This window comes from Schistocerca gregaria, chromosome 1 (genome assembly GCF_023897955.1).
Source record: "Schistocerca gregaria isolate iqSchGreg1 chromosome 1, iqSchGreg1.2, whole genome shotgun sequence".
In the NCBI taxonomy this organism is placed as follows: domain Eukaryota; kingdom Metazoa; phylum Arthropoda; class Insecta; order Orthoptera; family Acrididae; genus Schistocerca; species Schistocerca gregaria.
Genome location: NC_064920.1, coordinates 1,164,417,859 through 1,164,562,037, shown reverse-complemented (window position 1 = coordinate 1,164,562,037; position 144,179 = coordinate 1,164,417,859).

Genomic DNA, 144,179 nt, shown 5'->3' with positions numbered 1-144,179 from the left:
TCCGCATCAGATGTCTGATTCTAGAGTGCTATAATTTAAGGATCCAGGATTTAGATATCAGTAACATCTGAAGAGTGAAAAATCTCCAAACAGTGAATACGTATTCCAAATGTCATCGTTGATGGGGAACATCGGCCCTTTTTTCTGGTTTTCTTCGACATTTACACGTCATACAGCAATGCCTGAACCAACAGCTCATTTGCGTACTCACTATGTCTAGCTCCTTCTCTACATACAGCTCTCTATGAATAAGTTATACACAGCGGGACGGGAAATACATACAGTGCGATAATAAATTACGCAACAAAGCTGAATTATTTACTTTGTATCAGTTGTGGCCCTTAGACTGGAAAACCTAACGTCCGAGATGTAAATTTGCAAATTGTTGTTGTGGTCTTCAGTCCTGAGACTGGTTTCATGCAGCTCTCCATGCTACCCTATCCTGTGCAAGCTTCTTCATCTCCCAGTACCTACTGCAACCTACATCCTTCTGAATCTGCTTAGTGTAGTCATCTCTTGGTCTCCCTCTACGATTTTTACCCTCCACGCTGCCCTCCAATACTAAATTGGTGATCCCTTGATGCCTCAGAACATGTCCTACCAACCGATCCCTTCTTCTGGTCAAGTTGTGCCACAAACTTCTCTTCTCTCCAATCCTATTCAGTACTTCCTCATTAGTTATGTGATCTATCCATCTAATCTTCAGCATTCTTCTGTAGCACCACATCTCGAAAGCTTCTATTCCCTTCTTGTCCAAACTAATTATCGTCCATGATTCACTTCCATACATGGCTACACTCCATACAAAAACTTTCAGAAATGACTTCCTGACACTTAAATCTATACTCGATGTTAACAAATACCTCTTCTTCAGAAACGGTTTCCTTGTCATTGCCAGTCTACATTTTATATCTTCTCTACTTCGACCATCATCAGTTATTTTGCTCCCCAAATAGCAAAACTCCTTTACTACTTTAAGTGTCTCATTTCCTAATCTAATTCCCTCAGCATCACCCGACATCATTCGACTACATTCCATTATCCTCGTTTTGCTCTTGTTGATGTTCACCCTATATCCTACTTTCAAGACACTATCCATTCCGTTCAACTGCTCTACCAAGTCCTTTGCAGTCTCTGACAGAATTACAATGTCATCGGCGAACCTCAAAGTTTTTATTTCTTCTCCATGGATTTTAAAACCTACTCCGAGTTTTTCTTTTGTTTCCTTTACTGCTTGCTCAATATACAGATTGAATAACATCGGGGAGAGGCTACAACCCTGTCTCACTCCCTTCCCAACCACTGCTTCCCTGCATGCCCCTCGACTCTTATAACTGCCATCTGGTTTCTGTACAAATTGTAAATAGCCTATCACGTCCTGTATTTTACCCCTGCCACCTTCAGAATTTGAAAGAGAGTATTCCAGTCAACATTGTCAAAAGCTTTCTCTAAGTCTGTAAATGCTAGAAACGTAGGTTTGCCTTTCCTTAATAGTTCTTCTAAGATAAGCCGTAGGGTCAGTATTGCCTCACGTGTTACAATATTTCTACGGAATCCAAAATGATCTTCCCCGAGGTCGGTTTCTACCAGTTTTTCTATTCTTCTGTAAAGAATTCGTGTTAGTATTTTGCAGCTGTGACTTATTAAACTGATAGTTCGGTAATTTTCGCATCTGTCAACACCTGCTTTCTTTGGAATTGGAAATATTATATTCTTCTTGAAGTCTGAGGGTATTTCGCCTGTCTCAAACATCTTTGCAAGTTATAGGGTGAAATAAATAGTTAGGTTAATCAAGATGTAAAATTATAAAACGCCATCGCTGATGTTAGCGGGCACTTGATATGACTAGAAATATGTAAAATAACGAGACCTTACTTTGAAGAATAGGGGAAACGGCAAGAAATTTGTCGTTTGAGACAATGAGAAAGAAGCTGCAGGTGTGAGGCTGCTGTGTACACAAATTTACAAGATTGAAGGAAGAAACAGTGATTGCATGGGCTCCACAGTTCATAAAGTGATAGAAATTGTTCCTGATCGGTTTTCACCTATCGGTCAAGCATCCTACACTGAGTGACATGAATGGGACCTGAAGTAAGCAACAAACATAATGAACTAATGTTCGATGTAGATGTCGACTGTACTAAATGCGGCGTGTATTCCGGACCAGCGTTTATCACAGAGCGGTAAACACAAGGCCGCTAATGACGAGGCGAGTGCTGGAGAACTGTCTGTCCACCCAGCGGACGGCATTCCCGGACGCAGTTTGCGCAACTGGTGCGGCCGCAGCGCGGTACCGAACAATGGCGGCTGGCTGCGGCGTCTCGCGGCGCAGAAGTTGGCAGCAGTGGCGGGGGTGCCCCGGGACCAAGTTGCGGCTGCCGGCCGCGCCACGCCACGGCCACGGCCGGCGCGTCCGCCGTGTTGTGTGCAGCCGCCGTGACGGAGGTACAGCGTAGCGCAGCACGGCGCGGGCAGCGGACGTAGCGGAGACCAGAGGGGACACAGCGGCGCAAGGCGCCGCCTGCAGGGAGGCGCCTCCAGCCGCGCGGAACGCCGTGCTTCTGACAGGCTGGATATCTGCGTCCCAGGCTGGACCAGCTGCCCGTGACGAGCAGCCGCCGAGAAGTTGCCTAGCTTCAGGCGACCTCCTCTGTCTACAGCTCCTGTTGTCAATTTGCTGGAGCTATTGCATCAGTTATTAGCATTCTGTTCTAAAACTGAAACAGCCAGAACTTTCCAAAAAGTTAGAACATAATCTGTTCATAAGAAAATCATACCTGTTGTAACACTCCACCCGTCACTTACCTGGTTTTGGTGTGTGTTCACCCCAGGTTATTGACTAACAGATCAACAGAGAGTGCAAGACTGCCACAATGTCGGATAACGCAAAGAAACTAATAAGGCTCTGTGACTCCTGATTGAACTGCAGTGGCAGTGTTGAAATTAATTGATTCAGAATTGATTCCTTTTAATTAAAAAGAGATACATATTAATGTTAAATTCAGATATTGAACACCAAATGCAAATGTTGAACATACAATTCATTAAGAAAGTGACTTCAGATTTCAACTACTTGATTGAAAACAGATGCAGTGGATTAACACAGATTTATTTTAACTCACGACCTTCAGCCATCAAATTCATGACTCTCCTAACAGGCAGTGGTAATAAATTGCGTTTGCCTGGAGTAAAGAGCGATAAATCAAACGTAATTCCTTTCGACTGACCCAGGCGTAATGCTAAATGCGAGAAGAATTCTACAATACACTGCCCATGAAACCCTCGTGGAAACTTCGCCGACGTGATCCAACAAATTAATCAGTGGCCAGAGCGGGGGGCAATATCACTGAATTCAGCGTGTCGGCGCAGCGTCGTTATGCAGACCTCCACCGATCTCATGGTGATACAAGGCTGCGCATGTCTATTCACTAATAGCTATCTTGCTCAATACATAGCTCAATCGTTCCGTTTGCTAAGTCCTAAACTGCAGAGATGCTCACTCTCTCTCAGGCAAGCTGAGTAAATAATCCCACATCCGCACTCTAAGCAAGCTGGAAACGGAAGACCACCACAGAGATTTCTCCCAGTCCACTCCTTGCCTTGGTTACCCCTCCAGCAAAATCACTTACGCCAATTGCAGCGCAAGTCATGTTAATTATGTGTCGCTCCTGTGAAGTGAACAAATTCCCATAGAATTTCCCTTCCTCTCAAATTCTTCTATTTAGCTCCTCCCAGGCTACCCATCAAGGTTAGCGTTTGCACAAAATACCAATTTTTCCGGAATTCTGACTCCAAGGAGAGTACTTCAAATTCCATGGTCTTACGTATTTCATTCTGTCGCTCTTCACTTGATTTACTTCAGGCTCTGCAGACCGTGAATTCAGCATGAAGTTGCTGTTGTCTTGAACATGCATATTTTGACCTCTGTTGACCATGCTTTCTTGCATGTTTCACTGAAAACAGGGCGACGTACATTTATCAACAAGCATACAAGTTCTCTTAAGGCAGCTGGAGGCCGCGCCCCGTTACCGCTTTCTCAGAGCTTGAGCCGCCCCAAGCTGCCTATTGTCGTTTCCCTTCGCCACTCCCCAGCCGGCTACGGTCAGTTCTGAATACTTCCCTGGGATAAACTAGCCTCCAGTAAATCAAAGTTTTCATCTCATTGAATTACGTTAAAACCGTCACTTGACATTAATTATTCCAATAAGTCCATACTATACCCCCTACAAGAAAGATTGTGCTTTGTCAGTCGTTTTTGGTCAGCCCTACTGTTCGCTCAATGACTTCATGTAAAGGGCATAGTTCTTGCCATCTTTAACTGTCACAAATCCTTTTACTGTTAGATATGCTGCCATTGTTTAGAAATAGTTTTTTTCATTAGAAACTTCACACTAGAGGAAAAAAATATTCTGACTAACAGGAGCTTCAGACTGAGAACATATGTGCATGCAGTTCTAAAACAACGGCAGCATTAATGCAGATGCTGACTACACCAGCATACCTACCAACTTTGTGTTACATACACAGTGTCTTGAAAGTAGGCTATAAACGAACATCAGAAGAAGGAAAACAAGCATAATTGAACGTACTATAATGAAATAAGGTGTTACTGAGGGAATTAGGAAATGAGACCAGTTCCTATGGGACCAAACTGATAAGGTCATCGGTCCGTAGGTTTACACACTACTTAATCAGGAAGAGAAAATAAAACTTAGATGTTTTCCCATGAAATTAATTTCTATCAGAGACAAGGAAAGACTTACATCGGTTCGATGGAAGAGACGTCGTTGTTGTGCTCTTCAATCAGAAGACTTGTTTGATGCAGCTGTCCATGCTACTCTATCCTGTACAAGCCTCTTAATCTTCGAATAACTGCTGTGACTTAAATTTTGCATCTGTTGCTCTATCTCTAAGATTTTTAGCCCCAAAAGTTAAATTGGTGATCCCTGCTTGTACTCAATAGATGTCACAATTTTTTTTTCTCACTACATCATGTTCATTACCTCCTCATCAGTAACGTGATATGTCCAGGAGCACACACACCCTTGTCCGAGGGAGGACTCGAACCTCTCACAGGGGCAGCCATGCGAACCGTGGCAAGGGCCTCAGGCAAAGCAACTTGCGATGGTGAAGTAGAGAGTATATGAAATGTAGACTGGCAGATTCAAGGAAAGGTTTCCTGAAGAACCTATGTTTGTCAACTTCAAATGAGCACTTACATATGAGGAAGTTTTTTCTGAAGGTATTTGTCTGCTGGTTGCCATGTATGGAAGTGAATGAATGAATTTCGTGTGACTAGGTCCTCCCGTCAGGTAGACCATTCGACGTGTGCAAGTCTTTCGATTTGACGCCACTTCGGGGACTTGCGTTTCGACGGGGATGAAATGATGACGATTAGGACAACACAACCACCCAGTCCCTGAGCGGTGAAAATCTCCGACTCAGCCTGGAATCGAACCCGGGCCCTTAGGATTGACATCCTCTCGTGCTGACCACTCAGTTACCAGGGACAGACATGTATGGAAGTGAAACATGAACGATAAACAGTGTAGACAAGAAAAGAATAGAAGCGTTTGAAATGTGGTTCTACAGAAAATACTGAAAATTAGATGAGTAGATCACGTAACTAGTGAGTACATACTGAACAAAACAGAGGAGGCGAGAAATTTGTGGCATAGCATGACTAGGACACATTCTCAGGTATCAAGTTGTGGGGCGGCGGGTGGAAATTATGTGTTAATAAATAACGATAAATGTGAAACGTTTTTCCCATCACATGTAACATATGTGGGGCGGCGGGTGGAATTATTGTTATTAAAATGTTCCTATGATTTATTTAATGCTGTTGTTTGTCGTTCTCAACACTGGCTCTCTAACTACAATATTGGCAACCAGAAAGTGAATAGCAAAACGTGAAACCTGTAATTAGAATTCCTAGCGCCTAATTCATCTTAGAAATACACTTATAGCTACAGCTTATAGCGCTGAGGAATTAGGAGATTGTCTGGGATTCATAATCAAAACGAGTCGCTCTAAAATGTTCGCTATATTCTGAAAGTCACAGACCAAAAAGAATCCACACAATCCAACAACCAGACCAGTTCAGACTCTAATGCGCTGATGTAACTATAACTGTTCAAATTAAATGTTTAAGTGAATGCTCGCCATATTTTGATGTCAATGTTTATCAAACGCCACGCTAAATAATGGTAGAATGTCTGTCCCACGGCGGCACGTGAAACTACGACATATGCAAACTGAAGATAGATCATTAAAGTCATCCCAGAATTAACACTTCACTCGAAAATGATTTCATGGTCAAGCGTATCCCGAGTAACTTATTATGGCATCCGAGGCTGTTTATAGCAATGATACCGACGCGACGCGACTCCTGGCACAGATGGTGCGCTAAAAAGCGTCTGGAGAGGATTGGGGCCTTACTTCCTCGCACAGCGTTCTTATATTTCAAGCCACGGTGCGGACGGCTAAAGTAACGCCTGATTAAATTCGCTGTCCCGACTTGCCGCTGGGCTAGTAATGCACCACTTTAAGTTATCAAATAAACCATTGCTTCTTTGCTGATGGCCGATGAAGCTCTAAATTTAAATGTGCAATCACCGCACATGTAAGTAATCATAAAAAAAGTCTGATGTGGCTCAGTCAAATATTTTGGGCGAGAGAATTAATTTAATTACACTACACGCAGTAGATGATTATAGCGGATCTCCCGTCTACTTAAATTTAAACATCCTAGCTTTATTTATTCACCTACTTAATCTATCTTGCTTCCTTAATTTTTAAGACAAAACCAGAAAATCATGAGTTTCAACTAAAATTTTAATTTGTAAGATCCAGAATACTGTTCCTACTAAATTATAATGCAAAAGGAATCTAAATATAAATTTTTAACTTTCTAGCTCTTTTCTGTTGCGCCAATGATTTTTACAGAAAAACGTCCTAATTTCGATAATGGTTAAAGTTATTGAACTGATATTCAACATATATTGATTTAGTATTACTCTTGACATGCTAGAAACGTTTCAGGTTATTTACTTGATTTTTAAAGTATTGCGCAACATTTATGATGTCAGAGCTAGTTACAGCGGACTGTCTGGCACACAATGGAAAGACTGATGTGAATTTTATACGGCGTGCGTAGGCTGCTTCCCTACATCACCCTCTACTTAATTTTTTCGAATGAAAATAAAAAAATTAATTACATAAAGGGAAGCAAGAGTACAGTTTAACTCCCTATGAAACTTAAAAATTTGAATGTAAACCTATAGAAATATTATAAGAAAACTTATTACCTACTTCAATTATTTAAATTGCTGCCATATTCACTGCCTTTTAAGCAACATTATCACTCAAAATTTAAGCAAAATCAATGTAACACTTTGGCATACATATTGCCTTAGACAGACAAACACATAAAATATGTAAAACTATGAAAATCTTAAATACACTTTTACATACCGAAATTCAAAGAAAAGAACACAGTTATTCATTATGCATAAACAGATAATTATATCTTAGCAGTCTTTTCTAAACCTGAAAGAAAATTTCACAAATCATGACAATTTCATATTTACACGCGTGGTTGTAGCCGCTTGGATGGCGTTCTACACTTCCATTTACAAGGGTAGAGGAGGGGAAGTTGCTATGGTGTGCATCCTTCACGTTCACTCTAAATTACATGGGGAAAGGGGAGGGGTCACTATGAGTTGTGTCCAAGTCACTCCATGCTTTAACGCAGCTACCAGGCTGCCATTATCTGGTTTGTCCTGTAGAACAAACAAACAGAGTGCCTCAGACTCTGTTCACTTAATATCTAAGGGTGGGCCACAATGAAATGGGGATATATATACATTTTATATTTCAATATGTTGCTGGAACAAAGTTAACAGAACTTTTTCAATTGTACTCTATTGGTTACTCAATTGTCATAAAATCGATAAACAAATGGCTCAAAACGCCACTAGTCACGTACTACATAAATCCTATTTAATTTCAATTTATTATTTCTGGGCCGGAACACTGAACCAATGCTCGGTACATTTCTGACAAATCCATATTTTATATACTTAGCTCACTCATCTTCGATTACCTTATTCTTAGAGATAGTATGAGTATATTTGGTTAGTAGTTGTCTTCTCAGTTTCTTTGTACATGTGAGTAACTTGTGGTAATAGTACAGTTCTGAGTGTTCAAAACACGCTACGTTTAGTTGACTACTAAATCCACTTATTGGTCCTCTGCTGCTATGTCAGTTCCACATCTGCAATTATGTACGTACTTCATCGAAGTGTATTTATGCTGAGCTATAAATAATGTTTCACGTCTGCCATTATTTTACTCAATTATGTTGCAAGTGTATGTACATATTTAACACTCACTCTATTAACATTTAAAGCGTAGGATAGCACATTTATTTCATATCTATAGTGTATCGCAGCTAATCAGTTTGCTCACGTGGCAATCCATTTCCACTCGATCGGACGCTGAAACCAAAGGTAGTCTCTCTCGACCTACCACTAAAGTGCATCAAGTAATTATGGACGAGCGTAATGCTAAATTTCCTAAACCTATAGGACACCATGACCTGCTCTGTCTCATCTAACATAAGGGTACATATGGTCGCATTCACGCCTCCAACTCATAACCTCAATACGTGTAGGTGCTTCCTGTCACACAGTATACCAAATAACGGCCAGCTCCAACCTTATAAATATTTCAAGAACGTGTCCTTCACGTCTCAACCACAAACACTGTTCAATTCTGTTACACTGCCATTCCTTGCTACACAAGGTGAGTTCATTATTACAACTTATCTACATATTTTTCATAACACTAAGCAATGTCTTTTACTATTAATTATTTAGTTCTACAGCATACAAAAGGTTTCACTGCCACTTCACATCCTTCTTGTACATGAATTTGTATATCTTTTTTAAATATTATTGTGGGACCATTTTCCATAAATCAACACTTTGTACTTACAATATTACCAGTGGTCTATACATACTTGTTACTCAAATACCTTTGTATATTAATGATGTCATAATTCTCTATTGTTTATGTCACTGTTAGGTTTGTCACATTAGGTATTTTCTTTACTAATCGGTGGATAGAATGGTTACAGAAATTATGGCCTGATAGCCATGACGGAAAATTTAAAGTGTTGGAAAGGAAGGGGTCGAAATTTTAGGTGGATAGAAAAGATGAAGAATGAGTGAGACCTGAAAAGGAAAAAAGATCTCACACAGCTGGGACTGCACAGCTGCCACAATGTGTAGAGGTTACAGAACAACCTCCTCCCTACAGAATTCATTAGTTTATTATTGGCTTGATAACCATAATGGAAATTTTAATGTGTTGGAAAGAAGAGGTCGAAATTTTAGGTGGATAGAGAAGATGAAGAGTGAGTGAGACCTGAAAGGAAAGAAGATCTCACACAGCTGGGACTGCACAGCTGCCACACTGTGTACAGAACAACCTCCTCCCTACAGAATTCATTCACTACCTATGAACTTCTTTAGGTCGATCACGTTCCTGAGACCTAATAGCTTTTTACTCTTAGGACACTTTAGCCTATATGCATTGGCATGTGGTTTTCCAGTGATCCTGAAAGGTTCTTGGTACATGAACATGAATTTATTTGTTTCTGCATTTATTTTCTTTGATTTTTCCTTGGTTTTGACAAGGACTAACTGACCTATTTCAAAACTAGTGGGAAAAGCTTTTGCGTCATGATGCTTCTTCCTTTCCAATGCTCTTTTTCTTATATTTGTCCTAGCCTTTAACTTCTTCTCGTCTGTGGATAGTTGCGTTAGAATAGGGAATTCTACCATATCTGCTATCACATTGTGCGGTTCTTGGCCAAACATCAATTCGCAAGGCGCAAAACCAGTTGCAACATGCCTTAAGTTGTTAATTACATCCTCAAAATACTTCATGTGCTCTGCCCAACTTGAGTGTTTCCGAGCACATTAAGTCCTGCAAAGCCTATTCAATTCTCTCATAATGCGTTCACTTACATTAACTTGGAAGAAATAGGCAGATATTTTTAGATGTTTCACTCCGGCCTTATCCAGACAATCTTCAAATCTATCAGTAGTAAATTGAAGCCTATTGTCTGACAGGAAATTCTTCGGAACGCTAACGTTCACGAAGAAATCTTTTTCCAACTTATCTACCAACGTTTTTGCATTTGTTCTTTTAATTGGGTATAGCTTAACATATTTACTAAATCCATCCACAACAACAAAAACATGGGTGCACTCACCTCTCGAAGCAGGAAGAGGGCCAAACAAATCACAAGCCAGTAATTCTAGCGTTTCAGTTGGCTCTACTGAATGCATATCCACTTGTATTCTGGTGTTAGCAGCACGGACTTTCTGGCACACTACACAAGATGCTAGACGCTTGGCAACACGGCAGTACATGTTGTCAAACACAATTTTCTCTTTTAATTTTGCAATGCACTTCTTTGCACCTTAGTGCCCATACCTCAGGTTTACATAGTCGATTAGTAAGTCTACATGTTGTGAGGGAAAGCACAGCTTCCACTCAGAAACACCTACCTTTTTCCTCCTAAACAGAATACCTTTATGCAGACAGTAGTATTGCGAAACCTTATGATAGTTCGTATCTCCCAAATAGCTCTTTACTAATTTCAGTTGGTCATCTGCATTCTGCTCACGTCTCAAGTTCTTAATCACCCTCTTTAATGCACTTTCTTCCTTTACTTCGGGCAACGCAAACACTCGTACTTCACTTAGGTCTGTTGCTGTAATCCCCGCGTCATCACAGAGCTCCGCACTTCTAGATAACCCATCAGCTACCAAATTATCTTTCCCTTGAATATATGTAACCTCAAGGTCAAACTGCTGGAGATACAATGACCTTCTTACCAAACGAGCATTTCTCAACTTACAGGTCTTTAAAAAGGTCAACGACTTATGGTCACTGTAAACAATTATCTTGTGACCTAATAGATACTGCTCAAATTTCTGTACCCCAAATACAATTGCCAATGCTTCCAGTTCTTACATGCCATAATTTCTTTCTGCTGCCTGTAAAGATCGACTTGCGAAAGCTATAGTCTTGTGCACTTCTTGTTCGTTCTATATTTCTACTTGGAATACCTCCACAGCTATACCATAGCCACTAGCATCAACAGACATACAGAATGATTTTTCAAAATCAAGATGATGTAAAATAGTACTATTAACTGAAGATTGTTTAAGCACCTCGAACGCCTGTTGGCTTTCTGCTGTCCAAACCCAAGGGGTATTCTTTTTCAGCATTAAAAGCCTGATCACTAACAAAACGCCTATATAAGCCGAAAAGACCGAACATCGATCTCAACTACCTCTTGTTTCTGGGAGCCTCAAATTTTTCAGTTACTGCTACCTTGCTGGGTCAGGCAGAATTCGTTTTCCACTTATCATATATCCCAATACACCTATTTCCTCTTTAACGCACTCTGTCTTTTCAATCTTTAGTTTCATTCCATCTCTCTCAATAGCCTCTAAACACTTCCTCTAATAAAACTATGTGTTCTTCCCAGGTAGGAGTTGCTATCAACAGATCATCTACGTAGACTGTGATTTTATTACTTAAGGCTGGTCCTAAAACATGGCATATCACACGTACGAAGGCACAAACAGAGATATTAACTCCGAAAGGTACCACACGGTATTGATAACAAACTCCTTCGTACAAGAAAGCTGTGTACTTCCTTGAACTTTCCGCCAGTGGCAAATTCCAATATCCAGACGTGATGTCCAGAGAGGTTAAGAATTTTACTCCCCGGAACTTTTGCAATAACTCGTCCATGTTTTTCGGTCTATCACTTTCCCTAACCACTATTTCATTCAACCAACGAGCGTCCAAGACGAATCTAATACTCCCGTCTCTTTTTGGTACAACAACAAGAGGATTATTGTACTCACTGACCGCTTTTTCAATCACACCCCACTCTAGCATTCTCTGTATCTCCTTTCGAACCGCCTCCTTCCTAGATACATGTATTTGGTACGGCTTCCTGAAAAATACTCGGCCAGGTTTCACCTTTAATTGACATTCATAACCTTTGACCACACCTTGTCGATTTGAAAATACCTTATTATGCCTTTTTAAAACCCGTCTCAGTTGTTCCATCTGATTAACTCAAATTTTATCGATTACCTGCAATTTAGCTTCTATTTTGTCCAAAATAATTGCTTCTTCTTCTCCTGTATTTAGCTTACTTTTACTAAGATTAACAACTACGTCGCAATATCTTCTATTTTTCCGAACTCGTATAGGCAGCTCCCAAGTTTCATCATTAGTTACTACATGTTTATCAATAAAAGGTATCGTAATTACTCCGGTTATCGGCAAGACCAATTTTAACTGGCTTCTTTCAAAGTCAACAACACACTGATATTTCGACAAGAAATCTATGCCAATTAAAAACTTCAATACTGAGATTACAATAAAGCATGGATGATCAATTAAATTACCATTAATGTTAAAGTTCAGCAAAGCTTCTTGATTTACCGTTTTTGACACCTTGCCAGTAGCACCAATTATTCTTAGTCCTGATACCATCATTACTGTAAGCTTGTCTTTACCAGGTAATGAATCAAAGAAGGACTGATATACCGCACTCACCTCACTTCCACTGTCTAAGAGACAACGTACATTGATACCCAACACATTCACTATTATTATAGGGTGACTTATTCTAGTTTGTACAGGTGGTTCCTCAAACTCATCCAATAGTTCCTTTTGAATTTGTCTCCAACTAAAGTGATCGACATCTGTCTTCATTACATTTAGGTCAAAGTGTGTAGGGGATTCCCGAATTACATTTTCAGCTGCCTTTTTCAGTCGGTCTATTAATTTCAAATCGAAACACTGCACGACTTCATTACATTTAGTATGCTGAACATGACCCAAATTACTGAAGTCTGAGTGATTCTGCGTCTCCAGACCGGGCATAACACTAGTTACAGCTAAACCACTTTCACTATTATCGTCGGGTTCCTTCTCAAGTGACAACTGGTCACAGCTACTGGGTTCATCGACCCCCAACAGGCTATCCTCTACATTCTCACTTACCTCCTGTCCTAAATGTATTAGTGCAGTATCAACATCCTGCACAGGCACTTTAGATAAGATCGCATCATCTTCATCGTAAATATAAGCATGAATTTCTTCTGCTTCTTCACCTGACAATTCAGTATTTTGTAGCTGTTCCTTACAGTTACACTGCTGCGCCTTCTCTTTCTCTTCCCAGTTAGAAAGCGTCTCCAACACGGTATCTATCAAATACTGTGAGTGATCTAATATTACTGCTGTATCCTTAGATTCTACCGACCCCTCATTCACATGCTTAGTCTGAGTATTCCGATCTGTCTTACCCATCACTTATAATTACTGAAAGGAAAAGTAACCCCTGGTAACGTCCTCATAGACGGGAACTAATTTTCCTTGAAACGTCCCCTTAGAAAATTTTTTTGCACAACGGAATCTGATTTTCAAAAATCCCTACAGAAGAATGGCCCTGACTAACATTAACCTATACGTTTCACAAATCACTTACCTCACAAAAATCTTCGTTACTCGAACTACTGCAATACAGCAAGAACAACATCTAAATAAAAATTTCAAACTACGGAAGGCACTAACTACTGATAGGCATAGTTAGCAAATGAAAGATTTTGATAGAGAACAAACAATGTATTTAACTTAATATCATCAAAAGTCATAATATTTATAGCAGTTCATGACATCCAGTCTTACAAATTTCAAAACTCCGCCATCTCTCTCCCCACATCCGCCACCGCTCGCGGCTCAACTACAACTGCGCGATACTACACGCTGTTAGCACCCATCTGCCCAACACTACAATGGCAGACAACAATGCAAACTAGCCACAGACTGCGCACAGCACAGCCAGTGATTTTTCATACAGCGCGCTATGTGGCGTTACCAATAAGAAAACTAAACAGCCTACTTACATAGCCCCCATGTTCCCCACAAAAAATTTACAAATTGTTATGGGCACTCGCCAATACAGATTTGAAAAAAAAATCCATAATTACAGTAAGAAAGATATCAAATGCACACACTTATTAATACAATGTTGGTCAAAAGCCAAAATTTTCTCACAGTCCATAAAGACAGTCCTGATCAAATATTTTGGGCGAGAGAATTAATTTAATTACACTACACGCAGTAGATGAGCTCTGAAATTGCCCTTTGGAGATACGTTATCCCTATAGTTTTATAGTTATTCAGTTGAAACTTCTCACATCTTATTGATTATAGCGGATCTCCCTTCTCCTTAAATTTATACATCCTACCTTTTTTTGTTCACCTACTTAATCTATCTTGCTTCCTTAATTTTTAAGACAAAACCAGAAAATCATGAATTTCAACTAAAATTTTAATTCGTAATATTCAGAACACTGTTCCTACTAAATTATTATGCAAAACGAATCTAAATATAAATTTTAAACTTTCTAGCTCTTTTCTGTTGCGCCAATGATTTTTACAGAAAAACGTCCAAATTTCGAAAATGGTTAAAGTTATTGAACTGATATTCAACACATATTGATTTAGTATTACTTTTGACATGCTAGAGACGTTTCAGGTTATTTACTTGATTTTTAAAGTATTGCGCAACATTTATGACGTCAGAGCTAGTTACAGCGGACTGGCTGGCACACAATGGAAAGACTGATGTTAATTTTATACGGCATGAGTAGGCTGATTCCGTACAAAGGGATCACGAAATTATTACTGGAGAGAAGTGTGGGAGGCAAAAATCGTAGAGGGAAACCGAGAAAAGAGTAAAGTTAGCAGATTCGGAATGACGTCAGTTGCAGCAGTTAATCGGAGGCGAAGAGGCTTCCACAGAACAGTGTGGCGTGAGAGCTGCATCAAACCAATCTTTGGACAGTAGACCGCAGCCAACAACACAGAAAATTATGCTCTATTTGCTGAATTAGTGACTATTAACAAATGTTTTGAATGGAGATAATTACTAAGCAGTTAGTGTAAACCTTACATATGATACGCTGCATTTCAAAATATGACACATTTTCATTCGTAACATTCATGCACTTTCGGCTACTGCTCAGGCAACAGTCACACATCGGCATACTGCGGGTTGCTGCGCTTCCTACTTGGTAACGAACAACCTTGGCAGACAAGAAAAGTCGTGCTGAAAAAGAAAAGCCTCCAAACGAAAAAGGAATACGTCAGAAGCTGGCGAGACAGAAAGCTGTGCTTATGATCAAAGCTGTGACAAGCGCACTGAGAAGAAAAGAGACTGATCAAACTGATTCTGATTCCGACAACTCTTTAAAGATAATGGCGGCATGGATGACGCTCTAGTTGTAACACCCAGGTTTTTGTCTACATACAAGTTTTATGGGTATGGTACCGCGTCATAATGTAAAACACAAAAAGAACTACTGTTGCTGGGGAAAAACCAACATTTCGACCTCGTTTGCAGCGGCCTTCTTCTGGCCATTTTTTTACATTATGACGCGCTACCATACCCAGAAAACTTTTATGTCGACTGACTCTGGCCGCGGAAGCCTACGCAATTAACCCAGGTATTTGGTTGAACCTGCTGTCTTTCAATTGGTGTCATGTATCATGTAAGTGGAATTTAAGGGGATCTTTTAGTTCTATTGTGCAGGACATCGTATTTGCAACTCTTCAGGTTTGAGCACAAATTTAAATGTTAGGCTGTCTTAGAGATTTCCTGAAGGTGGTTACGGAAGTGCAGTCTTGTGAGGAATGGACGTTAGCTAAGTCAGACGTGAAGAGAATTGAAGCTTTTGAAATACAGTCCTACAGAAGAAATCTAAAGATGAGTGGGTATGTAAGGTAGTTATTTGAAGTAATGTTGAATAGAATTGGCGATACAAAATATTTATGGCACTTCTGAAAGTGTGAAACGATTAATATATCAGACAAGAAGAGAACAGAGGCCTTTCAAATGTTCTGCTCATGAAGCATTATAAAGGAAAAAAAATACTACGTCGAAGACTGAATATGCTGGTACTAGAAAATGAATGCAACTTGAGATCAGGAACCAGTATAATGAATGCCTGAACTGTTTTATAATAGAAGGCAAAAATGAGGATGTTTTAAAACAGATGAGGGGGCTCGACAAGACATGTGCCTACACCAGTGCTCTTCTGTATAGTCATGGACAACGTCAGAAGGAAAGGTTCCCAACGGACAACGTAAAAAAATCATAGCATATGCGGACAATGTGATGACGTGGGAAGACAGCGAGCAGATATTGGAAGTATAACTTAATATCTACATAGGCTAATAGAAGAAGCAGGCACGGTAATAAGCTTAACAAAGAGTGAGGTAAAGAAAATTAACGGTAAAACTGAAAAAAATTTCTCTCAGAAAAATTACTGAGAAGTAGAGGAATTCAAATGTATAGAAAGTAAGACAACAAAGAAAAGAAACATGACGGATGAAGTCTCAGAGTGAACAGAAAATTATTAAAAATTTCGTTACTGTGTATCGGACATAACTTCAAATAGACAAATACCTGCCAAACAAAGATAGTAATATACGACTCACAGTTTCTACTTATTTTGAATGAAAGTGATAGCGATGCATTTTCTAGGAGGGATCCTGGGTAAAACGAAGTGAACCGTGGTGATTCATAAACTGGATAACTCATTAACTCGCTAACTTTTAGCTGGAGTCTGACCCGGGGCGGCGGATTAACTCATTGTGCTTTTATCGCTGCTTCGTCTAGTCTTCATAGGCGACCGCCGGAGACGTGTCTACAGAGAGAGACCTCCGAAGAGCGCGGCACTGGCAGTGGAGGGCAGTTTTCGCAGTGTGGAGCCGGTGGCAGCAGCAGAGCTTCCAGCGACAGACACGCGCTACGGACCGGCACGACGTCTTTTCTGGGTCCTCGTTCACTCTTTTTCGCCAGGACTCGGCGGAAGGCAGAGGTCTGGTGTGCCTACGTTTTGCGCAACTAGTTTCTCAGCTCTGTGCATCGATTTCCCTCTCTGCAAGCTGTTAGGAAAGATGTTCGTGTTTATGCTCATTCAGTTTTCATGCACATCTTGTTTTCTTGGCTCTGTAATTTCAGGAATAGTGTATTTCCCTGTCTGCTCAGTGTGATTTTGGAGTAACTTACCTTAATCTGCTGGCCAGCGTTCTCGCTTAAAAACCAAATTGCAATGGTTAATGTTACTATGGTTATGTAATATGCCCAGTTGTCACGCTTAGTTGTATTAGGGGCCTACGCCTTATCTAGTTTTTTAATTGTGTGGGTTTTAAAATCCTTATGTAAAAAACTGGCTGTTTCAGCTTATAACATTTGTTTTCACGACGTCTTAGAAGCTGCCGGCCTCTCGTACTACTATTTTCAGCCCTTTTAAGCGTGTCGTGAGCTACAGTTAATCGTAAGACACGAGAAAGTTGTTTATTATTTTCCATCCTGGAAGAAATTATAGCTTCATTTCTGTAGTTTCCTGTTAACTAAGCTTATTACGTTGGGCATATGAATTTATTGGAAACTTTTTATAGATGCAATCGTGGCTAAACCACAACTTTATAAACATAATCTAGTCACTTACTTTACTTGTCGTTATCAGCACCTAATAAGTTGGTGGGAGAGTGTTTCATGTCAGTGGCTTTTGGCCACTTGGGCCTGGCTTTCTTGCAGCCGTGTGGACGGCTTTCTAGGATTTCCTAGTGTGGCTTGCTATTTGTTTGCAGTCGCGTGTTCTGGTTATCTGTGTTCGGGCTAAGTATCTTACATTATCTGACTTGCACTGTAAACGAAATTTTGCTGTCGACCAATAGGTCTTTGATTGACTGGCTTCACACAAGAAGTTTTCCCTTTAATCTTTAATACACATTGTAACCTTGTGGTAGCTTTATTTTGATGTTAACTTTTTGTGGGTATGCCTAATGTTTGTGGCCAAGCGGTACTGTCCCCAGGAAAAGACGTTTGGTACCAGACGTTGATATCGAATTAAGGAAGTCTGCGACACAGCTATATACGAGATTGTGAGGCCATATTTTTTGCATCTTACTCGATATTGTTGTTGTGGTCTTCAGTCCAGAGACTGGTTTGATGCAGCTCTCCATGCTACTCCATCCTGTGCAAGCTTCTTCATCTCCGAGTACCTACTGGAACCTACATCCTTCTGAATCTGTTTAGTGTATTCATCTCTTGGTTTCCCCTCTACGATTTTTACCCTCCACACTGCCCTCCAATACTAAATGGTGATCCCTTTATGCCTCAGAATATGTCCTAACAACTGATCCCTTCTTGTAGTCAAGTTGTGCCACAAATTCACCTTCTCCCCAATTCTATTCAATACCTCCTCATTAGTTATGTGATCTACCCATCTAATCTTCAGCATTCTTCCTTAGCACCACATTTTGAAAGCCTCTATTATCTTGTTGTCTAAATTGTTTATCATCCACGTTTCACTTCCATACATGGCTACACTCCATACAAGTACTTTCAGGAACGACCCCTGACACTTAAATTTATACTCGATGTTAACAAATTTCTCTTCTTCAGAAACGCTTTCCTTGACATTTCCAGTCTGCATTTTATACCCTCCCTACGTCAACTATCATCAGTTACTTAGCTCCCCAAATAGCAAAACTCATCTACTACTTTAAGTGCCGCATTTCCTAATCTAATTCCCTCAGTATCACCTGATTTAATTCGACTACATTCCATACATCTCAGTCGATACAAAGACAAATATAACCTCTGTGAGGTGTGAAAACGCACGGCCAAACTTCCCTGGGTTCGAATATTAACTGCACTACTGCTTACTTTTGAGTGCGCGCCAGCGCGGTAGTCGTGAAAGATAGCTGTACAGACGTAATCGGTTATGCACACTAGGCCGGAGGGATCCTGCTACCATTATCCTCACCCAGACATCAGCCATTCGTCTCATCTTTACTTAAGTCAGTAGTACTTCAGGCTCCCCCTCCACTAACTTCCGCAAATGCATTGAAATCCTATAAGACATGTACTCAACCTCAGCTTACACACCCATTTTTCCTCTATCTCTCGTCCTGTAGCAACTCATCCATTTCATAGATGCTCTTCAAGGAGGAACTTGAGACCCAGTGCATTAATGGGAGAACCCGATTCCAGTAACGAATATCTTACTTTCTAATCACATACCCAGGTATCCTGTTACACCAATGAACCACATCCCTCTTTTCATGTTGCCTTAAACCTGATCCTTTGTCACTCACTCAAAGGTCAGCCAAAATCCTCACGTCCCAGCAATTAGATTCGTACCAATAAACACCCTTGGTACGATTCGTAACCTGCATCGCTACAAACACTACAACCGAGAAACATCCCAGCATAGATAAACATTTTTCCTCGTTCTTACTGTCTACGCCCAAACATAGTGAATTTTCGTGACACGATCTGTACAGGGTGTTCGTAAATTCCTGTTACAAACTTCAAGGACCTGTAGAAGGGAATGAGGATACAATATTTTTAATAGTAACCCATGTATGGAAACGTACCGTTTCCGTTCTACTACGGTTTCAGTTCAAATGTGTAACGCACTCACCCCTGCTGAGGGAAGGAGAAAAGTGTCAAAATTTGTTTGTCCAGGTGAGCAAGGGTAGATAGGATGACGTGTACTCTTAAAAAGTTTGATTTACGAGACTCCTGTAGAGACAGAGGAAAATCTGGCAGCTGCGCTAGAAGTAGAAGAGAAACAAGGTGGGATGGGTAGTGTGTACCAGAACATGCATCGTAGATAAAATGTTTGTCACAACGTTGATGGTTTGTGACATAGAACCGCTGTTATAATGCATCAGTACTGTTCTGTATGTACGGTATTCTGCTTTTTCATGTTTCCGAATAATGTAAACAGGTAACTTTTAAGTGTTACTACAAAAACTGTGCTTAAATGATAAATGGATCTTTTGTTATGTTTCCTTTCGAGTTGTTACCCAATAATTGTCGACCTTCACACTTAATTCAGTTCGTCAAGCGGAAGTCGATGCATTTAGCATCTGAAATGAAACCATCGTAGAACGGAAAGGGTGCGTTTCCAAGCATGGGTTCCTGTTCAGAAAATTATCCAGTTCCTTCCCTCCACAATTCCTAGAAGTTTGTAATGGGATTTCCGAACACCTTGTATAAAACTTTAAACCAAAACTACGTATTTCTATGATGCAACATTTCTAAGCTACTTGTGACTAGAGAGTGTTTCTATTAACTACAGGCCTGACCATTCACGGGCGAATGATATATCAAGAAACAAGGAACGAACATATATCATTATTTACCGACCTACATGTCGGTGAATGTGAACTGAAAAGTTGACATATAGTGCTCGGAATAAAACACTGAAAGATCCAAAGAAACTACACCAGCCTAACATCATGAAGGACTTCCGTGAGCACGCAGAAGTGCCGCAACGCAGCCTGGCATGGACTCGCCTAATGTCTGAAGTAATGCTGGAGGGCACTGACACCATGAATCCTGCAGGGGTGTCCTTAAATCCGTGAGAGAACGACGGGGTGGAGATCTCTTCTGGACAGCGCGTTGCACGGCATCACAGATATGCTCAGTAATGTTCCTGTCTGGGGAGTATGATGGCCAGCGGAAGTGTTAAAAGAGTGTTCCTTTTACCACTGTGTAGCAAATCTGGACGTGTGGGGTTTTGAATTGTCCTGCTGGAATTGTCCACGTCCGGCGGGATGCATAATGGGCATGAATGGATGCAGGTGATCAGACATGATGCTTACGTCCGTATCGCCTGTAAGAGTCGTATCTGGACGTATTAATGGTCTCATATCGCTCCAACTACAAACGCCGCACACCATTACAGGGCCTCTACCAGTTTGAACAGTCCGCTACTGACATTAAGATTCCATGGATTCATATCGATGGTGTTTCGGTGAATGGTTCGCACGCTGACACTTGTTGATGGCCGAGCACTAAAATCCGCAGCAGTTTGCGAGAGAGTTGCACTTGTGTGACGTTGAAGTCAGCGCTGGTCTCGTTCTTGGAAGATCTTCCTGCCGCAGCGATGTCGGAGATTTGATGTTTTACCGGATTCCTGATATTCACGGTAAATTCGTGAAATGGTCGTAGGGGAAAATCCCCACTTCATCGCTGCCTCGGAGATGCTGTGTCCCATCACTTGCGCGCCGACTATAACAACACGTTCAAACTCCCTATCTTTTAACCTGCCATTGCACCAGCAGTAACTGATGTAACAATTGCGCCAGACAGTTGTTGTCTTAGATAGGGGTTGCCGACCGCAGCGCAGTATTCTGCCATTTTATATACCTCTGTATTTGAATACGCACGTCTATAACAGCTTCTTTGGCACTTCAGTGTAGAAGATCTGCTGCAGCAAAAACACCTAATCGAGTAGACGAAAAAAAAAAAAAAAATATTGGGTAGACAGGAAACAGTGGGGGCAGGGGTTCCAGTTTGAGAAAAGAAACAAAAGGACGTCAGGAATTTGTTGGAAAAAGCTTTTGGTAACTACAGTAATGCAATATTGCAGGACGGATTTTGTTCATCGTGTGGAATGACGAGTGTGATGTAATTTGTTAATGAGCGAATAGTACTAGCGCTGCATTCATATTCATATTTTAGCTCACATCTGTAATTACTATCCCTTTTTTCTTCGTTTTGTGGCAAGCTAGACAGTACAAAAAAAAAGTGGGGAAGAGAACGAAATACTCGTCTCGCTGCCGTTTGCGGCCGAAATGAAAGGTACAGTTACACGTGGAGCGCGCAGTTTTTTGGCAGCGCCGGCGAACAGTTATACAGCGGCGATCTCGTTACCTGTGCGGGAGGTGGTGGTGGTGGTGATGGTGGCAGCGGTGGCGGTAGTGGTCGTTAACATAACGCACGATCCTCACTGTCTGCGCGAGGTGGCGTGCGGTGGCCGGCGCTTATCTGCACAGCCGAGGACCTACGCGGAAATTTTTTTAATCAGGCGCGCCGCGACCGGTAGTGTGGGTGTGGAGCTGTCGGAGTGTGGGGGCGCCGCTGGGGGAGGTGGGGTGGGGGGCAGACTGGGGTGACACCGCCGCTGCAGCCGTAGGTCACAGGTCGGGCGGCTGGCGCCTAATTGAACATCAAATATGAAAGCGCCGCGCGTGCTTGATGCCCAGCATTACGACTGTGCCCGCCGCCGCCGGGCACGGCCGGGCTAACCGAATTAGCTGTCGCCGTGAGGCGGCGCAAATGGGCCTTATAGTCGCCACTGGCCGGACTGACGTGCGATGCCCCGTAACTCGGCGTTAACTGCCGCGCGTGGAGGACCGGCCTGCGGGGCGCACTCGTCCGCGGCCGAGCATAAAACTGGACTGCGGTGGCGCCTGTTAAAACTTCATCCCCTGGTGTAACCAGTGGTACCTACCTCGTCAGTCCTGCAAACGCCCAGGTGATAGTTATAACTAAAAACACCTGAGCATTCCGCCTCTGACACGTATATCATGGACTGTGCGGCTGGTCCCGGCGGAGGTTCGAATCCTCCCTCGCGCATGTGTGTGTATGTGTGTTCTTAGGATAATTTAGGTCAAGTAGTGTGTAAGCTTAGGGACAGATGACCTTAGCAGTTAAGTCCCATAAGATTTCACACACACACCTTTATCTGACAGTCCTCAAACGTCCAACCCACACAAATAATAAGAAAAAATCTTGGATAACAATCGAGCCAAAAGTAACCTACAGTCTTCACCTACCAACATTCCAAAGAAAGCACGCAATAGACTGATCTGAAGAAGCGCAAGCACCAGGAAGAGGACTCTGTTATCAGCTGGATCAGCGGATCAGCTGGATCAGCGGATCAGTAACAATAGAGGGCGTATAACACTTCCTTGCGGAACGCCGGATATTACTTCCGTTTTACTCGATGATTTTCCGTCTATTACTACGAACTGTGACCTTTCTGTGGCACAACTCCTTCTTGGTTTTGCGATTTCCTTCTCCGTCAGCCTAGCTAGCAGTCACTGGCTTCACACCGACGACTGCCGCTGGTGCTCATTACTGTCTGCCGCTGAGGCTATTGAAGATATACTACAAAGTGGTGCATAATCTAAAGCTGCTTTTAGAACAAAAACCATATAAAACAGTCGCAAATACATGTACTGTTCATAATTTTTCTTCTCTACACTTGATGCAATGTCTCACAATTCTCCATTAGATTTTCTCTTAATTTGTAGATAAACATACGAGGCAAAAAATTTCAGTTCTTCAGAACATTTACTACTTTATTTCTATTCGCTGATTGCTTCAGTTGCAAAGGAGGAAGCCTTGGTTGACATTTTTCATATAAGCCAATTATACTCCTACTAATCTTTTAAGGTGAAACCCGTTACCGGCCGCACACACGAGCAACGGATCGCACCGATCCGTCGCCTGGGCGATCGTCGCTTCGTAGATTGCACGTGTGTGGGCAATCGCAGCACTCGGTCGCTGATCACTGGTAGCATGGAAATGCCAGGCAATCTGATGGATCGCATCCGATTCTTGCACGCAGTGTGGCTGCCCTGCTGGTTAGCGGCGTTTTATGGCAATATGGCAGCGACTCGTTTCTTTGTGTATCAAACGTGGCTGTGCATTTTTATTTCTATCCGCTCAGCAGACGTTCAGCAAGAAATTGACGTCAGAATTTATAATTACTCAGGGATCACGAGCTACGATGAGACCAGAGGCGGAAGCTGGAACTGCTATTAACGTTAAGAAGAAATACAAAGTATATCCTCCGATTTTGCGGTGGAAATGGAAATGGGCGTTTGGCGTCATTGGCCGGGAGGCCCTATACGGGGCAGGTCCAGCCGCCTTGGTGCAGGTCTTATTACATTCGACGCCACACTGGGAGACCTGCGCGCGGGATGGACATGAAATGATGATAACACAACACCCAGTGCCCGAACGGAGAAAATCTCCTATCCAGTCGGGAATCGAACCCGGACCTGTAGGACGGCAGTCCATCTCGCTTACCACTCAGCTATCGGGGAGGGCATATTTGCATATTGCAGTGATTAGCATTTTGGAACCTGTGCTATAGAAGTAGAAATTCGATTTCATAGTAATAGTCGCGATAAAGCTGGCTCTTTTTTAGGATTTTGTTTTATTTATAAAATAATTATAGGCTAAAGTTTTTAACTTCTGAACAGCATGACATACGCACATAGTGTGAAGTTAAGGGAACGTTTTAATTTAAATGTTCAAGGCTCATCTTTTATACAGTCTTTGTCATTTCATATAATCTAATTCTCTTCAATACAATTTATAGCAAGAGCTATGGTAGTCAGCAGTGCCGCTATTGACAACTTGTCTACAGACCCATCGAATAAATGGTGGACACCTAAATAGTTGTAGCTAAATATTAAATCTAATGAATAAAATTGAATTGGGTACTAAAACCTGAAACGAATTTCATTTGACACGGTGGAAAGTTCACACAATCTATTTGGCGTCTGTGTTAAACGTAATAATGCTGTACAGTAACGTACAGTTCCCAAGAAAAGCGTTTCAATACAAGATTAATAACTTATAACTCTCGTGTGTTTTAAATTTATGTTTTGGAAGTATTCATGGTGATACAGAAATTATCTGCAACTGCAGCTACACATAGCTCATTTACCACAGCAGAACTTCTTGCCACAGCCACGTAGGTAACACTGGTTGCAATTATTTTGTGCAAATCGCTCGTGTGTGAGGTATCGAGGCAAGTGACTGATTGCGGAACCTGAAACGAATTTTATTGGCACACCAGAAAGCTAACACAATCCATTTGGTGCCTGTGTTAAACGTAACATATGCTGTACAGTAAAGTGCAGTTCCCAAAAAAGGCGTTTCAAAACAAGATTAATAACTTATAACTCTCGCGTGTTTTAAATTTATGTTTTGCAAGTCTTCATGGTGATACGGAAATTAACTGCAACTGCAGCTAAATATAGCTCATTTACCACAGCAGAACTTCTATCCACAGTGACGTACGTAACACCGGTTGCATTTATTTTTTGCAAATCGCTCGTGTGTGAGGTGTCGAGGTAAGCGACTGATTACAGCCCTGTTGGACCCTTTAAAGCGACATTTCCCGTGAGGAATACAAATGCTGAAGGAGCCGTTAGGCATAGTAAATTGTGATAACTACTAAGATAAAGTGATCGAGAGTGTACAGGAAAGCCGCGCGAGATGAGCCGAGCGGAGCGGTCTAAGGCGCTGCAGTCATCGATTATGCGGCTGGTCCCGGCGGAGGTTCGAGTCCTCCCTCGCGCATGGGTGTGTGTGTCCGTCCTTAGGATAATTTAGGTTAAGTAGTGTGTAAACTTAGGGACTGATGACCTTAGCAGTCAAGTCCCATAAGATTTCACGCACATTTGAACATTTTTTGTACAGAAAAAAAATTAATGTACGATGAAATAATGACGAAGCTGCTACCGCCATAATTACAATTTACAGCAGATCTGTCTACCCAAGATAAGTTCTGAACTATTGAAGGTATACTCTTTTCGCAGTGCTGCACATCCGCATCTACAAGTGGGTGTTCAGCGCGTCTGACTGCCATGCGGAGGAACTGTGTTCGATCGCCGCTACTGCCAGAGAAGTTTTCTTCATGGTAAAGCCACATAGCCCTTTGCATGAAAATCACTGACTGTGCTGTGTGCAGCCTGTGGCTGGATTCATTGCTGGAATAATCGCTTGTGTAGTGTTGGGCAGTATGATGTGAACCGCGCGTAGAGTTGCGTAGTCGGAGGTGAGCCGCCAGCAGTGGTACATTTAGGGAGAGAGATACCAGAGTTTTGAGCGGACGATCTGGAAGTGTGTCCGTCAGAAAAAGGTAATTTGTAAGACTGGATGTCATGAACTGACATATATGTAATGACTTTGGAACTCTATTAAGGTAAATACATTGTTTGTTCTCTATGAAAATTTTTCATTTGCAAACTATGCCTATCAGTAGCTAGTGCCTTCAGTAGTTAGAAACTTTTAATTAGCTGGCAGTATTGGCGCTCGCTGTATTGCAGTATAACCTTTTTGTGAGGTAAGTGGTTCATGAAAGGTATAGGTTATTGTTAGTTAGGGCCATTCTTTTGTAGGGATTATTGAAAGTCAGATTGCGTTGCGCTAAAAAAATTATTGAGTGTCAGTTAGTGATGATCAGAATAAGTATAGAGAGAGCTCTCTGAGTATGTTCAGTTTTAATCAGCTGTCTTTGTATCAGATAATGTAGACGTTTACCAACATAGTAATTCATAATTTTTCAAAGGGAACGTTTCATGCCAACTGACGACCTATTTGAGCGAGTAGTAGGCGCTCCAAGTCATGAACACTGACAATTGTCGGTAGAGCTGAGTGCTCAACGTCATGAGTCCCTATACCGCTTCGAATGACGCCATTGGCGAAGGAATACAATGCGGTCCCGATGGACCCGCCAGGGCCTATAGATGAAGAAGATTCTTACACGAATGACGTGTATGAAAAAGTCCTGGAAGTTTTCATTTATTTACTTCTTTCTTTCTTTTTTTCTTTTACGTTTAGCATCAAGGTGGATTTGCAGCTTACAATGCTAATCAAATATTTTTTACCTGGAACTCTTCATCTCAAGATTGTACACGAATAACGCGAATTAAATGAAACGCCCAAAGAAGGCCCTATTGAGATTGGTATCTGAGTAGAAATTGCAATCTGGAAATAGTACATCAGCGATACCATATGTGGTGCAGACCTCTTTGTGAAAGGAAACTTCTTTCGTTCCAATTTCTGGACTTGCATTGGCCGCATTGGCCGGTATAAGGGGAACGGAGAGATAAGGGCACTACCCCATAAAATGTCTCAGAATATGGGGATGACGCTGTGCGGATTATAAAACTTCTCTACCTGGCACGAAATGCATGTGTGACCACTTGATACCAAATTGAGCAGACGGTTGTGGGTAATCTTGGTTACGTGGATACTTCCAGACCTCGAGTCAGTTAAGAATGGGCTGTCATTTCAGTATTGTGTATGGAGCTGGCTGCTCCTTGGTCTTTCGGACTACGTAAGACAGTTGGAAAATGCTGCTATACGTATCTCACTTAGAGAAAGTAACAATATAGACTATCGAAGCCAATACGGTTATTCTCAGGTTGAATGTTGAAGTGATGTAGTTGCGGTCGAGTAACGACAAGGGTTACTGTTATCTAAGTCTCTGTAATTTCTCTTAGGTTGGTGCGTATGTTCACAGTGTTTTACCATAAGTTTAGTTAACACAACTTGAGACGTAGCGCTGTATACCGATCCTGCCTTGGAGGCAGTTAAGTGAGAGATGTGTCGCAGAGCTGGACTAGACGCGCACGTAGTTTATGTATCAGCCGATAGAGGACAATACTGGATATGGGGACTGTGATTTTAGTTTCGATTGTGCCCACTAGAGTGCACCAAAGTAACAGAATGTTTTTCATAAACTGTTCTACTGTTTTCATAAAGTGTCATTATGTCTTCTTGTGTAGGTAAAATGTTATCAATGTGTTTTCGCAGTATGAATGATGCGTGAGTGTGGTTTAAGGTTACTACGAAGATAATTGTTTAACGAGTTATGTAGAAGGATTTAGTGTGGGAACATTTCGAAGAAGTATTGATATGGACAAAGGGGATTTTTGCAGAATAGATTTGTAAAGTAAGTTTATGGTAAAGGGAAAGTTAATCCGGGTATAAATAACAATAGTAAATAACTTTATGCATAAGCAGAACGTCAGCATATTAGATAATTACGTCGGTAAAAAGTGCAGTCGTTAGGTATACTATTTTGCGATTGGCTATTGACGCGGGAGAATGTTGTTTTGCCATTGGCTGTTGAGTAAACTGACCAAAGGTAATGCAATATTCTTCGCGCGCCTTTCTCTGCTTGTAGAGAAGACTTAGAGTATTCTAGAGAAGAGTCGGAGCGTAGCCATGAAACAGTTCGGACGTGTGTAGTCCTAGTTCAGATGGAAACGGTAAGTTGCCGGATCTAGCAGTGTTTCATACATCAAATGTGTGGTAAAGTGACGGCATAATTATTCCGATGTGTGTATAGATATTTCGGAATTTTTAAGTGAATTTTGTGACGAGAAAAGACGTATATTCCGCGTGGCGTATGGAGCAGGTCGATGGCTAAAAACTGTGGCTGCAATTGGTACCGGCAGACTTAATATTTGGCAAGCATTCTCAATTAAAAACAATCCGTATTTTTGTAGCTATTACGTTTTCGGGAAATGCAACACCACAAAATTGTTAACGTGAGTGAAAGGGATTGTGAGTGACTGAGTTAAGACTAGCACGGGTGTGTCAGTGATACTTGTTCACCTAAGTTTCAGAATATATTTATTGAGGACAAAATCTCCAACCTTTCATTTCGTGTGAAAACTTTCTTCCGAAACGTAGATTAGTGACTTGAATTGCAGCCTGGTTCACGTCGAATTACAGTAGGTTTCGCTCGGCTTCCCTACTGATGATGTGCTGAGACAGTGTTCACAGGTAGGTGCAGGTTCGTCGTAAAGGGACGGAAAGAACCGCGCCGCCGCAAACTGATGCACATAATAGAGACTTTAGTCATCAATAATGTGTTCTCCTTTGCTATTTATAACAGCCTTCCAACGCTGAGGTAGCTTTTCGATTCCGTGACTGCAGAAATCTCATTGTTTTGAGGCGAAGATATCGTCAAGACACGATGTGATCACGTTTTCTTCCGGAAACGAAGTTTCTTGATGTTTGATTGATAGATAGCGGAAAAGGTGAAAGTCTGAGGGAGCAAGATCAAATGATAAGGTTGGCCCGGGTTGACTTCCCAAAGCGACTGCTCTATAGTGTTTTATGTCAGTCTAGCACAATGCTGGCAGGCGTTATCGTAGATTAGCATCGCTTCACGCAGTCTTCCTGATCGTTGATCTTTGACTGCGTCTTGCGAGACGTCTCAGTTAAACCTCAGGAGAGCAGTACTCCGAACCATCTCTGTTCCACCACAGATGCGTAATATTATCTTGTATAGAATTTTGCAAGTGTTTGTATGGGGAGTTTCTGCTTTGTTTGGCCTCAACCATTCCTTTCTTTTCCTAATGCAAACATTAAGACACCATTTATCGTCACTAGTAGCGATACAGGACACGAGTGATCGGTGTTGTTGACGAGCCAGTTGATGACAAGCGAGCAGAGATTCACGCTCGCTGATGTTTCTTATTTTGAAACAGAGCATGTGGTACCCATACACCAGATTTTTGAACTCCCTCTCACTGCATGCACATGTCGCACGATGGTGGAATGATCACGGTTCATGACATTTACCAGTTCTAGAGTACAGTAGAGAAAGCTTGTGACAATGTTGACTGGAATACTCTCTTTCAAATTCTGAAGGTGGCAGAAGTAAAATACAGGGAGCGAAAGGCTATTCACAATTTGTACATAAACCAGATGGCAGTTATAAGATTCGAGGGACATGAAAGGGAAGCAGTGGTTGGGAAGGGAGTGAGACTGGACTGTAGTCTATTCCCAATGTTATTCAATCTGTATATTGAGCAAGCAGTAAAGGAAACAGAAGAAAAGTTCGGAGTAGGTATTAAAATCCATGGAGACGAAATAAACACTTCGAGATTTTTCCGATGACATTGTAATTCTGTCAGAGACAGCAAAGGATTCGGGAGAGCAGTTGAACGGAATTGACAGTGTCTTGAAAGGAGGATATAAGATGAACATCAACAAAACAAAAACGAGGGTAACGGAATGTAGTCGAATGAAGTAGGGTGATGCTGAAGGAATTAGATTAAGAAATGAGACACTTAAAGTAGTAAATGAGTTTTGCTATTTGGGGAGCAAAGTAACTGATGATGGTCGAAGTTGAGAGGATATAAAACGTAGACTGGCAATGGCAAGGAAAGCGTTTCTGAAGAAGAGAAATTTGTTAACATCGAGTATAGATTCAAGTGGCAGGAAGTCATTTCTGAAAGTATTTGTATGGACTGTAGTCAGGTATGGAAGTGAAACGTCGACGATAAATAGTTAGGACAAGAAGGGAATAGAAGCTTTCGAAATGTGGTGCTACAGACGAATACTGAAGATTAGATGGGTAGATCACATAACTAATGAGGAGGTATTGCATAGAACTGAGGAGGAGTTTGTGGCACAAGTTGACCAGAAGAAGGGATCGGTTGGTAGGACATGTTCTGAGGCATCAAGGGATCACGAATTTAGTATTGGAGGGCAGCGTGGAGGGTAAAAACCGTAGAGAGAGCCAAAATATGAATACACTAAGCATATTCGGAAGGATGTAGGTTGCAGTAGGTACTGGGAGATGAAGAAGCTTGCTCAGGACAGAGTATCATGGAGAGCTGCAGCAAACCACTCTCTGGACTGAAGACCACAACAACAACAACAACAGAGTACAGTGACGTTGATCATTGTGAATTAAACCCTTCTAACCATCTTCATCACACCATGAACGTCTTCCTAAAGGTGGAGAATCACTAATGTCAAAACGATCATCCCTAAAACAAGAAAATTATTTACTCCGTGATCTCTGTCTAGTGGCATTATCCGCGTACATGGCGCATCTGATTGTTGCTGCCTGCACAGCTGTCACCCCGCTATTGTTGGAAATGTTCCGATTTTTCCAATTGGCACACCTCACAGCTCCACCCTGTATCTCCAAATGACAATATCTAAACTTCAATATCAACAGTGAAGTATAAATAAAAAATGACAACCGGAATATTAGTATGCAAATCAAAAACTTTACGACTTCTGCACGAACCTAATAATACATGCTCTTCATAGGTAGAAGGCTTTGCAATATCTACTCGGGCTGTTTTGTCCCAGCCTTTCATTTTTCAGAGGTACTGCCTTGTTTACAAATGGCACCTAAGAAACGTTGATATTCTATCTATCCAAGCATTAATGACGAGCCGCCCTTACGACTTCACCTATGTATAAACAAACGTATAATGAATCAGAAAAGGGATTAATTGTTTGTACAGGACTGTGGTTCCCGAGGCTTCAGAGTAGCGGCCCCCTGCCATCAGCTCCGGTAGGCTGACTGACGCGATGTGCGGTTCAGGGACGTCGGCTGCTGGCAGCTGCCTGTGACAAGTGGACCGTGTCGTAGCGATAAGCTCATTATCCAGGAGCGAGGCTGGGGACAATGAGGGCCGGGCAGGGTGCGCTGCGCGCCTGATTAGCCGATCCAAGGCCGAAGCACGCCTGCAGGGCTGCGTTTTACGGTCATCGCCTCCAGCGTGGACACAGGAGCCGCCCGTGTGCTGGAACCTCCTGAGTTAGAACAGAAAGTAACTGTCTTGTACAGATCTGACGTCCGTTGACTTAGTTACGCGAACTGTAGAGTAGAAGTGTGCGACGAAATAACCAGATGGATTGGATTTCTGCATTCGGTACCACATGAGCACTTAGACGGCACAAGGAAGTTGAAACTTCCCTTTGAAAATTATGAAGGACAGTGCTGGTAAACTTATACGTGATTTTCAGACAACTGAGCATACCTGAACGAACTCTGACTTTTCTCTCTTTACTCATTCTGATAATCACTAAGCTGATGAGGGCCGGAGTGGCCGTACGGTTCTGGGTGCTACAGTCTGGAACCGAGCGAACGCTACGGTCGCAGGTTCGAATCCTGCCTCGGGCATGGATGTGTGTGATTTCCTTAGGTTAGTTAGGTTTAATTAGTTCTAAGTTCTAGGCGACTGATGATCTCAGAAGTTAAGTCGCATTGTGCTCAGAGTCATTTGAACCATTTGAACTAAACTGATATTTTTTTTAGCTCTACGCAATCTGACTTTCAATAATCCTACAAACGAATGGCCCTGCCTAACAATAACCTATACCTTTCATGAATAACTTACCTCACAAAAACTTTCTTACTCGGCTACTGCAATACAGTGAACGCCAATACTGCCAACAAAATAAAAGATTCTAACTACTGAAGACACTAACTACTGATAGGCATAGTTAGTCAATTAAAGATTTTGATAGAGAACAATGTACTTACCTTAATAGCGTTCAAAAGTCATTTCCTTTCTTTGATGTAACCACGTCCAGATCGTCTTCTCAAAACTCTGCCATCTCTCTCCCCACATCCACCACTGATTGCGGTTCACCTCCAACTGCGCATCGCTACGCACTGTTCATATCCAACTACCCAACACCATTCCAATAATGGGTCCAACCGGCCACAGACTGCAAACACTGCAGTCAGCGATTTCCATACACAGCACTAAGTGGCGTTACCAACATAAAAACCTAAACAGCCTACTTACAAAGTTTACGCATACTGAGCACTGATACGAGCAGAGCCGGATGAGAGATAAGAGATTTCTCGTACGCGACTGTGAATCTGCGCACGAGATGTGGAACATGAGTATGAATCTGGCCATGGAATGTTTAATATTTCAATTGAAGATAACATTCTGTGCCACAGTAGCTAGATTTGAGTAGTTAGTAATTGAAATTAGTTTCACATTAATAGGAATTTTGTAATCAGCAAGGCAAGAAAAAGAAAGCGGGAGGAGTATTTGTGTACTAGCTATGGCACCCTGCTTCACTCAGGGAGCTGATACGAGATTGTTTGGACGCTTTTATATTTTATAAGTGTTTCGATTTTGGAGTGTCCCCGGTCATGTAATGTAAAAATTTCCGTGGAGGTGCTTCCATTGTTGGTAATCAAATTTTTTCATCCACGCAACAGAATCCTGGCGTTACTCTACAGTATTTTTTCATGTTGGATAATTTTCAGATGTTATGCTTTTTTCCGATTACAACGTTTTCATGTTTATTATATTCTTTCGTCGATTCGTAGTGGAATGCTTCTTTTGTTAGGTCGTATTGTTTACTTGTCCTCGTTCAGGCTAGTCGTAGTGTGATATTTTCATGGCTGGCTTGAATTCGCAGCCTTTTGTTATAAGATTATCTCTTAGTTGTTGAGTCTTCAGTCCCTTAATTTCGTTGCCCTTCTGGTTCCTCTGCTTCTCACGGTGCTGTCTCGTTTGCTATGAACTTGGAAGTGCTTCGCGCTCTTCGTCCATTTTGTTTTTTCGCTTTTTTTCTGACGTTTTGCTTCAGGACTTATAAAATCTCCACTTTTACCTTTTAGGATTTCCTAAAGTATAAATCAAGTCATTTTTACTTACTTACGCTCTTTCCACACTTTTTTTCGACGTACATTCAGTCACTGTACCATTTTGATTGCTTACACTTCACTGTTTGTTTGTTTTCACTCATTGCACTGTTTTTTCGGTTCCTTCCTTCGTCAGTTATAAAAAACTGCTTGCTTTATGTGCCCCTACAAATAAATAGTTCCAATGGTGGCAAATTCCAGAACATGCCAAAAAGTCTTCGAATGTCCACGATGTTTCTGAACATTCTATAACATTTAAGAGCATTCTGGAATGTTCTACAATGATCTAGGATGCTCCGAGATGTTCCCGAACATTCTGATATCTTCCACAATGTTTCAGACTATTCTCGAATATTCCAGGACATCCCGGATCATCGTGGAACATTCTGGAACGCTTTGGAATGATCTCGAACACCCCCGAATTTTCTGTAATGTTCTCGAATGCTCTCAAATGTTCTGGAAGATTCTAGAAATTTCTAGAGGGCGAACCTCCGAGCCCTTGAATCGACAAAAGCACGCTTCTCAGGTAAAATCTGGAACTATCTTCATGGATGAGGGATAGACGGCTACTTCATCATTTAATTCTCTTGTTTCTTTAGCGGCAAGCACATTGTACTCTTACTTTTACAATATATAGTGATTAAGATGAGTAAGTACTGCGATAATGAGTACTACAGTTGGCCATATGGGCAATCATGAAAGTTGGTCGGATAGATAAATACAAAGAACTGTTCTGTTACAGAGGAAATAATTCAAATGATCAAAGAAAAAAGAAAATACGAAAATTTTCTGAGAAATAAAGATAGAAAGTACTGTAAGCCATTAGCAATGAAATCAGCTGGAACCCGAAAGTCAAAACGACTCTACATGAAATGAAAACCAAGGACCTCAAGAGCAAAAAATGAAAGAAAAATTCCACAACTGAGAGTACAGCCCAGAGCGTATTAATGGAAAGAGTATACTCAAGGCCTCTACGAAGGGCGAGAGCTGTTTTCCAGTGTATCAGAAGAATAAATAGATGTCGATTTGGTAGACACAGGGTACACAGAATTAGCCTGAGGCTGACAGAGCTTTAGAAGACTTGCTATCACGCAAGGAAGGAGATGTACGCTATGTAATCGAAAGTAACCGGTCCATGTTAGTGGATATTGGTGGTCCGCGTAATCACTTCGCCGTTGTGACGCCTTGAACTTTGCTGGGAACAAGTTCTATGAGGTGTCTGAATGTCTCTGCAGGAATAGCAGCTCATTCTTCCTAAGACCCGAAACTAGAGGTTAGTGATGTTGGACACTGGGATCTGGGCGAACCCGACTCCCTAAGTCACTGCAAAGATATTCCATGAGGTTGAAGTCGGGTTCTGGGCAGGCTACTCCACAGAAAGTTATGGTCCACAAAAAAATTGCCTCACAGATCCTTCTTTATGAAAGGGTGCATTGTCATGTTGAAGTAAACAACCTGCGTCTGTGGTCTGTCCTGTACGATAGACAGAATTCTGTGTAATGTGTTCGTAATCTTTCGCATACTTTGGATTAAGCTAGGTAAACAACTTTTCTTTGTACTGAGGGAAGTTGCATGCAAACGGGTATTTGTGTTTAGGATCTATAAGACTACAGACATTCCATTGGACATCCCCAAGAACATCGTCCGTTCCAATTCCGGAAATTTCAAAGGTAGAAAAAACTTTCTGAACTATCGCATACTAGGCTTAAGGGCTGGAAGGTTCGTCCCTATTCTGGATTACAATTGAGGTGCGTAAGTGCAAGGCTTCTTATAACACAAATCTTGGATCATAAAAGATGAGTGGATAAAATGTTCGTTCTTTTCTTTCAGTTACTAATACAACCGATGTTTGAGTGTAGCCATTATGCACAATGATAATGTCGTCACAGTGAGAACAACGAGCTTAGACGTGCATCATGGTATATTTGTTATTAGTGGGTCCTAACTATTGAAAAACTGTAAGACTTTGTAAAGGATCTTGGAATCTAAGTTATGACTGGAAGGAAGAGATACGGATCTGCTCTAAAGACTGACTAAAATCAATATAAAAATTAACACAGAAGAAAATCATCTAAAACTCAGGTCAACTCAGAAATTTATGCTAACACTGTGGGAAGGCACCACAACACGTGTAAGACAATATGGAGAAAGCCCCACAAAATCTGCTCATCCTGGGCAGCTCATGAAATGAAAGTTGACAGTGTAACAATATGCCACTAATTACAACTAAATTAAGCAAGACAAGTTACTTGACAAAATAAGAATGTAACGATATGCTCAGAAACAAAAATCATCAAACCGTGTGCCTATCAACACCAAAAAACAGCTTATAAACAAGTGACCCTTACGGAGAGTGGCGATTGAATGAAAGTGAATCGTAGATCTCCCTCCACAGCTTTACATAAAAAAATCCACATGTATGTGGAAACTCAATGTTGTTGTCAATATTATGTACGAGAATATCGCTTATGTCATGAAAAAATGGGGGACCGAGCAGAAACGTTCCGCTATTGGAGTACAAAAGTAGACTTAACAAATGAGAGGTTAGTACTAGGATGTGGTAGTGTCCCATCGGTTGGTCATCTTACTCGCACCAAGCATAGCGATGGGTGACTCTATTGGACTAGACGTAGCAAGTTGTGGTGCGGAAATAATGGCCCTTCCCAGGCTGGTTGGGTTGTGTCTCAGTGTCTCGTCCTTCGATCGTAGAGCAGAATAGGCAAGAATGTCGTGCTCATTTTTTTTCTGGAGATGGCAGTGTAGCCATAGGGTCTTACGCTAAGGGCTAGGAGACATACGGACTCTGCTGATAAAAGCGGGACACATACTGCAGCCTGATTTCCATGAAAACTGGCCAGTTCCCAGGGGTCATTCACCCTTAATTATCAAGTTCAATATTCTCCTGGAGAAAAAGATGACCAGCGACTACAATGGAATAAGATGTCCCCAGCGAGAAAAATGCAAAGATTTCGTCCTAGCATTAATGCCCAGTACGCTCTGGATAATATTATCCTCTAAATGATAGCAAAAATGATTCAGTATCGTGGAATCAATGATTAGGATCTGTTAAATAACTGTCGGTTTATCTTCAGGACAGGTAAATGCGTTTGAGAGGCGTTTCTGATGTAGTGCTTGATAATGGAGACAAGACATAACGAAATCAGTCGTCATAGGACTTTTTACATACAAACGAACGTTCGACAACGTAAAATGGTGCGAGGTGTTCTGTATTCTCAGGAAAATACCTGTAAGCTATATTGAAAGAGTATGTATAAATGACACTTATAAAACAAATAAGAGTAGAGGACTTAGAATGTAGTGCTCGGACTGGGTTGGGTATAAGACAAGGATGTATTCTCTTGCTCACACCGATCAATCTATACAGGAAAAAGCAGTTATGAAAGTAAAAGAAATTTTCGGTGTGAGAGAATAGCAATAATAAGATTCTCTGAAGCATTAACATCCTAAGTGAAAGTGAAGAAGAATAGAATGATCTGTTGACTGAAAAGGTCTAATGATCTCATAGTATGCATTGAGAGCAAACTGACGAAAAAGAAACTAATTCAAAATGGAAGAAATGAGATTGCCTAAAGCTTCAAAGTTAAGGAAGACGAAGTAGGGGACGCGGCTCATCATTTAGCAAAATTCTCTACAAGTAAAAATATCAACTTGGATGGCCATTAATAGAGTTACTGTATTTCTGAAAGTTTCGTTGCACATGAAACCTTAAAAATGAGAGTGTATTTCGGAAAATGATTATCGTGACTGCCTATTCCAGTGCGTTACGGTATGTTTGGGTGTTGTACGTTACCAAGGCTGTATTGACAATTCCATTTAATACGCCGTACAACCAAAGAAACTGGTACACCTGCCTAATATGACGTAGAGCCGTGCGAGCACGCAGACGTGCCACAACACGACGTGGCATGGACTCGACTAATGTCTAAAGTAGTGCCGTAGGGAACTGACACCATGAATTCTGCAGGTCTGAAGATATCTTATGAACAGCACGTTGGAAGGCATCCCAGATATGATCAATAATTTTCATGTCTGCAGAGTTTGATGGTCAGGGGAAGTGTTTAAACTCAGAAGAGTGTTCCTGGAGCCATTATGTAGCAATTCTGAAAGTGTAGGCACGTACGTGTGACCTATCAGTCTCGTATCTAGACGTATCAGGGGTCCCATATGACTCCTACAGCACACGCTCCACACCATTACAGAGTCGACACCAGCTTGAACAGCCCCTGCTGACATGCACAGTCCATGGATTCATGAGGTTGTGTCCATAACCGTACATTTCCATCCTCTCGACAGAATTTGACACGAACTCTGCCGACCAGGCAGTATCTTTCCAGTCATCAACAGTCCAATGTCAGTGTTGACGAGGCCGGCAAAGCGTAAAGCTTTGCGTCGTGCAATCATAAAGTGTAAACGAACGGGCCCTCGGCTCCAAAAGCCCATATCGATGATGTTTCGTTGAATGGTTCACACGCTGACACTTGTTGACGGCCCAGCACTGAAATGTGCAGCAATTTGCGGAATGACTGCACATCTGTCACGTTGAACGACTCTCTTGAATCGTCGTTCGTCCCGTTCTTGCAGGATCTTCTTCCCGCCGCAGCGATGTAGAAGGTTTGATGTTTCACCGGTTTCCAGATATTAACGGTACACTCGTGAAATGAAAATCCCCACTTCAACGCTACTTCAGAGATGGTGTGCCCCATCCCTTGTTCACCGACCATAACACTGAGTTGAAATTCATTTAAACGTTAATAACCTGCCATTGTAGCAGCAGTAATTGGTTCAACAACTGCGATAGACAATCGTTGTCTTATATAGGCGTTGCCGACTGCAGAGCTGTATTCTGCCTGTTTATATATCTCTGTATTTGAATATGCATGCCTATACAAATTTCCTTGGCACTTCAGTGTCTAATAATAATTTTATAAAATTGTGTGCTCAGTACCTCTGAAATTCCTGATTGGATAGGGCGTCGAAGAAGAACGACGGCTATGTTGAATGTATTTGTATTTATCGAGCAAGCATATTATTGTTATTGTGCAGCTTTTCGTATTAATACGGTAACAGTTTTTAGTAATGTATAATTGTATCTGGGCATGTGAAATCAAACTGTAAATTGTACTTCTGCAGTGCCACGTCAAAATCTAACGATGTACTGTTGTGTTTATTTGACACCAGGTTTTGTACGAACTTGAACACTGACCTTCAGCACTTTACTCGTTTATGTTGCGTACTATATACAGTTATGTTAATTACTACATGACGAATCAAGTGTGTTACACGATCCTTACACATACATTGGTGATAGGATAGAAAGTGCAGAAGGCGAAGTTTACATGAATTCTAAAGTTGAACGTATGAACTCTCCCATATATATACTAACATGCCAACATTATTTGGTTAGTCGGCCGGAGTGGCCGAGCGGTTATAGTCGCTTCAGTCTGCAACCGTGCGATAGTTACGGTAGCAGGTTCGAATCCAGCCTCGGGTATGGATGTGTGCGATGTCCTTAGGTTAGTTAGGTTTAAGTAGTTCTAAGTTCTAGGGGACTGATGACCTCAGATGTTAAGTCCCATAGTGCTCAGAGCCATTTGAACCATTTTTGTGTTTGGTTACAACTTTTATAGAATTATTGACCGGTCAATCTGGTTCTGTGCTTGCGGAATCGAAGATGGAAACATAGTCTTACCGTAACTGGTCATCTAAATAAATACTTTCTAGCTATCTTGGCTGTTTGGAGTTTTTCCGGAGTTCAGAAATTCGGGAGTTAGATCCAAAAAGAAGGCGAAAGTAAATCAACTAAATCTACATCTAGATTCCGCAAGCCACCTCACGATGTATAACGGAGGAAACTTTGTGTACGAGTGTCATCACCCTCTTTTCCTGTTCTTGACGCATTTGGTTTGCCGGAAGATATTGCTGGTAAACTTATATATGCCGTCGAATCTGTCGTTTTAAATGTCAAATAAAAACGTCTCCACGAATCTAATTTTTCAAGTTTTATGTTACTGTTTCTACCACCAGCGTTAAACTGTGCCACCTTCAGTCCCTTGGGTATGGACAAAGTCACACTTTACTCTGTCTCACCAAGCATAAGGGGCATGTGTCAAATACATGTACGTGTCTGTGGTTGTTCTGACTGAAATGAATGTCTTTCTGATGTGTTGTGTTTGTACTGAATTTCTAATGTTTAGACTTACTTCGTAGCTGATACTTTGGTATATTACCTCCTGCCTACGAGCAGAATTCCCACTTTTATGATAATGTTGATTATGACCGTTTCCGCATGATGTTTCGCTGCTTCCTGCTTAGTGGGAATTCATTACAATATATTACATTAGCTTTACACTATGGTTCATTAGAAATGTTTCATTGAAGAGGTGATATTTTACGAATCTATGACTAATAGATTATGTTGACGGATCTTTATCTTCTTGTTTTATTAGTTATTATTAGCATGCTGAACTTGATGATATACGTAGCTAATTTGGAGTTGATCTCCAGTAACAGGTTTTGTGTTTCACTAATGAATAAATATTTTACCTTCAGATTGCACTCACCAGTTATAACTGTGATTGCTTTGCTTCAGAGGATTCCTGATTATGGACATTAGCATTACATAGTGGTTGTTTGTCAATACGTGATATGGCGCTTATCTGTGCATAACACGTAAGTCTGAACTCCGATTAGTAGGTTCTCTCTTACTGTTATATAGCGTATATATTTTGTTCCTTAGTTTACATTCGTACTGTGTATAACTGTTCTCATTCTTTTATTCCTGAATATATCTTTGATTTTGACTCGCTACATAGTATGGTTTTTATTATGTGTTTACAGCATATTGAAAATGCATATGTTTTATTTTTAAATTTGACACAGCTTATTGCGTATTTTACACTGTTATCATTGATGTATTTACGCAGGAAGCTGAAGGTGGTATAGTACAGCGCTCTAGCTGAAAGCAAAAATAAAATGAAACTGGAAATTTAGAGGGCTCATTGTGATCTGATTTGACATTTTGTATTGAACAGCTGAAGTCCTGTAACCACGCCATATAACAACGAACTTAATGAGACAGTGTAATTTATTTTCGTAGCCTTTCTTGAGATATACTTGGTAGGAAGCCTTGTACTGGCTGATTCTTCAACGAACGTATGCTGTCGAGTCTTTAACAGCAAATCACACCGCGATTCAGAACTCTTATCTTGCAGCTTGTGCCACTGTAGTTGGCTGAGCATGTCCGTGACGCTTTTGCTATTACTAAATAAACCTGCAACGAAAATTGCTCCTCTTCTTTGCATTTTCTCTGTTTCCTCTGTCAATCCCGTTTGCACGGATCCTGACTGGCCAGCAATAGAATATTGATACGGTTCGCTGACCCTCAGTGAAAATTAAGGAATATTTGCGGCACCTACTGAAGAGAATGGGCAGACCAATGAAATCTGAACATATACTGAACCACAGAAAGAAGAAAGTAATCAGGGGTGGTGTAAATGAGATCAGCGGAAAAAATCGAAATCAGGACCCCTTAGTGCATAAAGTGAAAGCATTCTACTACCTTTCAGTCAAAATAACACACCGCGGACAACGCCAGAATAATGTAAGAAAAAGGTTAGCACAGGAAAAAGTAGACATTCTTGGCTGTGATAAAGTAAATAACAAGACAGAAACTGGAAGGAAGGGAGTCGAACCGTTTAAGATGTGGTATTATAGAAGAATGCTGAAAATTAAAACTGTCCAAGGTAAGAAATGAGGTCCTAGACTGGAAGAAGGTACAGTATGAAAGGACACTAGGGAATTGTGTGAATGCATCGGGTCGAAGCGATATGTATCGAGAAAATTTTCTCGAGCTTTCTGCTACGTCATGTGGCCAGAGGTTGAAAATACCGCTACCGTTCCAAGCTTCATTTATTAAACACATGACCGGTTTCGGGCTCTTATACGCCCGTCTTAAGATGTCGTAACTTGGTGCTGTGTCCCCGACACCTGAAGATAGACTTATAAGACCCCGGAACTGGAAGTGTGTTTAATAAAAGAAAAAACTGTAGCGGTATTTTCAATCTGGCATAATGCTCAGTTGCGGATGTACTTCTGGCAGGACTTTTTGCGTCAAGTGGCTTGAAACTCACGGGCTTCCGGCCGAGTACCCCTTGGACATTGTCAGGTGGTCATCCATGACAGTGGGCACGGAGTTCCCGGCCGAAAGATCGCGGATTTCAATCTACTTGACGTCACTGGAAGCTCGAGAAAATTTGTCATCAGGGACACGTTTTGGTCCATCGCTTTGAAGTAATTTCCGCATGCTGAAATCATTGCAAAACCCCATGGCAGACAATTCATAGCATCTTCCTGTACATTACTTGCCAGTTTCTGCCGTGATTATTTTCAAACATACATATGTCTGTGTTTTGAGCACTGAGCATACACTACTGGCCATGAAAATTGCTACACCGAGAAGAAATGCAGATGACAAACGGGTATTCATTGGACAAATATATTATACTAGAACTGACACGTGAAACATTTTCACGCAATTTTGGTGCATAGATCATGAGAAAATAAAACCCAGAACAACTAACTCTGGTCGTAATAACGGCCTTGATACTCCTGGGCATTGAGTCAAACAGAGCTTGGATGGTGCGTACAGGTACAGCTGCCCATGCAGCTACAACACGATACCACCGTTCATCAAGAGCAGTGACTGGCGTATTGTGTCGAGCCAGTTACTCGGCCACCATTGACCAGACGTTCTCAATTGGTGAAAGATCTGGAGAATGTGCTGGCCAGGGCTGCAGCCGAGCGGTCGTGCACTATCCTGCTGAAATGTAGAGTTTCGCAGGGATCGAATGAAGGACTGAGCCACGGGTCTTAACACATCTGAAATGTAACGTCCAGTGTTCAAAGTGCCGTCAATGCGAACAAGAGGTGACCAAGACGTGTAACCAATGGCACCCCATACCATCACGCCGGGTAATGCACCCGTATGGCGATGACGAATACACTCTTCCAATGTGCGTTCACCGCTATGTTCCCAAACACGGATGCGACCATCATTATGCTGTAAACAGAACCTGGATTCATCCGAGAAAATTACGTTTTGCCATTCGTGCACCCAGGTTCGTCGTCAAGTACACCATCGCAGGAGCTCCTGTCTGTGATGCAGCGTCAAGGGTAACCGCAGCCATGGTCTCCGAGCTGATAGTCCATGCTGCTGCAAACGTCGTCGAACTGTTTGTGCAGATGGTTGTTGTCTTGAAAACTTCCGTAACTGTTGACTAAGGTATCAGGGCGTGGCTCCACGATCCGTTACAGTCATGCAGATAAGATGCCTGTCATCTCGATTGCTAGTGATACGAAGCCTTTTGGAACCAGCACGGCGTTTCGTATTGCCCTCCTGAACAATCATCGGATCTCGACCAACGCGAGCAGCAATCATAACAACGTTTCACAAGGCAACGCCGGTCAACTGCTGTTTGTGTATGAGAAATAGGTTGGAAACTTTCCTCATGTCAGCACGTTGTAGGTGTCGAGACTGGCGCCAACCTTGTGTGAATGATCTGAAAATCTAATCATTTTCATATCACAGCACCTTCTTCCTGTCGGTTAAATTTCGCGTCTGTAGCACGTCATCTTCGTTGTGTAGGAATTTTAATTGGCAGTGGTGTGTTTAAAAATTACTGTGTCTAGGTTCCACGGCACTAGTCGGAACCCTAAACGGCAAAAATTCTGGGGGAACGCAGAGATTCGAAATATCCAGTAAATAACGGGGAACGTTGGTGTAAATTTTCAGATGAAAAGTTGCTTCGAGGTTGGAAGTCGTGGCAGTCAAACCTACAACAAACAAATCTTCCGCATCAGTGATTGGAACCCAGGCGTACTTAGAGAGATCAGCTAGATGCGAGAGAAGCGCCAGTCAGCTGGTGTTGTCTGGTGTAAGAGTGTCTTTGTTTGCCGCGGAGCGGGGTGCAGCCAGGCCTGCTGTTGCTCTCTTCCAGGGACGGTTGGCCCCCTGTAACTCTGTACAGCGCTTCTCCATTAGCGGCTGCCTGCGCTGTCTCGTCGTTTGCGATAATGTTTCCCGCCATCAGGCTGGCGCGCGAGATCCGCTCGCTGCCTTGCCTACATACCCTCCTGGCACCGGCACCCGCTGGAAAGTCGCACCAGACACCAGGTATCGCAGGGCCCGACATCTGGGTGTAGTTGCCACCGAGATAGCTATTTGCTGTTATTTATCACAGAAAATCTTAGGGATATTTTTTTAAAAACATATAGGGTGTTAGGGCTATACGTACGTATATTTTTTATTGGTGATAAGAAGTAGTACGTTTTTAGGTTGGTCAGTACCTCCAAGTACGTGAGGCAAGAGCAAGCTATTCATACTTATTTCACACTGCGTACTTGTCACGTGTTGAAGTGTGGAGGCGTGGATGCTATCCTGACAGGTGTACTCCACTTAGTGGTGGAGTTACGACCTTGCAGAAAACATCAGATAGTAAATTACGTGATTTTTTATGGGAAGACTGTTAGATGCAGAGGAAAGACAAGGAACAAACTGAAATGGGAGCATATTATGATGCCAATGGTCACTATATTTGGACTTACACCTTGACACCCCGCAAATTGTAGCGATCGCGACACAGCTTTCACTTGGTCTTTAAAAGTGGATTAACACAAGATAATATGTGCAAAAGAACCCTATAGCACCAGGTTACAAGAGTAACTGCGAACACCACATATTGTAAAGTACCTAATTAAAAATATCTAGACGCAAAATAGTCGACATTAATATGATGTGTGCCCTTCTTTCGCCTTTGAGACACTTTGAATTCTACAGGGTGTTACAAAAATGTACAGCCAAACTATCAGGAAATATTTCTCACACACAAATAAAGAAAAGGTGTTATGTGACATGTGACCGGAAACGCTTAATATCCATGTCAGAGCTCATTTTACTTTCGTCAGTATGTTCTGTACTTCCTCGATTCACCGCCATGATTTTATACGTGATACTCTACCTGTGCTGCTAGAACATGTGCCTTTACAAGTACGACACAACATGTGGTTCATGCACGATGAAGCTCCTGCACATTTCAGTCGAAGTGTTCGTACGCTTCTCAACAACAGATTCGGTGACCGATGGATTCGTAGAGGAGGACAAATTCCATGACCTCTACGCTCTCCTGACCTCAACCCTTTTGACTTTCATTTATGGGAGCATTTGAAAGCTCTTATTTACGCAACTGCGGTACCAAATGTAGAGACTCTTCGTGCTCGTATTGTGGACGGCTGTGATACAAAACGCCATTCTCCAAGGCTGCATCAGCGCATCAGGGATTCCATGCGACGGAGGGTGGGTGCATCATGTATCCTCGCTAACGGAGGACATTGTGAACATTTCCTGTAACAAAGTGTTTGACGTCACGATGGTACGCTGTGTTGGTGTGTGTTTCCGTTCCATGATTAATGTGATTTGAAGAGAAGTAATAAAATGAGCTGTAACATGGAAAGTAAACGTTTCCGGACACATGTACACATAAAATATTTTCTTTTTTTGTGTGTAAGGAATGTTTCCTGAAAGATTGGCCGTACCTTTTTGTAACACCCTCTATATGAAGATGGTATCTGTTCTCTCGGACATGTCCGAAAGAACAGATACCATCTTCATATAGTTAAGGCTTACCGGCCATTGACCTTCTTCTTCTGTGCTGGATGGACACGCATTGCCCGAACGCTTACCGGCCTCGGTAAGATTGTCTGCCGCGAGTAACGAGTGTGATGGGAAGGGGTACTACGAATGTAGTGTGTGGACATTAAGTTGGAGATGTCGGTCTCACGGGGAGCGTGCAAGGGATAAATCCCAGCAGTCGCAATATCCTCAGTGCCCTCGGTGGCTCAGAGGGATAGAACGTCTGCTACGTAAGGAGTTCGCGGGTTGGAGTCCCGGTCAGGGCACAAATTTTCAACTGTACCCGTTGTTGTATATCACCGACTTTCGATAGCTTCCAGTCTCGATTTAATTTTTATTCCACTTTGAATTCTGCTTGGGGCACATTCGATGAGGTGTCTGAATGTCTGTTGTGGAATGGCGGCCCATACTTTTCCAGGAACCGGAACAAGGGAGGCTACTGTCGTTGAAAGCTGTGGTCTGGAACGTAGTCGTCGTTCTGACCCACCTCTAAGGTGCTCCATTGGGTTCAGGTCGGGACTCGGCAGGTCAGTCCATTTCAGGAATGTTGTTGGCCATAGAGCAATGCCTCACTGATAATGCTGCTTTGTGACAGGGTACATTGTCTTGCTTATGAAAAGAACCATCGTCTCTTCACTGTTCCTCTACTGTTCGCGTTACACAGTAGTCTAAAAAATTCTTATCTGTGAAGATTGGTTCAAATTTACATATTGTAAGTAGGTTGTTTAAGTTTTTATGTTCGTAACGCCACATAGCGCTCTGTATGAAAATCACTGACTGTGCTGTGCGAAATATGTGGCTGCCTTGCATTGTTGGAATTGTTGCTATTGTAGTTTTGGGCAGTTGGATGTGAACAGCGCGTAGCGTTGCGCAGTTGGAGGTGAGCTGCCATCAGTGGTGGCTGTGGGGAGAGAGATGGCAGAATTTTGAGAGCGGCCGATTTGGACGTGTGTCAGTCAGAAAGAGTAAATGATGACAATTCAGCAGTATTAAGGTAAATAAATTGTTTGTTCTCTATCAAAATCTTTCATTTGCTAACTATGCCTATCAGTAGCTAGTGCCTACAGTAGTTACAATCTTTCATTAAGTTCGCAGTATTGGCGCACGCTGTATTGCAGTAGTTTGGTTAACGAAGATTTTTGTGAGGTAAGTGATTCATGAAAGCTATAGGTTGTTGTCAGTCAGTGCCATTCTTTTGTAGGGATTATTGAAAGTGAGATTGCGTTGCTCTAAATATATTGTGTGTCAGTTCAGTGTTTATCAGAATAAGTAAAGAGAAAAATGTGTAAGTACGTCCAGTTTTGCTCAGCTGTTCGAAAACAAAATAAGGTAAGAGGTTTATCAGTACAGTAATTCATTAATTTTTCTAAGGAATGTTTCATAAGATAATAACACAATAAAAGGTACACTTTGACACACTGATTTATGGTTTTACTTGCGAGTAGTGGAATTTTCCTTTATCACTGCTGCAAGGGCCTTGCAGCAGTGGATAGACCGCTTCCAGTGAGATCACCGAAGTTACGCGCTGTCGGGCGTGGCTGGCCGACATGTGCTGTTCCCATTTTTCGGGGTGCACTCAGCTTCGTGATGCCAATTGAGAAGCTATTCGACCGAATAGTAGCGGCTCCAGTCAAAGAAATCTATCATAACCACTGTGCGCTGACCACACGCCCCTCATATCCGCATCCGTAACTGAGGATGACACGGCGGTCGGATGGTCCTAATGCGCCACTTGTGGCCTGAAGGCGGAGTGCTTTATCACTGCTGGATTGTAAATTATATAAAAATTATGCCTGGCGTTTTTGTAATGGCGGTACACTGTCCCATATCGTGCCTGTTCTGTAGTCTATACATAATGGTGCATTCTTACTGTATAAACTGCCAACATTTGCATCAAGCAAATTCTTCTGTAATGTTTTGCTATTGTGGAAATTTGAATCTAAGACATCTGTATGGCTTCTAGCCGGCCGCTCTGTGCAAATGGTTCAAATGGCTCTGAGCACTATGGGACTTAACATCTATGGTCGTTAGTCCCCTAGAACTTAGAACTACTTAAACCTAACTAACCTAAGGACATCACACAACACCCAGCCATCACGAGGCAGAGAAAATCCCAGACCCCACTCGGAATCGAACACGGGAACCCGGGCGTGGGAAGCGAGAACGCTACCGCACGACCACGAGATGCGGGCGGCCGCTGTGTCCGAGCGGTTCTAGACGCTTCAGTCTTGAACCGCGCGACCGCTACGGTAGCAGGTTCGAGTCCTACCTGGGGCATGGATGTGTGTGATGTCCTTAGGTTAGTTAGGTTTAACTAGTCCTACTGATGACCTCAGACGTTGACTCCCATAGTGCTCAGAGCCATTTGAACCATTTTTGCATGGCTTCCCTTTACTTGCTATTTGAGTTGACAGTTAACCAATACGTTGCTTTAGCTATGTTACTATGTTGCTTTACCGTTGCGTAGAAGTCCGTCTCTAAGGACTGTAGGTATGAGAGTCTTGTTTCCAGTGACTCGTGTGCAGTTTCATGAGCTTTGCGTTGTATTTTGTAGCGAATGTGACTAGAAATTGCTGTATTACTGACGTAAAAGATCTTCATTAACATTTGTATATTGCATTTCTTGTTCTCGCCGCAGCTGGGTTCTGATGAAAATGTAGCGAAACAAGTAACAGCGAATAAATTGATTTACGATCAAGACGTTCCTGAGAGTCTATCCTGTGCAGGAATAATTAGTGGTTGAGCTCGTTACTGTTTTGGCTGCATACTGAGTGAGAAATTTAGCATGAAGAACTACCAACTCTCACATATAAAATACCGTAGGTCGCACTGGGCATCTATTTAAACAGTCTGCCCATTATCTGAGTGCATCTGATTGCCATGCAGCAGGCCCGTGTTCGATTCCTGGCTGGGCTGGAGAATCTCTCGGCTCGGGACTGGGTGTTGTTCATTCCATCGTCATCGACACGTAAGTTGTCAAGTGTAGCGTCAACTAGAAAGACTTGCTACTCGGCAGACGAACTTAAACATCCGGCCAACAAAGCCACACGATCACTTAGTTTCGTTTCATCCAGTTGAACTAACCTTGCGCGACAAATACAGGTACGTCACTCCACACTACCTCAATTCTACGCCGCAGTTCATCAGTTGTAATTGCTATGAATTCCGGCCTACCAGATTGGTGCTAAATGTTTTAAATGAAAGAGAGATAAGGAAAATGTGCTGGTCAGGACATCATTTTGAATACTATTCGCCCCAAAGTAAGTCACGACTGCATGGGGAGAGAGTGATCTGGCGTTACCCTGGCGAGAAATAGCTGCACAGAAGCGGAAGAGATAAGACTCATCCACTGCTCTTAACTTTCAAAAATTTAACGGTTCCTGCCCAAATTAATTGTTCAGCTAAAGCTGCTGTCACATGTACCGTCTATTAGAACGTCAACGCTAAGGGTGTCGGGTTTCTGACGTCACGGCATGAAAAAAAAACCGTGCCGGAGTCTTTCCGAGCGTGTAAAGCAAATAGCAAGCCTGACAGATACTCTCAATGTGCACTTGAACATATATCAGTGAGTTTCGTCACACACACCCGTGTCAGCAGCGCACGGCAGCGAACTTGGTGGAGGTATGAATGTTAACTGGCATCTTGAATGACATCTCATGGCAATTATAGGAGCAAATAGTGCTGTAACAGGTTTACAATCAATGTACATACTGTATGCGAATCATGTATGTGTGTGTTTGTGTGTGTGTGTGTCTGTGTGTGTGTCTGTGTGTCTAAATGTTTCAATGCGTATCGGAGGCTGGCTGCGTTGGCACAAAAACAAAAAAAAAAACAAAAAGCATTATATGATCTCCATGATTGGCTCCTGTTCCTGCAAAAAAAATGTTTCAAATTGCTCTGAGCACTATGGGACCTAATATCGGAGCTCATCAATCCTTAGAACTTAGAACAACTTAAACCTAACTAATCTAAGGACACCACACACATCCATGCCCGAGGCAGGATTCGAACATGTTACCGTAGCGGTCGCGCGGTTCCAGACTGAAGCGCCTAGAACCACTCGGCCACGAAGGCCCGCTCCTGTTACTGCGAAGTTTAGTGGTCACTATGATGTACTGGTGAGACTCAGTGCCAGAATTCTTTGTCGTGGGCTACTTAAGGCAAAATTATACGCCGTGCCATCCGAAGTATCGTGACCACATCTACATTGGCTTCAAGAAAAGCAGAAAGCCGAATGTTGAGCTAACTGCTGCGCTACTGAATGAACCTATTGTATGTGAACGAAGCAAAAGTTACTGAAGTAGTTTTCCAGAAAATATTGTAGTTGAAGCTTGAAAAATAAAGCTTCATATCCTTCGGACTTGCAGTTTTTACACTTTGCAGTAGTTCTCGAACGATTGCTGGGAAACATGGGCTACAAGTATTTAATTATAGGACGTTTTACGTCTCACATCACATGATTAGTTGATTACCCTTTTGTTGTTGGTCATATTTATTACGATACTTAGAAGATGAGTACCCTCTGCCCGTTGTTTAAAAAAAAGTTAAATGTTACTGTTAATCTGAAGAAAGCAGAAATTGGGACTATGAAAGTATCGTACAATAATATTTCGAAATGCGTCACTGAACCACCCGTAGAAGTATTTCAAACTCCTGTATTTATCTACAAGAAATTTCTGAATCTGAATGAAGGAGGTCACGCTCATGTGTTTATGATATTTAAATATAATCTCTATCTCGCCAGTCTTCTGCATAATTTGAAAGTGTCCAAACAAATAATCGATCCCCCCCCGGAAGAACATCATCGCACCTATGACTCAAGGGAAGGATAAAGTTGTTTGTTGAGTCATATGCTGCACTGTTGTGAATCTTTGTTTATACTAACGAAGCAAATCTGCTTCCCATGTTGTACTTTATGCATAGAGAACTGAGATTTTGGATTCGCGTAGTTTTTCTTCTTCTTCTTCGCTGTTCAGTTGTTCTGAAGTGAATGCACTGAACTGGGCGCCACTTCGGAGTTATTCAACAGGGAGAAAGGGAGCTACAGTGTAACATGGAATCCGAGCCACATTTCGTTTCTGACAAATTTTCACACCGTTCAGAAGTGACCGTTACGTTAAAGGCAGAAAAAAAAGTGGCCCATCCGGGACTGGTTCCGACAAGCTTTCTGTTGCTAGCCAGATCTTTACCATTTATTTATTTTTTCTGTTTTTGGATGTGGGTTTGATGTCCCCATCTGTCTAACAGTTTTATATTTTCATTGTTTGTTTATTTTTCCAACTCTGTTTTAGAGAAATACGAGAGGGATATATAAACTTCGTTTCCATAAAAATACAGCAAATTAGCAGATAATGGCAGAAAACGCAACTGAGGAAAGCTGACAATTCCCTGTAAGCGGGAGGAAGATGGGAGATGAGCACACGTGTTGCACCTCCGATGTGATGGCATGACGTTGGCGGGGGCGGGTGGGGGGTGAACGAGTGGGAAGGGACCGACAACACGAGAGATCTGGTCGTGGCGTCACCAACACCACCAACCAAGCGGAAGTCGGCAAGAAGGGACAGTCAAGGAAGGAGGAAATTATAATCATGAAATCCCGTCATGTGACGCAGTTTTTGTAGCTCGGGGAGAGGGGAAACGGAAAACAAGGACAGTGAAGTAACAGGTGACGCGCCTACCGGGGGCTTCAAGTAACGCGATGGGGTGTCAGCTTCGCACCTCGACAGCCGTCGCGCCAACCGCGGGGACTGCGCTAAGCTACATGGAACTTGGTGCAACAGATGCAGTGGCGTGGATGTCGTTCAGTCAGCACATGTTAATTCTGTATGAGGCTCCAGCCAGGTCCACGATTTAACCCTGTCTGTATAAAGGTAGACGATCGTCTGTTCTTTGAATCCGACTGTCTCATGGATCCTGGCTACAGGGAATGATAGACCACCGCACGAGTTGCGAATTCTGTTACTCTTTCTGATTAGTATCTACTGAAACGGTACAGTAGTTTCCGCTCTGTAAGCAGCAGGTTTCCCTGCTCGCTAGCACCAGGAAATACACTCCTGGAAATTGAAATAAGAACACCGTGAATTCATTGTCCCAGGAAGGGGAAACTTTATTGACACATTCCTGGGGTCAGATACATCACATGATCACACTGACAGAACCACAGGCACATAGACACAGGCAACAGAGCATGTACAATGTCGGCACTAGTACAGTGTATATCCACCTTTCGCAGCAATGCACGCTGCTATTCTCCCACGGAGACGATCGTAGAGATGCTGGATGTAGTCCTGTGGAACGGCTTGCCATGCCATTTCCACCTGGCGCCTCAGTTGGACCAGCGCTCGTGCTGGACGTGCAGACCGCGTGAGACGACGCTTCATCCAGTCCCAAACATGCTCAATGGGGGACAGATCCGGAGATCTTGCTGGCCAGGGTAGTTGATTTACAGCTTCTAGACGACGTTGGGTGGCACGGAATACATGCGGACGTGCATTGTCCTCTTGGAACAGCAAGTTCCCTTGCCGGTCTAGGAATGGTAGAACGATGGGTTCGATGACGGTTTGAATGTACCGAGGACTATTCAGTGTCCCCTCGACGATCACCAGAGGTGTACGGCCAGTGTAGGAGATCGCTCCCCACACCATGATGCCGGGTGTTGGCCCTGTGTGCCTCGGTCGTATGCAGTCCTGATTGTGGCGCTCACCTGCACGGCGCCAAACACGCATACGACCATCATTGGCACCAAGGCAGAAGCGACTCTCATCGCTGAAGACGACACGTCTCCATTCGTCCCTCCATTCACGCCTGTCGCGACACCACTGGAGGCGGGCTGCACGAGTTGGGGCGTGAGCGGAAGACGGCCTAACGGTGTGGGGGACCGTAGCCCAGCTTCATGGAAACGGTTGCGAATGGTCCTCGCCGATACCCCAGGAGCAACAGTGTCCCTAATTTGCTGGGAAGTGGCGGTGCGGTCCCCTACGGCACTGTGTAGGATCCTACGGTCTTGGCGTGAATCCGTCCGTCGCTGCGGTCCGGTCCCAGGTCGACGGGCACGTGCACCTTCCGCCGACCACTGGCGACAACATCACGCCCCACGTGTTGAGCAATTCGGCGGTACGTCCACCCGGCCTCCCGCATGCCCACTATACACCCTCCCTCAAAGTCCGTCAACTGCACGTACGGTTCACGTCCACGCTGTCGCGGCATGCTACCAGTGTTAAAGACTGCGATGGAGCTCCGTATGCCACGGCAAACTGGCTGACACTGACGGCGGCGGTGCACAAATGCTGCGCAGCTAGCGCCATTCGACGGCCAACACCGCGGTTCCTGGTGTTTCCGCTGTGCCGTGCGTGTGATCATTGCTTGTGCAGCCTATCGCAGTGTCCGGAGCAAGTATGGTGGGTCTGACACAATCAATGTGTTCTTTTTTCCATTTCCAGGAGTGTAGAAACAGAGCCGGCTCTGCAGCAAATTTTATTACACGACGCGGCCGGCCGCGGGTGCAACAGAACCCATGTGGACGGATGGAAAGAAATGTCTCAGGCTTCATAATACGTATTTATATGTGTCGTGTATTATGCATTTCCTGTACGTGAATGTTAATCTGCACATGAACTTTCCAAATACTCCTCACACCTTTCCGTAAAGCGGAAGTAGTTCTGTAGTATGGTAGTGCCAACCTTACTCTTGGGTAGGGTATCAGAGTGACAGCACAGGCAAGTCAGAGTCAAAGACGTTCCAGTGTCACAAGATTTGGGGTGGAGAGGTTGGTCACGGCCAAGTGGTTAGACCACCCCCTCCACCGGGGCCCAGGAAGACCTACGGATGCCCCCCATATTCGAGAGTGTTACAGAAGATGGGTAAGTGAGCAGACGTGCCCTCAGTGCGTCTGTCTCAATGTTCAAGCATGGAAAAGAGGTATTTGAATATTTTTACTAATTCTTTTATTTCCAGCTTCGGATTGTGTAAGTAAATGAATGTTTTCGTTTAATTTCGGAAATTTGACCCTCTGTGTTAATGTATCTGGTCCCCAGTTTGCCCGTTATCCTCCTCCCGTAGTGGATGTCCGATGCAAAATATTGGGAGGCTTTGGTGGTACACATTTGGCCAACGCAATTCCGTCTTGCCCGTAGAAAAGTGCGTGCAGATTGATATATAATATACTCAAGCTATAAGATGTAAAATTGTAATACCTGTAAACTGGAACAATTGCTGCAATCGCTGTAAAATCGAGTGATAATATTTAAAATAAATACGTAATCAATTGTCATCAGTCTTTAACATACCTTAAAAATCACAAAGAATTCAAGTTAAAGTAATTCATTTGAAATAAAAGATATAGAATGCAGGGACCCACACACCAGCGTGTGAGCCCTCCAGCCCCTTGCCTAGTTGCGTACAGAAAGGGCACGCTCTCTAGGGAGCGCTCTAAAGATCGCCTTCCCAGTTATCAGTTTCGCTTTATTGATTCAGGGCTTGGCAACATCATCTTTCATCTGGCGTCCCTAGGCAAGGAGAATAGATGGGAAACTTTCACTACATCTATCCTTTACATAGGAAATCACTGGTGATTTATAACTGGGTATGTGTTCAAATGTCAACAGTTTGTCCTGTGGAGCAGACATATGTCCTTCTACTCTCTCTTATTCGTTCCCAAAGGGGAATATCATGCCGTAACATAAACAATAATTCCGACGTCATGTTCGAGCCATGGCAGGTGAAGTAGTAAGCTGGTAGCCTGGACACGAACACGGAGTGGGGGAGCCTGGCCTGTTACGGCAGGGACCTCATGTCCTGAGCGTGGATCCGCCTGTATAGACCGTCAGGAATAGCGGAAATTTATTGCGGCAATAACGGAGGGCTTCAGAGGCGGAACTGGGGAGGATGAAGCCGAGGCGAGGCAGAAGGAGCCGCGGAGGGGTGGGTGCGTGTGCGTGCGCGCCAGTCGGGGGTGAGATCCACCCCAGGAGATCACCGGGGCCGCGTGCAGGAAAACCGTCAGCAGCTTCTCATGTAATGGGTTGGTTCCAATACTATGTCGATATCTTCGAGTCGAAAACTGTTAACTTGTGAAGACAGAGATCAGTCGCTACGCCAAGACGATCAGACTCCCATCTCGCAAACCGAATTAAATCTACATCCATGCTCAACAATCCACCGAACCATGCAGTGCGGACACTAATTTGTGCCAAAATATCTACCCTACAACATTTTCCTGATGAAGTGTGGGAAATATAGGGATATCTGTAAACTTTGGTACCTCTCCGATGTACTGTACTGTACTGTAGTGTAGTGTACTGTAGTGATGACATACCTCACACCTCTCCCTGACCGTGTGTATTATTTGGACGGTTTTGCTGCCAAAGGAGTGTCCTAACAATAGGTGCTGGCCGCCGTTACTTCGATAATACCTAGCGTTCATTGATGACTTTCCAGATATGTGGTCCCATCCTCGATTTGGTTTTCAAGACATGTCTCGAAGTTTGTTGAAATCATTTTGTAGCAGCCTTTTCAAGCTTTCTCAAACATGCGTAGTATGGTTAATAGATGTAATGTTCGTCTTCAGGAAGAGGCTGAAGATAGGAATCGGCATGCTGAAGCCTCATCCAACAACGCAGCAGAGCGCTCAAATTAGTCATTGAGCTGTAACTTCTGAATCAAACACTACTGTATACAGTGACGTAAAGTAGCAGTACGGTGTCCCCTTTAGTGTTCATAATGCTGTCAGACAGACTGCGAGAACTTACGACTGCCATCCGTCAGCGTACTGGAAAGTGTTAGATTCGTTCCAAAGATATCGTTAATATCGCACTGCAGCGTATGCTCACAGTAAACACACGTTATTTTCCTATTTCAGTAAGTAGCCTGTGGAGAAAATAAGAACTAATGTATTCATTACTTGTCTGTATATAAAACGTATCTATTCTTCACTTTTGCCGTAAATGATCACGAATCGTTGAAAGCGAGAGTGAGTTCTTTATAAAAGTTTCCACGACCGAACACAGTGATTATTGTAGGGAATGAGATATTTTAACTCAATTAGGTGAAAAGGAATAGCAGATGACAGTAGTCGGTGTCAGTAATGAACTGTCGTTTGGCGCGTCAGAGCAGCAAGTTGGTCACACCATTCCTATCTATAACTTTAATTTACGTTTAACATGTTCCCAGCAATGTAAGTATATGATAACACTCTAGTGAATAGTTCTCTTAGATTACGAATTCAGATACTGGAATGAGTAACCTTAATAGCTACTAGTGCTCAATCTTCCTCTGTCAACGTTGTCATGTCAGTGAAGGTGATCCATGGTTCCCGTTCTCTTTCCTTTTAATTATTGTTGCTTGCAGAGAATAACTTTGCATGGTGAGCATGTAATACAAAAATTAAGATCCTAAATACCTTTTTTCAGGTTAATTATGCTTTATATAAAGTATGTTTTCTTCGGTATGTAATCTTTTTTACGCTGTAAAGATGTAAAAAGATATGCACTATGTTTTCTCTTCACCGTTAGAGCACTTTGCATCATTTGGAGGAGGATGACTTTAATTATATGTATTTTTTGTTGATTTACTAATATGTGTGAATGTAAGGATTTTGTAAAAGGTATGAATTTACAACTATGAATATGCTTCCAGAATGAGATTTTCACCCTGCAGCGGAGTGTGCGCTGATATGAAACTTCCTGGCAGGTTAAAACTGTGTGCCCGACCGAGACTCGAACTCGCGACTTTTGCCTTTCGCGGGCAAGTGCTCTACCAACTGAGCTACCGAAGCACGACTCACGCCTGGTACTCACAGCTGTACTTCTGCCAGTATCCGTCTTCTACCTTCCAAACTTTACAGAAGCTCTTATGCGCACACTCCGCTGCAGAGTGAAAATCTCATTCTGGAAACATCCCCCAGGCTGTGGCTAAGCCATGTCTCCACAGTATCCTTTCTTTCAGGTGTGCTAGTTCTGCATGTTTCGCAGAAGAGCTTCTGTAAAGTTTGGAAGGTAGGAGACGGATACAGGCAGAAGTAAAGCTGTGAGTACCGGGCGTGAGTCGTGCTTCGGTAGCTCAGTTGGTAGAGCACTTGCCCGCGAAAGGCAAAGGTCCCGAGTTCGAGTCTCGGTCGGGCACACAGTTTTAATCTGCCAGGAAGTTTCATGAATATGCTGATTCGCACTTCACACTTAGGACTATTGAACTATGTAAATGAAAACTTGGTGTGCTTCCCCTCTGAAACGAAGACACTTAGGACGCGCAAAATGTGGTTGGTGCAAGGGAAAAGGTAGAGCAATAGTCAATCGGAGACCAGCAACCGTACAATCGGCAGCTAGTAATTGGAAGGTGCGTTGTGCAACTGCCGAGTGAGGCTATCATTACTTGAAGTTATTATGAAAAACCCTTGGGTTGATAAATGGCTCTAAAAACGTTGCTATGTTTCAGGAAACTACCATAAGTGTTGATGATCATCTCCAAGAAGACAATAACAGAGCAAATGACTTACAACGGGAAGTCCACCTGTTATTGCGTACTCGCCACCAACATTGCGCAATCACTTCAGCAGAGAGGAAAAATCATTTCTTTGTAAAATGTATGGATCAGTACATTTACTAAAGTATGTGCAGATATAATGTAACTAATTTTAAACTTGTTTACCAACCTTGATTTGTTTCCTATCCTGATACATCTTAGGATCCACTCCTCTTAAACAATGATTTCTGAGTACCCCGATTATGAGAACTTGCTTAAATCTGAGTACTAAAAGGTTGCCTAAAATTACTGTGGATTTTATTGGAGTTGAGGGAAGAAGTAAATGTTGCTTTTATAAAAGCCTCCCCAGTATCTTAATTTCTGTCGTTCAAAGTGGCAGTGTAATAAGAATTAACTGAAATAATTCTGTTTAAAACATTAAGGTTTGTGCTGATGGCAAATAGACAACACGATTTTGAGGTTAGATAAAAGTAAATGGTCTTAAAGTCATATCTGAAAATTCTGTTGAAAAAATCTTCTGCATTAACTGTGATAAAATTCATACAAGGCGAGTAAAAATTGTGAAAGTGTTCCCAAAGTTTGCTTTCTTCAATTTGTTCCTACAAGTGTGTTTAGATTGTTTTATTGAGATGGTCAAGATAAAGGGTTCCCCAATTTAAGTTCCTCAAAACGCATAAATTTATTTGATTAATGAATATACTAACTGCATTAGAAGTTAACTTTGAGTTTTATGTGCTTTGTATAATGAAAAGTGTAATGTCAGCTTGTGAGCATTACTTAATGTTCTTCTTACTGAAGCTAAAGTTCCTGTGAATGTCCTTATTCATGGAAACAGTTACAACATTGCTTATTAAGGAATCTTACTGCAAGTGAAATTTAGTTACATTTATGCTGTTTAGAAAGTATCTAATGAATTGGGACTAGCCCCATGTCCAATTTTAGTTTAATATTCATTTCCACTTTCATTGTTTATGAAATAACTTATGCCTGGTAAAGTATCTACTGTTGATGATTGCTAAAGTGTCAGTTGTGTTTGTAAGAACTTGAATTTCCTATTGAAACTAGTTATAACCACCATACTACTTGTCTGCTTGTAAAAGGGTTCGTTGCATTTATGTGAGAAAGAAGTATTGGTTGTGTTTTTTCCATCCAAACTATTTACTGTTTATGTAACAGAAATGTTTCACATTTCTATGCCTAATTAGGCTGGCGACCGTATTCTGTTTCGTTTGAGTAAACGTGATTAGCTAAAACATTTTCTAAATAGTATCTGTCACTTTCTGTCTCCTTAAGTAACATCGATATTAAGTTCGATAAGCCAAAGCCCCATTTCTTAAATCCTCACAGAGGGCAACATTAACTGCATCTAAATACCAAAACTGGTTATAAATATTTTATCAGTATACTAAACGGTGCAGTATAGTGTTATAAGCTTCGTGCTTTCTGAAATCTCCATCACTTGTATTTGTAAGCCAGTGTATTTAGACTTCCACGAGCTGCTTGTTCACTAACTTGAATGCTTATTTTCCAATAGGCCACGTAAAAACGTTTTTCATCAACGTTATCATTATTTCACAAGATAGCTGGTGCGTTAGTATTCAGGCATTTGTCCATTATATCAGCATTTGTTGCCAGTGTGGAACAGAATCAAGCACGAAATAGTCGATTGTTAGATGCAAGTGCTCTCGGTGATGATTCTTTTATTACATTCTAGACAAGTTGTGGTTCAGAAAGGTAGACGGATTGCTTGTATTTCCCTTCAGCAGACGATTGTGAACGGCAGCATAGGTTGTTTCTTTTATCAGTTACTTGCAATACGTGAATATAACTGCAGAATGAATACCTGTATGTGTAAGGAACTTATTCTCATTTCCTATTTCCTGATTTTAATATGTTTTTGCCACGACTTCCTCAGGTCTGATACTCAACTCTGCCATTTGCGCTTATCCTTTAGTTGTAGTAGAGTGCAGACATGCGTGTTGCTTATTTTCTTCCGATACGCTTCAGTGCTTGAATATGAAGTATGTGATCAAAAGTATCCGGACACCTGGCTGAAAATGACTTACAAGTTCGTGGCACCCTCTAGCGGTAATTCTGGAATTCAGTGGCCCACTCATAGCCTTGATGACAGCTTCAACTCTCGCAGGCATATGTTCAACCAGGTGCTGGAAGGTATCTTGGGGAATGGAAGCCCATGCTTCACGGGGTGCTGCACTGAGGAGAGGTATCGATGTCGGTCGGTGACGCGTGGCACGAAGTCGGCGTCCAAAACATCCCAAAGGTGTTCTATAGGATTGAGGTCAGAAATCTGTACAGGCCAGTGCATTACAGGGATGTTATTGTCGTGCACTATTAACAGGTGCTCTATCGTGTTGAAAGATACAATGTCCATCCCCGAATTGTCTTCAACAGTGGAAAGCAAGAAGGTGCTTTATAGATCAATGCAGGCCTGTGATGTGGTTGTGCCACGCAGAACAACAAGGTTACCAGTAGCACGTAAACAGCAATCTGCCGCTGCAGTTTAGTGTATAAGTAACTAGTGATTGGCTACCGAACATGAGTGTCTACAGACTATATTGTTTTATGATATATGGATATGTGATCTCCCAATATGTAACAGCATCACGAATGTATTTAGTAGCAATGGCAACGACATGTCAATGTGTCAGCTCATTTTAAGTTGACATGGCGCAAAGCCACAAGAATCTGCTCTTGATAATGGCCTAAGGCCGAAATTTCAATCGTGAAATAAAGAAATCGTTACAGTCACTAGAGCAAATATGATATCTTTTATATGTCACAAGTGACACATAATCACCTGACCACGTTCGAAGTCCGTGAGTTCCGCGGAGCGCCTCATTCTGCTCTCTCACGATGTCTAATGAATACTGAAGTCGCTGACATGGAGTACCTGTAAGTAAGTGACAGCACAATTCACCTAATATGAAAAATATGTTTGAGGGGTGTCCGGATACTTTCGATCACGTAGTGTATGGGTGGATTACATTATCCTTACGCTCTCCTCCATTTCCTACATCGTCTCGAAAATACTTGTGTTTACACCTTGGAGTGTGATTTTGACGTGTTCATTTGTTGTCTATTTGGCAGGCGGCATTGTGGCACGAAGGTTATGTGTCATCTTGTATCCATATCTGGAAGGATACACTAGCTGTGTATCGCCATAACACACCATACAAGATTGTTTCTATTCATTTCTAGATCAACATATTTTGTGTCTTACAAGGCAAAGGTGAGAACAGTAAAATATTCGAATAATTGCTGCGTTTTCTTTCAAGTATTCCCACTGAAAGTACCTACCAACAATAAATCACAGTCGAAGCCTAGTACAGATACTAGAAGGGAAATGGTTCACAATTTCGTTTACATGACCTTTCTTTAATAAAGAAAGAAAGTAATCACATTTTTACATGTAAAGCAACGGATATAAAGTGGTTCGTACTAAGCAGTAGTGTTCTGGAAAGCATATAAAAGGTTGTATGGATGGTTGGAGGGCGCGTGCATGATGAGAGATTACATATTGAATTTTAGTGCCTTACCCACGACGAACTCATTAAATTAGTGATGTCACTGATGACAATGCCACTAAAGCAGAGTTACTAAACACAGTTGTCCGAAATTCCTTCACTAGAGGAGACGAAGTATACATTCCAGAATTCTAATCTAGAATAACTGCCAACATGAGTAACGAAGTAGTAGATAAACTCGGTGTAGCGAAGCATCTTCACTCACTCTTTCACAGTAGCTCCATACCTATCAATCATATACAACTATTCACGGAAATTCCTGCCTAATGACTGGACAGATGCACAGGCCACATCATTTCTCAGGAAAGGGAATAGGAGTAATCCACTGTATCACAAATGTAGGATTTTGGAACATATACTGCGTTCAAACATTATTGATTACCTCTAAGAAAGCGATTTATTCACATAGTATGGATTCAGAAAATATCGTTCTCGTGAAACGCAACTAGCTGTTTAGTCACATGAAATAATGAGTGCTGTCGACAGAGGACATCTAGTTGATTCCATGTGTCTACATTTCCAGAAGGCTTTTGACACCGTTCTTCACAAGAAACTTCTAACCAAGTTGCGAGTCTGTGGAGTATCATTTCATTTTTGCTACTGGATTCGTGGTTTTCTGCCAGAAAGGTCACAGTTCATGGCAACTGACGGAACGTCATCGACTAAAACAGTAACAATATCTGACGTTCCACAAGGAGGAATTATAGGCCCTCTGCTGTTCTTGATCCACATAAACGACGTAGGAGATAATCTGAACAGCCCTCTTAGATTGTTTGAAGATGACACTGTCATTTACCGTCTTGTAAGGTCATCAGACCAAAACGAATTGCTCAATGATTTGAACAAGGTATCTGCACGGTGCGAAAAGTGGCAGTTGACGCTATGTAATGAAATGTGTGAAGTTTACCACATGAGTACGAAAACTAACCCTCTAAATTTCTGTTGCACGCTAAATTACACAAATCTAAAGGCTGCCAAATACAGCTAAATACTTAGGGATTACAACTGCTAGTAACTGAAACTGGAACGATCACATAGACAATATTGTGGGAAAAGCAAGCCGAAGCCTGCGATGTATTCGCAGAACACTTAGAAAGTGACATAGGTCTCATAATGAATCTGTTTACACCTCGCTTGTTTGCCCTATTCTGGAGTATTGCTGCGGGGTGTGGGATCCTCAGATAGGACTGAGCGAGCACATCAGAAAAGTGTAAAGAAGGGGAGCTCGTTTTGTATTATCACGAAACAGATGAGAGAGTGCCACGGATATGATACTCGATTTGGGGTGTCAGTCGTTAGAACAAAAGTGATTTTAACATTTTTGGAAGATGACTGACAGCAGCCTTTAAGCAATGTCTAACACGCATATTTAAACCATCAGCTGTTTATATTTTAAAACTTTTCAAAACCCACATATCTCTTCGGATGATCTACAATCAACGTGCCATGCTATCTCTTCATCTCTTCAGACGACAGTGGAATCCCTTCTCCAGCTTCAGGAAAACTTCATTTTTCTCTTCTGCACATTTCCTAATCTTTCGGCGCTGGGAGCACCTTTGCTGTTCCTTATGCATTTGGACGTAATACATACATCTACATGATGTGTAATGCGTTACATGAATATAAAAATATGACGCATGACTTTAAAAGTAAACATCCAAATACAAATTGTATACAGAATAGTCCTGTGTCACATACTTATATTCATGAAACGCACTACACATTTTAAGCAATGACTAAACAATATGGCGGCTGAAACCATTTTAACCCTTCATTCGTGAAGGTAGTCCAAGACCGAAATCGATAGAATTTGGACTTAAAACAAAAACCACCAATGGTTTGAATATGCATTTTATACAAAAGCGTTTTTTAGTTGCTGTAGGATCTTCTCATGAAATTTGAATCACCAATTTTCCTCTCCGATTGAGAAAATTAGAGCGTGCACGGAAAATCGTTAGAGAGAGGAACGGTAGAGAAATAACATGAAACTGGTTCGATGAACCCTCTGCCACCCACTTAATTGTGATTTGCAGAGTAATCATGTAGATGTAGATGTATGTATTACGTCAGAAATACACATGGAACAGCAAAGGTGCTCCCAGCGCCGAAGGATTAGAAAATGTGCAGAAGAGAAAAGTGAAGTTTTCCTGAAACTGGAGAAGGAATTCCACTGTCGTCTGAAGAAATGAAGAGATAGTGTGGCACGCGGGTTGTAGATCATCAGAAGATATATGTGGGTTTTGAAAAGTGTCGTGGCTGTCGTGGCGGTTTTCCGTTACCTCAGTATCAGTACCCTACTGTGACACTTTGATACCTGAAAAACTTCTGCCAATAAGGTAATAGTAGTTGCTACCTTGCGGTGGCAGCAGAATTCAATGTCTTGGAGAAATTTGTAACAATGAGTGCATGAAACCCGGCGGCTAAACTTCCCCGGACGGGGCCTCCCGATCGACAATTATACACAATCATTTCATTTTTACGGTTAGAGGAAAAAGCTTTTTAGGTATTGTACGGACACTGAGATCGCTAAAGACGTGCATTATCACCCACCAACCATTTCCTGCAATGTAAAAATGTATAAGGTGAATACCGTGGTATGGAGGATGGTGTGTGCGCATGTACAGCTCATATGTGGACACGTGCCGACACTAAATGGCATTGTTTATCTCTCACCACGCATTCAGTCCAGCGAGAGCTGCAGTGGAAAAATTCTTGCAGAATTTATCTTGGGGATATTTACGAGCATTCTGTACACGGCTATGTTCATTACCGATCAGGCGACATATGTGAAAAAAGCTCTTGAGAACTATTGCTACCTTCCGTGCAACAATCACTCCCTTGGCACGGTTTCACGCCATATCCTTGAGGGTAAATAGCTGCAGGAATATTGTCCTAATGTTAAAGCACCGCTGGAAGCAACGAGAAATGTCGCAATTCATTTAAAAAGGAGCTGTTTTGAGAAATATTCGTGATTTCCGTTTACCGTAAAGCACCACGTAGAGGCTTATTGAAATACTTTGTTTGTTATACTAAAAGCCACGTTCATGCAACGTGAGAAAATTACTGAAGTCTTAGTATATTCGGGAAAATATACTTGTTCAGGAACTGGGATTACCAGTAGCTGACACGTTAATTCCGTTTTTGGAAGTATCTGAAAAGGCTACCAAGGCTGTGGACGCATCCGCTTGTGTCCTGGATGTACCAACTAAGTGACACCGCGCAGAGTATGCGGAGAAAGGTGCGGTAAGCAGTCCCATATGCGTAAAACGATGCAGTTCAAAATAAATAAAAACATTTTAAACACCAAGAAGTGGATAAGAGACCATATTTAAAAAAGAAAGACAGTGTGCCTCAGAATGGTGAAACATTTATAGGATGTGCATGTGTCGCTGCTGAAAGTTCGCGATGGGAGTGTCTAAAAGAAAAAAAAAACGAACGGAAATAAAGTTGCGACGGGTCAGGCTCTTATCGCGCAGTTTCCTTTCCCTGAAAGAAAATCCACCTACCTCGTTTCTTAGGTAGTTGCTGCACTCGCCTCTCCTGATAGCAGCTACTGGAAAAATTGCAGAAAAGCAGTGTTGAAGAAACTGCAATTTAATAGCCGCTCACCGGAGGCCGCGATACATGTTTGCTGAAATACAATCTATGAGCAATCTTCCTAAATAAATTGAGTTATTGGAATGGTAGTAATTGTTTACTCAAACGAGAACGCGAAGTTGGTAATTCTATTTAAGCTCTTTATTGTCTTTAAGCCTGATCATCAGCCCGCTAATCTACGTTTGAAGATAGTTCAGTTCACAATTCTATCCACACTCAAACCCCGCCAGAATTAGCTTTCAAAGTTACGGAATTTACTTAACTGCAACACAGACGATTTTCTAACATACACGTTTGCAGTCGATGTTCAATAATAGTTCGTTTTTTAACGTTAATGCTCGCCATAAGCACTTAGTAAAAGTTTACGAAGTACCGCCACGCTTTTAATTATTAAAGTTACTCGCGTCTTTCGCGGAACGAAAAGTCACAACTCGCTCAAACTCACACTACGCGTTACTGGACTCTTCCAGTCTCAAATCGCACAGTACCGAACCGATGAAGCCGTTTTATGACTTCATTTTACACATTATTCGCGAGGACACATCAAGCATGTCTCTTCTCGATCACAGTTCCTTCGCGACTCTCCATCCACTCGCGACTCCCTCTCCTAGTCTGCTAACCGTCCTCGCATCTCATTGGCTCACACATCACACAGCCAATCAGAATTAACTCTTTGGGTGCGCCTCGCGCCAAAATCTAGCACGCACCAGTCATGACTTCTGAATCATTTACGTCATGATTTCTTGTTACACAAAATTTACTGTATAATTTAACAAACCGAAAGGAAAACTAGACTTTACTTTATTTCCAGAAATTATTTAAATACTCGCGAACGTTCTGGCTGCTTGTACAATACCATACACTCTTGGACATCCGACATTCACTAAGATGGGGAACCACTGGCGACTCTGTTCCCACGGTTACATCGTCTGAACACTTGCGAGTTCCAACCTAGATTTTATACACTTGCAAAGAATGGCGAATGTCCCTCTTTCATTCACTCAGGCACACTCATTCACTCTCACCTACTCATATAAAATAACTGTTCACAAAAATTCAAAACATTTATGGTTTTAACAAAGTTATAGGTGAATTTCTAAAAGTAAAATTCTCAAAATAAATACAAAAGCACGGAAGGTGATTTTGTTTCATAGTTGGATGGTCACTGAAGGTGATCTATACATAATGGTATTTATTTAGACTCGAAAATTGTAGAAATTTGCGTTTTCTGTAAGATTTTTCTAATTTCCAAAATATGCAGGTTTCAAAGCTCAAATTTGGATGACTTATTTTTATTCATAACAGAAACTAGTATATTAACTTTTAATTTCCTCAGGTTCCTCAGTTAGAAGTTATTAAAGATGAAAGTTCCACGTTATACACGCGGCTAGTTAGCGCACAGGTCTTACATTCTCACGGTACAGACATGCCATATGGTCTTGACGTCAGACGAACGGACACCGGTAATCTGCCCGCTACAGCACATATGCTAATCTGATGGCTACTTTACAGTCTGTCTACATTTCACAGTAAATATTTGATAGAAAACTGTGCGCTCGCACTAGTTGCGACGCCACACACCTCCTGAGGAAACTAAATTTTTTCATTCATGACAAACTTTTAGTTTTCTAAAAAAAAATTTCTATTAAAGATTTACTCAAACAGCTATTTAACATTTATAGTTCCTGTACATCAATCATCCACTTATACCTAGGGCTGACGACCTACAAAACATCTTATATCTAAACATGCACTTTTATCATCATTCAAAAAAAAAAATTTTTCAGATTACAAAATTCTATTTACAAATTCCTGAAAGAGAAAACAAACCTAAATACTATCTTGATGTACGTCACACGCACACTAACACTACTATCGCTATGGTGAGCGTCACTTTTTTACCACTTACACTTAAGATTTTGATAGCACTCGTAGTTCGACCGGGTCCTGCTTGGGAGGTCCATTTCAAGTCTCGTGCTACCACCTCTGTTTACTTCGGCGCACCTGAAACATCAGCTGGCCTCAGTTCCCTTTCTAACTGCTACGTCTTAACCTACAGCAGCGATAAATGGCGCTATCTGCTTGACTCTAAAGTCTCATATTTTTGATAAAATTTACTTTACAGTATGTACAATTTTCAATTTTTTTTTTTTTTTTTTAAGTGAAAAGTGAATTGACTTTCCTAATGCAGTACCGAAGTGGCACATTTACTCTTTAATTACTTCTTCATCTCATAATCAAACAAGTTATGGTTACATAAGAAATACTAAGAAAAACAGTTCCTACAAATAGTTCACAAATACATAATAAATCTCCGCCAGCACTGGTGACTCTCCAGTTCCTGTACAATACACAACAATATAAAATATACACAAAATTATCAATATTACAATTCTGTCTCCAGGCAATCTCCTGTAGTCCTGTATCATAAATTAAACACTGAAAAATACATATTTACTTATTCATTTATCAACACTACAATTCTTATACTAATCTCTACGACAAACTTGGGGAGCTTTGTGTGTCTCTAGTCAAAAATGGAATCGATGTCATGGGTACTTTCCTCATCTCACATATCTGGAGTTACTTCAATTTCTTGTCAACATCAGGTTTTCTCTAGTCACATTCGGGTTTAATTTACAACTCTCATACTCATACTTCACACACTCAGGTTAGTATTTGTTAAAGCGTTTCCTACTAATCTGCGAAACCTCGTTACCCATACTTTCTAACATACATCCACCTCCTGAGTTACCAACGTCGCCTCAGCTCTGTTTACATTCGTAGCCTCACTTCCTTTTGTTTACAAACATCTCCTCTGTTTACCAACAAACGCCACCTCTGGTTACCAACATTAAGCTTTTTATTTACTCACCTTCGTAGCCTCACTTTTTCCTAATATCGAGCTAGCCAAACACTATGCTCATTCTTTCTCCTTTTCTCACATATTTCTCTTCATTTGACAGTCAGTCCTGCTGCACTGTCCCTTTAACTTAACTTCCTTTACCCCTTTGACAGTCAACCTTGTTGCACTGTACCTTTACTCATTTTACCACTAAATCACCTCCTGAGGCTCTGACTTCATTGAACAGACAGTTTTGCTGTACTGCTCCATTTCCTTTCCTAAACATTAGCTTAATGCTACGTCTTAACCTATCGTTCTGTTACTTAACAAACAGCTTCAATGTTCGTCACCATATTTTCTGAGGCTCTTACATTTCTTAGTTATTTTACCTTTCTAAGGGCATTACTCACACCTTAGGCCAAACATTTACTTTACTGAGACTTATTACTTATCTGAGGTATCTTAATCCTTTTTGATTTTCTCTTACACTCATTCCTTACGCTTAACCTATACTGCACTGAGGTTCTTTCCTACTCATTACTTAAACACTTTATCACTTAAAAACTACGATAGAGAAGAAGGAAAGACGATAGAATTTTAGTTCTGAATGAAAGAAGAGGTAGGTTGACAATACGGAAAAGAAAGTGGAAGAAATATTGTCAAACGACTCGAGACCTAGTGCTCGTCACGCACTTAGCTCTGCAAAGAGTGCAAAGCTCTCTGAGGTATCTACTCACTCCTGGCCACGTCTCTCTTTTGAACATATCTTTTCAAATCCACAATGTTCCTAAGCCCTAACACCTTATGTGATTTCACAAACTCCAGTCTATAAGCATTTGGGTGAGGCTTCTCTACGATTCTAAATGGGCCCACGTACTCATCGGTAAACTTCTTTGTTTCTGACGTAAGTTTCTTAGATCTTTCCCTAGTTTTCACTAGCACTAGATCCCCTACCTGAAAACTAGTGGGATCAGCTCTTGCGTCATGCCTTCTCTTTCTTTCCAGGGCCTTCTTTCTTATATTAATACGTGCCAGTCTCTCCTTCTCTTCGATGGCTATGTCTGTGAGATTTGGAAACTCGACCAGGTCGAATAAAATATTATTCGGCCTAATGTCACACATTAGCTCTACTGGTGCATATCCTGTGGCTTCATGCTTCAGATGGTTTATTACTTCTTCGAAGTATTCAATATAATTGGCCCAAGCGGAGTGTTTTTTATGACAATATGTTCTACACAATCTGTTTAACTCCTTCATAATTCGCTCACACATGTTCCCTTGAGGAAAGTACGCGGAGATTTTTATGTGATCGATACCTCTCTGTTGTAAACATTCACTAAATTTCTTAGAGATAAACTGGGGCCCATTGTCTGACAATATTGCCTTTGGCACTCCTATCTTCCCAAAATAGTCCTTCTCCAACTTATTCACTAATACTTTAGAGTTGGCTTTCTTAATTGGGTAAAATTTTACGTACTTAGTAAACCCATCCACCATCACAAACACATATTCACATCCCCCCTCTAGACACTGGTAGTGGACCAAATAAATCTACAGCTACTAAATCCAGCCGATTTTGTGGTTCTACTGAATACATCTGTCCTTGGATAGTTCTATTGTTGGCCCTAACTTTCTGGCAACGATCACAGGATTCTAATCGCTGTTGCACCCTTCTCCACATATTATCAAAAATTACCACTTCACTTAACTTAGCTATACATTTACGAGCGCCATAATGCCCATACTTACAATGTACGTAGTCTATAAGTGCATCTACATGTTGCTCCGGAAAACATATTTTCCAATTCTCCTCACTGTCTTTCCTGCGCCTAAATAAGACATCTTTATGCACTTTATAGTAGACCAGTAATTTTGGGTAGTCTGGATGACCTAATCTACTCTTTACTAATTTAATGTTGTCATCCTGGTTCTGTTCCCTCCGTAGGTTCTTACAAATGCGCTTAATTAAGCCATCGTCCTGGAGCTGCATGATGGCCAACATTACTTCATTATTATCGGTATTTCTTAAAGATTTCCCTTCTTGTCCTGTATCTTTCACACTTCTTGATAAGGCGTCCGCCACGATGTTCTCGGAACCCTTAATGTATATCATCTTATAATTAAATTGCTGTAAATACAGGGACCACCTTCTTAATCTAGCATGTTTTAGCTGACATGAGTCTAAATATGTAAGGGCACTATGGTCTGTGTAGATCCAAATTTCATGTCCTAAAAGGTACTTTTCAAATTTTTGCAGGCCGAAAATAACAGCTAATGCTTCAAGTTCAGATATACTATAATTTTTCTCGGATTGTTGCAATGACCTGCTCGCAAAGGCTATGGTCTTGTGGACTTCCTCTTCTCCTTCTTTTTCCAACTGAAATAGTTCAACTCCTAACCCGTAACCACAAGCATCAGATCCCAGACAAAATGGTTTCGAAAAATCGGGATGGTTCAAAATCTTACTATTAATAAGAGCTTCTTTCAATTCTTCAAACGCCTTCTGACACTCAGAAGTCCATTTATAAACTACATTTTTCTTTAAGAGTTCTCGCAGGCACGGTGCATTGAATAATTGTCCAGACACAAATTTTCTATAAAACCCAAACAAACCAAACATCCCCTTTAATGCTTTACGTGTTGTAGGTGCAGCATAATCCCTTATTGCTCTAATCTTTTCTGGATCCGGCATGATACCATCGCCACTCACTATGTGCCCCAAGAATTTAATTTCTTTCTTCACAAATTCAGTTTTGTCTAGCTTCAATTTCATACCCCCAAATTTTATGGCCCTCAATACTTCATCCAATAACATACAGTGTTCCTCCCACGTTGGTGTCGATATCAAAACGTCGTCTACATACACTGTAATTCTTCTTAGTAGATGGTCCCCTAATACCTGCGACATAGCTCTTACAAAGGCACATACACTTATATTTAAACCAAACGGCACCACCTTATACTGATAACATCTACCTTCGAATAAGAATGCCGTGTACTTTCTTGATTCCTTTGCTAACGGTAGGTTCCAATATCCACAGGTCACATCCATGGATGTAAAGAACTTAGCACCTTTAAACTTTTGTAGCAGTTCTTCAATATTCTCCGGACGGTCACTCTCAGGTAGTACTATTTTGTTTAATGCTCGAGCATCCAACACTAGTCTAATTGAGCCATCCTTCTTAGGAACTATGACTAGCGGGTTATTGTACACACTAACAGCCCTTTCAATAATTCCCCACTCTAACATATTTTGAATTAAGTCACGTACTGCCTCCTTATGTACTTCTGGGATTGCAAATGGTTTTTTGAAGAAATGAGCGTCTTTCTGCACTGTCAAAAAACACTCATAATCCTTTACTAGCCCTGGTTGATCTGAGAAAACCTCGGCATGTTTGACTAGTATTTGTCTTAAATCGTTTTTCCTTGCTTCATCAATATCAATTAATTCTAGTAATTTCTCCTCGATCCTATTTCTGACACTCACAAGCTCAGACGGATCCTCTACTTTTTTGCCACCGTACTCATTATAGCCCTCCAAGAATTTCTCTGTTTTACAAATACATATAGGAAAATCATTCTGCTCAGGATCCTCACATAGCTGCTTACCGATGAAAGGTATAGTAATTAGTTTACCCTTAATTTTTACCATAACATCATTGGTAGAAAAATTCACCCATCCTTCATATTTATTCAAAAAGTCAGCCCCCACCAATATGTCTACACTCAGTCCATTTATAACTAAGAAGTTCTGTCTTATTTCTACTTCCTTAAATGCTATGGGTAGAAACACTTCCTGTTTTACTGTCTTCTTAGTCTTACCGGTTGCTACTACAATGTTCAAGCCACTTACTGGCATCTTAACAATCTGTTTACTGTTAGAGAGTTCATTTACCAAGTTCTGGGATACTGCACAGACTTCCGATCCAGTATCTATCAAACATTTAACTGGTTCATTTAATACTCTTAGCTCTACTATCGGTTGCCCTAAGTACTCTTTATTTATTTTGGGTTCTGCTTCCTCCAATAAATCTTGCACAATTTCTCTCCTTTCGAAGCCTGTCTTTTGGGTGGCAATCACATTCACACTTACAGGGTTTATTTCATGCTTATTATCACCCTCAATTCTAGTGGCAGCTCCTATTAGCCTATCCACTATTGCTAAGTCAAAACATTTTTCCAATGTTTCCCCCTCTTTCTCATTAACCTCCTTTTCTACGACCCTATCCAAGGCGTCGTCATTAACCTCTACCTCCTCCTCTAATCTATCCTCTTCTTCGTAACTATCTACAACATCAATTATCTTATCAAGCACAGTCACAACCCTGCCATTATTACTGTTCTCACCCCTATCCGACAGCTCTTCATTAGTTTTACTGTGCATAATGTCTTTCTGATTATTACCCTTATAACTAGTACTTAGTTCTTCAATAAGTGGCTTCTTATGATTATTCTTACAGTTAATTGGTTCATTAACCTCCACTTGACTTAAAGCTACTATCTCTGTCTGTTTTACGTTATCCTCCCTAAATTTTGTAGCAACAACATTTATGTTAGGTGGTCGTTCAGGCTGCTTTCTTATGAATGGTTTTGCCAGCGGATTTAACTTTAAACGCTGCTGCCTACGATCGCCAGCACACTCGTAGACAATTAATGGTTTTCCGAGCGCGGTGCGTCATCACTATGCCTCCAGCTGACCGCCTCACCTCCTGACATCTGTCGGCCGCTGTCATACTGCTCGCGTTCATTGAACCTGTTAACATATGTTCTTCCTCTACCACGTGAACTGCCACGGTATCCGCCGCCTCTCTGAACACCCATCCTATTAATGTTTACATCTGCGCGATTGTCATTCTGCCTAGCAGGCGGGCGATGCTCCCTCCTCATGTTTTCTTCTTCTTTTTGGACGGATTCAACCCTTTCTAAATACTGTACGAACTTGTCAATGTTATCTCGGGGCGCAGATATGATCTTAGTTTTCCAGTTCCACGGTAGCTTATTTTCTACCCCTAATATGATCTGTTCTGTTTCTAACTTATTACTAAGGTAGGACAGAGTTGTTACCCACCTTTGAACAAATCGTTTGATGCCCTCTCTCTTGGGGTCATACTTCTCTCCCGACCAGAACCGATTAAGAACATCCATCTGCTTTCTCTTTCCCCAGTATTCCTCAAAGAACGCTAATTTAAATTCTGACAATTTCGCGTATTTTTCAGAGGCTAAATTCCCCCATACTCTGGCCTCTCCCATCAAATTTGAAGTGATAAAGCCTATCTTTTGTTTATCGCTCCATACTTTCGGCAAAACGTCTTCAAAATCGTTCCAAAATTCTCTGGGGTGCATGTTCTTACTTGGGTCAAATTTTAAAAACTGTCTGTGGGTAACATACGCAACCTCGGTAGATTCAATTATTCCACTGGAAATTATACTACCACTATGGTTAGAAACACACTGTTCTACTTTGGTTAGTCTGCATTCATGCCCACAAAGTTGCTCATTCACACTTTCACTGAAATGGCTTATGTGAGTCTCTAAATTATTGACCTTATTTACAACTTGCTCTCCAAGTTTCTCACACCGAATTTTGGTATCATTTACTTTACATTCTAAGGCGGCATGATTAATTTCATTGGAATTCTCTACCACTTTTATGTGCTCACATACTTTATCTAATTCTGCATCAACATGGGATTTAAATTGCTGTTGATCCTCAGTAACCTGTTCGATTCGTGTCGTCAATTCACTTTGCACTTGAACAATATTTTCTGTACATTCTAGTTTAACCTGCTGTATTTCAACATTTACTTTACTATTGAGCACTGCTAAATCTTGCTTCCAACAGTCTCTGAGATCGGATATTTTGGAATCTAAATCAGCGCCCATTTTAGTCATCTCATTACTTAAATCAGATCCTAATTTAGACATTTTTGAATCCATTTTACTTGACATATTAGTTTCCATTTGTGACATATTAGTTTCCAATTTTGATATACTGGAATCCATCTTACTTGACATATTGGAATCCAACACGTTCATCTTAGTTAATAGATTCATCAGCATACTGGCGACATTATCCTTCGCCCCCTCATTTGCTAATACAATGTCCCTATTAACATTAACTACCGGCATGGGTAACTGTAACTCACTGGGCACTGACATATTTGGATCTGACTCCAAACTATAATTAACATAGGATGAATCAGTCAAACTACTACTGAAATTGGGTTGAGACACGTCTAAACTAAAATTCATGGGGTCATTTTCCCCTGTCTCCATCCCACTATCACAACTTAGTTCCGCCTTTTTGTCACTTGGTTGAAACTCAGCCATTTTTCTCAGTTTGACTCCACAAACACACAAAGTTTTCAAAAGCACTGTACTTAACTTTGTGCTTCGGCGTGCTGCGTTGCTGCTAGATGAAACTGCGGGTCCGTTCACCATACACTGCAATGCTGTACCAGTTTCCGGGCCCCCGCTCGAATCAGCGCTGCCAACTGCCACTGCTGTCGTCGCCTCTGCGTAGTCTCCGTAGCTCGTCGTCTGCCAGACGCCGTCGTAGACTGCTATTCCAATCGGCGCGTAGTCACCGAAAAATTCTTCCGTTCCGTACAACACATTACAGTTCACGGACACTTTCACTGTCCTTCCTATTCACGTGGCGATATCAATTTGTACGCTACACAGTTCCTACACATAGCGAGCACTTCTGTATTGTCCGGTAATTGTCACTACTGCTTTTTTTTGAAATTCACTGGAATTTACTATTTTTATTTCCCGGGCCGATGCACCACTTGCGACGGGTCTGGCTCTTATCGCGCAGTTTCCTTTCCCTGAAAGAAAATCCACCTACCTCGTTTCTTAGGTAGTTGCTGCACTCGCCTCTCCTGATAGCAGCTACTGGAAAAATTGCAGAAAAGCAGTGTTGAAGAAACTGCAATTTAATAGCCGCTCACCGGAGGCCGCGATACATGTTTGCTGAAATACAATCTATGAGCAATCTTCCTAAATAAATTGAGTTATTGGAATGGTAGTAATTGTTTACTCAAACGAGAACGCGAAGTTGGTAATTCTATTTAAGCTCTTTATTGTCTTTAAGCCTGATCATCAGCCCGCTAATCTACGTTTGAAGATAGTTCAGTTCACAATTCTATCCACACTCAAACCCCGCCAGAATTAGCTTTCAAAGTTACGGAATTTACTTAACTGCAACACAGACGATTTTCTAACATACACGTTTGCAGTCGATGTTCAATAATAGTTCGTTTTTTAACGTTAATGCTCGCCATAAGCACTTAGTAAAAGTTTACGAAGTACCGCCACGCTTTTAATTATTAAAGTTACTCGCGTCTTTCGCGGAACGAAAAGTCACAACTCGCTCAAACTCACACTACGCGTTACTGGACTCTTCCAGTCTCAAATCGCACAGTACCGAACCGATGAAGCCGTTTTATGACTTCATTTTACACATTATTCGCGAGGACACATCAAGCATGTCTCTTCTCGATCACAGTTCCTTCGCGACTCTCCATCCACTCGCGACTCCCTCTCCTAGTCTGCTAACCGTCCTCGCATCTCATTGGCTCACACATCACACAGCCAATCAGAATTAACTCTTTGGGTGCGCCTCGCGCCAAAATCTAGCACGCACCAGTCATGACTTCTGAATCATTTACGTCATGATTTCTTGTTACACAAAATTTACTGTATAATTTAACAAACCGAAAGGAAAACTAGACTTTACTTTATTTCCAGAAATTATTTAAATACTCGCGAACGTTCTGGCTGCTTGTACAATACCATACACTCTTGGACATCCGACATTCACTAAGATGGGGAACCACTGGCGACTCTGTTCCCACGGTTACATCGTCTGAACACTTGCGAGTTCCAACCTAGATTTTATACACTTGCAAAGAATGGCGAATGTCCCTCTTTCATTCACTCAGGCACACTCATTCACTCTCACCTACTCATATAAAATAACTGTTCACAAAAATTCAAAACATTTATGGTTTTAACAAAGTTATAGGTGAATTTCTAAAAGTAAAATTCTCAAAATAAATACAAAAGCACGGAAGGTGATTTTGTTTCATAGTTGGATGGTCACTGAAGGTGATCTATACATAATGGTATTTATTTAGACTCGAAAATTGTAGAAATTTGCGTTTTCTGTAAGATTTTTCTAATTTCCAAAATATGCAGGTTTCAAAGCTCAAATTTGGATGACTTATTTTTATTCATAACAGAAACTAGTATATTAACTTTTAATTTCCTCAGGTTCCTCAGTTAGAAGTTATTAAAGATGAAAGTTCCACGTTATACACGCGGCTAGTTAGCGCACAGGTCTTACATTCTCACGGTACAGACATGCCATATGGTCGTGACGTCAGACGAACGGACACCGGTAATCTGCCCGCTACAGCACATATGCTAATCTGATGGCTACTTTACAGTCTGTCTACATTTCACAGTAAATATTTGATAGAAAACTGTGCGCTCGCACTAGTTGCGACGCCACAAAGTCAGTGCATGTGCTTTAATTATTTATAGAGTGCCATAGGCGCATCATCCGAAGCCTCTGTTGATAACTGACGAAATTTCTGCCACAGCGTTTCTAGGTAAATGCAGTGTTATGTAGGTTCGCTAAGTAAATATTGCATCAATACTGACTTTCTCAAAGGCTGGTCGTATAACAGTGAACAATGCAAAAAATTTATCAGCAGCTACGTTATACAAGATATTTACCCTCTATGCAGGGACGTTGTGTTATTTTCATAACGCTATGGATAGGACGAAGCCTCAGGATAGACGGCTTCAAAACGTGCAAAGAATGTCTTTCCATTTTTTCATCGTGAGTGTAAGCGGACGAAACTGTCGATTAAATGTCCACGTAATTGTTGATGGCGAATCCAGATGAGGGACGGTCACTTCTGAAATGGTCAAGAGGAACAATGTACGCAGCCACTCTCAAGTGATATGAAAGTTGAGTATAATTACAGTCAGTTCCACAAGAAAGTGTACGCCGTAATTTTACATGTAACTTCCGCAACACATATCTGTGGTAACGGTCTCGAATCTGTACTCTTTGAGTTTTTGCAGAGTGTATAGATAAACAGTGTGAGAGTTCAATTTTTGTTTGGACAGTTACAGTTTAAAATGTGTTGTAAATATCTGAAGCGTCACTTATTTGTGTTTATATTTACACACTGAAGCGCCAAAGAAACTGGGATAGGCACGAGTGTTCAAATACACAAATATATATAAAGGCGGAATGCGGCGCTGCGGTCGGCAAAGTCTATGTAGGACAACAAGTGTCTGGCGCAGTTTTAGATCGGTTACTGCTACTACAACGGCACAAGTATGAATATGTAAGTGAGTTTGAACATGGTATTATAGTCGGCGCGAATTTTCCCGTACGACCATTTCAGGAGTGTACCGTGATTGTCAGGCATCCGGTGAAACATCAATTCTAAGACATCGCTGCAGACGAAAAACATCCTGCAAAAACGGGAGCATCGACGACAGAAGAGAATCGTTCAAAGTGACAGAAGTTCAACCCTTCCACAAATCCCTTCAGATTTAAATGCTGCATCATCAACAACGAAACATCATCGAGATGGGCTTTCGGAGCCAAAGGCCCACTCGTTTACCCTTGATGAGTGCACAATATACAAAGTTTTCGGCCACGCCTGGATCCCTCAACACCGACATTGGATGCTTGATGACTGGAAACATGTTGCCTGGTCGGGAGACTCTCGTTTCAAATTGTATCGAGTGAATGGACGTATGGGTATGGAGACAACGTCATGAATCCATGGACCCTGTATGTTAGCAGGGGCTGTACACGCTGGTGCAGTTGAAGTGATATGGGACAACTGATACGTCTAGATAGGACTCTGACAGGTGATACGTACGTAAGCGCTCATTGTGCATTCCGACGGACTTGGACAATTCCAGCAGGACAATGCGACACCCCACACGTCCAGAGTGGCTACAGATTGACTCCAGGAACACTCTCCCGAGTTCAAACACTTCCTTTGCCCATCATACTCCCAAGATATGAATATTATTGGGAATATCTAGGATGCCTTGCAGCGTGCGCCTTAGAAGAGATCTCCACTCCCTCGTACTCTTACATATTTTGGGGCAGCCTTGCTGGATTAATTGTCTCAGTTCTCTCCAGCATTACATCCGACACCAGTCTCGTCCATGGCACGTCGTATTGCGGCACGTCTGCATGCTCGTAAGGGCCTTATACGATATTAGGCAGGTGTACCAGTTTCTTTAACTCTTCAGTGAATATTTACCGAAAATGTATTGGACTAGATTGATTTGGGGGAAGAGATCAAATATCAATGTCATCCGTCTCATTAGATTAGGAAAGGATGGGGAAGGAAGTCGGCCGCTCCCTTTCAAAGGAAACATCCCGTCATTTGCGTGAAGCGATTTTGAAACGTCCCCTTAGAAAAATTATACATGATTGTGCTTAAACTGACACACAACATTTTTTAGAGCAACGCAATCTGACTATCGAAAATCATTACAAAAAAATGGGCCTGACTAACATTAACCCATACCTTTCACATATCACTTACCTCACCAAAATCTTCGTTACTCGAACTACCGCAATACAGCGAGCGCCACTACTGCCAGCTAAATAAAAGATTCAAACTACGGAAAGCACTAAATACTGATAGGCTTAGTTAGCCAATGAAAGATTTTGATAGAGAACAAACAGTGTATTTACCTCAATAGTTATAAAAGTTGTAATGTATATAGCAGTTCATGACATCCAGTCTTGCAGATTTCAAAACTCCGCCATCTCTCTCCCCACATCCACCACTGCTGGCGCCTCACCTCCAACTGCGCAACGCTACGCGCTGTTAACATCCAGCTAACACAACAATGGCGAGTATTACAACAATGTCAACCAGCCACTGACTGCACACAGCACAGCCAGTGATTTTTCATACAGAGCGCTATGTGGCGTTACCAATAAAAAAACCTAAACAGCCTACTTACAATTTATGGAAATCACGGAAAACCTAAATCAAGATGGTGTGCTAACCACTGTGCCACCTCGCTCGGTTATCAAAAATGCCTTCTGAGGTCCGTTAAGAAGCTATTTGGTTCGAACAATGCAAACCGGGTATTTCAAGAGGGTAATGATCTGGAACATCGCCGTCATCTCTGTACAGCGTGGAGGCATTTCAATGGGGTGTCTACAATTGATTGGCCAGAAATGTCTACGGATGCAAATCCGATGTCAGATGTCTGGTCGTTTATTACTCTGAAGCTTAAAGGAAAACCGTTATATACTTTGAAGCAGTTGTCACATCAAATCAGGACGATATGGAGATCGTTACCGAGGGAATATGCAGAACACCTCGTAAGAAGCATGCCAAAAAGGTGCCAAGGTATAGCAGACAATGGCGGCGATTGGATTAGATATCAGGTAATTGCCTTGCCGCAGTCCTAACAGTGGTTCCCGTCAGATCACCGAAGTTAAGCGCTTTCGGGCTGGGCTATCACTTTGATGGATGACCATCCCGTCTGCCGAGTGCTGTTGGCCAGTGGGATGCATTCAGCCCTTGTGAGGCAAACTGGGGAGCTACGATTGAGAAGTAGTGGCTCCGATATCGTAAACTGACTTACGGCTGGGAGAGCGGTGTGCTGACCAGATGCCCCTCAATCTGCGCATCCAGTGACGCCTATGGGCTGAGGATGACGCGATTGTCGGTCGGTACTGTTGGGCCTCATGGCCTGTTTGGGCGGAGATTAGTTTTAGTTTTATTAGGTAATTGTGAAATCAGTAATAACAGGCATTTTCATTTAACATATATATATAGTAGTGTCTTTTATTTCACACAGACAAAGGCGCACACATTCGTCCGGAACTGACTGTACCTCTCGCGACTCTAGAGAAAGGGTATTTATCAGCCCTGGGCTTGTCATTAACGATATTCCTTGAATTAAATTTTAGAAACAATGGAGAAGACTTAGGATGTCATCTTGTTCCTGATGTGGAGGCCATGAATTAGTTTATGACCGAAGGCAACTACTATGCGAAGTAAAATGCTGCTTCCATTAGGACAGAGATATTTGGCTTTACACCCTGTGTGCCCCTCCCTCCCCCCCGACCTAACGAGTAGCCTACTCACCCGGGACCCCGGCGGAACTCGTTCTCTGGCGGCTCACCGCTCTGCCCGGCGCGCCTTGGAGCAACTCCACCTGCTGACCGAGAAGAGAGAGTCAAGGGTCGCCCGGCAATTATGGCTGCGATGCCGGGTGGCCTGCGTATGCTTAGGGCACTCCTCTGCTTGTCACTAAGTTCGGTCTGCAGCTTGCCTGCTAGAGAAGAAAACTGACTTCTGTTTTCTGTTGTTGTTATGGTCTTCAGTTCAGAGACTGGTTTGATGCATAGAAATCCTTTGCAAGCCACTCTATCCTGTGCGAGCTTCTTCATCTCCCAGTACCTACTGCAACCTACACCCTGCTTAGTTTATTCATCTCTTGGTCCCCCTCTGCGGTTTTTACCCTCCATACTGTCCTGCAGCACTAAACTGGTGATCCCTTGATGCCTCAGGACATGCCCTACCAACTTATCCCTTCCTCAAGTCAAATTGTGCCATAAATTTCTCTTCTCCCAAATTCTTTTCAGTACCTAATTAGTTATGTGATCTACTCATCTAATCTTTAGCATTTTTCTTTAGCACCACATTTCTAAAGCTTCTATTCTCTTCTTGTCTAAACTATTTATCGTCCATGTTTCGCTTTCATACATGGTTACACTCCACACAAATACTTTCAGAAAAACTTCCTGACATTTAAATCTATACTCGACATTAGCAAATTTCTCTTCTTGAGAAACGCTTTCCTTGTCATTGCCAGTCTACATTTTATATCCTCTCTACTTCGACCATCATTAATTATTTTGCTCCCCAAATAGCAAAACTCATCAACTACTTTAAGTATCTCATTTCCTAGTCTAATTCCCTCGGCAGCACCTGATTTAGTTCGACTGCATACCGTTCTTTCAAGATATAGTCCATTCAGTTCCACTGCTCTTCCAGGTCCTTTACTGTCTGTGACAGAATTGTAGTGACGTTGGCGAACCTGGTAGTGTTATATCTTCTCCGTGGATTGTAATTCCTACTCAAAATTTTTCTTTTGTTTCCTTTACTACTTGTCCTATGTACAGATAGAATAACATCAGGAATAGGCTACTAAATTGTCTGACTCCCTTCCCGCTGTTTCCCATTCATGGGCCTCGACTCTTACAACTGCCCTCTGGTTTCTGTACAAATTGTAAATAGCCTTTTGCTCCCTGTATTTTACCCCTGCCAATTTCAGAATTTGAAAGAAAGTATTACAGTCAACATTTTCAAAAGCTTTCTCTAAGTCTACAAAAATCTAGAAAAGTAGGTTTGTTTTTCCTTAATCTATCTTCTAAGATAAGTCGTAGAGTCAGTATTGCCTCGCGTGTTAAAACATTTCTACGGAATCCAAACTGATCTTCCCCGAGATCGGCGTCTACCAGTTTTCTCATTCGCCCTTAAAGAATTCGTGTTAGTATTCTGCAGCAGTGACTTATTAAACTGATAGTTCGGTAATTTTCACACCAGTCAACACCTGCTTTCTTTGGGATTGGAATTATTAAATTCTTCTTGAAGTCTGAGGGAATTTCGCCTGTCTCATACATCTTGCTCACCAGATGGTAGAGTTTTGTCAGGACTGGCTCTCCCAAGGCCGTCAGTAGTTCTAATGGAATGTTGTCTACTCCGGCGGCCTTGTTTCGACTTAAGTCTTTCAGTGCTCTATCAAACACTTCCCGCAGTATCATGTCTCCCATTTCATCTTCATCTACGTCCTCTTCCATTTCCGTAATATTGTCTTCAAGTACATCGCCCTTGTATAGAGCCTCCATATACTCCTTCCAGCCAGCCGCGGTGGCCGTGCGGTTCTGGGGGCTACCGTCCGGACCCACGGTGCTGCTATGGTCGCTGGTTCGAATCCTACCTCGGGCATGGATGTGTGTGATGTCCTTAGGTTCGTTAGGTTTAAGTAGGTCTAAGTTCTAGGGGACTGATAACCTAAGATGTTAAGTCCCATAGTGCTCAGTGCCATTTGAACCATTTTTTTTACTCCTTCCACATTTCTGCTTTCCCTTTTTTGCTTAGAACTGGTTTCCCATCTGAGATCTTGATATTTATACAAGTGGTTCTCTTTTCTCCTAAGGTCTCTTTAACTTTCCTGTACGCAGTATCTATCTTACCCTAGTGATACACGCTTTTATAACCTTACATTCGTCCTCTAGCCATCCCTATTAGCCATTTTGCACTTCCTGTCAATGTCATTTTTGATACGTTTGTATTCCTTTTGCCTGCTTCATTTGCTGTAGTTTTATATTTTCTCCTTTCATCGATTAAATTCAATATCTCGTGTGTTACCCCAGGATTGCTACTAACCGTCGTCTTTTTACCTACTTGATCCTCTGCTGCCTTCACTATTTCATCTCTCAAAGGTACCCTTTCTTCTTCTACAGTATTTCTCTACCCCATTCTTGTCAGTCGTTCCCTAATGCTCTCTCTGAAACTCTGTACAACCTCTGGCACAGCAAGGCTGTTTTGGTGAATGTTACAAGGCCAGATCAGTCACTCATCGAGACTGTACCGTGGAAGTTGTTCCCTACTGCAATTCTATCATCGTGTCCCATTTTCTTGTTAATGTTTTCCATACGTTGCTTTCTTTGCCGGTTCTGTGGATAACCTCTTCATTAATCAGAAGTGCGGTCGGCAAGGTTGCAAAACCGCGTTACGGGATTTCCTCGTCAGATTTAGTCGCATAGCAGGTTGTCATGATAAGTGTGGAACATACACTACTGGACATTAAAATTGCTACACCAAGAAGAAATGCAGATAAAGACAGGGTATTTATTGGGTAAATACATTATACTAGAACTGTCATCAGATTACACTTTCACGCAGTTTTGGTGCAGAGACCCTGAGAAATCTGTACCCAGAACAACCACCTATGGCCGTAATAACGGCCTTGATACGCCTGGTCATTGAGTCAAAAAGAGCTTGCATGGCGTGTACAGGTACAGTGGCCCATGCAGCTTCAACACGATACCACAGTTCATCAAGTGTAGTGACTGGCGTATTGTGACGAGCCAGTTGCTTGGGCACCATTGTCCAGACGTTTTCAGTTGGTGAGAGATCTGGAGAATGAGTTGGCCAGGGCAGCAGCTGACCATTTTCTGTATCCAGAAAGGCCCGTAAAGGACTTGCAACATGCGGTCGTGCATTATCCTGCTGAAATGTAGGGTTACGTAGAGATCGAATGAAGGGTAGAGCCACGGGTCTTAACACATCTGGAATGTAACGTCCACTGTTCAGAGTGCCGTCAATGTCAACAAGAGGTGACCGAGACGTGTAACCAATGGCACCCCATACCATCACGCCGGGTGATACGCCAGTGTGGCGATGACGAATACACGCTTCCAATGTGCGTTCACCGCGATGTCGCCGAACACGGATGCGGCCATCATGATGCTGTAAACAGAACCTGGATTCATACGATATAATGACGTTGTGCCATTCGTGCACCCAGGTTCTTACTTGAGTACACCATCACAGGCGCTCCTGTCTGTGATGCAGCGTCAAGGGTAACCGCAGACGTGGTGTTAGAGCTGAAAGTCCATGCTACTCCAAACGTCATCGAACTGTTCGTGCAGTTGATTGTTGTCTTGCAAACGTGCCCATCTGTTGACTCAGGGATCGAGACGTGGCTGTACGATCCGTTACAGCCATGCGCGTAAGATGCCTGTCATGTCGACTGCTAGTGATACGTGGCCGTTGGGGTCCATCACGGCGTTCCGTATTAGCCTCCTGAGCCCACCGATTACATATTCTGCTAACAGTCATTGGATCTCGACCAACGCGAGCAGCAGTGTCGCGATACGATAAACCGTAATTGGGATAGGCTACAACCCGACCTTTATCAAAGTTGGAAATGTAATGGTATGCACTTCTCTTCCTTACATGAGGCATCACAACAACGTTTCATCAGGCAACGCCGGTCAACCGCTGTTTGTGTATGAGAAACGTGACGTCATTATTTCTAACAACGTGTTCGTTGCAGACACATAAACTAGGATGTCACCCACGGACTAGTGATTGAATGGTAGCTTAGCAATGACAAATAACTCAGGCTCTTACTTAATTGTGATTGGCCGAAAGCATCATAACGGCGACGAGCCACGATGCAACATTGACGCGACAGAATGACGCAACATGAAACTGCAACACGATGTCACGCTATCGCCATGTTATGAAACGCGATGTAGGTTTGACGTTGGCACTTCACTCACCTAAGTGCAAAAATATGAAGAAATGAATGTACTAACATACCTGTTTATATGTAGTGTCTGCTGGGTTTGCGAATGACGAAATATTTAAATGTTATTAACACACAGCAGAGGCCTCGACTGACGTGACTTAACGTAATTTGTTATTGCCAAATACACACAGCTGATACTCTACATATGCTGCCCACCTCCTGAGGGAAGTACGCCCACCCGAGTGTCCCAGTTATACACTACTGGCCATTAACATTGCTACATCACGAAGATGACGTGCTACAGACGCGAAATTTAACCGACAGAAAGAAGATGCTATGATGTGCAAATGACTACCTTTTCAGAGCATTCACACGAGGCTGGCGCCGGTGGCGACACGTGCTGACATGAGGAACGTTTCCAACCGATTTCTCATACACAAAGAGCGGTTGACCCGTGTTGCCTCGTGAAACGTTGTTGTGATGCCTTATGTAAGCAGGAGAAATGCCTACCATCACGTTTCCGACTTTGACAAAGGCCGGATTGTAGCCTATTGCGATTGCGGTTTATCGTATTGCGACATTGCTGCTCGCGTTGGTCAAGATTCAGTGACTGCTGGCAGAATATGGAATCCGTGGGCTCAGGAGTCTAATACGGAACGCCGTGCTGGACCCCAACGGCCTTATATTACTAGCAGTCGAGATGACAGGCATCTTATCCGCATGGCTGTAATGGATCGTGCAGCCACGTCTCGATCCCTGAGTCAACAGATGGGGACGTTTGCAAGACAACAACAGTCTGGATGAAAAGTTCGACGACGTTTGCAGCAGCATGGACTATCAGCTCGGAGACCATGGATGAGGTTACCCTTGACGCTGCATCACAGACAGGAGCGCCTGCGATGGTGTACTCAACGACGAAGCTGGGTGCACGAATGGCAAAACGTCGTTTTTTCGGAGGAATCCAGGTTCCGTTTACAGCATCATGATGGTCGCATCCGTGTCTGGCGACATCGCGATGAACGCACATTTGAAGCGTGTATTCGTCATCGCCATACTGGCGTATCACCCGGCGTGATGGTGTGGGGTGCCGTTGGTTACACGTCTCGGTCACCTCTTGTTGACATCGACGCACTTTGAACAGTGGACGTTACATTTCAGATGTGTTATGACCCTAGGCTCTACCCTTCAATCGATCCCTGCGACACCCTACATTTCAACAGGATAATGCACGACCGCATGTTGCAGGTCTTGTGCGGGCTTTTCTGGATACAGGAAATGTTCGACTGCTGCCCTGACCAGCACATTCTCCAGATATCTTAACAATTGAAAACGTCCGGTCAATGGTAGCCGAGCAACTGGCTCGTCATAATACGCCAGTCACTCTCTTGGTGAACTGTGGTATCGTGTTGAAGTTGCATGGGCAGCTACACTTGTACATGCCATCCAACCTCTGTCTGACTCAATGCCCAGGCGTATCAAGGCCGTTATTACGGCCATAGGTAGTTGTTCTGGGTACTGATTTCTCAGGATCTATGCACCCCAATTGCGTGAAAATGTAATGACATGTCAGTTCTAGTATAATACATCTGTCCAATGAATACCCGTTTATCATCTGCATTTCTTCTTGGTGTAGCAATTTTAATGGCCAGTAGTGTAGTTAATAAAAGAGTAAACATTGTTCAGTGGCATAGTAACTCCTTGCGAAGAAAAATATGGAAAAATACGTAAACTTGTGGAAGACTGTAAGAACGTATAAATCTATTTGGGTGTTGTCCCTGCTGGAGCTTTTAAATATGATGCACCTTTAAACTGTTATTGATAATAGCCTACAAAGTCTCCGCATGGTGTTCACCTTCTAAATGAAGTCCTGCCACTCATTTACCCCAATTATAAACGATGAATGTGTGGAGATCGTGCTTGACTCTCATTTTTCGAGAGGGGGTGAGAGGGAGGGTAGGAGAAGCAGAGAGGTGCTAGTAGTTCCCCTTTATGACTATGACTAATTGTACGTTGTGCCTTCGGAGAGAGGATGTAGGGGTGACCTTTAACATAAGACAACCAAGTATTCAACGCGGTCAGATGTGTAACATGACACCGGATGATGTAAGATCGTTATCCCTGTCCACACCTGCCCTGCTAACAAAGAATATGTACAAAACGTAAGAGAAAAAATTAAGGTAGGAAGACCAAGAAGCAACTGCGGAGATTAAAATTTTTGTACAACAGGAATTCAGGCTTCCGTCCCTACTGTTCAAGCAGTGCATCGAAAAAGCTACAACGGAAATAAAAGAAACGTTTAAGAATGGAATGAAAAATTCAAAATGAAAGGATATCAATAATAAGATTCGCTGATGCCATTGCAAACCACAGCGAAAGTGGAACAGAAATACATGATCTGTTGGATGGAATGAACAGCGTAACGATAAGAATATAGGCTGAGAGCAAACCGAAGAGAGGCAAATCAAAACTGCTGGTCATAAAGTCGATAAAGTTAAGGAATTTGTCTACCTTGGAAGGAAAATAACTCCCTCCGGGTGAAGTTAGGAGGACACAAGGAGCAGACTACCACAAGCAATGAGGTTATTCCTGACTGAGAGAAGTTTGCTTTTATCAAACATAGACCTCACTCTCAGGGAGGAAATTCTGAGGATGACCATTTGGAGCACAGAATTGTATGGTAGTGAATCATAGGCAACGGGAATAGAACAGAATCGGCGGTTTGAGATGTGGTGCTGCCGAAGAATGTGGGAAATCACTTGAACTGGTAAGATAATTAATGAGAGGGTTCTCCACAAAACCATTGAAGAAAGGAACATATGGTAAACACTGACAAAAAGAAGAGAGAGGATGATAGGATGTAAGTTGTGGCACTAGGGAACAAATGCCATTGTACTAGTAAGAAGACAGAGATTGGAATACATTCAGAAAATAATTATAACGTAGGGTTCAAGGACTATCTGAGGATGAACAGGTTGGCGCTGGAGAGGAATTCATGGCGGAGAGCATCCTATTACAGAGAGAGGTCACAAAATAAATAAATAAATAAATGGGAGAAAATGTTTTGATATCCGCTTCCCACAAATCCAGAACCGTTACTAATTTTTCTCTCTCCAGGACTCACTGTTTGTAAAACAACGAAAAAAAGTTAACCATTTAATGAGACGTTGAAGGATCTCTAGATTGGGATATGGTATTCCCTCAAATATGCTCTACAGAATAATTCAAAGCCCTGATTTGTAGCAGCCAACGCTGTGACGATTCAGGAAAAACCGCAACTCATCGTGCAGTACTAGCAACCAGTATTTGGGAGACATACTTCGACGTTAGTGACACGGAAGGAGACTACTACAATATACTGAAGCAGGTTTATATGCCGTGCATTTCTTCTGTGAAGAAAAAGCTCCATAACCTCTGTTCATATTTCGTGAAGATTAGTTACATTGCCATGTCTTAATAGAGAAATATTGGAAATAGTTTTGTGGTTGAATGGGAGTGTGGCATCACAAACGAAATACTACTCATTTTTCACTCATCCTCTGTATATAATACTTCTCATGTATCCATATCCAAAATGTTCTTGGAATATAGCGATTTTCGAAACAAAACATGAAACCTTTCGAATGTGTCTAGACGTACTAATTCATTTTACAGGGAAGGGATATAAATATATAACAAACATTTCTGAAAACGAAACTCTATCAAACATGAGAACATTCACTGAAAATGCTTTTCAAATACATGGCGAAACGAATCTGGGATGAAAAAAGTCAATATGGCAGCGTGAAAATTACGTTTTTTTTTATCTGTAAAAGAATATGTATATAACTCCCTGAAACTTTGTGTCTACAGTGAGGGCAGGTTTTGTTCCGATAGAACGTTTCTCAGTATGTGATTGATCGTGAACGTCAATAGCAAATGTAACAGATTAGGTTGTTAGGGTACTAACGTATTGCATCCAGGAATCATGATAGCCTTGTAGTGCTAAGTAATGGCAACCACCTCCTGAGCAAGTAAGAAACTTCCTTTGTCTTGATAGAATGTTTTAATATTCAAAGGATTCTCCGTTATTACTTTTACATCAAAAGCGGCGGAAACTGGCAACTGTCCTTTTCATCGATCATGTCTGCCAGTTTTGTCAATGAATGACGGGAGGGCTCAAGTTATTAAACGAAAAATGCTGTAAGGCCCTTGTTGTGACATCACGATTATCATATTTATTCGCTTTTCTACAGAATGACAATCTACACCAGAAATAATAACTGAAAAATCTTCAACAACTTACTTAGAATTCATGAACATAAAATTATATATTTTAGTAGTTGATTATCCAAAAACTTCTTACTAGATGAACAATGCCAAACAGCAGATCTATGCTCTTTTGCGAAAGAGAGACGAACGACAGAGGCTAAGGTCGAGCTGTAAGTCCTAGCTGTGCTGTTGGAGACAGTACACTGACATACAAACACGGCGATGGTGGATGATGGATGGAGGGGTACAGTACTAGGAAATAGTACCTACGGTGGTGATTGACGAGAGAGAAGATATCGTGCCATAACACGTTACTGGAAGAATCACCTACCGAATTTAACAGCAGGTGGTTGAATTCATTATTTGTAGTGCAATTGTTACTCTTCAGCCAACATTCGCTGAATCATGAATGGAAAGTAGCAGTATTATGGAGGTTGCTCGATCCTTTTTAAACACTATCCCGGAACCTCTGAATGTAACATCAGTTTTCAGTTTGTAATCTCGGGCAGTTTTTGCTATCCCCTGTCATTAGCTTCTTTGTGACAAAGTGGATTTTCGTCTTCTACCAGTGCTTCCTGTCTATGTGGGTTTGTTCCTTAGTTTACAGAGCGAAAATAGTGTTATGTATTGTGTGCTCTTTTAGGGTGTCAGCTGCGAAGATGAGGTAGACAAAACGAATAAAAAGAGCAAGAGCATTTCCTTAATGAATTTGGACCGCTAGGAGAATGTGACAATATTCACTGGGAATAAAGTGTATCAGAATTTTAGGTCATTAGTGTTTTATTACGAAACACTTCTAGGGTTAACTGTGTTTTGCCGTCCGCTGAGTGTTCCACCGACTCTTATCTGCGTTTGTTACAGCTGTGTAATTAGCGAGTTTCAAATGTTCCTTAATATCGCTATTATTCCAGTTTCGTTTGCAATAGTTTGCTACAACTTACAGCTACTTCTCTACATAGTCACTGCTCCGAGTTAGATATTTGTCGCAGAGTTGTTACAACTTTCCAATAGCCTCTCATAGAAGGTAGACAACTATGCTTTTCGCTAATTCTCTGCGCTCTTCCGCCGGCCGAAGTGGCCGAGAGGTTGTAGGCGCTTCAGTCTGGAACCGCGCGACCGCTACGGTCGCAGCTTCGAATCCTGCCTCGGGCATGGTGGTATGTGATGTCCTTAGGTTAATTAGGTTTAAGTAGTTCTAAGTCTAGGGGACTGATGACCTGAGATGTTCAGTCCCATAATGCTTAGAGCCATTTCTACGCCTTTCCACAGTCCGTTGTCTTTATCTTCATAGCCAGCGCGTCATGTGAACAGAACTGAAACTGAGAACGAGTCAGCTACGGGCTGTGTTGCGAGTGACCAAACACTTACCGTAGAAAACACTGCAATAGCGTCTTCATTGCCCTTGCAGAGTGCGACCGAGAATCGTCATGAAGAGGGAAACGCATGACAGTTATCTTAAGAGGCGTGCACGACATTAGGCCAAATGTCTCACGAGGCCTCATACTTGGCGGGAGGCTCTACTTTCTAGGCATCTTTATGTGCTCACCGTGCGCCGACAATTGAAAAGCGTGCTGCGATCGACGGCATACTAGGGACACTACCCAACACGTCTGTGGGTAACTTCATTTCGCGGCCGATCAAACTTACTTTCCGAATAGCCCTCTTTATTGGCTATTAATCCACTATTGTATGTTTCCTATTTTATCGTGGTCTTGACCTGATCTGTTCTTCTGCATGCATACGACATTATGCTACTACCACGCGAACCAATTCAGGATTATGTTTATCTCACAACGGTGAGTTAAGCTAATTATATTCCTGTCTCATTAATTGTTTTCATTTCAGTTCTACGTTTCCATACTCTACCCGTTGTATTGACGTTTTTCATTGTAGGATCCCCTGGTCTCTGAGTTAGTCAATTCCTGCGTTCTGCCTATTTTATTAAATGACTTCTGTTCCTTCGACGGATGTTTCATTTTAATGTGAGTGACAATGTTTAGTCTTCCATTCAAGCCCAACGTAGATTTTACATGACCTGATTGTGAGTAGGCTTATCAGTTATTTCCTACATCCTTTTTTTTTAAAAAAAAATAGTAGTATAGACAACATTATTTATCTTATTTTTCTCTCAGTTTCTACTAGATGCAAACTGAAGATGCTGCTATAATCTGTGAAACCGGCTGTGAAGAATCAGTAAAGGATCACTTAATAGCTATTGCCGTACTCCATTTACCAAACCGTTTTTGTTACTATTGATAATGTCGGAGATATTATAGTTAAAGTAAATGGTTCTTGGTGAACATGAAAGTGCTACGCAGACGAATGTACTACTATAACAGGCATAACGTCTGTGGAAATATCTGCCCCGGACAGCCACTCGTACTGAAGTGCAGCTTCCGCGACGGGGACCCTATGGCGGACTTCCTTTTGACCTAGAATGATAAAATTTGGCAAGAAGAAAAGATTCAGAGTACAAGTAAAGGAAAAAATTCCCAAATTGTGATTTGCAATTGTAAAACATGAAAAATACGTTTTTGTTATTTGTTATCCGTCTAAGGACACGAAGAGAAACCCACTTACTTATAGCTCGGGGTGATGTTTCGGGTGTGGCTATGTGTGTATACTCCTACTACAGAAAGATCAAGAGGTCGAATACTGGCGTTAACTGCTTTCTGTTACTCATTTTTGTGCACCACGCAACAATGATCTCTAGGTAATCCAGGAATTCACATTAGTGTTATACTACGTCAGGAAGGAATTATCAGACGTTTTTCTGGCGTTCAGGTGTATCTGATCCAGTAACGCTACGATTTTCGCCTTGTTAATGTAACTTTGTTTTTGTTTCCAATAACCAAGAAGACAAATGGCTCTGAGCACTATGGGAGTCAACATTTGAGGTTAACAGTCCCCTAGAACTTAGAACTACTTAAACGTAACGAACCTAAGGAAATCACATGTGTTGTCACCGCCAGGCACCACACTTGCTAGGTGGTAGCCATTAAATCGGCCGCGGTCCGGTAGTATACGTCGGACCCGCGTGTCGACACTATCAGTGATTGCAGACCGAGCGCCGCCACACGGCAGGTCTAGAGAGACTTCCTAGCACTCGCCCAGTAGCACAGCCGACTTTGGTAGCGATGGTTCACTGACAAAATACGCTCTCATTTGCCGAGACGATAGTGAGCACAGCCTTCAGCTACGTTATTTGCTACGGCCTAGCAAGGCGCCATATTTAGTTACCATTGATATTGTGAATCATGTACTGTCACGACCGACGTTCATCTTTAATGGATTAAAGTTAAGTATTCTACCAACTAATTCCGTTTTTCTCAATTCTAATTCCTTTGTCATGTTCCAGACCTCACGCCAGCCAGCGTAAGCTAAAACGCGTGCATTTCGGCCTCCTTTAGTAACACGGTGTTGGCTCTCCTGCCAACCACAACATCACAAACATCCACACCCGAGGCAGGACTCGAACCTGCGACCGTAGCAGTCACGCAGTTCCGGACTGAAGAGCATAGAACCGCTCGGCAACCGCGGCCGGAAAAAACCTAGAAGAGAGGTATATAAGTTGGCGAAATGACTCCTTATGTAACGTAGCAGTTTTATTAATACAGACTGACTCTTCCCTGTCCGAAAATGCTAAGAATATGTTTTCTACGTTTGCTCGTGATCCAGTCTTTCCTTCTCACAACATCCAACCATAGAGGTTTTAGAGTTGCACTGATAGGCAGTCTAAAGTGAGGTGACAGAAACAGAACCACTTCAATTAAAGTAAACAACGCAGACGACATTCATGTATATAAAAGAAAGTACCGTTTCAACGAGACGACTTACGAAGAACATATGATACTTCCATGTTTCTACTAGTCAGAGCTCACTATTGTGTATGTAGTTCGTAGTAGTCAGTGTTTTGTTAATTTGAACGGATATATTTTTCGTAGATGTAAGTCAGTTTTCTAATGGTTCCGCAAATATTTATTGAATGCAATTTACCAGTTTGTGATCAAGGTTTTTTGGCGCTACGATGTGTGGATTTTTTTATATGTTAAATTTTCAGTAACACAGACACTGAAACGTAGGTTCTGTTGCACAGTAGACTGTATGAAAGATGTTGCTTTGGTCTTAGATGTAAAAGGTAATGCATATACAACATTATGAAGTAATTCGTAAAGTCCTTGTTATAAACATATTTATTTGTGAACGACGAATGAAGAAAAAGTAAAGCGCCCACAAGGCGAGGAAGAAACTCATTGAAACTTTGTTAGTTGAGAAAATATGTGATGTTACATCGATGATAACAACATCAAGTCAAATTGCATTGAATTTGGAAGTGCGAGCGCGTTACTCAGTGTAATGTCAGAGACACTGATTCGGTTAGTTGTATTCTCTCTTGAAGTAAGCTGGCCGGCCGCTGTGGCCGAGCGGTTCTAGGCTCTTTAGTCCAGAAGCCCGCTGCTGCTACGGTCGCAGGTTCGAATTCTGCCTCGGGCATGGATGTGTGTGATGTCCTTAGGTTAGTTAAGTTTAAGTAGTTCTAAGTCTATGGGACTGATGGCCTCCGATGTTAAGTCCCATGGTGCTTAGAGCGATTTGAACCTATTGGTGCAGACTGTGCCACAATTTTAACTGGTCCTTGATATCCGGGGTACTGGAATTTGGGCGTAATTTGACATTCGATCTGGCCCCATACATGTTCTGTCGGGGACAGATATGAAGCTCCTGCTGGCCACAATTGTGTCTCAGCGTCACGGAGATAATGGATAGAGCCACGTTCCCTATGTGTACTAGTATTATCATGTTCTAAAATACCACCACGATACAGTCGCTCGAAAGGTGACTCACGGGGCGCAGGATTTCCGTGGCGTCCCATTGTACCATCAGCGTTCCCTCATCACTACCATTCGTAGCAAGTAGTCATACCCGATAACTCCCCACAACATGACGCTAGGAGTAATAACGTTATCCTTCTACTATACATTGAAGGAATGGGACTCCTCACATTCTTGCCACCATAGTAGCCGATGAATGTCATCCAAGGTAATGCACAATCGCGATTCATTACTGAACATCGAGTAGGCCGTTCATTACAAGTCCATGCTTACCCGTCATTGCACCACTCCAGAAGCAGCCGTTTGCGTTGTTATGTCAACGCCTGCGACGGCAACGCCCTAATACGCCGGCCGCTAGTATCCGACGTGAGTTACTATCCAGTCCAACATCGGACCGCTGTCATATAAAGACGCTCCACAAATTTGGTTGTTGTATGATTCGACCAGCTGGCCATGAGGTGACCCATAATGCAGCCCCTTTCAAACTTCGTCAAGTGTTGATAACGCTGTCTCACACGTGGACGCTTCAATTTCGTGTCCATTATACTGGTCACTCTACCTCTGATGCTGTTGACGCCCCTTACATACTCTACGAGACCTGTTAACATCAACAAACTCGTGAAACACTAATACAGCACGTGGTCGCTCTCCTTGTCATTGAGAATGGCAACTACAATCATTTAAGAAATAGCTGTGTCTATGTTATTAAGATGTACAACGCACTGTTGTTTCGGATGTTTAGGCATGTCCGAAGGAACAGGCACTGCAGTGACTGCAGCCCTCAAGAAATACAGGGAATATATAGGCAGTAGCAAATAAGACGGCCGACAACGAGATGGAAGGATAATACCATGGGGATATGCATATACTGTGGGTCAGAGATGAAGATGCAACTGACAGGAAGGTGTGGAATGTTGGACTGAGTGAATTTGAGTCACCTTCTGCAGTACATTATGTTACCGTTGCAATCGAAATCAAATCCACAAGTTTACCACAGAACGACTGAAATATCAGTTGTGGCAGTTTCATGAACGTACAATACTTCAGAGTTTCGTTTATCACTACTCAAAGCAGGCGCATCTCTAGTACGACTCGACGGCTGATTTCACACACATTCCATATAAACTCACTGGTTGGCACAAAAAGGTCTGCGAATTTGGGACAAGCAACAATCACTGCGAATCCTAAGCCTCGAAGACTTCGTTCTTGCATCATGAAGTTAGCATTGCGCGTTTTACATTCCACTCGTGATTCACATCAAAACCCTGGTCTCTGTCATTCAGTGACTGAGCAGAGGTACTGATTCGTACCAAATGGTTCTGAGACACGTTAGTGACATACTGCTTCGACGCTACATTGAGTACACTTTCTTACCACTCGTCCTTACTTGAATGAAAAAAACTATATATTATATGATCACAAACAAACTATGGAAAGTCAATACAGCAGACCAAAACCAAGATTCTAAGCGAAAGAATGGCCTTTTTCGTACACTTACAGACGCTCGGTGGTGCCAAACTTACATATTGTTGTTTTGAAATGCTTCAAGTCTACCCAAGCTCTATAGGTGGTCCCAAGTTGACGCAGATAGGCCGTTTCCGGTCATCCGAGGCGCTAGAGGAGTCGCTCGAAATTCCATAGAATCTTTTTTTCTGGGATTAGACTCCTTTCTCCATATTTTAAATGGTTCAAAGCACCCTTTGAGCCAATAAAAAGATTTATTTTCTGAAAATCCTACAGTGATGTTTCCCCTTATGTTATCTCACCGACGTACTTTAAGTGACCAAACCCCCTTCATTTACATGTACTCCGCGTTAATTTCTGAAAGTTAAATTCAGAGCAAATTATCTCAAAGGAATTAATATGCCAACATTTCAGCTCTTTTGTTGATGCTTGTCATCCAACTCATACCAGTAATTTCACTGTCTCGTCACTATTTCGACTCAGTAAATTAAGCAAAGTCACCATGTCATTGCCATCTGTCTGGAACTATAACAACAAAAAACACCAACCTCACATTCAGTAAGACCACCCTGTGTCTTATATCTCTTATATCTCCCCCCCCCCCCCCCCCCCCCCCGAGGAAACGTTCCCAAAAGCAGAAGACCTGGACGTCAACCATACAACAGCTTGGTAAATTTAGAATCGATCATTTTCTCATCACACGGGTTACCATTAGCAAAATGAAGTTCACAATGTACAGTAGTTCTCCACAGAGGTGCGAAAGCCGACTCGGATCAGTATCTTGCACATATCAACGTTAATTTTACCCCAAGAAGTGTGTCGATTATAGTTAAGGAGGCAAAGTCTGGGTTTATTTGACTGGCAAATTCAGTTGAAGCTCCTTTATTTAATGACAGAAGCACAAGAAGTGTACTAAAAGTTGTACCACCGCAGACTTCAACCTGGATCTCTTGCTTACTCGGCAGATGTGCTAGTCATTACATAACGGTAGTAGCATAGCTAATAAAGCCACTGACTACCGTAGTGTAATGCCTTCCCTAACACATACATTTTTTTCAAAACTTGATCCTATTTTTCCCTTCTTAAATCGTCAGTAGTGGAATAGCACCCCAGCTTACAACGTAGTTAGGAAATCCTCCCTGTACCTCAGGCATATATTTCACCATTACAAACTAAACTGTGGTACAATTCCAATACCGGACAGCCTCGGCAATACTGACGATGTAAGAAGGGAAAATAGACTGAATGCGTGTACAGAAGTTTGTTTTTGGTAGGGCATTCCACGATGGTAGTACATGCAGGTGTGTTAGCTACACTTTTAAGGTGTTGTAATGGCTATCACGTCTGCCTTGTAAGAAGCAGTCCAGGGTTCAATTCCTGGGCATGGCATGATTTTTATTCATCTCTTCAGCTTCTGTCATTATCAAAATACAAAGTTGAGACTGGTATGCCTCATGGAAAATTAAATTACTTTATTTAAATTGGGTAAAATCAGTATTATGTAAGAAGACCTTCTGGGGCTTCTACTTCCTAACAGTGAGGTAGCAACTGCATCGTACAAGTCAGATGTAGTAGTTGCTTGCGACAAGTTCACGCAGTGTATCCTGAAACAGAGATATATATAAGGTGCAGGCTCTTAACTGGCAGCGACAACAATAGTATACTTCCTGTCATCTGACGTAGAAGAAAGCAGGCTGGCGTTGGTTGGGTTGGGTTGCTTTGCGAAGGAGACCAGACAGCAAGGTCCTCGGTCTAATCGGATTAGTGAAGGACGGGGAAGGAAGTCGGCCGAGAGCTTTCAAAGAAACCAACTGGTAGCGACCACAGTATACTTCCTGTCATCTGACGTAGAAGAAAGCAGGCTCTGGTTGGTTGGGTTGGGTTGCTTTGGGAAGGAGACCAGACAGCGAGGTCATCGGTCTAATTGGATTAGTAAAGGACGGGGAAGGAAGTCGGCCGAGAGCTTTCAAAGAAACCAACTGGCAGCGACAACAACAGTATACTTCCTGTCATCTGACGTAGAAGAAAGCAGGCTCTGGTTGGTTGGGTTGGGTTGCTTTGGGAAGGAGACCAGACAGCGAGGTCATCGGTCTAATTGGATTAGTAAAGGACGGGGAAGGAAGTCGGCCGAGAGCTTTCAAAGAAACCAACTGGCAGCGACAACAACAGTATACTTCCTGTCATCTGACGTAGAAGAAAGCATGCTCTGGTTGATTGGGATGGGTTGCTTTGGGAAGGAGACCAGACAGCGAGGTCATCGGTCTAATCGGATTAGTGAAGGACGGGGAAGGAAGTCAGCCGAGAGCTTTCAAAGAAACCATACCGACATTTGCCTGAAGCGATTTAGGTAAATCACGGAAAACCTAAATCAGGATGGCCAGACGCAGGATTGAACCGTCGTCCTCCCGAATAAGGCAGGTTGGTTAAACTCATTTATCAAAATACTACTATTTACCAAGTCATTATATGGCAAGGGTTCTCTTTACAGCTTAAAATAACTCACTAATACAATTATGCAACTTCAAGTTTCTAAACAAATTGTGATGTTTAAATCCAAATTTTACTGAGTCTGAAATATTTATTGCTTTCAAATGGATTACAAGTCTTACAATGTCTCAATGAATTGAAAAGAAACCATATGGCTGAAAGAATATCATAGCAAATTCTCCAACGATTTTAGTTGCTTTAAATTTCTTAAGTTTTAAAATTTGAAAATCAAATCTAACAATCCCGTGACAACACTTAAGGGTTAGCTCCCACTATCGTGTCGGACAGCCTTTCACCCGGCGTTCTGCAGCAGCTGGACGTGGAATGTAGGATTGTGTGCAAGAAGTGAGTTCTCGTTTATGTGTCACAATTGGTAGTTGGAATTCATTTCGAGCACCTTCGGTGGCCAAAACATTCACTCAAATTGTCCAGAAAGTTCTTCGAGCCAATAGCGGACAATTTATGGATGGCAAAGCGTCTTGTCATTACCAACCATAAAAATTCCGTCGTTATTTGTGATCATGAAGCCCATTAATTGCTGGAAATGCTCTCCTATTAGCCGAAGAGAACAAGAGGACCCAGCCGCGCTTAGTGGCCACTCTGTTAGAGGCGCCATTTTACTGGTTACGCGGCCCCTCCCCACGGAGGTTCGAGTCCTCCCTCGTGCATGTGTGTTTGTGTTGTTCTTAGCATAAGTAAGTTTAAGCAGTGTGTAAGTGTAGGGACCGATGACTTCAGCAGTTTGGTCACATACATTTTAACATTTGAAGAGGATCTCGTCCAGTCCACGTAAACACAGCCACACCATTATGAAACCACCACTAGGTTGCACAGTAATTTGTTCACGACTTGGGTCCATGGCTTCGTGGTCAGCACCACACTCGAATCCTACCATCGATTCTTACCAACTGAAGTCGGGCCTCATCTGACGAAGCCACGGTGTTCTACAGGTCTAGTGTCCCCCCGATATGGTCACGTGACCAATAGAGGCACTGCAGGCGATGTCACGCCGTTAGCAAAGTCTCTCGCGTCGGTCGTCTGCTGCCACAGCTAATTAACGCCAAGTTTCGCCGCACTATCCTAACGGATGCATTCGTCGTACGTCCCACATTGATAACTGCCGCTGGCTGCTTGTCTGTTAGCACAGACAATTCTATGCAAACGCCGCTGCTCATGGTCATTAAGAAAAGGCGTTCCCGTGGTGGAAGGTAATGCCTGAAATTTGGTTAAAAAATGTTCAAATGTGTGTGAAATCTAAGCTTACATACTACTTAACCTAAATAATCCTAAGGACAAACACACACACCCATGCCCGAGGGAGGACTCGAACCTCCTCCGGGACCAGCTGCACATTGAAATGTGCTATTCCCAGCATACTCTTGACAATGTGGATGTCGGAATATTGAATTCCCTAAGGATTTCCGAAGTGGAATATCCCATGTGTCTAGCTACAACTACCATTCCGTGTTTGGAGTCTGTTAATTCCCGTCCTGCGGCCTAATCACATGTAGCACATATACGCAAATGACACCTCCAGCAATGTACTGCCCTTTTATACATTGTGTACGCGATAATACCGCTATTGGTCTACGTGCAACTAAGCCCAAGGACAGTGTGCTCCATGAAGAAACATTCTCGGACACAAAGCCCAAAGTAAAATTTATGGGACGAATAACTAAGCACTTTAAAATTATAATCTGCGTTCACCGACAAGATGAAAGGTCACCACACTTCTTCAGTTTCGTGCTCGAGAAAGTCAATAAGGAATGGGAAAAACGATTCTAAAACCAAAATCTGTGAATGTTTACATAATTTCGCATTACTGAAGATGACATTAAGATTGTTTTCTCCGCTTTCACGGACGATATATTAATACTAGGGGACAGTGAAAGTACAGCAATGAAACGGACAGAAGTCATAAAAGTATGCATTTCAAAAGCTTGCATACACGTCTCTTTTCAAGGAAATGAGTTGACTTCCTTTAAACTGTACTTTCAGAAATTAAATGGGAAGTTTGGGCAGAGGGAGAGGGTAGGATACTTTAAGTAACTTGGTGAGATCATCGAACCAACGGAACTAGTAAAGGAAAAGTAGAGTTCAGTTACTGAAACCCAAGATCGCTTACTGGAGAACGGATGGCATCTACAACTAGAAGTTTTTCTTTATTCACACAAAGATTGGACATTAAAGCGCTGTGATCAAACTTGAATCTCTGTACGCAAAACAAACGTAACCTGTCTAAAGAATAGGTGATCTGGAATACATCTTGAAGAAAGAAAGATGGATTATGAGGATCATTCTTGGTCCGAAAAAAAAACATCATGCATAAAAATTTTCAAAGCTATCAATAGAAAATAGAGAAGGAAGACTTAAATTTTGTTGATATATTCAATATTGTGGCCAAACCTATTACAGCAGTACAAGTTTATATGCCAACTAGCTCTGCAGATGACGAAGTAATTGAGGAAATGTATGATGAAATAAAAGAAATTATTAAGGTAGTGAAGGGAGACGAAAATTTAATAGTCATGGGTGACTGGAATTCGAGTGTAGGAAAAGGGAGAGAAGGAAACGTAGTAGGTGAATATGGATTGGGTGGGGGGGGGGGGGGGGGAAGAAATGATAGGGGAAGCCGCTTGGTAGAATTCTGCACAGAGCACAACTTAATCATAGCTAACACTTGGTTTAAGAATCATGAAAGAAGGTTGTATACATGGAAGAACCCTGGAGATATTAAAAGTTATCAGATAGATTATATAATAGTAAGACAGAGATTTAGGAACCAGGTTTTAAATTGTAAGACATTTCCAGGGGCAGATGTGGACGCCGACCACAATCTATTGGTTATGACCTGTAGATTAAAACTGAAGAAACTGCAAAAAGGCGGAAATTTAAGGAGATGGGACCTGGATCAACTGAAAGAACCATAGGTTGTACAGAGTTTCAGAGAGAGCATAAGGGGAAAATTGACAAGAATGGGGGAAAGAAATCAGTAGAAGAAGAATGGATAGCTTTGAGGGATGAAGTAGTAAAGGCAGCAGAGGATCAAGTAGGTAAAAAGACGAGGGCTAGTAGAAACCACTGGGTAACAGAAGAAATATTGAATTTAATTGATGAAAGGAGAAAATATAAAAATGCAGTAAATGAAGCAGGCAAAAAGGAATACAAATGTCTCAAAAATGAGATCGACAGGAAATGCAAAATGGCTAAGCAGGGATGGCTAGAAAATAAATGTAAGGATGTAGAGGCTTATCTCACTAGGGGTAAGATAGATAGTGCCTACAGGAAAATTAAAGAGACCTTTGCAGATAAGAGAACCACTTGTTTGAACATCAAGAGCTCAGATGGAAACCCAGTTCTAAGCAAAGAAGGGAAAGCACAAAGGTGGAAGGAGTATATAGAGGGTCTATACAAGGGCGATGTACTTGAGGACAATATTTTGGAAATGGAAGAGTATGTAGATGAAGATGAAATGGGAGATACGATACTGCGTGAAGAATTTGACAGAGCACTGAAAGACCTGAGTCGAAACAAGGCCCCGGAGTAGACAACATTCCATTCTAACTAGTGACGACCTTGGGAGAGCCAGTCCTGACAAACCTCTGCCATCTGGTGAGCAAGATGTATGAAACAGGCGAAATACCCTCAGACTTCAAGAAGAATATAATAATTCCAATCCCAAAGAAAGCAGGTGTTGACAGATGTGAAAATTATCGAACAATCAGTTTAATAAGCCACAGCTGCAAAATACTAACACGAATTCTTTACAGACTAATGGAAAATCTAGTAGAAGCCGACCTCGGGGAAGATCAGTTTGGATTCCACATAAATACTGGAACACGTGATGCAATACTGACCTTACGACTCATCTTAGAAGAAAGATTAAGGAAAGGCAAACCTACTTTTTTAGCATTTGTAGACTTAGAGAAAGCTTTTGACAATGTTGACTGGAATACTCTCGTTCTAATTGTAAAGGTGGCAGGGGTAAAATACAGGGAGCGAAAGGCTATTTACAATTTGTACAGAAACCAGATGGCAGTTATAAGAATCGAGGGGCATGAAAGGGAGACAGTCGTTGGGAAGGCAGTAAGACCGGGTTGTAGCCTATCCCCGATGTTATTCAATCTGTATATTGAGCAAGCAGTAAAGGAAACAAAAGAAAATTTCGGAGTAGGTATTAAAGTCCATGGAGAAGAAATACAAAACTTTGAAGTTCGCCGATGACATTGTAGTTCTGTCAGAGACAGCAAAGGGCTTGGAAGAGCAGTTGAATGGAATGGACAGTGTCTTGAAAGGAGGATATAAGATGAACATCAACAAAAGCAAAACGAGGATAATGGAATGCAGTGGAATTAAGTCGGGTGATGCTGAGGTAATGAGATTAGGAAATGAGACACTTGAAGTAGTAAAGGAGTTTTGCTATTTGCGGAGCAAAATAAGTGACGATGGTCGAAGTAGACAGGATATAAAATGTAGACTGGCAATGGCAAGGGAAGCGTTTCTGAAGAAGAGAAATTTGTTAACATCGAGTATTGATTTAAGTGTGAGGAAGTCATTTCCGAAAGTATTTGTATGGAGTGTGTAAAACCATAGCTCTAATACTCCAATGATTTATTTTGGCTTTTGTTTCATTTTAATATTACATCGTTAAGCTTCTGTAAATGTGTTTGAGTGAATAGTTAACACAAAATTGTGTACTCCTTTCTTTGTACAAACTTTGATGTCATGGTTTGGTTCTATGCAAGTTAGTGTATCTGTCATTTAACTTCTTTGTCCCATTTGGAGGGAACAAAACGTATTGTATATAATTGTAATTTTTTGTGAATAATTTTTAGTAGAATTGTCAATATGTGCAAATGTTCTGTTTTATTTATTGTATGTGTTTGCTGTTATGTAAACTGCTGATCCTCACTTAGGGTTCTTAATTAGTTTGTATGCAAAAGGTGTTGTGGTTCCCCTCGGGGACGGAACTGTGTAGCGCGCGCAAATTGTGGTTGGCCTAGGTAGAAAAGGTGGAACAAGGGCCAGTCCGGGACGAGCCACCAGTCGGGGACGAGCTACCAACCTGTGCATTGCCATGTAAAAGATGCTTATTGTGCTGGTTCCAGGAGAGGCTTTTTCTGCTACTTTCCAATGCCTCGGATTGGATGGATAAATAGCTGGAACTATTGTGGAATTTGTATCTATCATTGCCACCAAGAAATGACAGAGTCCAGCAATTCTATCTGCAAATCCATCTACCAACATGCAGTTACCACCACATTGCGCAATCACTGTATCGGAATGCTATAATAATGTACAGTGAAAGATCAGCTCATCGGATGTTTTAGTGTGCACAAATATAAGGTAACTTATAACTGAATTTTTGTACCTACCTTGATTTTTTCCTCATCATAACACCTCTCAGGTTCCTCTCCGTTTGAACTAAAGTAATTACCGAGTGTCCCTACTGAAATAACATCAAAGACCAGTGTTTTTGCTAATTAATGCCTCTTGAACATAGTAAAAAGAAAGTTAAAGTTAATGATGCTTGCTGAAAGTAATTTTCCTAATAAAACTGCTTATTAATGTATTGTTGCCAACTTCAAATTAAGAGTTCGTAAGACTGAGGCTTATAAAATTCTGCTTAGTAAATAATCACATTACTGCCTGTTGTAAATCTCAGAAGGTGAGTCAGTGTCTTACATATATGTTAATTTTGTCTCTCAATGTAGTAAAAGTGGAAAACTGCAGCGTGAAACGTTATATACTCATGTTTGCTAAGTGTTTGACTCTCCTGTGTATTAGAAGTGCTTATTGATAATATAACAGGATCCACAGTTTGTCTATTGGGTTAATGCTCTGTAACAGATAACGGAAAGACCACTAATTAGGAAAACCTTAATTTGTTTATCCAAATGATAGTGAGAAGCAACCTGTTAGTGGATTCCAATTAACTTTAATTTTAAATAGTAAAGTATTTAACTGAGAGAGACTTAAACTATATCCAATTAAGGATTCTGCAGTGAATAGTAATAATAACGTTACAAAGACCATTCAGTTTGTGTAAGCCCTGAAAGTAGTAGTGTGTTTCGTTACCTGTTATAATTTTGCAAATAGTTTGTGCTGCTCTAACTGTTGGTTTCAATCATATAAACATATGTATGTGTCAAGAGTTCACTGCACTCGCATGTGACAAAGTATAGCTTGTGTTTATCCATTCAAGTTACTAATAACTATTTTCTTGAACGAGAATGTTAATCATTCTCTTGCCGAGTTAGGCTGGCGACCGTTTTCTTTACCCGTTAAACAGTGCAGATAGGCAAAATTTTGTTTGTTATTGTTCAAATATTTCCGTAATTCTGACTTTCACTTCCGATAAGCCACCTCCGTTAGGTATAACACGGTCAACACAACAAAATTCCTCTCAGAGGGTAACACTGCTCTGTTGCTTTATACCATAATTGTTTTAACTAGATAATTATATTTCACGACTTGCCTCCTACTTTAAGGTTATGGTACAGCATTAGCGGACAGGAGTGTTATAAGTGTAGCCATTATGGAAGTGAAACATGGAAGATAAATAGTTTGGATAAGAAGAGAATAGAAGCTCTCGAAATGTTGTGCTACAGACGAATGCTGAAGATCATATGGGTAGATCACACAACTAATTAGGAAGTACTGAATAGAATTGTGGAGAAGAGAGGTTTGTGGCACAACTTGACCAGGGGGAGGGATCGGATGGTGGGACATGTTCTGAGGCATCAATGGATCACCAATTTAGTATTGGAGGGCAGCGTGGAGCGTAAAAATCGTAGAGGGAGACCAAGAGATAAATACACTAAGCAGATTCAGAGGGATAAAGGTTGCATTAGGTACTGGGAGATGAAGAAGCTTACACAGGGTATAGTAGCATGGAGAGCTGCATCAAACCAGTCTCAGGACTGAAGACCACAACAACAAACAACATTCAAAGATAATGACGCTTTCACACTACTGAAGACTATACTGTCGATCCAACAAGTTAAAATGGATCTCAAGATGGCCTAGACGGAAGCAGTGTAAATAGTAAATAGGAATAGTATAACCAGAGAATGAAACAAAAAAGGAACAAACGGGAACCAAGGGGGCTGAAGAAAGGAGTTAGATCAGGAAAATGAGTGTAAAAGCACTATGCGATCCAACAGGGTCTATGCGCTATTAGTAATAATAATAATAATAATAATAATAATAATAATAATAATAATATACGTGTAATATCATATCTTGCATTTGCGGATGTCCTGGCGATACTAGCAGAGGATAAGCAGACTTCAGTCAAACAGCTGAAAATACTCAAAAATATGCAGAAAAAGTAGATTTACAAATTTCATTTGAGAAAACTGCATGCATTTGTTCGAAAACAGGAACTGAAAGCTTGAAAACAAAATATGGTAAAATTAACGGAGTCCCATACTTTAAATACCTTGGAGAATTCATCGAACCTGCAGGTATTGAAAAAAACATCACAGCAATATCGCCTCAAAAAAATTAAGAAAGGATTAGGGTTAACGCAAAACTCCTACAACGAATAGAGGCAAAAATCGACTCAATACTGTTATTTAAACAGCAATCCTCTGCGCAAGTGAAACACTAACCCTTAACAGAAAACAGCAACTTGAATTCATCAAAAAAGAAGAGAGAATTAATATCAGGAATATTCTAGGAGGAATACATAGACAAGACGGTTATAGGCTACAATCAATTAAAACAGCAGAAAAGTTTTCAAACATTGAAATTCATATTAGAAAAGGCGAAAGAAATTCTTTGGTCATCTCAGTCGACTACCCGAAAATCGCTGGACGAAGAGAATAATAAATTGAGCAAACTCTCTTAAGAATTCCACACTCTGGTTGGGTGGGCCTCGAAGGGACTTAAATAATGCAAACATAAGACCAGTCTCAGGTCGCACCTGATGAAGTTTACGAGCTACGTGACCGAAATATCGTGCAAGTACGACGCTGATATCTGGCAGAACACCCGACAACCCAAGATGTCAAGAACAAATATTATTTAATTGAAGGGAAACAAATATGGTGAAACTAAAACTACTGATTACTAAAGACCATTCCAGTGATAAAATTGATTGGCAAATCTATATTAGACCAGACTAGCAAAATTGTTTCAGGTCTTACCAGTTATTCACGTCAGTGAAAATTTGTTTCTGACGTCCAGCTACCGTCTTCTAACAGTTGTACACCATATAAACGTACTTTCGCATAACCCTAATCTCTGCGATTGAAAGTAACGGAATGAATCTTTTCCTTGCTGTGTTGGATACGTTCTTCTTGAACATAAACATAAAATGGTTAAATAGTTTAAAGAATAAGGTAGTCCACGCCAACGTATTTTGTGACTTGCCGTTCATTTTAGCAAAGTCATTACAAATCGTGAACGTGCCCCTATTTCCATTTGCTTAGCTTAACAACTTCCAGGAGAAGACAAGTAACATCGGTCTCTCACTCCTTTCATTTATTTCAAGACAACTCAAAATGAGTCAGCGGCAGAAATAAAACCATTAAAGTGTCTGCGGAATCGATGCGAAAGAATACTTGACCAGAAAAAATAAAGACGATAACGTTACATGAAACCACAAATTTAAACGGAAAGAATTCGTATATTTGTCTGACCACAATAATTACCATCAGATTTTAAAATACCTGAGTGGACACATTAACAGTTAAAGCTCAACAAGAGAATGTTAAACCGGAAGCAAAGTTTTAGTATTCGAGTGCTAAGTCACTTCCGACATTGCCTGCAGCCGATTACTCGCTTGCATACACGAGTGTTTTACTTAACAATTTCGACCAGTGCATCGATCGCCACTCTTTTCCGAAAATAAATTGCAAAAAAACCCTGATATGTGTAGCAACAGTGGCCGTTCATCTCTGTGTCTTAATCAATACAAACCTAAAATAAATAAATAAAAACAGACACCATAAATTTATGAAACTTGTTTAGGGCGCTTTTCTTGTGAGCTATGGGCCGTCTTACAGAATAAGTTAAATTTTTCATTGATACTTATTGTGTACGTCCTTCCAGTCTATATTTCACAAACAGCTCTTAAATATTTCAGTTCCTTAACGTTTATTAGGTCTTCCAATTTAATTAATCTAAGAATGTTATCGCTTCTCGTTTTGTATTCCTTCTCAAAATAACGCTCATTCGTCTTTCAACTTCACTTCTCGGAGTAAATAATGTTCCTTGGATAACTAGAAATGCTGCTGAAAACTCGATTCGTCGCATGCGATTCATAAAATTAGTTGGAGATTGCAAGCGATCAGCGATCGATCGTAGCGATCTACGATGTGCCCAAACGTGTGCTGTCTACAAACAAATCGCACGGTATGCCGTCTAATTGCTGAGTTAATCCATCACTCGCAGCCAGTTAGGAGTTTGTATTGATCAAATACTTTAGCCAAAGCACATCCAATATTCAATTGTTACTCGAATGGAACCAAATTCTTTTACGCCACTACTCACGTTTCCATTTTCAAGTTTTGTTTGATCTTTTAGATATGGTATTAGAGTTGCTCTATAATCAGATAAAACCACAGTTAAGCCTTAAGTCGCTCAATCGTAGTAGGGGTGTTCGTTTTTTTTAAACTATCGGTGAACACACTGTTTATAACTATTTAGTACAGTGCAATCTTTAGTATTGGTTTCTCCTGTCCCACAGTAACTTACATAATTCTTTGTCATGCAATATTACCTTATTACTTTGATTGAAGAAAAAGATAGGCGTATGAAGGGCTGCGAGTGGGAGATGTGTGGGGAGAGGTGGCGTACGATTCCGTGCCGTGGAGATTGGTCATGTGTGAAACAAATTTTCGAACTTACGTCAGTATTCCGACACTACATCCTGACAAAACAGAAATATGTAATTACATTTGCAGATTTTGCAAGGGTTATGTATGATTCCATCGACCTGTCCGCTTTCCATACTCCATGAATGTCAATCTTTTGATAAATTTTTCAAACATACTATGGTGAAGTTGCTCGTTTAAATTTTGGAAACATTCGTAATAAAGATTCAGCTAGGGAGACGAAATATCAGCCGTACGATAAGTTTGAAAGAATCATCCTGCCATGAATAAGGCGCAACCATAAGATGAGTTAAACCTCGAATTAAAAACAGTACGAAAAATAATGGATTTTGATTCAACTATCTTGTTTTCCCACATGACTCAGTTTTCTTGACCGACTTTTGAACCCAAAAGTTTTGCATTCATTCCGAGGAATAACTGCAGTAGGGCATTATTGTCAATATAATACATCTCGAATACTCTGTTTGCTCATATTTGTCCTTTGACTGCTGGAGTATATGCTGCACTTTTTGTATTCCCTCGAACTTGGTTACTCCTAGGTATATTGTACGTATCGCCCGTGCGATGGCACTTGCTGGGTAAGGATATTAATACACCAAAAAAGAAAAAAAATTCTCTATGGTTACTTTAAGGGCTGCGTTGGTTTTGATTCTGTTGTTAATCTAGATATTCCATAGTTCGCTGTCAATTTTATCAGATTTTCCTATAATGGTGTAGTTCACTCTGCTGGTGTTTGGACTGTTTCTTAGAGCTCTCCTTCTTTCGGTGCCATATAGTTTTGACAGCTACCCATGGTATAAGAGGTAACGTTTTTTATTAGTAATCAAAGCGTCCTCTGTCCCGGGTTCGGAAGACGCTACAGCTTAAAATTCGATAAATAATAATCATTTGCGGACGAAGACTTCTGGCGCAAGAAGTCACCCGCCTTCTTCCAACGGCCTTGTCAAAGACGGCGGACAGAGCTTCAGGACACTTTCCTGTGCCTGGGGACGGAAACTGCCGCCAAGGACGGAAGATGCAACAATGATCAACGGCATGATGATGCAGGAAACCACTGCATTAAAGACACACAAGGTTTAGCCACGGGACATGCAGCCTGTAACTGAAAAAGTGTCGTGATGATGACGGCAAAACAATTCCGGATTAGACCCCGTTCGGATCTTCGGGAGGATGCTGCCAAGGGGGTGATAACAATGAGAAAAAGATTCGCTGACTAACGAAAGGATAACGTTCAAAGAGTCAGGGCGTGAAATTTCAGAAGCTTGAAAGTGGTAGGGAAGCTAGAAAATCTGAAAAGGGAACGCAAAGGACAAGCTTGATTTAGTAAGGGTCAGCAGAAAGAAGGTAAGGACTACTGGTCAGATGAATGACGGGCAATATCAAGAGTAGCAGAAAATGGTATAACGGAAGTAGGATTCGTTATGAATAGGAAGGTAAGACGAGAGAGTGTTAGTGTGAACAGTTCAGTGACAGAGTAGTTCTTATCGAAATCTACAGCAAACCAACAGTGACAACGTTCATATATATGGCGACGTCAAAAGCTGAAGATGAAGAGATAGAAAAAGTATATGAGTGTACTGAAAGGATTATAAAGTACGCAAAGGGAGATGAAAATCTAATAATCAAGCGGGTCTGGAATGCAGTTGTGGGGTTAGAGTAGGAGATAAGGTTACAGGAAATGTGTGTGTGTGAATTCCTAAGAGACCAAACTGCTGAGCTCATCGGTCCCTAAACTTACACACTACTTAAACTGACTTATGTTAAGAACACACACACTCCCATGGCCGAGGGAGGGCGCGAACTTTCGGCGGGAGGGGCCGCGCAATCTGTGACATGGCGCCTCAAACAGAGCGGCCACTGTGATGCCTAGTTACAGGAGAATATGGATTTGGGACAAGGAATGAGAGAGCAGAAAGATTGAGCTATGTAGTGAATTTTAGCTAGTAGTAGCGACTACTCTGTTCAAGAATTACAAGAGGAGGAGGTACACTTGGAAACGTCCGGGTGATACATGGACAGCAAGAGATTCCGAAGTCAGATACTGGATTCTATGGCGTACGCAGGAGCGGACATAGACTCAGACCACAATGTGATAGCGATGAAGAGTAGGCTGAAGTTTAAGGGATTAGTCATGAAGTGGGGTACGGCAGTACTAATGAATGACGAGATACGCTGTAATTCTCTAAGGCTTTAGATACAGTAATAAAGGCTAGTTCAGAATGCAGTACAGGTGAAGAGGAATGGACATCTCTAAAAGGGCACTTGCTGAACTTGGAAAGAAAAACATAGGTACGAAGAAGGTAACTGCGAAGAAACAATGAGTAACAGAAGAAATACTTCAGCTGATTTAGGAAAGAAGGAAGTAAAAGAATGTTCGTGGAAACTTAGGAATACAGAAAGACAAGTCGCTGAAGAATGAAAAAACAGAAAGTGTAGGGAAGCTAAGATGAAATGGCTGTATGAAAAATTTGAAGAAGTCGAAAAAGAAATGATTGTCAGAAGCAGTGACGTAGGGTAGAGGAAAGTCATAATAACCTTCGGTGAAATTAAAAGCAAGGGTAGTAACACTAAGAGTGCAACGGGAACTCCACTATTAAATGCACATGAGACAGCAGATAGGTGGCATAGGTACACTGAAGGCCTCCTTGAGGTGGAAGATTTGAATGATGTGATAGAATAAGAAACACAAGTCGATTTAGAAGAAACAGGAAATCTAATATTAGAACGAGAGTTTAAGACAGCTTTGGCAGACTTGAGATCAAATAAGACAGAAGGGATAGATAACACCCCATCAGAATTTCTAACAGCGCTAGGGAAAGTGGCAACAAAACGACTATTCACCTTGGTGTGCAGAATGTATGAGTCTGGCCAGATACCATCTGACTTTCAGAAGGATACAATCCACACAATTCCGAAGATTGCAAGGGCCGATAAGTGCGATAATTACCGCACAATTAGCTTAACAGCTCATGCATCCAAGTTGCTTACAAGAATAATATACAGAAGACTGTAGAAGAAACTTGAGGATGCATCAGGTGACGATAAGTTTGGCTTTAGTAAAGGAAAACGCATCAGAGAGGCAATTATGACGTAGCGGTTGATAATGAACGTAAGACTAAAGAAAAATTAAGACATGTTTATAGTATTTGTCGACCTAAAAAAAGCGTTAGACTGTGTTAAATGGTGCAAGAGGTTCGAACTTCTGAGAAAAATAATGGTAACCTATATAGAGAGATGGTTAGCAATCAATACGTACAATAGCCAAGACGGAATAAGAGTGGACGACCAAGTGCTCGGATTAAAAAATGTGTAAGGCAGGGATGTAGTCTTTCGCCCGTACTGTTCAACTTGTACATCAAAGAAGCAATGATGGAAGTAAGAGGAAGGTTCACGAGTGGATCGAACAGTCAAGGTGAAAGGATATCATTGATACGATTCACCGATGACGTTACTATCCTGAGTGAAAGTGTAGAATGACATGAGCTGCAGAATGAAATGAACAGTCTAACGCGTAAAGAATGTGGACTGAGACTAAATCGCCGGCCACGGTGGTCTCGCGGTTCTAGGCGCGCAGTCCGGAACCGCGCGACTGCTGCGGTCACAGGTTCGAATCCTGCCTCGGGCATGGATGTGCGTGATGTCCTTAGGTTAGTTAGGTTTAAGTAGTTCTAAGTTCTAGGGGACTAATGACCACAGCAGTTGAGTCCCATAGTGCTCAGAGCCATTGTTTTTGTTGAGACTAAATCGAAGAAAGATGAATGTAATGATAAGCAGGAAAAAAAGAGAAAAGTGAGCAACTTAACAGCGAGACTGATGGTCACGATGTAGATGAAATTAAGAAATTCTACTACCTAGGCATCAAAATAACAAACGACGGACAGAACAAGGAGAATATCAAAGGCAGACTAGTACAGGCAAAAGGACATTCATGATCAAGAGAAGTCTACTAGTAATTTGAGGAAAAAGTTCCTGAGAATCTATGGTTGGAGCGCTGCATTGTATGGTAGTGAAACAAGGACTGTGGGAAAAGCGGAACAAGAGAGAATCGAAGTAATTGAGATGTGAAGCTACAGACGAATGTGGAAAATTGTGTGGACTGATAAGATATGGACTGAAGAGCTCCTGCGCGAAAATCGGAGAGGAAAGCAATATGTGGGAAACACTGGCAACGAGGAGGGACCGAATAAAGGGACATCTATTAAGACATCAGGGAATGACATGGTACTAGAGAGAGCTGTAGGGGGTAAAATCTGTACAAGAACACAGAGAATGTGATACATCCAGCAAATAATTGAGGGTGTAGGTTGCAAGTGCTAAGTAGCCACTATGATTCTATGAATGTGCAGTATAGTCAAATTCGTAACACAACATTTCTGCTGCTGATCTACTTAATTAAAATGTTGCATCCCAGTGCAGTATCATGTACCTTCAAACTTTGTTCATCAAACGCACCGTACACTTATAAGTGGCAGTCAAGCGAAAACAGAACAACCGCCACAACGAGACCGTGCAATGGCTCCATTCAAAAGTAATAAACTGCATTAACAGTTTTACCCCACTGGGAGACGAGGTGACCAGTTCCTGTTTCGTAGAACGTAGTCGGCCGCTGATGGATCGGCAGTCGCACCAAATGTTGAAAGCAACGCTGATAGAATTATGACAAACACAGTGGAGACAAGACAGGAAACGTGAAAAACAAAGAGATTTTTGTAAACCAACGGAAAGGAAAATTCTGCCAAGGATTACAGGGAACGCAGAAAAAGAGAGAAGTGAAAGCCTTAGAAAAGGATGTAAAGTGGACTTTATTAATCAGTAGGTGCATAAGGGAAAGCATGAATGTAACTAACACATAACAGCATGGATGAAAGGAAGATCGTGAATATCATAAGAAACGAATCTCCAGCTAGTAAAAGAAATATTTCCCGTCCAAGTTAAAGGTGGAGTGACAACATCGGTGTAGACCAAGGGAAACTTAAGGAAACAGGTTTCAGCCTAGGAAGCAAGGAAGAAAAAAAAAGAAGAAGATTTTTTTAAAGAAACGTTTTTCAATTAAAAAGGTTACTTAAAGAAAAACTATCCCAAATTTTGCCAGCTCAGGTTCGAGGTGGTGGTTAGTATTTAACGTCCCGTCGACAACGAAGTCATTAGAGACGGAGCGCAAGCTCGGGTTAGGGAAGGATTGGGAAGGAAATCGGCCGTGCCCTTTTAGAGGAACAATCCCGGCATTTGCCTGAAACGATTTAGGGAAATCACGGAAAACCTAAATCAGGATGGCCGGAGACGGGATTGAACTGTCGTCCTCCCGAATGCGAGTCCAGTGTGCTAACCACTGCGCCACCTCGCTCGGTCTCAGGTTCTATACTTTTGTGTAACTAAGTGATATTTTACAGGTTATGATTGAAAGAAAGTTGTGGAAAAAGAAGAAGTAGAAACAATAAAATGTTTTCAGTGCTGTAAAATCTTGTCTTAAATCCTCCACTATCCCGTATTTCAATCATGAGATCTTGCCATTGCATGGAATTAATTTACAGAAGAGCCAACTTCCTCTTTGGCTTCAAGAAAGCAGTCCCAAAGGGCGTCTTCTGTACCCTGCTGGTTAAGTGCAGCTGTTTGTGCTACCTCAGTCCACATGTTCTAGATTGGATGTATCTCAGGAGCCCATAGTGAGTAGTAAATTATGTTTATGCACATGGTGGAAAGCTGCTACTGCACAAAAGGAGACTCAGCACAGAAGAAGGACATTTCTGTACAGTGAATTTTCCTTCACTACATAACATTCGCACTGATGTCAGCATCTCATTTTTCAATATGTGGGCGTACTGTGTAACGTTCCCTCTTTCTGTTTATTTAGGTTTGATTTGTTTGATTGTTATTCTTTATTTCTATTATTCGGAATCTTTTTTTTTATTAAATTGAGCCTGAAACTTACGTTATAAATACTTCTCGTGAAGTACGATTTGCAGCATAAACAAAAATTAATTTCGGAAATGTAATCCACTGAATATTAAAAGTAAAGCTTTTGAACAACGCGCGTGACTGACTAGATACATTCAGAGGGTACGTACATTCGCGTGCGAGTGGTTGCGGTCTGATGAGAAATTTTCATTGTGAAATAATTTCGTCGTAACACACTCGGAGATTGCGAACGTACATTCAGAGTAGAGGCACGTACGTTCTATCATTCCCCGTGGCCTGGGTAAAAGAATGGCAATTATTTAAATCTAAGAGTATTTCTTTTGCATCGGACTAGTATTTCTATAAGAAAAAGAAGATTGCAGGTTCTGAATGTCTCGGCAAAACGAATCGGAAGTAATTTTAGCGGCCACGAAAGGAAAGTAGAGAGCACAATCACGTACCTCTATTGTTGAGCAGCGCCGTTTTGAAGACCTTCGGTTCCATCTAAAACTCGCCTTCTCTGCTTAACATAAATACTCCAAAGGCATGGGAATAAGGCTTGTTGTGCGATGAAAATAATATAAAACACATCTTGCGTCTTTTAACTCATTCATTTACCACACACACACACACACACACTAGTAATTAGACAGTACGACATCCCACCAGCCCATCAGAACAAAAAGTAGTCGTTCATACCAGAAATAAAAAACGAAGGGCGAAATTGTTCCTATGTCTCTCAAAGATAAAAAGTTTACCAGATATTTCTCTGGTGTGTCACTGGAACAATTTTTCAGCACCTCTGCGATTAAATCACAATATTTTCAGTTCCTTTACAACTGCCTGGTATCTGGAGATCGCTCAGTTCCGTGAAGCATACCTGCTCCTTTCTTAGAAATGCCGTCCCAGCAGGAAATCTATTGCAATAAGCTTCTTCTTGTCGTCGCTAAGTATTCTTCACGATGGCTGGTTCTTTGCGGCCTGCAAACCGCTGTTGGTCCGTCATTGTTCTTGCTAAACATGAGCGAAAATTACTTTTTCCACTCCGCGTTCAGATAGAGCCCCATGAGTAACAGCCAGCATTATACATTTACTTCGGTGCATTCTTGTTTCACTGCCGATCTTCGTGCGTGCAATGAAGCTTCCCCCAACTTTCGGCCAAATGTGTCACTGGAACCGGGGAACTGCTGCGTGTTTAGGAAGGGAAGCTGTCAGCTCTTACGGACGAACTCTCTGTCCCCTTCGTGTGCGCTCAGTCTCTTGCTGCCTCGATCAGAAACTTTCTTGGTAGCTCCTCTTCCAGTATAAATTCGTCGCCACTACTCCGCACTAATAGCTGGTGCTCCACACCACCTGCCAACATCTACACTCCTGGAAATGGAAAAAATAACACATTGACAATGGTGTGTCAGACCCACCATACTTGCTCCGGACACTGCGAGAGGGTTGTACAAGCAATGATCACACGCACGGCACAGCGGACACACCAGGAACCGCGGTGATGGCCGTCGAATGGCGCTAGCTGCGCAGCATTTTTGCACCGCCGCCGTCAGTGTCAGCCAGTTTGCCGTGGCATACGGAGCTCCATCGCAGTCTTTAACACTGGTAGCATGCCGCGACAGCGTGGACGTGAACCGTATGTGCAGTTGACGGACTTTGAGCGAGGGCGTATAGTGGGCATGCGGGAGGCCGGGTGGACGTACCGCCGAATTGCTCAACACGTGGGGCGTGAGATCTCCACAGTACATCGATGTTGTCGCCAGTGGTCGGCGGAAGGTGCACGTGCCCGTCGACCTGGGACCGGACCGCAGCGACGCACGGATGCACGCCAAGACCGTAGGATCCTACGCAGTGCCGTAGGGGACCGCACCGCCACTTCCCAGCAAATTAGGGACACTGTTGCTCCTGGGGTATCGGCGAGGACCATTCGCAACCGTCTCCATGAATCTGGGCTACGGTCCCGCACACCGTTAGGCCGTCTTCCGCTCACGCCCCAACATCGTGCAGCCCGCCTCCAGTGGTGTCGCGACAGGCGTGAATGGAGGGACGAATGGAGACCTGTCGACTTCAGCGATGAGAGTCGCTTCTGCCTTGGTGCCAATGATGGTCGTATGCGTGTTTGGCGCCGTGCAGATGAGCGCCACAATCAGAACTGCATACGACCGAGGCACACAGGGCCATCACCCGGCATCATGGTTTGGGGATCGATCTCCTACACTGGCCGTACACCTTTGGTGATCGTCGAGGGGACACTGAATAGTGCACGGTACATCCAAACCGTCATCGAACCCATCGTTTTACCATTCCTAGACCGGCAAGGGAACTTGCTGTTCCAACAGGACAATGCACGTCCGCATGTATCCCGTGCCACCCAACGTGCTCTAGAAGGTGTAAGTCAACTACCCTGGCCAGCAAGATCTCCTAATCTGTCCCCCATTGAGCTTGTTTGGGACTAGATGAAGCGTCGTCTCACGCGGTCTGCACGTCCAGCACGAACGCTGGTCCAACTGAGGCGCCAGGTGGAAATGGCATGGCAAGCCGTTCCACAGGGCTACATCCAGCTTCTCTATGATCGTCTCCATGGGAGAATAGCAGCCTGCATTGCTGCGAAAGGTGGATATACACTATACTAGTGCCGACATTGTGCATGCTCTTTTGCCTGTGTCTATGTGCCTGTGGTTCTGTCAGTGTGATCATGTGATGTATCTGACCCCAGGAATGTGTCAATAAAGTTTCCCCTTCCTGGGACAATGAATTGACGGTGTTCTTATTTCAATTTCCAGGAGTGTATAATGGACAGGCTGCCTTCTTTAACCAGAACAACTGCTCTGTCTCGAAGTGGACGTTTTCAGAGAGCCATAGCAACTGACTGCCCACGATGCGATTTCTGCTTGTCGCTCTTGTGCTGATGCTTGTGTAGGATACAATTTATTTCCGACAATGGCTGCGGCAATAGCAGCAGATTTAAGGAAGACGTAATGTAAACGTTTTGCTGTTCTAAGGCTGCTAGCAAACGTTTTGGAGGCCGCCTGGGTCAAGACACAAAGACACCTTTTTCTCAGTTCGTGGATTCGAATTCCACGCACGTCAGGGACGATTTCGGCTAGAGTTTGTAATCAGATGTACGTGTCTTCGTGTGCCCACGAATAAACATTTGTAAACTAGTTCTTAAGAAACTCCCTTTAATTTGAACAAATAATTCATAGCTGTACTGTCAAGGTGCTGAATGCCAGTAGTTACCGGAAGTAGTAAGTGTCTGATAGTTATCTTGCTCAATTAGCGAACTATAATTTAGAGAATATGAACAAGTGTAAGACATATGTGTCCAACATCGAATTATTAAAGGAAAGGATGAAAAATTACGTGTGGTAGATACAGTTACAGGGGACATACACGTGGAGCACGTCATGCAGTTGTTGGTTTGCCCTTAATACCAGCCATTTACTGCGTCCAAGGCTCAGTCTAGCAGTAGACCCTTGACATTCCAAGGGTCAAACTATCGCTTAGAGCGATATTTAACCCCTTGACCGAGCTGTTCCTTGCGCTATATGTTCCCACCCGTGTAACCCGATAAAGAGGAACCATCAAACGAACAACACGTAGCAATACTGAGACGGTATGTGACCCACTACAATTTCGTAAAGAAAATTTCACCACTCGTCATTAATGGACATATTAATGAAACTTTAATTAAGAAACTGTAGTGGGTCACATATCGCCTACGCATGAAGAGGTAGAGCTTCGTTGGATTGGGACGTGCCAAAATTCTTGCATTGTTACTGCTCTTTGTTTCGTAATTATTAACCTTGAGAGGTCTCACAGACGTACATAGTGTTTGCGTGCGGCGTTTTTATTGCGTGTTATTGTTTCTCCATGGCGGCGAAAGCTGGGCCTTCTGTGCAACGTGTGTTATGTGAGACACATGTCTTCACTTGCAAGATGAGCTTCAGACAATGAAAAAAGAATTCGAAAATCGAAAAACGTGCACCTTTTGCCGTCCTCGTCTGAAGCGGAAAACGAGGTATGCATGTCAACAGCGTGGTGTTCCAATTTGTTTAGAGTGTTCCAGGAAGGTTTGCATGAAGTGTTTGCAGGTGGAAATTGACTAAAGTATGATTCAGTGGCACATGAGAACATGTATTTAGTTTTTACTTGTAATTTTAGAAGTAAAATGGTGGCAAAGTTTCTCCATTCGTAGACGTACGCACTGAAATATTCGCTCTAAATTGGAAAGTGAGTCGTAAACTGAAAGCTGACTTCGCACACAATTTATCGTAAGTCATGTCGGATTTTTCCACCTAGTTATATTGCCAATTTGTAATATAATCCCTCTGATGAAAATCTGTATGTGAATAGAGAGCTAACTATTTGCTGTTATTTTCGTAACTCATAAAATAAAAATATACGCCAGATTTCGCTTTGTTTTAATTGTCGAAGTGTTTGGGACCAAGGAGGCAGTAGCACGCAACATTTTCGTTCCTTTTTTTTTATATTTTCTTAACGTATGTGGGGGAATTATTGGTTTTGCTGCTGTCACTCGTACAAAAGCTACGTTTAACTGTAATGAAATATCGTAAGTTAAAATGAAGGAAGTTACACGTGCTGTAGCAGACTAAACTAACATAAACAATTTGTGTCAATTGTTCAGGTCTTTGATGAGATATTTTGATACAATATTCTCTGTAAATGTAATTTTACTGAAAGAAAAGGACGTTTACAAATTTATTTCATGCATAGGGTAGTTTAAGTCACCATAATTGGTGGATCCATTTTGTTAAAGGTGGCAATAACTTTATATCAGAACTCTTCCATTTGGCCCGTGTTTGCAGAGAAAAACAACAATATCACAGTTATGAGTTCGCCTTGATGCAAAACGTCTTGTTGTTTGTTTACTTATTTAGTTCCCAAACTAGTTTAGGCGACAAATATCACCATGAACAGAGGGTTTTTTAAATCTAGATACTAGCATAGTTATACAAACACAGCGACACATTATTACATTTTTACTGTCCGTTTTTTTGAAATATAGCTTTCTATGGATACTTTCATAATACCTTATGTATTGTACGTTATGGCATGTTTCTAAGAATTATTGTCGCCCTTTGCGGCATATTTTCTGTGCTTTTTTCTATTGCCGTTTCTTATCAGCGTACGTCATATCATCTGCAGCGGCTGTTAGTAAGCAAATACTAAAAGGTGAACTTAGTATGTCAGCCGTATACATTTGTGGTCGCGGTAGTGTTGTTAGAAGGAATTTAGCTCACTAATAATGGTTAAGGTCAAATAAAGAGTTTTCTTATATTTGGTCGTTGGAAGGTCATTTAGTCGTTTATTTCTTATTATCATAATTAAATCAGAGTAGAAAAGGTAATTACGTACTTTTCTTTTTTTCTGGTCATCAGTCTACTGACTGGTTTGATGCGGCCCGCCACGAATTCCTTTCCTGTGCTAACCTCTTCATCTCAGAGTAGCACTTGCAACCTACGTCCTCAATTATTTGCTTGACGTATTCCAATCTCTGTCTTCCTCTACAGTTTTTACCCTCTACAGTTCCCTCTAATACCATGGAAGTCATTCCCTCATGACTTAGCAGATGTCCTATCATCCTGTCCCTTCTCCTTATCAGTGTTTTCCCCATATTCCTTTCCTCTCTGATTCTGCGTTGAACCTCCTCATTCCTTATCAGTCCACCTAATTTTCAACATTCGTTTATAGCACCACAACTCAAATGCTTCGATTCTCTTCTTTTCTGGTTTTCACACAGTCCATGTTTCACTACCATACAATGCTGTACTCCAGACGTACATCCTCAGAAATTTCTTCCTCAAATAAAGGCCGGTATTTGATATTAGTAGACTTCTCTTGGCCAGAAATGCCTTTTTTGCCATAGCGAGTCTGCTTTTGATGTCTTCCTTGCTCCGTCCGTCATTGGTTATTTTACTGCTTGGGTAGAAGAATTCCTTAACTTCATTGACTTCGTGACCATCAGTCCTGATGTTAAGTTTCTCGCTGTTCTCATTTCTACTACTTCTCATTACCTTCGTCTTTCTCCGATTTACTCTCAAACCATACTGTGCACTCATTAGACTGTTCATTCCGTTCAGCAGATCATTTAATTCTTCTTCACTTTCACTCAGGATAGCAATGTCATCAGCGAATCGTATCATTGATATCCTTTCACCTTGTATTTTAATTCCACTCCTGAACCGTTCTTTTGTTTCCATCATTGCTTTCTCGATGTACAGATTGAAGAGTAGGGGCGAAAGGCTACAGCCTTGTCTTACACCCTTCTTAATACGAGCACTTCGTTCTTGATCGTCCACTCTTATTATTCCCTCTTGGTTGTTGTACATATTGTATATGACCCGTCTCTCCCTATAGCTTACCCCTACTTTTTTCAGAATCTCGAACAGCTTGCACCATTTTATATTGTCTAACGCTTTTTCCAGGTCGACAAATCCTATGAACGTGTCTTGCTTTTTCTTTAGCCTTGCTTCCATTATTAGCCGTAACGTCAGAATTGCCTCTCTCGTGCCATTACTTTCCCTAAAGCCAAACTGATCGTCACCTTGTAAGCAGCTTCGATGCATGAGCTGTTAAGCTGATTGTGCGATAATTCTCGCACTTGTCAGCTCTTGCCGTCTTCGGAATTGTGTGGATGATGCTTTTCCGAAAGTGGGATGGTATGTCGCCAGACTCATAGATTCTACACACGAACGTGAATAGTTTTGTTGCCACTTCCCCTAATGATTTTAGAAATTCTGATGGAATGTTATCTATCCCTTCTGCCATATTTGACCGTAAGTCCTCCAAAGCTCTTTTAAATTCTGATTCTAATACTGGATCCCCTATCTCTACTAAATCTACTCCTGTTTCTTCTTCTAACACATCAGACAAATCTTCACCCTCATAGAGGCTTTCAATGTAATCTCTCCACCTATCTGCTCTCTCCTCTGCATTTAACAGTGGAATTCCCGTTGCACTCTTAATGTTACCACCGTTGCTTTCAATGTCACCAAAGGTTGTTTTGACGTTCCTGTATGCTGAGTCTGTCCTTCCGACAATCATATCTTTTTCGATGTCTTCACATTTTTCCTGCAGCCATTTCGTCTTAGCTTCCCTGCACTTGCTATTTATTTCATTCCTCAGCGAATTGTATTTCTGTATTCCTGATTTTCCCGGAACATGTTTGTACTTCCTCCTTTCATCAATCAACTTAAGTATTTCTTATGTTACCCATGGTTTCTTCGCAGCTACCTTCTTTCTACCTATGTTTTCCTTCCCAACTTCTGTGATGGCCCTTTTTAGAGATGTACATACCTCTTCAACTGTACTGCCTACTGCGCTATTCCTTATTGCTATATCTATAGCGTTAGAGAACTTCAAACGTATCTCGTCATTCCTTAGAACTTTCGTATCCCACTTCTTTGCGTATTGATTTTTCCTGACTAATGTCTTGAACTTCAGCCTACTCTTCATCACTACTATATTGTGATCTGAGTCTATATCTGCTCCTGGGTACGCCTTACAATCCAGTATCTGATTTCGGAATCTCTGACTGACCATGATGTAATCTAATTGAAATCTTCCTGTATCTCCCGGCCTTTTCCAAGTATACCTCCACCTCTTTTGATTCTTGAACAGGGTATTCGCTATTACTAGCTGAAACTTGTTACAGAACTCAATTAGTCTTTCTCCTCTTTCATTCCTTGTCCCAAGCCCATATTCTCGTGTGACCTTTTCTTCTACTCCTTCCCCTACAACTGCATTCTAGTCGCCCATGACTATTAGATTTTCGTCCCCCTTTACATACTGCATTACCCTTTCAATATCCTCATACACGTTCTCTATCTGTTCATCTTCAGCTTGCGACGTCGGCATGTTTACCTGAACTACCGTTGTCGGTGTTAGTCTGCTGTCGATTCTGATTAGAACAACCCGGTCACTGAACTGTTCACAGTAACACACCCTCTGCCCTACCTTCCTATTCATAACGAATCCTACACCTGTTATACCATTTTCTGCTGCTGTTGATATTACACGATACTCATCTAACCAGAAATCCTTGTCTTCCTTCCACTTCACTTCACTGACCCCTACTATATCTAGATTGAGCCTTTGCATTTCCCTTTTCAGATTTTCTAGTTTCCCTACCACGTTCAAGCTTCTGACATTCCACGCCCCGACTCGTAGAACATTATCCTTTCGCTGATTATTCAATCTATTTCTCATGGTAGCCTCCCCCTTGGCAGTCCCCTCCCAGAGATCCTATTGTGGGACTATTTCGGAATCTTTTGCCAATGGAGAGATCATCATGACACTTCTTCAACTACAGGCCACAAGTCCGGTGGATACACGTTACGTGTCTTTAATGCAGTGGTTTCCATTGCCTTCTGCATCCTCATGTCAGTGATCATTGCTGATTCTTCCGCCTTTAGGGGCAATTTCCCACCCCTAGGACAAGAGAGTGCCCTGAACCTCTATCCGCTCCTCCGCCCTCTTTGACAAGGCCGTTGACAGAATGAGGCTGACTTCTTATGCCGGAAGTCTTCGGCCACCAATGGTGATTATTTATCAAAATTTAGGCAGTGGCGGGGATCGAACCCGGGACCGAAGATGTTTTGATTACGAATCAAAGACGCTACCCTTGACCACGGGACTTAAGGACTAATGAAGGAAAAGAAGTCATTCACCTGCAGCGTGGTCAAAACAACCACGGCAACAAGTGGGTGGGCATTATCCCCTAACAGAACGATGCCGCCATCAACATTTCTGGGCGCCCTTCAGTTTTTGCAAAGTGTTCACGTATCGCTGTGTGTTAGGTGTGGCGCCGTCTTCCAGAAATTTAATGAGCAGTGAGCCCTTGTAGTGAAACAGAGAGGTCAGCCTGACCTTCCCAGACCTGGCGTGCACGGCGTTGGTATCTTTAGTTGGGGGTGAATCCACATGCTACCATTGTTGGCTCTGGTGCATGCACTCCGGCTGAAAATGATGGCACCATGTTTCATTTCCAACAGGAAGACGCGGCAGGTAATAATATCGTTTAACGCGATACCGTTCCAGGTGCTCCACTGATGTCAACATCGTGTTCAACTTCGTGTTCTGCTGTCGGGAACCCAAAATGCAGAAATTTTCTTGGACTTCGCATGTTCTATCGTGAGCGGTAACGTGACTGGTGCCCAACATGAATTATGCCAAATGTCTTCCACCGTCCGCCGTCGGTCATTTCTAATAGCAGAATCCGTTGCAGCAACGACAAAAGTGTTGCGACACGATGAGCTTTCCGACTGCTGTCTTTCAATGTTACCCGACCTGATTGAAATGGTGAGTTCCACGCGTGCACACGAGCAGGCGACATACTGTGTTCGCCGTACACAGCAGACATTTGGGCATGAATTTCACTTCCTGACATTCGCTCCGTAGTCAAAAACCGACCTACAATTAGCTGTTCATCTCTACAGGACTCCGTAGTGTAGTCTGACGCAAACACGACTCGCTGACTTCACGTCGAGCATGGCTAACTGATAAATGTGACAGCTGTGAACGTTCGCGTTGTTTCTTACTGATACCCTATAAAGGGCAATTCTCTACGCGCTTGCATGGGTTACGCAAGTCAGCGCCACGCTTTTTCAAAAATGGTTCAAATGATTCTGAGCACTATGGGACTTAACATCTGAGGTCATCAGTCCCCTAGAAGTTAGAACTTGAAACCTCCCCTAGGAAAAATTAATGAATTACTGTGCTGGTAAGCCCCCTACGTCATTTGATTTTGAAACAGCTGAGCAAAACTGAACGTACTCAGACATTACTCTCTTTACTTATTCTAATCAACACTAAACTGACACACAATATTTTTAGCGCAACGCCATCTGACTTTCAAAAGTCCCTACAAAAGAAAGGCCCTAACTAACAATAACCTATACCTTTCGTGAATCACTTACCGCACAAAAATCTTCGGTACTCGAACTACTGCAATACAGCGAGCGCCACTACTGCCAACTAAGTAAAAGATTCTAACTACTAAAGGCACTAACTACTGAGTGGCATAATTAGCAAATGAAAGATTTTGATAGAGAACGAACAATGTATTTACCTTAATAGTGTTAAAAAGTCATAATATATATATTAGTTCGTGATATCCAGGATTACAAATTTACTCTTTCTGACGGATACACGTCCATATCGTCCGCTCTTAAAATTCTGCCATCTCTCTCCCCACATCCACCACTGCTGGCGGCTCACCTCCATCTGCGCAACGTTACTCGCTGTTCACATCTAACTGCCCAACACTACAATGGCAAATATTCCAACAATGCAAACCAGCCACAGACTGCACACACCACAGTCAGTGATTTCCATACACGTGACGTTACCAACATAAAAGCTAAACAGCCTACTTACAAATTACTTAAACCTAACTATCCGAAGGACATCACACACATCCATGCCCGAGGCAGGATTCTAACCTGCAACCGTAGCGGTCGCGTGATTCCAGACTGTAGAGCCTAGAACCGCTCGGCCACTCCGGCCGGCGGCCGTTTATGAGTTATGCTCATGATCATGATTCACACAACCAGCTAGCAAATACTCCTAGTGAGGTTGTCACGCTGTGGTGTCGTACCAGTCCTGTTACTCACTTTGTGTTGTGGCAGTATTGTAGTTTGGGTGTTGTGAACCTTATTCGACTTGTATTCAGATTCTCTTGCTGTTAGTACTCAATGAAACATTGAATATCGATCTGATAAACTCAGTGACATGATTAAGAGTTATCTTGAGCGAAACTGGTTCCTTAACAGAAGACATCCACACCACAGCACTTTCGCTGCAATTTATAGGCGCGTACGAGAAATAGGAAGTTTGCATCGTCAGCATGTTCGTGTGGCAGGAGTGACGTGAAGACATCAGACTTTGGGGTTGAAGTGATCGGTGGATTTAGCAATGAACCTTCAAACAGCACGCACGCTGTATCCTGTGTTATGGGAACAGATCAGCTCTCTGTCTGAAGAGTACTGCAGGAGCACAATTTGGTAGAAAATCCGAAGAAATTCTGGTCGTATGTAAAGTACATAAGCGGCAAGACGCAGTCAATACCTTCGCTGCGCAGTGCCGATGGTACTGTTATCGACGACTGCGCCGCTAAAGCGGAGTCATTGAACGCAGTTTTCCGAAATTCCTTCACCAGGGAAGACGAATGGAATATTCCAGAATTTGAAACACGAACATCTGCTAGCATGAGTTTCTTAGAAGTAGATACCTTAGGGGTTGCGAAGCAACTCAAATCGCTTGATACGGGCAAGTCTTCAGGTCCAGATTGTATACCGATTAGGTTCCTTTCAGATTACGCTGATACTATAGCTCCCTACTTAGCACTCATATACAACCGCTCGCTCACCGATAGATCTGTACCTACAGATTGGAAAATTGCGCAGGTCGCACCAGTGTTCAAGAAGGGTAGTAGGAGTAATCCATTTAACTACAGACCTATATCATTGACGTCGGTTTGCAGTAGGGTTTTGGAGCATATACTGTATTCAAACATTATGAATCACCTCGAAGGGAACGATCTATTGACACGTAATCAGCATGGCTTCAGAAAACATCGCTCTTGTGCAACGCAGCTAGCTCTTTATTCGCACGAAGTAATGGCCGCTATCGACAGGGGATCTCAAGTTGATTCCGTATTTCTAGATTTCCGGAAAGCTTTTGACACCGTTCCTCACAAGCGACTTCTAATCAAGCTGCGGAGCTATGGGGTATCGTCTCAGTTGTGCGACTGGATTCGTGATTTCCTGTCAGGAAGGTCGCAGTTCGTAGTAATAGACGGCAAATCATCGAGTAAAACTGAAGTGATATCAGGTGTTCCCCAGGGAAGCGTCCTGGGACCTCTACTGTTCCTGATCTATATAAATGACCTGGGTGACAATCTGAGCAGTTCTCTTAGGTTGTTCGCAGATGATGCTGTAATTTACCGTCTAGTAAAGTCATCCGAAGACCAGTATCAGCTGCAAAGCGATTTAGAAAAGATTGCTGTATGGTGTGTCAGGTGGCAGTTGACGCTAAATAACGAAAAGTGTGAGATGATCCACATGAGTTCCAAAAGAAATCCGTTGGAATTCGATTACTCGATAAATAGTACAACTCTCAAGGCTGTCAATTCAACTAAGTACCTGGGTGTTAAAATTACAAACAACTTCAGTTGGAAGGACCACATAGATAATATTGTCGGGAAGGCGAGCCAAAGGTTGCGTTTCATTGGCAGGACACTTAGAAGATGCAACAAGTCCACTAAAGAGACAGCTTACACTACACTCGTTCGTCCTCTGTTAGAATATTGCTGCGCGGTGTGGGATCCTTACCAGGTGGGATTGACGGAGGACATCGAGAGGGTGCAAAGAAGGGCAGCTCGTTTTGTATTATCGCGTTATAGGGGAGAGAGTGTGGCAGATATGATACACGAGTTGGGATGGAAGTCATTACAGCATAGACGTTTTTCGTCGCGGCGAGACCTTTTTACGAAATTTCAGTCACCAACTTTCTCTTCCGAATGCGAAAATATTTTGTTGAGCCCAACCTACATAGGTAGGAATGATCATCAAAATAAAATAAGAGAAATCAGAGCTCGAACAGAAAGGTTTAGGTGTTCGTTTTTCCCGCTCACTGTTCGAGAGTGGAATAGTAGAGAGATAGTATGATTGTGGTTCGATGAACCCTCTGCCAAGCACTTAAATGTGAATTGCAGAGTAGTCATGTAGATGTAGATGTAGATGTAGATGTACCATCCTCAAAGGATGCAGGTTTTAGGACCAGGTGTTAACCATGTCGTGTGCAGTTTATGCAGTGATTCATACACCATAGATGGAATGACATTGCCTTCCACACACATGTTTTATTCACAGATAAAGCCTTCTTTACACGTTTCGGGCTTTAACAGCTGGAACAGTCACATGTGAGAATATGAGAGCCCGCATAACGAAAGTTTTCCATAGACGTATGGGCAGGAATGGTGGTATACTGTCTCCTGGAAAGCCTGCTAAAAACCGTACTAAAATGTTGCGTTAACGACAAGTAAAATGTGTCAATAACGAATAAAAATTGGGATGTTTATTTAAGTAAATGCGTTACCATTGATGAAATATTATTTTCTAATTAGAAAACTTTACAGTTTTAAGTGTTTTGAACGTAAAGATATTAACAATTGATATACAGGGTGGTCCATTGATAGTAACTGGGCCAAATATCTCACGAAATTATCATCAAACGAAAAAATAAGAAGAACAAATCTGTTCGAGCGTGATGGGGGGAAACAGATGGCACTATAGGTCAGATTGAGAGAAACTGCGTTTGTTTAAGTAGGTACCACCATTTTTATCACATATTCGTATAGTACATAAATATCCTTGCGTGCGTTACAAACATCACAAGATGCACCATGAATTATCAGAGTTCGAATTGAATTGAGATGAAGTTTTTCTTACCGGATCTAACGGCAATATTGCCCATTACCTTTGGCATTTCTGATGTCCTGGTGACAACATTATTCGCAATTAGGCATCAGTAGCTCGCTTTTCTGAGTAAACGGAACAGGCACTGGTGTTCTCTACACATTGTTCTCTTGAACACGAAGAATGATACAGCAGTCGTTATTTTGTTAAAGTAAAACCAGAGCCTTGAGTGGCCGATTCCAGATAGTCAATTGATCATAAAGCTTGGAGTGGAGATACATACGTAAGCTTATATGAGTTTATTTTGTTTCCAGTAAAGTTCATGTACACGCCTGTATGATTATAATACGCAGCAGTTATAAACAGATGACTAATATACACACATCGTGCAGTCAATAACTGTATATAAAAACGTGTCACAAATGACCTACCCAAAACTGTGTGTTCGAAATATAAAGAACTAACAGTGCTAACTTAAATGACGCGTGAAGAAACTCAAAGGTGATATGTGTGAAGATTTACAGTACAGACTGTTACATTGACAGAGCACTGTGTGGGGCGGCGAAGAAGTCGTCGAATGAGTTGTTTGAATGTTCTTTTCACGTAACAGACTATTGCCGATGCAACATATGTGGGACGGCGAAGAAGTCGTTGTTTAATGTTGAATGAAAGTTGAACATTGCCACCTTAAATCACGCGAGCCTGGCAACTAATTTGGTGGCCAGTCAGAAAGCGAAGGGAAACTTACTGACCTTAGTTCCCAGTCTGCACGGCCACATTCCTGTACAGCCCAGCTAAACGAAAAATATCCATAGTTCTTCACGAGATTAGGGCTGCTTCAATAAAATTTAAAGTTCCAAACAAGATTTTATTATCTTAAAGGCTCACACAAATTACTCGAAACTTCTGAAAATGCTAAAGACATTAAATATTGTTAATTCAGCCAATCGTTTAATAGTTCAGAGGCGACTTCTACAGCAAATTCCTCCCGAATAGTTCATTACTCTAACTAACGGTGCTCTATTAATAGTTCGCAATAATGTTAAAAAAAAGATTAATGCTCGCCTTAAAAGTGCATTTAGTCACCACTTGCCACGCGGAATTATACTTCACACGGACGGCACAATAACAGTTTGTTGCCGGCCGCGGTGGTCTCGCGGTTCTAGGCGCGCAGTCCGGAACCGCGCGACTGCTACGGTCGCAGGTTCGAATCCTGCCTCGGGCATGGATGTGTGTGATGTCCTTAGGTTAGTTAGGTTTAAGTAGTTCTAAGTTCTAGGGGACTGATGACCGCAGCAGTTGAGTCCCATAGTGCTCAGAGCCATTTGAACCAACAGTTTGTTACCGAAGTCTAAACGATCCAGGACGGTGTACAGTCCTCGCGATTTTCAATGTCCGTTTACATTGCTAAGTACGCGCATGTCACAGCCCGCTATGACGTCACCCGAGGCGAGGCGCGATCGGACGTTAAGCTCGCGTGGACTAGGCGTTGGTCTAATGCGGAGTGAGCTTACTACTGCCTCTGCCGATCTTTTTATATAGCTCCGGCGCGTACCGCCAAGAGAGCATCTGTTCTTTCCATTCCTATGCAGATGCCTGCGGCCTCCAAATGATCGCTATCTCAGGCACATAATCTTAAATATCACATTTAGTAATAGCTTTACAAACTTCTCAATTTTTGTATACATACATCTGAGCAGTACAGAAGCACGTAGAAAATCTCAGCCCGCTAAAATTAAAACTTTACTCTCCAGAATTTTTACAATGGAACTAACGGTAGATTGTTACCTCTGAACCATAGCTTTATCAAGACTTGTATCAGCTGTTAATTATGCTACAAGACTAAAACTTGGTGTAGCTTTGTTAATTGTCCTATCTGATCATTGGTCTTAAAGAATTTGTTTTATCATTAAAATTTAAAGTACTTAATCTATAATGCTTATGTACATTTTACTCACAAAAGTAGTTTTTACTAAATTACTAAAAAACTAGAAGAGGTAACTGATTGTGGTATTTCCATTATTATTATTAGGGTGAACTGAAGCATCCTACCAATTTACAATATTGTAGCTCTATTATTTCGCGCCTCTGATTTTTCCGAAAAACGCGGATTCTGGAGTCAATTTTAGTTTTATGGTTTTGGAAACCAGCACCACTCATTAATGACTTCTTACTGCACCTTCTCACCAAATTTTGGCTTCCTAGCGTCATTATTTAGCGCCTCCTATTTTTCTTTCAAAACGTGAATTTTACGTAAACTACTAATTTTATAACATTAAGATTTGTTACCTGAAACATTATTACATAGAACTATACTTTAACAAAGTTTTACACACAAATCTTAATTTTTACTTTTATGTTAAATGTGGTGCAATACTATATGCAGGCGCGTTACGATGACGTGACGCTACTAGCAGTGAACTAGGGTAAGTCCCGTGCACTCGCTCGCCTCTGTATCTTATACATGATACAGCGCTTGCTTTGCTTCATCACCCCCTTTTTAATTTTCGTGAAAATCTATTTTTGAACAAAATTAAATTTCTAAAAGAACAAACAAGCGATGGATTACTTTAGTATACCTCTTTCAACTTAAGTTGCTTCTTCTTAGGAAATTCCTTATTACTACATACACAAAATAACCATACTCATATACACATAGAAAACCTAGTACAGAAGACATTCACAAATTATTTACATACATTTACATGGAAATATAAATTTTTCAATGGTTACAAAATAGTTATTTTTTTTTCTTTAAAATCAGTCTCTTCCTGAAAAAGAAAATACACACGACTTTTATCACTGCAACGCACTCACATTTTTCTTTTACTATAATACTCGGCACTGTGGTGGGTGTCCTATTGTAACACTCATTTAATTTCACTGATTGACAAAATTGTGGGAGGAAATTGTATTCACTGTGGTTTGCGTCTCTACTTCCAATCTCCCTACCGCTTGTTGTCAGTCATTCACGCAGCCTGCATGTCCCTGAGAAACAGACAATACAGTCTAAGTTTCTGTTTTCAACTTATATTTAAGGTAGGACAAAGTACATTTTATAGTTTATATTCTGGCACTATTTTACTAATTGTGAAGTTGTCAGAAAGACATTTAGCACTAAGTCGTATCTGATACAATAGCTCCTACTTTCTTCTTTCATAAATAATCTTTTAGGTTCCTAAATAGTGAAAATTCTTTTAGCAAATTAATATATTAAGATCTTGCTTCAACTTAGAAAATTGAGTAACCTTTTAGTTTTAATGTACTCTGGCTTAATTATCGTATGGATTAGTTCATCAAAGAAGTCATTTGCTGACCAGCACTTTGCTTTATTGTATGAATTACTAAAGAAATTAGTTATTTTCAGTATACCGATTCCAAATTTCTGCATTTTCCAATATTTGTGTGTTTCTGTTGTCTGTTTAACTATTTATTTGCCTCAAGCAAGATTTAGCGTTTTTCACCATTTCACGAGACGTGAGGGAATCATTCTTTAATCCTACATCATTTACTTCAATTTACTTACTTCACTTCTTCACCTTATTCATTTTCTCCCTTTTCTTCCATATTCAAAATACTTCATTTCTCCACTTCTTTCTCCCTTTTCCTTTTTTCAGCCTATTGACGTCCTGTTTCTATATATTTGGTGCGATCCTCACACCACTTCCACACATCTCCATTTATTTAATTCTAAAACGCCATTGCTTGCCTCTATGAGCATTACCTTCTTACGCTGTTTTCCTTCAGACAACCTTATTTCTAGCAACATACTACCTTCTGCATAATCTCATGGATTATTCATATTCATACCGTACTTCGTATACTGCAAAGTGTCTCTCTTAGTTGTAGTTTCTAACCCTTTACAATTACATGAAATATTTTAATTTATTTATTTTAGCCATGTTTGCCTCTTATTGGTACTCAGACTTTTGTTTTGCCATTCACTAGGTAGATCCTTACTAAGAATACTTAAAACCTAATAGCATATATACAACATGAAGACATATGTGATTCTTACCTGTTATGATAGACCAGAAGAAGGGAATGAAACTTGAAAAGGAAATAAAGTTTCACCCAGCTGGGACTGCACGGTACGCCAAACCGTGTATCCGCCAAAGAGTGGCAGACTCCCTACAGTAATTAATTACTGTTAATTTTAAATTCCTTTAGGATGTGTCTCTCTTCAACCTTAGCACTTTCCTCATTCTCACTGAAAACCAAATTTTCCTGCAAGTATCCTTTATTCTTTATTACTCTAATAGGCAGTTCCCAAGTTTCATTACTACCGCCTATATGACTTCCTATAAAAGACTCTCTTATCACTTTAGAGTCAGGTAAAGTTAAAATTAAGTTGTTCTGATCAAAATTGATCTTTCCCTGGTACTTTGATAAGAAATCAGTACCAATCAACATATCAACACTTAAGCCTAGCACAATCAAACAAGGATGATCTATTACTACGTCATTTATACCAATGGGTATCAAAGCTTCGTGTTGAACTGGTCTAGAGACTTTTCCAGTAGCACCTATAATCTTTAAGCCACTTACTTTCATAACTGTTAACTTCTCTTTATTGGGTATGGTGTCAAAAAATGTTTGTGATAAAGCACTTGCTTCACTGCCACTGTCAAGCAGACAACGCACAATGACTCCTGATATGTTTACTTTGATAACAGGGTGAGTTATTTTACATTGAACAGGTTGCTCACACACCTCGTCTAATAAATCTCGTTCTATGTTCTTCCAGCTAAAGTAATTCTGATCAGTTGCAATTACATTTACATTTACATCCTGGGGCTCATCATGCTCTATAATCTTAGCTGCTTTCTCTAATCTGTCCACTAACTTTAAATCGAAGCATCTGACGACTTTTTCTACTTTTGTTTGCTGCACATCAGCCAAATTATCCTCTACCTCTGGGCAACTGCGTCCCTGCGCAATATTGCTGTTCATAAGAATGTCGTCACCTTCAATCATTTGTGGCACGTTTACACAGCTACTAGATTCTTTCACCTCGTTACTATTTCTACCCCCTTCATTCATCATTTCCTTCTCTCTAAAGTTTTGCAGTACTGATTCTAATTCTGCTACTTCTACTTCAGCTTTTAGATTGCCATTTTCATTGAAGATGTAAGCTTTTACTTCATCATTATTCCCATCAGACTCAAACCCATTATCTATTTCTTCCCCATTATCTACCTTGAGTTCCTGTTCTTCCTTGACCCATTTTTCTAGTGTATCCAAAATACTATCCACTATTTTGTGAGAGTGGCTTAACACATCACTGGTATTATCTGTATTTATTTCGTCATCCATGTTGTCTGTCTGTGTATGTTGGCTGATTGTCTGTGTTTCCGTTACTGGCTGTGTTACTGTTACCGCCTGGTGAGCGCCAGTTTCCTCATAGACGGGATTTAGTTTCCCACACGCGGCCTGTTGTGTTCATCTGTGACACCACTAGATATAGTAGCATCATGACTCCCTTCTTGTCTTAATGGCATAGGATTTACTTCTCCACTTTCGTCATAGTAGTTGTTACGAAAGCGTGGTGAGTATCTACCCCCTCTTCCTCTGCCACGGCTTTGGTTTCGATAGTTTGTTTTGGTGTGCCTAACTTCCATATTTCTAACGTTCACGTTTCCATTATTTTGTACGTGATTGTTAGAAGATTTGTTATTCTGCTGCACCTGCTCCTCAGCAGCAGCTACTCTTTCCACTCTTTCCAGATATTCAATAAATTTGTCTATATTATCTCTAGGGGCGGAAATGATCCTCTTCTGCCAGTACCACGGCAGCTTACCTTCTAAACCCATAATGATCATATCTGGCTTCATCTTTTCTGTCAAATGTGACAGTCTTGAAACCCACTTCCTAGCGAAATCCTTTACTGATTCACGCCCTGGGAAAAACTTCTTACCACTCCAGAATTCCCTTAACACATCATTTTGTTTGTTATGTGACCAGTATTCGTTGAGAAATGCAGACTTAAATTCAGATAAAGTTTTACATTTGATCATTACATCCGCTGACCATCGCAAAGCATCACCTGACAAATGACTTCTTATAAATGAAATTTTTTCTCTTTCTGACCAAGTGTTGGGGAGAACATCCTCAAAGTCATTCCAAAATTCAAGAGGGTGAATGTACTTATCAGGATCAAAGCGCAAAAACTGTCGACACCCTATAAAAGCGGCGTCAACTGAAGTCACATGCTGTACAGTAGAATGACTAGAATTAACAGAGGTTACTCTATTTTCTAGGTTAGCAATGTTAGTATTTAATTCCTCTACTTGTGACTCTACTGCTTCTATCCTGGCAGAACATCTTTGTTCCACTGCACCACGAATTTCGGTACAGGTTTCTTTTACTTTCTCAATGTTTTTCTGACAAGTATCTACTTTAATTTGTACCTCTTTAACTTTGTCAGAGCAAAGTTTGGACTCGTTGCTCAATCTTTCGGACAACCTCACTTCCAAAAGTTCATCTGCCTCTTGATAATTTTTTTGAATTTGATCTATTTCACATTTGAAAGTACTATGCATTTTAGTTAACTGTTGCCCTACTTTTACTTGAATGTCATGATGAATAGCATCTATCTTATAATTCAAACTATTCCATTTTGATTGCAGTTCTTCTTTTAGTTCTTTATTACTATCCTCAATTTTATTTTCCAACCCTTTATTACTAACCTCAATTTTATTCTCCAACTCTTTATTACTATTTTCAATTTTAGCCTCAATTTTATTTTGGTTTGATTCGAGTTTGGCAAACAGTATTTGCATCCAATCCGGAGCTTCTACCTTGATACTTTGTATCTCTTGACTTGACTGAGCTGGAGATATATTGAGCTCAGTTTCACTACCTGACAAAGTTAGCAACTCTACTGGCTCCCTTTTGACTTCTATTTCACTTATTGATTGCATCCCTGCACTCTCATTTAAATTAAAGTCATAATTTACTGGTGACAAATTACGTTCTAGTTCAATATTTGAGGGATTAATGGAACCATCCTCATTAAACTCAATTCCTGATCGTGAGGATTCTTGGTCAGAGACCGGTTCCCTTCTGAAATGTACACTACTTTCCATATCTTTTAGTTTGTTAGCAGCAGTTAATAAATATTTTAAAAGTCTTTGACTTAACTTAAATGCTTGATTTCGACGAATGATGTCGTCGCGGTGTACCAGCAATCGTGATGCGACGCGTCGCGACGTATTGAAGGCAGCAGCAGCAGCTGTAGCGTCGAGTACCGTCACAGGAATCGCCTACTGCAATAGCTCCAGGGGGGGGCAGCAAGGCACCGTTGACCGCTCGGCGCAGCCGGCAGCTGTCTCGCAGATCAGCGCAGCTCCGCGATGACGCACCGTCTTCCTTTAGTCTCAGCGCCGTCGGCAGCCGCGATCCAGCATCGTCGCCTTCCTCACCATCGTCACTAACCAACGTACAGCGGTAGACACTTATTGTTTATACACTACACCCGCCTTTTCTGGTAACACTGTTCCCACACTAGTTCAATTCAGTGTCCTGTTATTGCCTACCGAGTTCGTTAATTTATACCAATCGCTTTCACACATCGAGCACTTTTATTTGCTTTTAATTCAGTTTTCCCGGCCGATAAGCACCATATGTGGGGCGGCGAAGAAGTCGTCGAATGAGTTGTTTGAATGTTCTTTTCACGTAACAGACTATTGCCGATGCAACATATGTGGGACGGCGAAGAAGTCGTTGTTTAATGTTGAATGAAAGTTGAACATTGCCACCTTAAATCACGCGAGCCTGGCAACTAATTTGGTGGCCAGTCAGAAAGCGAAGGGAAACTTACTGACCTTAGTTCCCAGTCTGCACGGCCACATTCCTGTACAGCCCAGCTAAACGAAAAATATCCATAGTTCTTCACGAGATTAGGGCTGCTTCAATAAAATTTAAAGTTCCAAACAAGATTTTATTATCTTAAAGGCTCACACAAATTACTCGAAACTTCTGAAAATGCTAAAGACATTAAATATTGTTAATTCAGCCAATCGTTTAATAGTTCAGAGGCGACTTCTACAGCAAATTCCTCCCGAATAGTTCATTACTCTAACTAACGGTGCTCTATTAATAGTTCGCAATAATGTTAAAAAAAAGATTAATGCTCGCCTTAAAAGTGGATTTAGTCACCACTTGCCACGCGGAATTATACTTCACACGGACGGCACAATAACAGTTTGTTACCGAAGTCTAAACGATCCAGGACGGTGTACAGTCCTCGCGATTTTCAATGTCCGTTTACATTGCTAAGTACGCGCATGTCACAGCCCGCTATGACGTCACCCGAGGCGAGGCGCGATCGGACGTTAAGCTCGCGTGGACTAGGCGTTGGTCTAATGCGGAGTGAGCTTACTACTGCCTCTGCCGCTCTTTTTATATAGCTCCGGCGCGTACCGCCAAGAGAGCATCTGTTCTTTCCATTCCTATGCAGATGCCTGCGGCCTCCAAATGATCGCTATCTCAGGCACATAATCTTAAATATCACATTTAGTAATAGCTTTACAAACTTCTCAATTTTTATATACATACATCTGAGCAGTACAGAAGCAAGTAGAAAATCTCAGCCCGCTAAAATTAAAACTTTACTCTCTAGAATTTTTACAATGGAACTAACGGTAGATTGTTACCTCTGAACCATAGCTTTATCAAGACTTGTATCAGCTGTTAATTATGCTACAAGACTAAAACTTGGTGTAGCTTTGTTAATTGTCCTATCTGATCATTGGTCTTAAAGAATTTGTTTTATCATTAAAATTTAAAGTACTTAATCTATAATGCTTATGTACATTTTACTCACAAAAGTAGTTTTTACTAAATTACTAAAAAACTAGAAGAGGTAACTGATTGTGGTATTTCCATTATTATTATTAGGGTGAACTGAAGCATCCTACCAATTTTCAATATTGTAGCTCTATTATTTCGCGCCTCTGATTTTTCCGAAAAACGCGGATTCTGGAGTCAATTTTAGTTTTATGGTTTTGGAAACCAGCACCACTCATTAATGACTTCTTACTGCACCTTCTCACCAAATTTTGGCTTCCTAGCGTCATTATTTAGCGCCTCCTATTTTTCTTTCAAAACGTGAATTTTACGTAAACTACTAATTTTATAACATTAAGATTTGTTACCTGAAACATTATTACATAGAACTATACTTTAACAAAGTTTTACACACAAATCTTAATTTTTACTTTTATGTTAAATGTGGTGCAATACTATATGCAGGCGCGTTACGATGACGTGACGCTACTAGCAGTGAACTAGGGTAAGTCCCGTGCACTCGCTCGCCTCTGTATCTTATACATGATACAGCGCTTGCTTTGCTTCAACTGGGGCTTCATAAACCTCCAGATAATGGCGTCTGGCATAGCTGAAACTAAATTATGAAAACTGCTGAGAGTAAAATAAACGTTTCTGCGACAGATAAGATAATGCAGGTACTTGCAGTCTTCATTGTGAAATGATAATATGAATAATTTTCATAGAGACAGTGAAAACTGTGGAGCTAATGCTCAGTGCGATCTAATCTAAAGTTGTGATCTGTTTTCACGAGCTGGATCCAACTATCGCGATATTTCTACAAAAAACATTCACAAACAACATAAAAACTTCCCAAACAAATGTGATAAAAATTTTTGTTTGACGCTAACAGGGTACTAACGTATACGAGATCGGTCCAGCTGTAGGGGCACTACCGTTTGGGATGGGAAAAGTTAGTTTTGGTGCAATATTTAGGAGCACACAAGCTACAGTATGTCGCAGGCTTGTTGACCGTAAGTTACACTACCAGTGATTGCCAAGTAGAATGGAGGCCAAAGGGCCGTAGGCCCGTTGAAAACGCAGCGGTTTGCATGACACAAGTTACAGGCAGAAGGGGCTGACTGGCCTACTTAGGTGTTATGAGTACGTGATTTGTAGCGGCGCATTAGCAAAATAGAGGCCCACAGCTATGTATAAGGGTGTCGGTTTTCTAACAAGGCATTATAGTACAACATCTCACCTGGATGTGGGGCGTGTCACACCAGCGGCTACATGCAGCAGCAGATGGGGCATTTGAGTCTACGGTGAGTCGGGGGTCTGTAGCCAGCCAGAGACGGGCCAATCCACGGCTCGCTACCGCAGGCAGACTTGTTGGCTCCCAACTTATGCTGGAGGCATCCTGAGAAAGGGCCGCAGATTCGGACGTCGGATCTCAGGGCACTTGTTGTCGCCCATGATCTGTATCACGATGGTGAAGAAGTGTACAGCGGGCTGCGCTGAGGTGCCAGAGGCGAAGGCTGCTGAGTAGGCTCCAGGCGCATCCTGACGAAGACGCTACTCCGCGGCCGTACGAGACTGACACACAGAACACACAGCAGTCCATGCAAGGGTCGCTGATGCAGCCGTTCAGTGCCAAGCCGTTTCACAGTCAGCGAAGTGGTGTCCTGACCATCACCCACTGATGCAGACCGAGAGGAATGGATTCAAATGGTTCAAATGGCTCTGAGCACTATGGGACTTAACATCTCAGGTCATCAGCCGCCTAGAACTTAAAACTACTTAAACCTAACTAACCTAAGGACATCACACACATCCATGCCCGAAGCAGGATTCGAACCTGCGACTGTAGCGGTTGCGCGGTTCCAGACTGAAGCACCTAGAAGCGCTCGGCCACAACGGCCGGCCGAGATTAATGGAGGCACTGTAGTTGGAAACAATAAATCACTTGGAAAGCTCGGACGAGTGTTAATACAGCGCCTTCTACCTCTTCCCACTACATCTGGTGTTGCTGTTACATTCTGTGTCAGAAGCTGCCACTACACAGTGGATGTTACGTCATACAGACATTCTAATGTCTCTTCAGCAATTTTCATGTTTCTGTTGCTGGGTGAGCTGTTTCCTAAATCAGAAGAAAGCAGTGACAAGCAATTACTCAGAAGGCTTCCAAACTGGTTTCATGCAGGGATTTTCCGAGTGTCTCGCCGGATGCCGAAGTAAATTATTCTAATTTCTGGCAATTTGTTAACTTAATTCCGGACTAACTGTAATGGTCACAGTACAGTAAGAGAGAGGGAAGATAACTGTACTGGTTAAGGAATAGTAAGTGACACATTGTGTCGAAATGATATTCACACAATAATTCTGAAAGTCCTTCAGCCAAAATGTGAATTATTAATAATAAATTATTGATCCTGGGTGTTGTGTGCTGTCCTTAGGTTAGTTGGGTTTAAGTAGTTCTAAGTTCTAGGGGACTGATGACCATAGATGTTAAGTCCCATAGTGCTCAGAGCCATTTATTGATCCTGCATCAAGTTTAGAACCGACTGTTAAGCGGAAACTTAAAGGCACGACTTGTGCGACAAGCATGCTTTTAACTTTTCAGGGGGCGCTGTAACGTCTCCACGAAAGTCTTCTAAAAACGGTAGTAAAATGTTGCGATAACCACAAATGAAATGTGTCAATAAGAAACAAAAAGCGTGTTTATGTAAGTCAAAATGCTATCAGTGATGAAATATTACTTTCGAATGAGAAAACTCTACACTTATATGTATTTTGAATGTATAAATATAAATAATAAATGCAATCCTGTGTGACAGATGCTAATAACAACCAAGACCATGAATACATTATGTCATTAAATTTCTATAATTATGGGACAAAGACATGGATGAATAAAATGATCACTCTGTTGGGGGCTATCGAACATATTAGACGGTTTTGTTAGAGATTGCTTCTCAACGCAGGATTTTGGTAATTGTATGTATGTTTTTGACAGTATATTTGTAAAAAATATTATTATCTGAAAGTCATAAATTATTGTTAGAATTCAATCCAAACCATTGGACATGTGTCATTCTTTTTTCGTAAAGGTGCGTTGGCAGCTATTATGTGATATACGAATGAATCATATTATTTTAGGGCCTCCCCCACAAGATAACACGAAGAGATACTCTAAACATTTTGCTTTCAGGAAAAGAAAATATTTTTGCAGAAAATTTTTCATTAAATGTACACAGTGAACAAAAAGTTAATAAATAATAATATGAGACTCAGGCTTGCTTATGAGTAAATCCCTGACTTGTAAAAATCTTGTTTTCACTGCTTATATATTATTCAAATCATAATTAACAACATCAGATGACAGTGTTGCCGTTGAGAATAATAGCGTAGCTACTTAGATTACTGTATTGTGTCTCTAATTAAAACAATATTATTTATCGTACATTAACTATTACAGTTTTAAGGAAACTATTCGTATTTTTGAACTACCAGTCTGTGTTGACAACATAAGTAAATTGTTACAATCTAACTTATTAACATTACTCAGAATTATTTTCCTACGTAGCAAAAATGGTTCAAATTTCTCTGAGCACTTTGGGACTTGACATCTGGAGGTCATCAGTCCGCTAGAACTTGGAACTACTTAAACCTAACTAACCTAAGGACATCACACACATCCATGCCCGAATCAAGTTTCGTATCTGCAACCGTAGCGGTAGCGCGGTTCCAGATTGAACCGTCTAGAACCACTCAGCCACCCCGGCTGGCCCTACGTAGCAACACTGCGAAATAAACGTGACATCACGATTATAAATATTTTCATCCACGATTCACGATTCCAAACAGAACAAACCGATACTTTGAATAAAGAGAAAGAGAGACGATATTGTGTGTAATCATCTTGCAGGACGTATAGTACTGCCATTCAGATTAGTTAGATTAGCTTCCTTACGGCACCTGCTGAATACAATTCCGAAGCAGCAGGTCAATCTACCTCTTGCTGTGCACGGAGGCGTCTGATTTCAGAATAATGAAGGCACAGAACCCTTCAGTGTTGATGTACGAACTCAATTAGCTGTCTATTTTCAGGAACATTGGATTGGACGTGGAGGACCCGTTGTGTGTCCAGCGTGTCCGCGTGACTTGGCGCTCTTTGATTACTTTCTTTGGGAACATGTCAAGACCATGATCTGTGTTCCAGCAATTCCCGCTGATGACCTGATAGCACAGAACACTGATGCATTCCATAAAATTCGACAGAATCATGACGTGCTATCAGGTGTTGTACGGGCAATTATATAACGGTGTACAGCATGTACTCAGACACCTTGCGGACTGCTTGAACAATACGTTTACATTACTGTCAGAACTTACCTAATAATAATGAGCAATAGCTTTTGTGCAATTTTAGTTATTCATTATTATAATCTTAAGGACTCGGTTCAGACTCTTCTTTCCCTCATAAAAAATGATAATCTTTGTGTGACCTACGTTACCTCAGAAATTTGTCGGCGTGGCCCCGAAACACCATGAATGTGAAGCTATTAATAAGTAATGCGACAAATTTTTTACTCTGCCAATTTCGGAGGAAATAATGGGGTATTTCTTGTGGGACATCGTTAAATATTCCCTCTCCGCCGCCTACAGTTTCATGTAGTTCCGATAGGTGACGGTGTAATACGTTGCCATCAAAATGGCATCGGTAACGGAGGGCGTCCCAACCAGAGAGCTATCATTTAGTTTCTTTCGGCGGAAAATCTGATCAGCCGGTCACTCGCAGCTCAGACTCGTGCAATGTTAGCAGCCTGGACACAGTCGTCATAGCAGTGGCCATGGCAGCTACACAGACCAGTCTCGATTTTATATATACAGGCTGCCTTTTTCCACCGTGTACAACCTCTAGAGATTGAATCATTAGAGGACACGGAACAAAAAAGGTCTAATTTACTTATGTCCTTAAATGCATGGTTTCCATACATTGTTACAGAGACTGCTGTCTAATACGCGCCGTACCATACAGTCATAGTTAAAGTGTTTTTTGAAAATCATTTCCATGTGCCTCAAACTAAACGTGTATGCGCCAAAGCATGTTTTGTATCACAAGTTCACATCAGCTAGGCTGTATCCGTACAGTGACAGTCTGAATACGCTGCTCCATTGCCTCCGCATCTGGAATAGTGTCTGCATACAGTATACTTTTGAGATGGCCCCATAACCATAAATTGCGTGGTTTGAGATCTCGTACGAGGATGCCATGCAACTGGACCCCTCGCCCGATCCATCGACCAAGGTTCAAAATGGTTCAAATGGCTCAGAGCAGTATGGGACTTCACTTCTGAGGTCATCAGTCCCCTAGAACGTAGAACTACTTAAACCTAACCTAGCGACATCACACACATCCATGCTTGAGGCAGGATTCGAACCTGCGACCTTAGCGGTGGCCTCTCCGGCCGGCATCGACCAAGGAAGACCCGATTGAGACGCGGCCGAACGTTAACGGTGAAGTGGGTGGAGTACCATCATGTACCAGCCACATAACCCTTCGAATCATCAAAATGGAACTTCTTCCATCAGGGGGGGGGGGCGGGGGGGAAATCAAGGCAACCCGCAAGAAACGCCGACAGTTCCGGCCTCTTAGGCGGCTTGGAAGGAAGACTGGTCCCAAAATACGGTTGCGATTTATCCCCGCCCACACACTTGGTCTTCACCAATGCTTATAATTCGCTTGTCACCATACCACGGAGGTCCTCCATGCTATTCCACAGACGACTGTTATGAACGTTGAAGATAGCAGTTTGCGTAAAGGTGGTCTCATACGTCAACAGGATGGATAACACAAATCCCAGGATCGTGCTTTCCTAGTGAAGAAGCCGGTGACAAAACTGCTCCCGATGTAGAAAGTCTGTCGCTAGTAGCCCTACACATATTGTAAATGATGAGGGTAGTAACAACAGTCATGGAGAGTGTTGCACATAGTCGTCTGGCTTACACTGTACTGGCTGGCCAAGAGATTGGTTATGATATGATTCCCGCCTTCCACAATGTTAGTCACATTTCCCTCCACAAGTCAGCTATTCCAAATTCTCGGGTACGTCCGTCATGGTTTCCTGCTTCCTGAAAGAATCCTGTCTCAGACAAAGAGCGAAACACCGTTGCAAACATTGAATGCTCATGTTGTTTTTGTTATTGTGGTCTTCAGTTCTGAGACTGGTTTGATGTAGCTCTCCACGCTTCTTACCTTGTGCAAGCTTCTTCATCTCGCAGTACTTAGTACAACCTACATCCTTCTGAATCTGCTTAGTGGATTCATCTCTTGGTCTCCCTCTACGATTTTTACCCTCCACGCAGCCCTCCAATGCTACATTTATGATCCTTTGATGCCTCAGAACATGTCCTACCAACCGGTCCCTCCTTCTTGTCAAGTTGTGCCACAAACTCCTCTTCTCCCCAATTCTATTCAATACCTCCTCATTAGTTATGTGATCTATCCATCTAATCTTCAGCATTCTTCTGTAGCACAACATTTCGAAAGCTTCTGTTCTCTTCTTGTCCAAACTATTTATCGTCAATGTTTCACTTCCATACATGGCTACACTCCATACCAATACTTTCAGAAACGACTTCGTGACACTTAAATCTATACTCGATGTTAACAGATTTCTCTTCTTCAGAAACGCTTTGCTTGCCATTGCCAGTCTACATTTTATATTTTCTATACTTCGATCATCATCAGTTATTTTGCTCCCCCAATAGCAAATCTCCTTTACTACTTAAGTGTCTCATTTCCCAGTCTAATTCCCTCAGCATCACCCGACTTAATTCGACTACATTCCATGCTGATAGGTCTTTTGATGGAACCTTGTTGCTCGCTGCCCGTTGCCATTTGCCACTCCGTAAGTGAACACCATGACGGCAAGCTCTCGATTCGAATACGGGAACACAGTATGACATCGCTACAACACGAGGCAGCAAGAGAATTGAATCGGAGACAATATTACCAATCACTATTGTGAGAGACGGCGCTAGGGCATGACATATTGGCAACAGTACCACCTGTATGTAGGCTGTTTAGGTTTTTTTATTGGTAACACTGCCGCCACGTAGCGCTCTGTATGAAAATCACTGGCTGTGCTGTGTGCAGTCTGTGGCTGGTTTGCATTGTTGTCTGCCATTGTAGTGTTGGGCAGCGGCAGCTGGATGCTAACAGCACGTAGTGTTGCACAGTTGGAGGTGAGCCGCCAGCAGTGGTGGACGTGGGGAGAGAGATGGCGGAGTTTTGAAATTTGTAAGAATTGGTGTCATGAACTGATATATATATATTATGACTATTAAGGTAAATACATTGTTTGTACTCTATTAAAATCTTTCATTCGCTAACTATGCCTATCAGTAGTTAGTGCCTTCAGTAGTTTGAATCTTTTATTTAGCTGGCAGTAGTGGTGCTCGCTGTATTGCAGTAGTTCGAGTAACGAAGATTTTTTGTGAGGTAAGTGATTTGTTAAAGGTATAGGTTAATGTTACTCAGGGCCATTTTTTGTAGGGATTATTGAAAGTCAGATTGCGTTGCGCTAAAAACTATTCTGTGTCAGTTTAAGCACAGTCTTATATAATTTTTCTAAGGGGATGTTTCATATGTCGACCATTAGCCGAGGATACCTCACTGGAATCTTCTGATTTTTTCTTGTAGTTTGTGTAGTTAGTGTAGCCTTTGTTTATTGCTAGCGCCTTATCATAGAGAGAATTTCCTTTGTAGTTGTTGTCTTTCATTGTTGTACAGTACAACAGTTGTAGCATGCATGTAGAGTTGCACCAAGTATTTCGCAGCTGCGCTTGCAATTAACTAGATATTATTTTCTATGTTAATGTATTCTCTTATTTTTTCTCTTCAAATTGTTTTTGTTCTGTGTTGTTGTGTGAAATATTGTGACAATAATGGCGTGTGAAAAACGTAATATTAGGCTCCAAAGTAAACTGAGAAATGACAGTGAAGACGAAAGCAGTGTGTTAGCGCCACCGAGTAATGAATTAACTAATGTTCAAAGTAGTAATTTGGTAATTGTACATAGGGAAATGGAGCGGGCTGCAAACAATGGTGTAGACAGTGAAATAAGTAGTGAACAGGGAACAATTATCGATCGATCAGTCGGCATCAGCTCGCCTCAGGATCCCGAAATGACAGGACACATTCTTGCAAATACTGTAGATTCAGGTTTTGCGTCCTCACCACTTTCTCATATAAGTCAAGGCACATTTTCTGCTTTTCAAACTGCGAATATTGCCGGTTCAAATGCATTGCCGAATAGCACTAAGGAACATGTTTCAGACACCAGTGCATTGTTATTACAATTAATGCAACAAATGGGACAAAAGCTTCAAAAGTTAGACACAGTGGAACAAAATCAGAGACAAACACAGCAAAAGCTTCAAAAGTTAGACACAATGGAACAAAATCAGAGACAAACACAGCAAAAGCTTCAAAAGTTAGACACAATGGAACAAAATCAGAGACAAACACAGCAAAAGCTTCTAAAGTTAGACACAATGGAACAAAATCTTCTAAAGTTAGACACAATGGAACAAAATCAGAGACAAACACAGCAAAAGTTAGACGCAATGGAGCAATAGCTTCAAAAGTTAGACTTAGTGGAACATACGCTTGAACAAACACGTGAAGATTTAACTACTGAATTACATAAAATCGAATCGAAATGTCAAAAAGTCTGTAATGACATAAAAACACAAATTTGTGAGCATTTCCAACCTATTTTTTCGCGGCACGAAAATGCATTACAGAATAACGAAGCAGCCATAAAAGAACTGCAAACAATTGTTCATGAAAATCATGAGACCTTGCAAGCTAAAATTGACTCAGTTGCATCTACCGATTCGGTTACGCAACTTGCAAAAACTCAAGAAAACTTAAAGGACACAGTAGATACTCTGAAAATTGGTTCAGAAAGACACATGGAGGACATTAGTTCATTATCAGAGAAAGTAGTTGCACTTTCGGATTAGCTAAATAATTTATCTACGAAGGTAGATGATAATCTGAATGACACAAAACCGGTAGTCTTTAATGACACAGAAGAGTTCGAACAAATTAGGAAATTCAAACAAAATCAAAAACAAATTAATACGCAACACCAAAGAGAAATCCGGGAAGTACAAGATCAGCTGACACAGGTAATAAAGAATTACATATTTCAGAGGACTCTCGCACACCAATACGGGAAGAGAGACATAAAAATAGGGAACCGCCACAAAATAACAACACAGGTCACTTTGGAGATTATGAAAGAAATTGGCAAAGTACACCGAATTTTGAGATGGAACCGCCGAAAAGACGTAACAATGACCGACATGCGACCCGCCGACACGATTATTTTGACTATAAGCTGTTCATTACTACACGTAAATTCAAAACATTTAAGAATTCTGGCAACGACATTCATCCACAAGCGTGGCTTCATCAATTCTCTCATTGTTTTCCTCCCAACTGGTCACTAGAGCACAGATTAGAATTTATGTGTGGCTATTTAGAGAATGAACCAGCTGTAAGAATGCGATCGGTCATTCACGATTGCCCCAGTGAAGGAGAATTTTACCACGCCTTCCTCTCAGCATATTGGTCTCAAGCCACACAAGACCGAGTAAAACATGGCATCATAATGATGAAAAATTTCGAACAATCTGAATTTTCAAGTCTTGTGAAATATTTTGAAGACATGTTACATAAGAATCAGTATCTTTCAAACCCATACAGCCCGTCAGAACTCATCCGCATTTGCTTAATCAAATTGCCTGAACATTTACGACACATTATTTTGGTAGGACGTTGCAAAGACGACACTGAAGCTTTTCAGCGACTCTTACAAGAACTGGAAATTGACACTGACAATCGCGGAACGCAAAATCGGGAAAACAATCATTACAGGTCATATCCATCGCAATTCCGCAATGAAAGAAATAACAACTGGACACGACAAGGCTATTCTCACAACACAAATCGTGACCAAAACAGACACCACCCGTATGACAACCACTGGCAGAGTAATAGTTACAGAGAAAGATCGTATTTCCGTAGTAATGAACATGACAGAGACAATCATAGAAACAGACAATATGGCAACCAGAAATATTATTATCACGGGAGACAGAATAACTTCAGACGCAACGGTCCAGCGCGCAGTTATGATTCAGGGAGAAATTCTCCACCACGTGACCGACAAGAAAGAAACTATGGAATCTACCGACATGACGACAGACGATATGATCGTAACGACAGACCTGAATTACAGCAGAACTGGTGGGATTCAAACCGGGCAGGGCCATTCTTTCGTAGGGATTTTTGGAAGTCAGATTGCGTTGCGCTAAAAATATTGTGTGTCAGTTTAAGCACATTCGTGTATAATTGTTCAAAGAGGACGTTTCACAAGCACAGTCGTGTATAATTTTTCTAATAGGACGTTTCATATTATCTGTATTGGCCACTGCCCAAAACAACT